This window comes from Capra hircus, chromosome 19, assembly GCF_001704415.2.
Source record: "Capra hircus breed San Clemente chromosome 19, ASM170441v1, whole genome shotgun sequence".
NCBI lineage: Eukaryota > Metazoa > Chordata > Mammalia > Artiodactyla > Bovidae > Capra > Capra hircus.
The window spans coordinates 31,408,208-31,552,386 of record NC_030826.1 but is presented as its reverse complement, the minus strand read 5'-3'; the positions used below and the strand labels follow the sequence as shown (position 1 = coordinate 31,552,386).

Genomic DNA, 144,179 nt, shown 5'->3' with positions numbered 1-144,179 from the left:
AGTAAGGCTTGCAAGATCTTAGTTCCCTGACCAGAGGATAGAACCCATGCACTTGGCAGCAAAAGGGTGGAGTTCTAACCACTGGACCTCCAGGGAATTCCCAGAACATGCGTGTTCTGAAACACTATTAGTGTAGGAATTCCTCTTTGTCCACTTGCTTCTCTTACATTCCTTCTCTGCGAAAAAGCATATAATGGCAGATTCACTTGAAATAGGAGAGAGTAAAAGATGGAAATACCAGGGCAAACATCTGCCAACCTTTCAAAATGTTACCAACACTTTAAAGCGCAAGCCGGCTGTATGACGGAGGGGAAAGGATGTGTCCAGAGTAACTTGTGGCACTGAAATGGCAGTGATAGATTCTGCTTGTAGATCCTGTGCTACGGAAATTCAGTTCAACTCGTTTAATCCCACGTGAGCCAATTAACACATTGCATTTTAGCTATAGTCATTATTCCGTAATGTGTCCATTCATCTTGGAAGCAGAATGACAACTCACTATTGAGATGACGAACGTCCAGCAGCCTCAACTGGCTGGCGTGTGATGGGTTAGCCAAGCTTCAGTGTATCCAAAATAGCTGTCAGAGCGTCTGGAGGGAAAGCTCTCAGTCTTTTTTCAGAGCACTTAGGAAGCCTGATCTTAGACCTCTCTTATGCCCCTTTGCATATCACTGAATTGCCTTTCTACTTTAATCACCTCATTTTCCAGACCTGAAATGGAACCTAGAAATTAGAAAAGCACCATTCCTAGATCTCTGGACTATCTCCGCAATTAATGTTCCACCTTCCTGCTCTTTCTTGATTCACGGACTATTTTTGAAGGTACTGGGATGGATATGGGATGAAAATAAGAAGATGCAGTTTTGACCAGTTCAAAGCAAAAAAGAAATTATAATTTTTAAAAACAATCCAGAAACTGGAATTAAAAAATAACAGCAGCCTGTATTAATTTAACTGAAGAATAAACAGGTTTATACTTTCCAGTTTCCCCTGAGAGCAAACCTGATTTACAGCAGAGAACAATTATTGTAATTCATAAGAGTGACATGAATCATCAATAAAAGGTCAAATGAAGTTTAATATAGTCAGTCAAGGGCATTTGAAAATTATGTAGTGCATTAAAATATTTTATAAAATTGTAATTAAAAAAGAAAGCCTTTTGTACAAGGCAGCATGCCTTAATTGTCTGGAAAGCTGACTAATGTACAATGCTTTCCTGCCCAATGATATCGGATAAACGAGATAACAATTTTTATCATCAGTTACAAAAGATATGACTTATGAAGACAAGACTTGGACTTGCTTATCTCCCTTCAGCTCTGTGGTGGAAAAAGATGTTCTCCCTGGTAGTCCAGTGGTTAGGACTGAGCACTTTCACTGCTGGGACCTGGGTTCAATTCTGGGTCGGGGAAATAAGATCTCCGCAGCCCCATGGGCAAAAAACAACAACAAACGAACAAGAAAGTGTGTGCCTTGATAAGTGACTGGGAGCTCATGGTCTTAATTTCTAGTGGTCAACACTATTGTATTTCCCGTGGCTTTGCCCAGAAGTGTTCATTGGAAATTTGCTTCTAAATTATAAAATGAGGACAAAAGTATAGGAAAAAATTATTTCATATGGAAGAGAAAACAAAAAGTCCTGATTACATGTATACATGTACTTTTATACCTGTATGTATGTACTTTTATACATGTACTTTTATATGTATACATGTACATGTATACGTATACATTACATGTATACATGTATACACACATACCTTTTCAGATTCTTTTCCATTATAGGTTATTACAAGATATTTTGCTACACAGTAGGTCCTTGTTTATCTATTTTATAAATAGTTATGTGTATCTGCTAAGCCCAAACTCCTAATTCATCCCTCCCCCATCCCTTTCCCCCTTTGGAAATGATACTTTTTTTTTTTAATGTCTGTGAGTCTATTTCTGTTTTGTAAAAAGTTCATTTGTATCCTTTTTTAGATCCACATATAAGTAATATATGGTATTTGTCTCTTTCTGACTTACCTCACTGAGTATGATAATCTCCTGGTCCTGCCATGTTGTTGCAAATGGCATTATTTTGTTCTTTTTATGGCTGAATAGTATTCCATACCTGTTTATACCACCTCTTCTCTTTTCATTCATTCTTTGATGGGCATTTAGGTTGCTTCCATGTCCTGATTATTGTTAACAGTGCTGAAATGAACACTGGGGTGCAGGCATCTTTTCAAATTCGAGTTTTCGCTTTTTTCCAGGAGTAGAATTGCTGGGTCATATGGAAACTCTCTTTTTAGTTCTTAAGAAGGCTCCATACTATTTTCCACAGTGGCTGCACCAATTTACATTTCCGCTGGTAGTGTAGGAGGGCTCCGATTTCTCCACACCTTCACTAGTATTTCTTATTTGCAGACGTCTTGAGTTGGGCTTTTTCGGAGACAAGCTTTGAGTGCCAGAAGAATAAGGCCCTGACTGAGTGCTCACAGCAGAAGTGAGTGAGAACACAGAAGTATGAGCTAAGTCATCCTTAGTAGCGATGATCTAAGCCTAGAGTTTTCAACCCAAAGACATCAAGTTTGACCAGCTGATGTGAACAGAAGCGCCGAGAACATGACTGGAGTTCAAATTCCCGTGGGTCCTTGTACTGTACACTCTGCTCCTTCTTGTGCCTCTTGGAGCTCCTGGTTGGCGAGGCCAGTGGTGCGAAGGAATATGTGGGATTCACAAAACAGAAGGCTATTATGTTTCAGTTTGGGGTGCAGTTCAACAAGGCAGCAAGTTAGAAGAGAAATCTTCTACATCAGGGTATCTCCAGGGCTGAAAAATCAATAGTAGAATAAAATATGATACAACTGTCCTGGAAAACAGTTGAGCAGCTCTTCAGAAAGTCAAACCTGGAGTTACCATGCTGTGCTGTGCTCAGTTGCATCCTATTCTTTGCGACCCTGTGGACTGCAACCCGCCAGGCTCCTCTGTCCATGGGATTTCCCAGGCAAGAACACTGGGTAGGTTGCCATTTCCCTCTCCAGGGGATCTTCCCAGCCCAGGGATCGAACCCTCGTTCCCTGTATCTTCTGCATTAGCAGATGGATTCTTTACCACTGTGCCATCCTAGAAGCCCCAGAGTTACCACATGACCCAGCAATTCCCACTCTCATGGGTATACACCCCAAAGATTTGAAAACTGGTGCTCAAACAAATGCATACATACGGGCTAAAAGGCAGAAACAACCCAAATGGTAATCAAACGAAATACTGAATTGACCTCAGTTCATTCATACAGTGACCTCTCTTAGGTCCAGAAATATAATATATCTGTACAATTGCATGGTGTTCATCCATTAAAAAGGAGTAAATTACTGGTAACCTGCTACAATGCAGATGAACTTCTAATACGCTACGCTGAGTGAACAACCCAGACACAAAGCATCACATGCATGATTCCATTTATAGGAAACATCCAGGGAAGGTTAATTCACAGAGACAGATTGAAGAGCAGGGGTTACAAGGGAGTTGGGAGGGGGAATGGGGAGTGACTGTCTCATAGGTACTGGGATTCCTTTTGGGAGCGAGGAAAATGTCTTAAACCTAGACAAAGGTGATGGCTGCACAAACTCGTACATGGCATAAATGCCACCGAATTGCACTGATTGAAATGGTTAATGGCTAAATTTATGTTATGTAAATTGTACCTCAATTTAAAAAAAAACAAAAAAGATAATGATGATCAGATGTCTCCAGGCAGAGTGGACCTGAGACACTCCTGTGAGAGACCCAGGAGGGCGTTAGACAGTTTTGTGTCCTTAATATGTCTCAAAACTGGCTGAGGGTAGGCCTGTGTGGTTAGGAAAAGGGTAAGCTTCCTGGACTGGGTTTCAGAATGTAGTGGAGGATGTACAGGAATAGAAAGAAATAACCAAAGTTTAGCGAGGGTTGTATGTGTCGGCAGAGGCTGGCCCATGAATGCTGATGACCGCCAGCTTGCCTCCTTTCTCACACTCTGGAAACCTTCAGAACTTAGATCATCTCCCCCAGGAAGCGTGGAGGCGGAGGAACCTCAATCGAGCATGTTAAATACCAAGCTGACCACGGTTAATTCATACAGTGACCTCACGTAGGTCCAGAAGGGCCTCAGCTTACTTGGAAATGGCTACCGCAAACTGGCAGACTGGGCCGGCGTCACATACCCAGTTGAATTATAGGAAAAAGTCTCATTTTCTTGAACACTGAAGTCAGCCACAGTGCACCATGAACTTGCAGTAAATCTTCCAAGTGTGTTTCCCTTCTCAGTATTTCCAACAGCATCTCATGACCACAAGACTCATCTGGCCGATGACAGACAATGCAGTGGGGAGCGCCTTTGTCCACAGAAGTAGGTTTTATCGGAACTCTGTGTGTGGTGAGGGCAGGGAGGTTAAAAAGGAGAGGGTCCTGCGTTCCCAGGAGGAGAGCTGAGGTTTTGAGACTGAGAGGTGGTGGGAAACGAAGCCCACGGGAACGCAGGGCTTTGACAGGACTGCAGCCGGAGTGATGGCTGAGCACCTGGAGAACACACCTGCCGCAGGTGGGTGAGACCAGTGCCTCTGCACCCTGCTCAAATCCTCCTCTAGGTCAGCTTTTATTCTGCCTTTTTTGTTCTCCCTTGATTGCTACCAGTCTGCGAGAGAGTTGGCTTAAGCCCCCAAAGAACAGTCTGGACTTACAGGGGAAACAACCTGGGCCGGGGAAGGGGGGCGACCCCCATCTACACCTGAGTAACCAGCTTATCTCTCACAACTCACTGTCCACCTAAGTTTCTACAGCATAGCTTCTCTCCATTCCTACACCACCCTGCTCCTTCTGCTATGAATGTTCAATCGCTACTCCACTGTCTTTGCTTATCCAGTTTCTAGCCATTCTATAGGGTGCTAGTGGTAAAGAACCAACCTGCCAATGTAGGAGACACAGGTTCGATCCCAGAGTCAGGAAGATCCCCTGGAGGAGGGCATGGAAACCCAGTCTAGTAGTCTTGCCTGAAAAATTCCATGGACAGAGAAACCTGGGTGGGCTACAGTCCATGGGGTCATAAAGAGTTGGACGCAACTGAGCTACTGAACACAACACACACATAAATACCAAGGAAGCTGCCACTTCCTTCAAGAAGTATCCACTGACTTCTCCAATCTGGGTGACACACCTCTCTGCTGGATTCGGCAAACGGCATGTTGACTCCCACTCTAGCCCTTGTCATTTTGATTGTAATTCAAAGTTTCCCCGTGGAGACTTTCTCTGTAAAAGGCCATAGAGTAAATATCTTAGTTTGTGGGCCGCAGATGGTTTGGCATGCTCTTTTTCATTTTAACTCTTGTATTTTATTTTCCTTAGTTTTTTTTTTTTTTCAACCTTTTAAAATAGTAAAGCCCAGTTCTAGTTCAGTGTGTGTGTGTGTTAGATACTCAGTTATGTCCCACTCTTTGTAACCCCATGGACTGTAACCCACAAGGCTCCTCTGTCCATGGAGTTCTTCAGGCAAGAATACAGGAGTGGGTTGCCATTTCCTCCTCCAGGAACTCTTCCCACCCAGGGACGGAACCCAGATCTCCTGTATTGAGGGAAGATTCTTTACCTTCTGAAGAGGCCGTTTGCTCCCACTGGCCATAGTTTGCTGGTGTCTGCTCTGGAGGTAAACTTCTTAAGGATAGGGGATCATATCTTCTTTTGCTTTGCATCTCCAGGGTAGGCACCACCCCTGCAGAGTGCTCAGAATGTAGACCTGAGTTCAGCTGAGAGCTGTATGTTAAGGCTGACTTTTCTTAAACTATTCTGCTTCCTTGAGTCTTTCTCATCTCCAGCCACCCTACAACTTTTTGCCACTTTGTATGTTTCAGTTTATTAAACTAATTCCTTCAAGTTCAGCTGCTCCTCTGTCAACATGATGCCTTCAGCGCAAGGCTCTGCCATGAAGTCCATGAGGTTTTTTGTTTTCTTTTTCTTTTTTTCGAGAGAGATTATAGAAGCATGCACATGGCTGCCTGTTTTCAACATGGAAAAGGCCATGGCCAGTCCCTGAGAACTAATGAGTGCCGAGAAAGTTTTCTTTGTGGGACCTCTCCCAACCCCAAGTTATAAAACCCAATTTCAGCCAGGAATCTGGTTCTTAAACGAATTACGCATTTCACTTCCTTCTCTGTTTTAAAAGCATATTTCAGTAGATTTTTTAAAATGGAGATATGCTGAGTTTGCCTCAGGAATACAATCCCTCTAGGATCCAAACAGGACTATGATCTGGGGGGTTAAAGGCAATCACCCCTCTCTCCTATTATCTCTGCATCACCTTACATCTCTGGACATGTTCCCAACACATGAGAAGTAGCCACTTGTCACCTTGACATGTGAGAAGAGATAAACAGGAGCACAGTAGTCATGGAACTGTGGTCTCATAAAATATATATATATATCCATTTTTACAAACAGTCTACATCAGTGACTGAAACAAAGCAAGAAGCAACAACAAAATGTACACCTATAAAGGCAGGCTCCGGGTGATGAGAGATTCATCATAGGTAAACCCTCAGCACAGCCAAAAACACTTGCTGCCTTTCTCTGTAGCTGGTTGGAGACTCTTTCTTTCCGGCCCATCTGTACTGTTTTTATAGCAGCCTTGCATACTTACAGAGTGACAGCATGCCGCTTTGTTGCTACAAACAGCTCCCATAAATGTTGGAGCCAAGTGTGTCTAAACATTACAGCATATTAAACACCTTTAAGCATGATCCATAACCTTGTAATTGGTACCAAAATAACAAGACTTGTGTTTTCAATGGGAATTTGACTCTGTGATTGCTGCTGTCGATCTGTTCCCCAAGCATGCAGCTGGGAAAGTGGGTCACGGGAAAAGAATGGCTGTGATTGAGGCAAGGCACTTTGAACTCTTAGACCCTAAAAGTCATCTGGGCCGATGCCCATCTTTGATTGATGAGGAAACCGAGGCCAAGTGGGCTCTCTGACTGAGTCAAGGACTCCTGACTGTCTTTCGCTTTCTTTCTCTTTTAATATTCATTTACCCCTTTGGGGGGCGGTGCTGAGTCCTCACAGCCACGTGGGCTTTTCTCTAACTGCAGCGAGTGGGGGCTACTCTCCAGTTGTGGGGCACGGGCTTCTCATTGCAGTGGCTTCTCTTGTTGCAAACACGGACTCTAGGGTGTATGGGCTTCAGCAGTTGCAATGCATGGGCTCAGCTGCCCCAAGGCATATGGGATCTTCCTGGACCAGGGATCAAACTGTGTCAGATGGATTGGCCCCTGATAATCCATCCATTGGCATATGGATTCTGAATCACTGGACTACCAGGGAAGTCCCGCGCTCTTTCCATTTAACAAAATGCTTTTCTAGAAAAAGAAAAAAAAAACACTTTTCTTGGTGTAAATAATAATTGCATCAGCTTGGAAAAGACACAAGTTCAGTTTGAAATTCATCTCTGTCGGTCCAAGAATACGATGAATGAGATTTGGCTTTGGTTTTTGATTGGCAGCCTCCCCAAACATTTGTCTTTCTGAAAACATCTTTCTGAATCTGCTCCAGGTTCCCAAATCTTAATCTTTTCTTTAATTGTGATCTCTACAAGTCTTGACTGAGAGGAGATATGTTACTAAGAGGAATTGTGAGGTGTTACAAAGGATGCAGGTGGACATACAAATTTGAACAAGTTCCTAAAGCCCACTTACCCACATTCATTCAAACATTTATGTACAGTCCACTTTGTAGCAGTCTCCTCATCTGGAAATGAGAACGAACACTGGCAATTAGGGTCATGAGAATCACATGAAATTACATTTAGAGATATCACCTGATTGTTTTCCACATAGCAGGCAGTTAATTCTTATGGTAAATATCAAGAGGTGTAAAAAGGGATGTGTTATCATGTATATCATTATTGTACATTTAATTTAAATGTGTTGCTGGTGGGAATGACAGCCCCTTTTTTTTCAGACTAAATTCAACAAACATATAAGCAGGCCTCAATGAACAGGTTTTGAAAGATCAAAAAATAAATTCAAAAATTACAATATAGTCCTAATTCGTGACACTCCAGAGCATGGAGACTGGTACATAATTGGTTCTCAGCCAGTATTAGGGAAATTATAACACAAGATGTTACCACTACACTATCTGGAGTATATTCTTAATTAAAGGTGGGTTGACAGCTTCCCAATGAATCTTTAAACGTAGTTACTGAATATGCTTGTTAATTGACCTCACATCCTATTAAAACCATTTTCACTGTATGTTGTAAGTTCTTTTGAGAACAATGCTTCTGTTGAGTTGCTCAAAATAAACGATCAGTTTTCTGAAACTAATAAATCTTCCCCGCATACTTTCTCCATCCTTCACCCCCTATTCCTGTATCATTTTGTTAAAAAATGTTAAAAAAAATTTTTGTTTTACACAGAAAATTGGCAGCCCGGTTTCTGAATTCACCACCAAGATAAAGCCCGAGATCCTTGGCTTGGATCCCCTTATGACAGATGGAAGGCAGAACGCATGATGTCCTAACGCTGATGTTAATTTGGGGGAGTCAGGTTCTGATTTACCAGGGTCTTGTGAACGAGAATCGGTCATTGAAAGTCTTAATGTTTTTGTTTTGTTTTGTCTTTTAATCTCCATCCAGGCTTGTGATTGAAAAATGCTTTCAGGACCCTTGCTTTCCTGGCCAGCAAAAAAACTTATGGAAAAGATTCTCATGTGGGGAATACACAAGGAAGAAATGGATGTGTTTTCTTCAACACCTGTTTTCATTAAGTAAGGGGAAGGAAATGAAAGAACTTTTTAATGCTTATCAAGTAAGTGCCAGAAGCTTACATATGTTATCCCGCTTTATCTTTCAACTCAGAGAGGTGTAGATAGTGTGGTCCTTGTTTGGGACATCCTCTCTAAGATTTTAATGAAATAAGATTTATCTTTTAGAATTAAACTTTTAATGAATTTTACAGGACTCAAGTAGAAATGAAAAGTCACAAGAAAAAGATAGAATAGTGTTTGAAAGTGAAAGTGAAGTTGCTCAGTCGTGTCCGACTCTTTGCGACCCCATGGACTGTAGCCTACCAGGTTCCACCATCCATGGGATTTTGCAGGCAAGAATACTGGAGTGGGTTGCCATTTCCGTCTCCAGGAGATCTTCCCTCCCCAGAGATTGAACCCAGGTCTCCTGCATTGTAGGCAGACGCTTTACCATCTGAACCACCAGAGAAGGTAAGAATGGTGTTTAGCTCAGCATAATATGCAATCATGTTCATGTTAACTGATGTTCTTACTAAAGAACAGTGTCCTTGGATAAAGGTACAGATCAGCCACAGAAGTTCAGACAAAAGAGGGACCCAGAGATAAACAAGAGCTGTCAGGGGAAAAGAAGAAACTTGACCAATGAATTTGGAGGAATTTTGGTCCATTGCCAGGTTCTCCGTTTTGTGGAAATGTACACCTGAGGCTATATTAACTCGATTCCATCAAACACCCAACCAGCTTCTCTTTTTCTGATTTCATGCTCAGCAAACAAACCCCTGGTTGTAATTTGACTTCCACGTGGGTTTGCCTACAGGAAAAGAAAGTTGCTGACCAAGCAGCTGCGAGGACTCTGGTCCAAGTCTTATTTATCTTGGGAGATTAATAAAATGGCTTTCTGATTTTATATGTTAGTCTTGTGATCGGTTACTATAAATAGATCCTCCTGGCATAATCAGGTTTCTGAATCTACCAAGGAGAGACCCACATCATGGATGGGAGAGTATTTATCAGGCAGTTCATGCCAACTTGTAAGATCTCACTGGAATTAACCACTCTACCTGACACATATTACTTCAGCCAGGTGATAAGAGTTGGCATCAATATTGATGACATATTGATACTATGTAGGCTTTTGACAGTGTAATGGAATTGCACTTTATCTCTGTGGTCTTCCTTCCAAATAGCTAAAATCTCTGCCTAATCCTGAGGAAAAGATCAAACATTCTGCAGAATACCTAACCCAAACTCACTGAACTGTCAGGGTTGTCAAAAACAATTAATATCTTGAGAAGCTATCACAGCCAAGAGGACCTAAGACAACACACAACTAAATGCAATGTGATATTTTGGGTGCCTAGATGAAATCATGGAACAGAAAAAGAATGTTAACTAAAAACCAAAGAAATTTGCATAAAGTATGTGTTTTATATGTGTTTCAAAACATCAAAGATTGATATTGGTTCACTAATTGTAACAAATGTACCACATCTTTATGGTGGCCCAAGAAATCTGTTTAGATTATGCTGCATTTAGGAAAAAAAGTACTTCCTGTAGACCATATGTCCTATTAAAAAAGTTGTTTGCGTTGGAAGTTGTGTGTAAATCTTCAGCCTTATTATAGTTAAGAAAACCATATGAAGAGTGAAGAAGGCTTACCTAGACCTCACAAGAGAGGAGAGGCTTTGAACAGAAAGGAACTTGAAAGGTCAAACCTCACCCTGAATTTGTCTGATATGTTTCGGAGACTTGTAACTGAGTTGCTTGGATGAAACCATCTGTGATGTGATTCTCTGCTTAGTAACTCAGACATTTGGGAAAGACATTGCTGTGAGTTAGTGTGACATGTTGTTTGCCTGGAGGAGGAAGGTGATGAAATCTAAGCTAAGATCAATGCTTGTGGACTGCAGATGTGGTTTTCTGAAAGGCAAGTAGAAACTATTTGAAATAAGAATAAAAGAATATACTTCTCTTAGAGAGAAAGAAAGGAGGCTCTCAAGATAGAGAACAAGGCTATGAACTGAAAGATACTTCCTAAAGGATACGGCAAAGACCTCCCCTTCATCACCCATCCACCCACCCATCCCTCTACCCATCCTCCCATCCACCTGCCCATCCATTCACCCCCCACCCTTCCATCCACCCATACACCCATTCACTTATCCATACACCCATCCATCCATCCATCCACCCGTCCATCTGTCTTCTTTTCATTCGTTGTCTTATCTGGGGCTCTGGGCACACTCCTATTTCATATCCCACTCTAAGTTATTGTTTCCTCTGTTGGATAGGAATAGTTATTCCCAATGCTGTCATTATATCTGCTATAAGATCTGTATGGTGGGCTGGAGGACTCAAGAAATACAAGAGGAAAGGGAAGCACCACTCCACGTTTTCCAATCCCCTGATGCCAGCATAGCAGCAGCAGAACCACCTGAAGAAGGACGACAGTCTCAGAGTTTCCGGTACCAGCTGGCAGTGCAGTGAGAGTTGTCCAAGAGACAGCAGAGAGCAGCCAAGAGGAATATGCAACCCAGAGAAGCAGCTGCCCGTTGGAGCAAGGAACCATTTTAAGACAAATCCCCCTCTCCCAAAATATGGAGGAAGGTAAGCCCAGTACTTGGGTTACACATGGATTATGTCAGATAATATATATTCTGCACATAGTAAGCACTGGATATATGGTAGCTATTAAAATAATAATAATAAATCTAAACGAATTCCACCTGGGACTATTTATCTGCGCAGGAATCTGGAGAGAGGTATGGCAGATCTGGGGGCCTCTGGGAATGGAGTAACATTATTTAAAACATCAACAAATACTGGAAACATAGAAACATTGGATGCCAGAGCTGGGAAACCTGAAGAAGCATTTTAGGTCAACACTCTCATTTTACAAATGTATAAACTGAGTCCCCGAGAAGTCAAGTGACTGGCTTGAAACCATTCAACAACTGTAGCAACTGAGCTGAACACACTGACTTCCAATTGACTGGGACTTTTAAAAAATTATTTTTCAAAAAAATCCTCCAAATCTAAGGTCCATAAGTAAATTCAAGAAAATTCTGGATAATGGCTCTCCTAGATTTAGCTTAATGGGGAAGTTATTGGCAGATATCATCCCAGAAAAGTGGAACCATTCAGTGGGAAAGAAAGTGCATTAGGGTTTCAGTGATAGACATGAATTCTTAAAGGAATGAAAATTCTTCCCCAGAAAATGCTGTAAAGATGCCCATTTTGTGGGTGTCTTGAAAACTTGATTTTCTGTTTTCCATGTTCATACAGTCAGGAAATCTTGCTAAGATGCCAACAAGGGTCTGTAGACCTTCTCCAGCCTACAGAGGTGGGAGCATGTGCAAGGAAAATGCACAGAAGCCCAGTGTCATCAGGCTCATGGTCCATGGGATAAGGAGGGAGCCCCAGGCCAGCAGGTCCTGAGATCAGCTATGGGGAGAGGCTAGTCTTGTGTGTCCATCAAAATCCTCTATCTCCACTTGGAACCTTTCAGCTAGGACCATCTTTTGCCAATAAACATTCATCCTGGGAAGCAACCTTACAAATAGAGAAACACCCTCACTGTTGGGAAGTCTTTGACCTCAAGTTTCAGAACCAAGACGAGAACATAATTTTTTAATTTCTAGGTCTTCCTGGAAAGTCATGATGTTATAGCATCATTGTCAATCCCAGATGAAGGGATTGTTGTTGTCAATCCCAACTGAAGGGACCAAATTGAAGATCAAGATATTATAGCATCACTGTCAATCCCAATCCCATCACACAAAGGTTGTTGTTATGTCTGTGGTCCATTGGTTTATTTGCCCTTTAGGTCTGGTTCATGAAATCAACTCTCTCTGAAGTAGTGGAACTGAGAAGTTTAACATGTTCTTTCATTACTCTAAATCCTGGTCAACCTCTTAATGACCCAAACTAGCCTATCTCCTAAAGTTTATTATCCTAACCTACAAGTTTCCTTGGATATCATGTAGGTCAGAGCTCATACAGCCTACCTGAGCTTCTAACTATGCAAGCCTTGTTTTCCCTTGTCTCCTAACTCTTTTTTTGTTCCTGTTGTACCACACAAATGTTAGTTCCCTGACCAGGGATCAAACCTGGGCCTTTTGCATAGGAAGTGTGTAGTCTTAACCACTAGACTGCCAGTGAAGTCCTTAGGTTTTCTTTCTAGTAAATATCTTTCCTGGTCAGGGCCCCTTAACAGGGATCCTTACTTCAAGTGCTGCCTGGAAACTACTAATTGATGCCAAAGTTTTTTATTATTGCTGTTGTTGGTTTTATTTTGGTTTTTTTTTAAGGAAAACTTCCTCCTACAATAGGTGCTAAACAGATTATACGACCTTGGGAGGAATGTGTGTGGCATCCTCGGGCATTTTTACAACTATGACAGCTATTCGTGACATCCCCTGATGGACATCTAAGTTTGGTATGAGATCTGGTGCTAGCCAGAAATTCCCAACTTGGCAGATTCTAATGCTGCTTTAAGTTGCCAAGGATTTTGAGGCTGCTGAGTGTGGAGGGGAGTGTAAGTGATGCATGTCTTCTCATCCCATTTCCGTTGTTTATTCAAAAAATAATACTGAGCTTATAGCATGTGTATGAGGCCATACAACATGGGGTCAGATAGTCTGGAATCCCCCCCACAATGACACTCATGAGAGCCTACAAGAGCATTTGAGGCAGGCCACAGAGCCTTAGAAAAAATAAAGTGATTCCTCATCAGTGGAATTTCAAATGCAACTCACTCAGCCATTAGGCATGCTGACATATTTACTGAGGAATCAAAATTTTAGTTGTAAATAACATGACTCTCACCCTCTTGGAAAGTCTTATGAAGCCCATCAAATGAATGTTTGGTGAGTATCTGGATCAAAGGAAGCCATCTTAGGACATAAGAAGAACCTTATAGTGGACCCAGACAGGAAAGAGGCCTTGCATGTGAAGGCCAGGTTCAGAGGGCTGCCCCGTGGGAACTGTGCAGGCTCAGGGAAGCTTCCTGAAAGACTTATCTGGGATGGCCTTGGGAATCAAGTGAGATATGAGGTGGGAATGAGCTAGTGATGAGACAGTTCTGAGCAGAGAAATCAGTGAAGAGCAATGAAGACCAGTTTTGGTCATAGAGTGAAAAAACCCTGAGCATATTTGCTTTGTACAAAAGGAGACCATATGGTCTAATGTTCTGCTTCAAACACCGTGATGGGCTTTTCTGCATCTAAGATCAGTTTTGGCTACACTATTGCAAGCTAGTCCTCTCAGGTGGCGCAATGGTAAAGAATCTGCCTGCCAACGCAGGAGACGCACCTTCAATCCTTGAGTTGGGAAGATCCCCTGGAGAAAGAAATGGCAACCGACTCTAGTATTCTTGCCTGGGAAATGCTATGGACAGAGTAGCTTATAGTCCATGGGGTTGCAAAGAGTTGGACATGACTAGATGTACACTCTGTTTAAAAAAAGTTCAGTTTTATTACATTTCTCTAGGGACCAGCAGAAGCATTTATTACATGAATGACTATCTTGTGCTTTGTTCTGAACAAAGCATAACTTACAAAATCTTTAAAGTTTATTTACCATCAATTTGGAACAACACCCTGAGTAGCCATTCCCTTAATATGCAAACACTTATACAGTTCAGTTCAGTTGAGTCGCTCAATCGTGTTCGACTTTTTGTGACCCCGTTGACTGCCAGGCCTCCCTTTCCATCACCAACTCCTGGAGTTTACACAAACTCATGTCCATTGAGTTGGTGATGCCATCCAACCATCTTGTCCTCTATCATCCCCTTCTCCTCCCACCTTCAATCTTTCCCAACATCAGGGTCTTTTCAAATGAGTCAGTTCTCCACATCCAGTGGCCAAAGTATTGGAATTTCAGCTTCAGCATCAGTCCTTCCAATGAATGTTCAGGACTGATTTCCTTTAGGACTGACTAATTTGACCTCCTTGCTGTCCAAGGGACTCTCCAGATCTTCTCCAACACCACAGTTCAAAAGCATCAATTCTTCAGCACTCAGCTTTCTTTAGAGTCCAACTGTCACAACCATATGTGACTACTGGAAAAACCATAGCTTTGACTAGATGGACCTTTATTGGCAAAGTAATGTCTCAGCTTTTTAATATGCTGTCTAGGTTGGTCATAACTTTTCTTCCAAGGAACAAGCATCTTTTAATTTCATGGCTGCAGTCACCATCTGCAGTAATTTTAGAGTCCCCCCACCAAAAAAAAAATCTCTCACTGTTTCCACTGTTTTCCCATCTATTTGCCATGAAGTCATGTGCAAAGTTTACACATGAAAACACAATTTAAATAACTTGAAATGTATTGCTTTCCATATATCGTAGTGTATTTTTTCTGTCATGTTCAATTTGACTTTTGTTGTTGTTGTTCAGTTGCTAAGTCCTGTCTGACTCTTTTCAACCTCATGGACTGCAGCACTGCAGGCTTCCCTGTCCTTCACTGTCTCCCAGAGATTTGGCTTTAGAATGACGTTTTTCACTTGATGAGAGTAGTGTGGGAATTACTTTATTTATGCAATACAGATTTAAGGGGGAAAAATGTCTTTGTATTTTTTACAGCAGAATCGTACAAACATCCATCATGGAAAAGAGGTTTCCATAGATAGCCTGCATATCAGTACTTTGCCAACAAAGATCTGTCTAGTCAAAGCTATGGTTTATCCAGTAGTCATGTATAGATGTGAGAGTTGGACTATAAAGAAAGCCGACTGCTGAAGAATGGATGCTTTTGTATTGCTGGAGAAGACTTGAGAGTCCCTTGGAAAGCAAGGAGATCCAACCAGTCCATCCTAAAGGAAATCAGTCCTGAATATTCATTGGAAAGACTGATGCTGAAGATGAAACTCTAATACTTTGGCCACCTCATGCGAAGAACTGGCTCATTTGAAAAGACCCTGATGCTGGGAAAGACTGAGGGCAGGAGGAGAAGGGGGATGACAGAGGATGAGATGGTTGGATAGCATCACTGACTCAATGGCCATAAGTTTGGGCAAGCTCTGGGAGTTGGTGTTGGACAGGGTGATGGCATGCTGCAGTCCATGGGGTCCCAAAGAGTCGGACATGACTGAGCGACTGAGCTGAACTGATACTCAGACCTTGTGTCAGCAGAAGGTGCTATGGACTCCACTGTGTCCTCCCACCAAATTCATATGCTGCTGCTGCTAAGTTGCTTCAGTCGTGTCCGACTCTGTGCGACCCCATAAACCGCAGCCCACCAGGCTCCCTTGTCCCTGAGATTCTCCAGGCAAGAACACTGGAGTGGGGTGCCATTTCCTTCTCCAACACATGAAAGTGAAAAGTGAAAGTGAAGTCGTTCAGTTGTGTCTGACTCTTAGTAACCCCATGGACTGCAGCCTACCAGGCTTCTCTGTCCATGGGATTTTCCAGGCAAGAGTACTGGAGTGGGGTGCCATTGCCTTCTCTGCCAAATTCATATACTAAAGCTTTACTCCCAAGGTGACCATATTTGGAGCCAGGGCCATTTTGAAATTAATTAAGTTTAAATAAGCCTCTTGAGAAACCTATATGCAGGTCAGGAAGCAACAGTTAGAACTGGACATGGAACAACAGACTGGTTCCAAATAGGAAAAGGAGTACCTCAAGGCTGTATATTGTCACCCTGCTTATTTAACTTATATGCAGAGTACAACATGAGAAATGCTGGGCTAGAAGAAGCACAAGCTGGAATCAAGATTGCTGGGAGAAATATCAATAACCTCAGATATGCAGACAACACCACCCTTATGGCAGAAAGTGAAGAGAAACTAAAAAGCCTCTTAATGAAAGTGAAAGAGGAGAGTGAAAAAATTGGCTTAAAGCTCAACATTCAGAAAACGAAGATCATGGCATCTGGTCCCATCACTTCATGGGAAGTAGATGGGGAAACAGTGGAAACAGTGTCAGACTTTATTTTGGGGGGCTCCAAAATCACTGCAGATGGTGATTGCAGCCATGAAATTAAAAGATGCTTACTCCTTGGAAGGAAAGTTATGACCAACCTATATAGCATATTCAAAAACAGAGATATTACTTTGCCAACAAAGGTCTGTCTAGACAAGGCTGTGGTTTTTCCAGCGGTCATGTATGAATGTGAGAGTTGGACTGTGAAGAAAGCTGAGCGCTGAAGAATTGATGTTTTTGAACTGTGGTGTTGGAGAAGACTCTTGAGAGTCTCTTGGACTGCAAGGAGATCCAACCAGTTCATCCTAAAGGAGATCTGTCCTGGGTGTTCATTGGAAGGACTGATGCTGAGGCTGAAACTCCGGTACTTTGGCCACCTGATGCGAAGAGTTGACTCATTGGAAAAGACCCTGATGCTGGGAGGGATTGGGGACAGGAGGAGAAGGGGATGACAGAAGATGAGATGGCTGGATGGCATCACCCACTTGATGGACATGAGTTTGAGTGAACTCTGGGAGTTGGTGGTAGACAGGGAGGGCTGGCGTGCTGCAATTCATGGGGTCTCAAAGAGTCAGACACGACTGAGCAACTGAACTGAACTGAACTGTACTGAACTGAACTGAAGGTCATAAGTATAGGACACTGTCCTGATAGGGTTAATGTCTTTATAAGAAGAGGAAGCCAAGACTAGAGCTCTCTCACTCTCCACACACCTGCACAGGTGAAGGAAGGACCATTTGAAGACACAGCAGGAAGGTGGTTATGTTTAAGCCAAGAAGAGAAATTTCATCAGGAGCTGAATCGTGACCACACCTTGATCCCAGACTTCTCGCCTGCAGAACTCTAAACAATTAATTCTGTTACTTAAGCCACCCAGGAGAAGGTGTTTTGTTATGGCAGCCCAAGCTAAGACAGAAGGCATTTCAATAAATAAAAATTTCCAATTTAAGGATAGTCAATAACTGATAACAGTGATTCAGAAACCTGTGCCTGTTCATAAGGGCTGTAAGTGCAAATATACCATGTGATGTTGCTAATATATTTATTTGTAACACATAGTAATATTAATGTATATTCCTATTTACATCTTCATAAACATAAAATAGGAAATAGCCTTTCACACGTAGAATATATGGGCTCTTTTTGTAAAAAGAAGGAATCATTTGTGTTACCGAACAATGAGGTTCCAGTGGCTGATCTTGGAAGCATGGTTCTTTGGGGAAAATTCTTTCATTTTGTGGTTTCTGCATCACTTATCTAGACCAGATCTCTTGAGTGTCATCTTAAGAGCTCTCCATAACATCAATCATGCCAAATGGGTAGTAAAACATGGTAGAAGGTAATAGGCTGATTTGAACCATTCTTCTTTCTGACAGTTCATGATGATACCTGCTCTGTGATGGTTGTAAGTCACAGAGCTGCAGTCTGCTCATCAATGTTCTCTGCACACACTCCCATGTAAACTAAAGGGCTGATCAAGACTCCCACAGGGCAGCAGAGCTGTAGCCAAAATTCAGCCTCTCTACACACGTACCCAGAGGAATCTCGGAGACAGAGTTTTGGGTGAAGTAGAAGGCAATGGCACCCCACTCCAGTGCTCCTGCCTGGAAAAATCCCATGGACGGAGGAGCCTGGAAGGCTGCAGTCCATGGGGTCGCTAAGAGTCAGACACAACTGGGTGACTGCACTTTCACTTTTCACTTTCATGCATTGGAGAAGGAAATGACACCCCACTCCAGTGTTCTTGCCTGGAGAATCCCAGGGACGGGGAGCCTGGTGGGCTGTCGTCTGTGGGGTCGCACAGAGTCGGACACGACTGAAGTGACTTAGCAGCTTAGCAGAAAAGAATAGCTTTATCCATAGTGTCTTAATGTCCTCAAAATTGAGCATTCCAACCTGGAGAGGGTACTGAGGAGATTTGCATCAATAGTAATGGCTCAAAGAGGAGCGTGTAATCAGCTCGTGGACATTCTTCTGATTGGTTGGTATGAGGTCAGCATCATCAACCTTCTTGTTCCAGACAGTCTGTGTTTGTGGGCTGCACACAGTTAACTTCCCCCTCCTGGAGACGGTTTATCTGCAAAAGGGCGCTGTGCATATCTTGCGGTGGAACCAGGACCTGCCTCGAGGCTTCACTGTGGTTTCTTGACCACTCCTCCCTTGTCTCCACTTCCCCTCCCTTCCCTGATTTGCTAAACAGTTACTACTGTTTGGACCTGCTCTTTGGAAATCAGGGGAGATGTGGAGGCTATAATCAAGATGAGACTCACCTGGGTCACACATCTAGTTAGTGGCAGGGCCAGAACTGGACCCCAGGACTCCTTGTTGTTTGGTTGCTCAGTGGTATCTGATTCTTTGCAACCCCATGGACTGCACCATGCCAGGCTTTTCAGTCCTTCATTATTTCCCAGAGTTTGCCCAAACTCATGTCCATTGAGCGGGTGATGCCATCCAATCATCTCACCCTCCGTCATCCCCTTCTCCTCCTGCTCTCAATCTTTCCCAGCATCAGGGTCTTTTCCAATGAGTTGGCTCTTTGCATCAGGCGGCCAAAGGATTGGAGCTTCAGCTTCAGCATCAGTCCTTCCAATGAATATTCAGGGTTGATTTCCTTTAGGCTTGACTGGCTTGATCTCCTTGTTGTCCAAGGGACTCTCAAGACTCCTACCCTCCTGTTTACAGATCCTTCCCACATCTCACAGCCTCCTGGAAAATGCAGAGGAGGGTTGTAAAGACCCCACCTTAGTCTCAGCCATGAGACTCTTTCACTGTTGGACTCAACATGTAAGCAGAAAAGTTATGTGGCTCTTATTTTCCTCTCTTGAATTATTAATACCAAGAGCTGATCAGCATGACGTTGAAACAACATAAACTTGGTATCAGAGTGGGTGGGGCAGGTGCAGAGAACAGAGAGGAAGAGGAAAATCACTGACTTTAGGCAACACTGCCTTGGCTTCAGGGCTTTCAGGCTTAGGACCAATTTTGGAAAGGGCTTTTGATTCCTCCCATGTTAGCTCTTGAGAGTCTTGGAGAAGATGCTGAAGCTGAAGCTCCAATACTTTGGCCACCTGATGCAAAGATTCGTCTCATTAGAAAAGACCCTGATGCTGGGAAAGACTGAAGGCAGGAGGAGAAGGGGATGACAAGAGGATGAGATGGTTGGATGGCATCACTGACTCAATGGACGTGAGTTTGAACAAGCTCCAGGAGATGGTGAAGGACAGGGAACCCTGGCATGTTGTAGTCCATGGGGTCACAAAGAGTCAGACACGGCTAAGTGACTGAAAACAACAACAGTGTTAGCTCACCCATGTGCCCACTGCTCCCATTGCCTCCAGGCATAAGTAAGAAGACTCCATGAATATCAGCAAAACACTTGCTTTATCACTTCTTCAAGCAGAAGCATTGTTTCAGATGAGAGGTCAAATTGTAAATGGGATGAGGGCTTCCCTGGTAGCTCAGAGGGTAAAGCCTACAATGCAGGAGACCTGGGTTCGATCCTCGGGTCGAGAAGATCCCCTGGAGAAGGAAATGGCCACCCACTCCAGTACTCTTGCCTGGAAAATGCCGTGGATGGAGGAGCCTGGCAGGCTACAGTTTATGGGATCTCAAAGAGTCGTATATGACTGAGCAACTTCACTTTGAGGCCTATAGATGGGATGGTAGGTATATGTGTTTAATGGTTAAGCCAATTAAAGAAAAGAAGTTTCACACTGGGAAAAAAAAAAATAGGGCGTCCATGTTTTTCTGAGAAGTGAATATACACAGCGATACAGGCCTTGCACTGTGACTTGGTGACAGCTGAATTAACTCAGTTTCTCTCCTCCACTGCTTTACTCACTCACATTACTTGTCTCCTCGGTGGACAATTGACCTGGTGGCCCTTGCTTTAAAAAATGACATGAATTACATAATATTATTTTCTGCTTACAACTACAGCATGCCCTGAAATTAAAAAAAAAAAAAAAACCTTTAAAATTAGATTTCTTTATTGCCAGTTGATGGCAATATTTGCTCCCACTAGACCTGGTCATAGTAGAACTCACATATATATACACACACATACACACACATGCACACATACACACTCCCTCACACAGGCACTAGTGGTTAGATCTTTTCAGCCCTTCTTTTCTGCACTTGAGCATCACTGATTCTATAGTATTTCAGCTTTTAGTCCATTGCCAGTTGGAATATAGGCGTTAAATACCTCACTAACATCTTCCTCGTACTCATTCTGAACCCTAAATATCTTCAAGGGGATTTAAAATTCTGTGGGCATCACTCTTTCCCTAGCAGAACCAGTGTAACTGGCTCTACTGGAGTAGTGTAACTCTCAGCCTCTACTGGACCCAGCTTTCAGCTCTGACATCAACACCAATTTCCAAAAATGACGGAAAAGACTCCTGAAGCACAGTGTTGACCTCATTTGTCTCCAGTTCCCTCTCTCTGTGCAGCGAGAGTCACCAAGAATGAAATGCACCTTGGGTTAAAGCAAACTGCCCCAGAAATAAAGATCAGACTCTTTTACTACGATTTGAAACTGAAACATTCCTCTACCGTAAAATCTGAAAGGTCCCGAAGTTTCATCATTTGCAAACAGACAAACATGTTTTTCTTTTAAGAGAAGGCAGCGGTGACCTAAGTGTTTTATATTCATTCTCACCCTGGGGAAAAATATATTCTTGGAAAGTTTTTACTTTTTTGAGCTCATTCCAAGGATGCGATGAACACGGCTCGATTCTGCGGCTGTATTTCATGAAGTGTCATTATCCTTCTGCCAGAGCAACTAATGGATGGCTGGGAGGAAAGACACAATTTGGAGGCAATTAATTCTGCTTCAAGTCCCAATTCACTGATGCTAAATAGCATTTGAAACGCGATTCAAGATTTAGAGGCCAGTGGAAGTCTGCCTGAGCTGCTCCTCTTCTGGGCTCGTTCTGCAAGGAGCCTCCTTTTGTTCCACTTCCTCTTGGTCCTGGGCTTGGGGGCATTTAGATGGATGATGGGGCCCTGGGCTTCTTTCTGCCCTGGTTTGCAGTGGGGAGGGAGCCCCAGGTGAGCTGGTGCTAAAGATCACTCCACTGGACCCATCCACGTCAGGACACATGCTGCCATCTGCTTGCAACACTGCAACAAAAACCCAACATTTTGTTTCCCTCAGAGAGGCTGCTGGGTCCACTCTGCCCTGGAGATGCACCCAGCAAGCCAGAGAGGCTTCACACCAGCTGGCCAGCATTATCCTGAACCCAGGCAGAGCCAGAGGCCAGCCCGAAGATATCACTGCTGGGAATACAAAGGCATCAACTTCCGTTCATGATTTATGAACAAGCGGAAATAATCATAAAGCAACCTCTGCTGAGAGAGCAGCCATCAGCCCACCTCTTTCCTTCTTCCTCTTCCAGGACAAAGGTACTGTTTGCAGCTCTAGGGAGCAGGAAGTCTGCTAGGAAACCAGCTCAAGTCAAGTGGCCTCCCTTCCCATCAATGCCTTCTAGAGAAGCCACTGGGTAACCCCTTACTTGCCCTGCCTCTAGGGTCTCACATTAGACTCGGCCACTTCCTTGTCACCATGGACTCCTCACTCAGCATCCTGTGCCTCTGTTTCCTCATCTTTGTGCTGCACCTGTTGTGGCTGTGCCCAGAATGATGGACTGCATTAAACGGTGCACACGTAGCAGAAGCAGGAGATGTTAGTTATCATCCCCAGGTGGGGTTCCACTCTGACCACAGTGAGCGAGCCAGATTGGAACAGGAGGGTCAAGCAAATCCAGGGCGCAAAGTCCCAGCAGTGGGCTAAAGGCCAGTGCTTGTGTGCCAGCCCGCACTGAAATCAGTGCGAGGTGGACCCACGCCCTGACAAGGGGGCCCCGGCTAACACATGGTGGCCCTCGGTGCCTGGCGCGGCTCCATGCAGGTCACATATATTAACTGCTTGCCAATTTCATCACAGCCCTGGGAGGTTGTAACTATGTGTATCATTTTCCTCATTTCTCTAATGGGGAGGCTGATGCCTTGTGGACATTAAGGAAACTCCTCAGGTCACCTTGGATCCTATGCCTGCCCTCCTGGCTTGCAGTATGTGATCTCAACCACACCACCCTCCACCACTCAGAGTCATGGAGGTGGACAGTCCTGGGGCCAGACGGTCTGAGCTGGGCTCAACCTTCTGCAGCCTAGTTACACTGAACTCCTTCGTTTTGCAGAGGCAGGAACTAGGGGTGAAGAGACAGTTTTGGTTGGTGCCATGCAGTAGGGCAGCCTGAATCAGAGAGGTTGTCGAGAGCTCTAATTGTGCCACAAAACAGCCCCTGACTTCAGAGGGCTCACTAATCACTAAATCACACCTAAGTTTAGATTCCCACACCTAGGGTCCTGCCTCCTGCCTGCCTCACAAGGTGCAGGGAAGACCCCCTGGGTGATGCGCTGGGCATGGTGAGTGCTCCCTGGGCAGAGGTGGGGCAGCTGTTCTTACCCAGTTTCATACAGTTGAAGCGGTGGAGTCCAGAAGTCTGACCTGAAGACTAACTCCAACTCCAGGAGGCCTTCCCCTGCTGTCTGCTGTCTGGAGAACAAAAATGAAAAACAAAGGCAGAGGTCTAGTGAAGCCCCCTGCCTGGACTTCACCCAACATGGTTTCCAAACCCTGAGAGCCAGGGTGGGTCACAGGAATGGGGGCAACAAGAAAAGGGGCTGCCAATGTAACTTGGGGCTGCCACTATGGTAAATGGCATGAAAGTTCCTCAAAAAACTAAAAGTAGAACTATCATATGATCCAGCAATCCCACTTCTGGGTATGTATCCAGACAAACTATAATTCAAAAAGATCCATGAACCCCAATGTTCATACCGGTACTGTTCACAATAGCCAAGACATGGAGCAATCTAAATGTCTGTTGACCGAGGAATGGATAAAGATGTAGTACGTGTATACAACTGAATACTATTCAGCCATAAAAAAGAACAAAATAATGCCATTTTCAGCAACATGGATGCAACTAAAGATAATACTAAGTGAAGTAAGTCAGACAGAGAAAGAGAAATACCATACATCACTTACCTGTGGATAGAGGGACCTGAGGAAATGGCAACCCACTCCAGTATTCTCGCTTGGGAAATCTCACAGAGGAGCTAGGTAGTCCATGGGGTCACGCAGAGTTGGACATGACTGAGACAGCTTAGCATATGTACACATGGAACAGAAATGGACTCCCAGACAGAGATCAGGCTTGTGGTTGCCAAGGGGATGAGGGTGGGAGAAGGATGGACAGGGAGTTTGGGATTCGCGGATGCAAACTAGTATATATAGGATGGGTAAACAATAAGGTCATACTGTATAGCACAAGGAACTGTATTCAATGTCCTGTGATAAATCAGAAAGAAAAGGAATATGAAATGAATACACACACCCACATATATATGTATAACTGAATCACCTCGAAATTATCACAGCATTATAAATCAACTATACTTCAATTGAAAAAAGAAAAAAGAGGGCCTGCCTATGGGAGGAGCATTGACAGGGCAAGGAGTCCTGAGTCCAAGCCCCGCCCCTCACCCATTGGCCTGGCTCTGCGCCAGAGAAGCCAGTGACCCTCTAGGCGTGCCCTGACCTCCCCTTCCCAGATCCAGGGCTCAGGTTAAGTTGGTCTTCTTCCTAGTTACTAGATGCCCATTATCTAAGGCTCAGTTCATTTCAGAGTTCATCGCCGGGTGCCCTGCTGGAGATACACAGAAGTACACGGGGAACTTAGAAATGGGAAACCTGGAGAGTACCTGGTTACCGTGCATGGTTGGGGGTGCCGTTTAAGCACACAGTGTGGGAATTATAAGAAGGATGTGGTTAATGGGGTTTGGGGAAGTGAAACGTTGAGCGCTTTGTGTATGTAAACGTCTTTCTCAGAGATGAACTTAGTTTTGCAGATGGAGCTTCAGTGACAAAAGTCACGTACTCAAAAGGTCAGAGTTAGATGTTGGGATCTAACTATGGAAGCAAAAATCCACGTCCTTGCTACTATCTCACATTGTTTCTCAGCGTTTATGGAGTATCTACTCTATACCAGGTACTCTGCAAAACATGTTGCACATACTAGCTTATTTAATCCTCACAGAACCCTTGGGAGACAGATAATATTAATCCCAATTGCTAGCAAAAGGAAGCTCTAGTAACTTGTCCACGGTCATATCAGCAGGACAAAGAGCAAGATTTGAACAAGATTTGTGGAGCTCCAAAACTATGCTCCTTCAACTACACCCTCATTTTCCCCTTTCTCTCTCTCTCTTTTTCCCTGTAAGTTTTAAACAAAACATTCCCAAATTCCATCAGGAGTTTGACAATAGGCTGCCATTGCTGCAAGTGAGCATAATCCTCACCATCCCTACCAGACCTTCTCTCCTTATTTCAGGGACCAAATATTACCTCTCAAGCCCTACATACCTGCCAGGTCCAATCACTTCCTGTGATGGAAGACATCTGGATCAAGCAGCTGTGTTGTGACCTTTGTGTACTTAACCCGTAAGCATGCCACCTGCCCCCCGCAGTCCAAAGTGACCACCTGTAACCCTTCCTTCTACCTGTGTCCTGCATCCCATCAGTTATCAGACCTCTGATGTTCAAAGCCAGGCTCCACCTTGCCACGGACTTCCTCAAATTCAGGGAACCCCTCAAACTACATGTCTCTTTCAAATCTCTCCATTGACCTCAGGTGCCAGATACATAATTTCTAAACAGCAGCAGAGGAGATATCAGGACAAACTAGCATAGCATCCTAACTGAAATAGATAGTATGCAGAATGGGGAGTATAGAGAACCAACTGGTTTAATGATTTTCCAAGATTATGGAAAGGTGACAAAAATATCCCTTCTCATTCTGAGTCCAGGAAGAAGCTTCTGAGCCTTTTCTCTGTAAAGGCAGCAAAACCCTATTTCTCAAAGAAGCCTTTTTTTTTTTTTTCTGATATAAAATCCACAGCCTCTGCACGATTGTCACCTTCATATGTGTGCGTGTGTGTGTGTAATTCTATTTATATGTTCATTTTTGGCTATGCTGGATCTTCACTGCTGTGTGTAAGCTTTTCTCGAGTTGTGGCCCTCTGTTGTGTTTGCATTATTAAAACTCTCTCCTTTGATGGTTTTCATTCTAGTATCTTATCCAGCCCAAAAGGTGATGGAACAGCAGTGCAGCAGCAGGCAGCTGGAAAGGCAGGCAGGTCAGTCCAGGAATGGTCAGCCAGACTCTGCTCCTCAGGTGGGGAGACCGACTGTTCCAGTTTGCCTGGGGACTTTCTTAGCCTTAGAACTGAAAGTCCTACATAATGAGAAACCCCACAGTCATGAACGAATCAGGAGGGTCAGTCACTCTATCTTTCTAAGATGAGAATAGAGAGGGGTAAAGATGTAAAATTAGTGTGAAAAAGCTTTTCCTAGAGTTTCTTCTCCTTGGAGCTAAGGAGACTTTCTAGAGATGGCAATCCCCTGGAAGATGTGCTAAAAACACGGATTGATGCTTTCACATTGTGGTGTTGGAGAAGACTCTTGAGAGTCCACTGGACTGCAAGGAGATCAGACCAATCAATCTAAGGGAAATCAACCCTGAATATTCTTTGGAAGGACTGATGCTAAAACCGAGGCTTTGGCCCCTTGATGCGAAGAGCTGATTCACTGGAAAAGACCCTGATGCTGGGAAAGATTGAGGGCAGGAGAAGAAGGGGACGGCAGAGGATGAGATGGTTGGATGGCATCACTGACTCCATGGACATGAGTTTGAGCAAGCTTGGAGAGATGTTGAAGGACAGGGAAGCCTGGCATGCTGCAGTCCATGGGGTTGCAAAGAGTCGGGCAGGAGTTAGTGCCTGAACAACAACCACGCCCATCCCAGTTTCTGCTGCGGATGTCAGGGTAGAGTGGAGAATCTGCATTCCTGGCAAGGTCCCATGTGATGCTGCTCCTCCTGGTCCAGGGACCACACTTTGAAAACCACCGCTCTCCGGTTTACAGATCTCCCCTCCAGAAAGTACAGGATTCCTCCGACTGTGATTACACCGGAACAATCTTGCCACTAGGTCTGACCTTCTACGTGCCCACTGAGCCATTTTATTCTTGCTAAATTCTTTATTGTTCAGAGAGAGAGAGTGAGTGCCAGGCCAGTGACGTGGCCACCACTGATTAATGAGCCTCCTGCAGCCCTTGCATCTTCGGGAGACCCTGGCATGCGGCTTTTGCCCTCAGAGCCCTGCATTCGAGGGGGAAAGAAATGAGAGGTCTCTTTAGAAAGGCCAGAGGGTGAAGGCTGGAGGGGCCGGGCGAGGCTGCAGATCACTGGAGAAAGACCAACCTGACCCTCTCCAAACCCACAACAAAACCTTTTCTTGAGTGATTAGCCCCAGAGAAAGGTGATTTGTTAAAGCCCTGGGTTCACCGCCTTTGTGTCCTGGGCCTTGGACATCTGGCAGGAGCCAGCGAGTCCTCTGATAGCGGGCTTGAGCCCCCATTCTCACCCAGTGGACTGTGCATCATTGAAACACTGGCTACTTATTCTCATGCTAATCCGTGAACTCGAGAGCAGATGCGAGGCGTTTGGTTCTGTTCTTGCGCGCTTGTAAAGAACTAACGCAACTTTTTGAAAAGGGAAGGGCAGGGTTGGGCTAAGAGAAGGGTGAAGGTGAAGGGGGAGAGGGAAAAGGAGGGGACCGGCGTGAATTCCAGAAAGAAAGAGTTTACTTGAACGACTTTCTCTTTTGGTGGGCAAAGCACTGCACACAGTTCATGCAAACTCTAGCCAAAGAAGTATAGGACAGGAAATGTGAATTATTATTAAAGCTGTGGGACACCTCCAACTTGCAAAGTGGACAATATTCATAGAATGCAAACGCAGAAAGGCATAGAAGTTTCTCTCCCAATAAGCTCTCATGAGTCTTTTTCTCTCTGTCTTGTGCAAAAACTTTATCTTCTGGGGCATGGAAACTTTATTCCAGCCACTAATGATTACAGGTAGCGCAGTGTTAAAGAATCCACCAGCCAATGCCTGCCAACACAGGAAAATCCCCTGGAGGAGGGCATGGCAACCCACTTCAGTATTATTGCCTGGGAAATCCTATGGACGGAGAAGCCCGGTGGGCTAGAGTCCATAGGGTCACAAAAGAGTCAGACATGACTGAGTGTACACACGCACACACAGATTGCTTGACAAACTCATGGCACCCTTCATTTTATAGTTAGAATGCCATTTGAAAATTGAGATAAGTTAAAGGGGAAGCTGGTAGTTGTTCAAAGGACTATGTCTCTATTTTTATATGCATTTCCTTTTTTCTATCAATAAAAAGATATGTATAGATTTATAGAGAGAAGGACAGATAAATAACTTTCAAAGCTGTCAGGCATTTAATACTGTTATTCCTGTGTGGTTCATTTGACTAAAGTGCCTATATTATTGATTACATTGTAAATCTGTTAATGACAACATCGATTCTGTGGAATATCTAGATTTGTTTCCTACACTGTCATCAGGAAAATTCTTAAGGAGAAAGACTTATGATGCATTTGCTGATGGTGGACTGTCCCTCTTGCCCAGAATTTGTGACCTATTTAATGCACGCCATGGACACAGGCTGACGTCTGCAAAGCATGCCAACTCAAAATTGTTTACAACTCTCCCCCAGATGTCCTCTCCAGGCCACCAGCTAGCATCACTCACTTTAACGGCTCTGCCATGTCAATAGCCTCTTCATGCTAAGTGACCAGACCGCCGCCTTCCACACTTGAATCTTTCAAGAAGTCTCTGAAGTCAGAGTTGTCTAGACTTCCCTAGGGGTGAGAAGAACCTGGAATGCTTGTTACACAAAGACCTCTCTAGAGGGCCCTCCACTACAGACCCTTATTCAGTAGATGAGAGCAGGCAAGGGTCCTAGTACACCTGCCAAGAGTCCCAGGCGACTCTGATCAGCAGACATCTCTGGATCACATTGTCCAAAAGAGCGTGTTTGTGACAATCGTGGGGTGAGCAGGGGTCTCGCATGTAACCTGAGCTGCATGCCCTCTGCCCCTTCTCTGCGAATGCTGTCCTCTTTTGTTGGGCAGGTGTTTGGGTGTATAGTATTTAGCTGTAATTTTTAAAATAGCACACCTGTTTCTTTCATGATCTAATTCTTCTTCAGTACACTTGTGTTTAGCTACCTGTGACTTCTGGTACCTGGCACACCTGTTTTCACTGTACTGCCATTACCTGGGGCTCTGGTCTCCTGGTACCTGGTCCTCAGTCTCTGTCTTGTAGAATGATGGGCACGGGGACATTTGGTGATGAAATATACAGTCCAGCAAGTGTATGGGCTTTCCTGGTGGCTCGGACAGTAGAGAATCTGCCCACAGTGCAGGAGACCCGGGTTCAATCCTTGGGTCGGAAAGATCCCCTGGAGAAGGGAAGGGCAACCCACTCCAGCATCCTTGCCTGGGAAATCCCATGGACAGAGGAAGCTGGTGGGTCACAGTCCATGGGGTGACAAAGAGCCCGACACAACTGACTGACTAACACACACAGACAGTAAGCGTATAGTATTTAATTGTAATTTTTAAGATAGTGCACCTGTTTCTTACATGATCTAATTCTTTAGCACACTTGTGTTTAGCCTCCCTTTAGGCGATACAGTGGTAAAGAATCTGCTTGCCAAGGCAGGAGACACAAGCGGCGCAGTTTTGACCCCTGGGTCAGGAAGATGCCCTGGAGAAGGAACGGCAACCCACTCCAGTATTCTTGCCTGGAGAATCCCATGGACTGAGGAGCCTGGCGGGCACAGTCCACAGGGTTGCAAAGAGCTGGATACGACTGTGAACGCAAGAGCATTTTCTCTGAGTCAGTCACTCTATAAAACCTTGTATATGTATTAACTCGTTTACTGTTCATGTCAACTCAGTCATCATAGATAATCATATTACTGTTATCCTCCTGACATAGATAAGGAAACTGAAGCCAGAAGAGATTAGGTAACTTGCCCAAGATCAGGCAGCTGACAGGAGGTGGACTCAGGGTTAAACCCAGGTAGTTCAACCCCAGAACTCAGCATAATACACACATCAGTTACCCTTTCATATAATCCCTCAGTTCCTCATCTGTAAAATGGGAGTGTTAGATTTGATCTGACGTAACGAAGTTTATTTTTATAATGGGTATATGATCAGAAATTCATCTGTGTATAAATTCCAAGGATTTTACAATAACTTTTACTGAACGAAGAATGTCTACATTTAGTGATTTTGAGATGTGACTCCACCATGATTCAAATGGACAGGGGGTATATTGTAGACCTATGGAACAACAGACTGGTTCCAAATAGGAAAAGGTGTACATCAAGGCTGTATATTGTCACGCTGCTTATTTAACTTACATGCAGAGTACATCCTGAGAAATGCTGGACTGGAAGAAACACAAGCTGCAATCAAGATTGCCAGGAGAAATATCAATAACCTCAGATATGCAGATGACACCACCCTCATGGCAGAAAGTGAAGAGGAGCTAAAAAGCCTCTTGATGAAAGTGAAAGAGGAGAGTGAAAAAGTTGGCTTAAAGCTCAACATTCAGAAAACGAAGATCATGGCATCCGGTCCCATCACTTCATGGGAAATAGATGGGGAAATAGTGGAAACAGTGTCAGACTTTATTTTTTGGGTCTCCAAAATCACCGCAGATGGTGACTGCAGCCATGAAATTAAAAGACGCTTACTCCTTGGAAGAAAAGTTATGACCAACCTAGATAGCATATTCAAAAGCAGGGACATTACTTTGCTGACTAAGGTCCGTCTAGTCAAGGCTATGGTTTTTCCTGTGGTCATGTATGGATGTGAGAGTTGGACTGTGAAGAAGGCTGAGTGCCGAAGAATTGATGCTTTTGAACTGTGGTGTTGGAGAAGACTCTTGAGAGTCCCTTGGACTGCAAGGAGATCCAACCAGTCCATTCTGAAGGAGATCACCCTGGGATTTCTTTGGAGGGAATCATGCTGAAGCTGAAACTCCAGTACTTTGGCTACCTCATGCAAAGAGTTGACTCATTGGAAAAGACTGTGATGCTGGGAGGGATTGGGGGCAGTAGGAGAAGGGGACAACCGAGGGTGGGATGGCTGGATGGCATCATGGACTCGATGGACATGAGTCTGAGTGAACTCCGGGAGATGGTGTTGGACAGGGAGGCCTGGCGTGTGGCGATTCATGGGGTTGCAAAGAGTCGGACACGACTGAGCGACTGAACTGAACTGAACTGATTTTCTTTTTGTCAGCAGCCCTTCATTATGTCAGTTTGGTGATGTCAGTTTAACGAAGTGAAAGTTCAGCAGTTCAAAACTGTGTGACTAACGACACTGCACTTCAGTTATAATTGGCACTCGATCCAAGGATGCTAGAGGTATACCTGGCAAGGTTACTTCTGCAAAAGAACCAATGAGACTGGTGGCAAATACTTGCTGCCCTGTGAGGTCACGTGTGTTGGCTCAAGTGATAGAGAACTTTTGGTAAGAAGCCTCTGGGACACACTGTTGGCCCCCAGGTCACACAAGAGCAGTGGGGTAGAGGAGCACACAGCCAGGCTGGTCAGCAGGGCATCCTTACTGATACCTGCTCAGCATTTAAAGCGTGGTCCAGCATCGAAGATGCTAAAGGAGACCTGTAAGGTTTAGAGTGGATACAGGGAAAGCATCTTGCTAGTATTTGGTGGGGGGTTGTTTGTTTGTTTTTAAAATATCTATTTATTTACTAGGCTGCACTGGGTCTCAGTTGTGGCACGTGGGATCTTTAGTTGTGGCATGTGAGCTCTTAGTTGCAGAATGTAGGATCTGGCTCCCTGACCAGGGGTCTGTCCTGGGCCCCCCGCGTTGGGAGGGTGGAGTCTTAGCCACTGGACCACCAGGGAAGTCTCATATAGCTAGTATTTTAGACTTGCCAATTGGTAAAGAGTCTGCCTGCAATGCAGGAGACCCAGATTCAATCCCTGGGTCAGGAAGATCTCCTGGAGAAGGAAAAGGCAACCCACTCCAGTATTCCTGCCTAGAGAATCCCACAGACAAAGGAGCCTGGTGGCCTACAGACCATGGAGTCACAAAGAGTCAGACTCGACTGACTAACACAAACAGTACCAAAAAAGCAGCCTCTATACTCATAAAAGCCAATTCCTTTAAATAAATAGATGAATGAATAAATAAAATATACGGAGAGAAAAATGGATGTAAAGATGCATATACGCATATGTGTATGGGGTTGTGACTTTTAAAAATGTACCTTTTACTCTAGGCCAAGGTCAAAACCTGGTGGTGCAGAGGTTAAAGCGTCTGCCTGCAGTGTGGGAGACCTGTGTTCGATCCCTGGTCAGGAAGATCCCCTGGAGAAGGAAATAGCAACCCACCCCAGTATTCTTGCCTGGAGAATCCCATAGACAGAGGAGCTTGGTGGGCTACAGTCCACGGGTTGCAAAGAGTCGGACACGACTGAGTGACTTCACTTTCACTTTCAAGGTCAAAACCAGTTTTAAAAGTACTCCCTTAGGTCGTCTCGTGACCAACAATTGCACCATCTCCAAAAGCCCTGTATCAGCACATGTTATTTTTCTAGTCACTCACTTCAAATTCATTGGTTTTTACTATTTCTCACTGTTTGATGCCCACTCATACCTTCCCTTTTCTCCCACTCAGCTTAGATTCTACAGTTTTCCATGGGATGCTTGTCCTACAGTCCCTCCCTTAACTCCCTTTTCTTCTTGGACTTCAGAGTATTTGACAACCTCTACTTCAGAGTCCCTAATCTTGACACATTTCAGCTGCACCCAGGCAACTGACTGAGCACAACTCAAGAAAACACAACTCAAGAAAACACAACTGTGCTGATCTGCTGTTCATGACAAGTGCCAAGCGGGCTGCTGTGCTTGCTGCGTTTCCCGATAAACTCACTCTCCTACTCTAGGGCGACACCATTTCACACCTTTGTGTTTGTTTTCACTCTCAGGCAACTTCTATCCACAAGGAGGCTAAGGTACCTGTCTTCATTTTGTTACATAGCTAAAGACTCCAGCTAAAGACTGATAAACAGTATATATTTTCTGACACTTAGTAAAGGTCTCATGAAAGGTTTTAATTAACTGGGTTTGGGTCCTTTGCCTGTTCATGAGCCAATTACTATGGCCAAGTTCTGGCTTTTGTGCTCACCCCTCTAAATCACGCTGGATCCAGGCTTTCCAGGCCACGAGGACCAAGAATGAGGGGGTGCTCTTTTCCCAAAGAGATATTTGGGGTACCTGCAATGTAAAATGAGACAGACTGTTCTTGCTTTGCATATGAGGTTCATAACACAATGCCCAGCACGCAGCAAAGAAACATTAGCTCAATGCAAACAGCACACAGAAATGCTTCGGGACGGAGACAAAGTTCTACTTAGATAAAAAGCTAAAAACTAAAAACTTGCATCACTGAACGACAAAAAAATGAAAATAAATAAAATATGATCTCTATTCTTGCTCAAGATCCTAGAACAGACAACAAAATACATCTAAGGAAAGAAGAAGAAAGGAAACAATAGAGTTACAAACAAAAATCAATGAATCAGAAAATAGAAAAAGGTAGTTTTACTCCTTAGTTGTTTTCTCTTTTTTTATATATAAAATAAATGAACATATATAACTCTGGCAAGCTTAGTTAAAAGTGATGTGTGTGTGTTGAGTCATGTCCAGCTCTTTGGGATCCCCTGGACTGTGGCCACCAGACTCCTCTGTCCGTGGAAATTTCCAGGCAGGAATACTGGAACGGGTTGGCATTTCCTACTCCAGGGGATCTTCCTCACCCAGACATCAAACCCAGGGATCCAACCCACATCACCTGCACCTCCTGTGCTGGTAGGCAGATTCTTTACCAATGAGCCACCTGAAGGGAGGCTAAACACAAGTGTATTAAATAAGAATTAGAATCATGAAATAAACAGGTATAATATTTTAAAAATTATTATTGAATATTATCCACCATTTGAATACTTTGATGAAGAGAATGATTTTAGCATGTTTTTAGCGTTCATTGAGCAAATATTATACAAAGGAAACATAAGCATATTGTCATAGAAAAAACCAATTACGTACAGCAAAAAACAAGAACACTCCCTCTTCTGTCTCTCTAGCACTCTTCTTAAAAATAACCACCATGAAGGATCAAGAGTTCATTTTTTCTTCCACTGGTACTTTTACATATGTATGCATTTATGTCTTTGGTGTCATATGGGAAAATCTACCTGTGAGATAATATTATCCACACTGCTCTGGGACTTACTTTTTCACTTAAGCAAATGAGTTTATGATAAATCTAGTGTTGACATGTAGATCTATCTCATCTGATTTTACAGCTTCAGCATGTTCCTTAGGAAGGTAGCCTTTTATATGACTTAAACCACTTCTCTGTTGATGGACATTTAGGATGTTAGCAACGTTCCTCTTATAAACATGAAAAATGAGCGTCTCTGCATCTTTGGTCTCAAGAGCAAGTATTTCTTTGGAATAAATTTCTGGAAGGCTTTTATTTTGATGGAGGGTGGCAACCTGTCTTCCTAAAGGTCAACAACTAACTCTTTTGAATTTTCTTTTTGTTTATTCTTGAAAATATTCTTTGTCATTGATGTTTTTACTCTGCCAATGGGATGAGGACACTCAGTAATTTATCTCAGGCTTTCACTGCTCCCCAGCGGTAACTTCTATTACATATTGATCAGAAGAGTCAAAAGACAAAGCTGCTTCCTCAGTTTTCATCTCTCCAGACTTGGGAATATTAGTAAAATTTCTCAGGCTTATGTCCATTCACCAGAATGGTCTCTAAGGATTGAAACAAATATAGGCGCAGAATCAAACATTATTGCCCAGCTCTATTCCAATTCGTTTTCCTCTTTTTCTTTCCTTTCTTTCCCTCTGGTAAATTTTGTAATGGGAGAAAAGTAGCTTGTTTCTCAATTTTTACTCTTTTCTTTAGGTAATGAGTAAAAGAAATTACTGTGAAGATTTTCTGGGAAAGAGATTTTCTGTGAAGAATTTTCCATCTCAAGGGAGAGATGGAGTTGAATCTTTCTTAGGAATACAATATTCTCTTGATCCTCACTGATGAATTACATTTGTTGTTGAAAAGTGCTTTTGTTGTTGTTTTTTTGTTTTCTACAATTTACCTACAGATATTGTTTCTTCTTTTAATGCAATTGAGTATCGATCTTTCCTGGTGGTTCAAAGGTTAACCAAATGTCATCACTGATGTTTGGCTATTTTGTAGCCTATGAACACAGTGAATTCATATCTTTCAAGTCTTGTAAGATCCTCTGTTTCTCTGCATATGCTTTCCTATGTAGTTTGGGCACAGATAGGGTTACTAGGTGAGGTGGGCTGGCCCCTTGAGACCCAGAGCCTGTGAGAGCTTCCCCTTGCTGGACCAGACTGCAAGCAGTGTGGGTGGGAGGGGCAGAGGAAGAAGGCTGAGCATCTCTTCCTGTCTCGTCACCCTGAGGAATTGCTCCTCCACTTTAAACCCACCTGTGACTGTGGCCTTGGGACCACACTGCAGCATACTCATCTTACAGCATGTTGGGTAGCACTTGGATCCCTGTGTCTACTGCATTCTCCTGGCTTCCTTTCACACACTCAGCAGCAACTCTGGTCTACTCATTACACTTTTTCCTTTCCCCTCAAAGGTAATGAGTGCTCAGATTACCACATTGATCTAAATTTTCATGAATAATTTCAAGGAATAATTAGTGGATCAAGAAATGGTGGAAAATCTGAATATAGCAACCATGATTTTTTAAAATTGTCAGTGCATACCCTTTCCCATTAGGGCTCCAGATCCAAACTGCTTTGTGAATACTTTTTATATTGCTCTCATATAAATTATTTCTATTCTTGCAGAGTGTGGAGAAAAATATAGACTATTTGGAAAAATATAGATTTGGGGGATCATTTTAGAAATCCAGATTAGTCATAATTAAAAAATGACAAAATTGAATACAATAAAAGTTTAGCCTTTTGAATGAATATTGATATAAGCATCCCAAATAAAATTTTAGCTAAACACATACAATAGCAAAATAAAATAATAATAATAACAATACTATATTACTAAGAAAGTGAATGTGCACACACTTCCACTTCGACACACACTGATGTGACATGAAACATTACAGAAAACAAATAAAAGAGAACAGGTATCTCAGTATCTGTAAAACATATTAAACAAAATCCCAGTTAATATGCACTTCTACATTTGAAATGAAGTTGTCTAGTTCTTTAATAAGATTAAAAAAATCCATAATGGAAAAAGAACAAATATTACATTTTAACTGTCAAAATACAGAAGTATTCTATAAATAACACAAACAGAAGGACATCTGATATTTTATTATTATTTTGCCTTGTTATTACAGTTCTAACCAATTCAATGTGGCAAGGAAAATGAATTAGGTGGACAATTTGGAAAGCAGATTTAAAATTTTTGTCTACTAGACATTAAATGATTGTCAACTGAAAAACCATGAAGCTAGTAGGAGTGTCCACTAAGGGTGCTAGTTACTGAACATATGTGGAAAAGGCAATAGCTTGCTTACATATCAGGGGGAAATCCTGAAAATATCTTGAAGAAAGATTTATTTACAAAATGATCATACATCTAACTCACATAGGAATAACCATAACAAAAGACGCAGGAATGTTATGAAGACAATGAAAAATTCATCCTGTGGCCATGCAATGTAATTCAACAGAACAGAATAATTGTGGTGCTCTAGAATACGGCATACAGTGTTCTTGGAAGGGATTACATTTATATGTATGTATATACATATATATGTGTGTTCGTGTGTGTGAATTTCCTCTCAAGTTCAGTAAACTGAATTAAAGTCCAGTAAAAATGTAAACAGCATATGCTAAGTCAGTTCAGTCGTGTCTGACTCTGTGCGACCCCATAGACGGCAGCCCACCAGGCTTCCCCGTCCCTGGGATTCTCCAGGCAAGAACACTGGAGTGGGCTGCCATTTCCTTCCCCAATGTATGAAAGTGAAAAGTGAAAGTGAAGTTGCTCAGTCGTGTCCAACTCTTGGCGACCCCATGGACTGCAGCCTACCAGGCTCCTCCATCCATGGGATTTTCCAGGCAAGAGTACTGGAGTGGGGTGCCATTGCCTTTTCCAAAACAGCATATAGGGGGTGGTAATTGATACAACAAACTTCAAATTTCTAGGAAAATAAAGATGTGAGAATAGTCAACACATTTTGAAATGCTAGTCCAGGGTTTAGAGTCTCAAAGTGATAGTACAGAAGTAACACTGTAGCCCTGCCTGTAGCCCAGGCTCCTTTGTCCGTGGGATTCTCTAGGCAAGAATGCTGAAGTAGGGTGCCACGACTTCCTCCAGGGGATCTTCCCAACCCAGGAACTGAACCAGCATCTCTTGTGTTGCCTGCATTGCAAGCAGATTTTTTGCCCACTGAGCCATCATAGAACAAAGTAAAATGTTCCAGGACAGATATGAATATGGATCAAGTTAAATGTGGGCTTTCCAGGTGGCTCAGATGGTAAAGAATCTGCCTGCAATGCAGGAGACCTGGGTTCGATCCCAGGGTTGGGAAGATCCCCTGAAGAAGTAAATGGCAATCCACTCCATTATTCTTGCCTGGAGAATTCCATCGGCAGAGGAGCCTGGTGGGCTATCATCCGTGGGGTCACAAAGAGTTGGACAGGACTGAGAGACTAACACTTTTCAAGTTGAATGTAGGAGAAGCATGTCATTTCAAGTCAGCAAGGAAAGAATAGTTATTAGGAAAACTAGTTCATCTTTTAAGAAGGTAAAGTTTGAAGGTTAACTTGCAATAAGTAGAGAAATTGCTTAGGTAAGAAACATACTCAGAACACCCCTTTCCAGGTAATTTTTCTGTCTTGTTCATGATCTCTTAGGATATTTAGTACACTAGATTGAATTTCCCTGTTTATAAAGGGAAAAAAGAGATCTAATGATATACAAAGAAGAAACTACTTTTTAAAATCACTATAGAGCCATGTCTAGAATGTTATTTCTTTTTCTGGGCAAATGGGTCTATAAAAACCACATTCTTATACAGTCCGGGATTTGAATTATCCCACATTCTTTAAAAGGGTGAGAGCTGTGTCAGAGGCTAAGCTGTAAAAAGCTCAGACATGAGCTTGGGCTTTTAGTGTTTAATTAGTAAAGATAAGCTTTATCTTTGCAGCCCCAGCTAATATTATGCCAGAAGTTGAAAGGCAGAATGCTAAAGAGATGGGGTGCGATCAGATGGATAAAACCACCAGGTCCATGTGCAGAAACTATCAGCAGGAATGAATCTTGCACCCAGTTGCTTAATAATATGTCTGGAAAAGGTATACTATTGTGTAGAAACAATAATTGGAACTAAGAAGTAAAATAAAAGCCATTTGTTGAAAGAAGTACTTTGCCTCAGTATGTCAAGGCATGTTCTAATGAGCTAAGCCTAGTGGTCCATACCTACTTCAGAGAGTGTGTTGTTTAGTTGCTCAGTTGTGTCCAACTCTTTGTGACCCCATGGACCATAGCCCACCAGACTCCTCTGTCCATGGGATTTCCCAGGCAAGAATACTGGAGTGGTTTGCCATTTTCTCTTCCAAGGGCTCTTCCAGACCCAAGGATTGAACCTGAAACTCCTGCATTGGCGGGTGGATTCTTTACCACTGCCCCACCGGGGAAGCCCTCAGTGTTCATTTCAGTTCAGTTCAGTCACTCAGTTTTGTTCGACTCTTTCTTTGTGACCCCATGGACTGCAGCATGCCAGGCTTCCATCTCCATCACCAACTCCCGGAGCTTGCTCAAACTCATGTCCATCACCGAATAGGTGATGCCATCAAACCATTTTATCCTCTGTCATCCCCTTCTCCTCCTGCCTTCAATCTTTCCCAGCATCAGTGTCTTTTCCAATGAGTCAGTTCTTCCATCAGGTGGCCAAAGTATTAGAGTTTCAGCTTCAGCATCAGTCCTTCCAATGAATATTCAGGACTGATTTCCTTTAGGATTGACTGGTTTGTAGTAGTTAAGAGAATGCAGTGGGCACAAAAAAATCTCAAGCTGGAAATCAAGTATTCACAAAGTAAATTTTTTATACTTTTGAAAGCTGAACTGAATTTCCATTTTTAGTGCCTATTTTAACAAGTGGCAAAAATGTAATCATAGCCCATTCTGGGTACCCTTGGACTATGATTACATTTTTGCCATTTGTTAAAATACACACTAGAAATGGAAATTCAGTTCAGCTTTCTAAAGTATTAAAAAAAAATTGGCTCAGACTGTAAAGCTTGAGGCAGCCTGTAAAGTCTGCCTACAATGCGGGAGACCCGGGTTCGATCCCTGGGTCGGGAAGATCCCCTGGAGAAGGAAATGGCAACCTACTCCAGTATTCTTGCCTGGAAAATCCCATGGACAGAGGAGCCTGGTTGGCTACTGTCCATGGGGTCGCAAAGAGTCAGACACAACTGAGCGACTTCACTTTAACAAGTGGCAAAAATGTAATCATAGTCCATTCTGGGTAACTTTGGGGTCTCCTTCTGTCTCCCCTGCTCCCATCCTCTTACCAATCCCTCTGCTCCCACTCTGTTATCTCTTGTTTGGTCTTAGAGATGCTAAGACATCACAGACAATCTGAGCTTGGGCCATTGTTACTGTCCACTGGGCGTCTGACGAGCTGTACTTTGTCCTCCCTGCCCTTGGTCACAGCGCATGCCTATTACAGCTGCATCATGCCTTGTTCCTGACCTCTAGGCTTCTCCAGACCCTGCATCCTTATCTGGACCCCACTGCCTCCTGGTTGTTGCTTCTTCCATGACTCTGGCGTTTTGAGGGGGGGAGTTGTTGCTCGTGCTTCCTGCTAAGGAATCCCACAGCCCTTCTCCTTTGCTCTGAGGAGGGGGATATCGTTGAGGCTTGCCCTTTCTCTGGGTTTCCCTGGAGGCCGTTGCACAAGTCTCCTTCGCTCTCAGATTCCCTCGGTTCATCTAGAGAGTCTAGCTCCTGCCAGACATAATCTCTGGAGGAGGGAGGACAGGAAGCATCAGCCTGTTCCTCTTCTACTTTTTTTCTGACTCATATCTTCTCCTGCAACACAGGAAAGGTTAAAAATCTTCTCTAGAAGTGGAGAACTAAGGAAACTCACTCAGAATCACCTTATCATTCACGTCTATTGTTTATGCCTCACATCCTTCTAAAGTTCACCTAAAAGATTAACTCGGTTTGGATCTTCTACCATAAAAACTTTTTTTTTTTTTTTAAGGTTGACCAATTTTAAAATATTTATTGAGCTTGTTACAGTATTGCTTCGGTTGTTTTATGTTTTGTTTTTTTTTTTTTGGCTGAGAGGGACCTAAGCTCCCCGATCAGGGATCGAACACACACTCCCTGCAGTGGAAAGAAAAGTTTTAACCACTGGACCACCAGGGAAGTCCCTATGATATCTTTTAAATAAAAGAAACACCAATATTATAGTGAAACAGAGAAAATTATGTACTGAGCCTAAAGGAGATCAGTCCTGGGTGTTCATTGGAAGGACTGATGTTGAAGCTGAAACTCCAATACTTTGGCCACCTGATGCAAAGAGCTGACTCATTTGAAAAGACCCTGATGCAGGGAAAGATTGAGGGCAGGAAGAGAAGGGGACGACAGAGGATGAAATGGTTTGATGGCATCACCAACTCAATGGACATGAATTTGGGTGGACTGTGGAGTTGGTGATGGACAGGGAGGCCTGGTGTGCTGCGGTTCATGGGGTTGCAAAGAGTCGGACACGACTGAGCAACTGAACTCAGTTGAACTGAACTGGGCATCCTCTACTTTCAGAAAAGAAACAGAGAAGACATTACAAACAAAAAACTCACATAACCCACCTTGATTCAACTTTTAGCTCCCTGTAATTTATGTAAATAGGTACCATTTTTCAATTAACTGTTCTTAATTCTTCTGATGCTTAGCTTTTATTGTACCCAGGCGATTTTGAGAACCTGAAAGATCAGTCTACTGAAAATGTCTCTTGATCCTTTTGCATGTTAATTCACCTCTTGATAAGGTGTATTTCCAAACCTGCACCCATTTCTTTCATATGTCACAGAATCAGAAAGAATTGACTCAGAACAGAAGCAAGATACATGAGTAATTATTAACCTTTCCAGTTACTTTTTTTTTTTTGCCAAATCAGTAATTCATGAAAATGACCATTTGTTAAGACCTTAGTTAAAGTCCTATCCCTCAGGGGAGGTGGGTCCCTGGAGAAATAATAGAACAAAGAAAATTCCAGATACATGGGTGGAATGTCCCCCACCTGGTCTCAAAGTAAAGCCAGCCCTCACTATCTGCAGCTGAGGCCCCTGTCTGTTCAGAAAACATTTGTCCTCTGAGGTTCCTGACAACAGCGAGCCTTTATAAAGTTTAGGATTACATTTCTTGAGGCATGTTCTGAGAACAATGAATGTTATGGGATAGGACATGGGTAAGAGGAGTCCATGGTCCAAGAGGCTTGGAAAACATTGGATGAAGCAAATTTAACTGGTATCTTTACTAAAATGTCATCTCAGAGACTGTAACATGCTAATGTCTATTGGGAATACCCAAGAGGGTACAGTCTTTTGAATTTATTCTATTGCGGAATACTTTGCTATGGAATACCCACCAGGATTCGAGATGTAGCTGGGGAAACTCTGGCCTCTTTCAACACTGGAAATGGCAAGAAAAGGCTTGAGCATCCACTGAGAGTAAGACCTGCTAGGAGCAAGCCCCAGCTCCTACCTGGCCTTTAGTAAATATCATTAGTCTCTCTCCCTCATCATCCTTTCTTTTCCAAACTTCAGAAACTAATACTGGCCACTAACAGCAGTAAGACAGCTTCCCTGGTGGCTCAGCAGTGAAGAATTCGCCTGCCAATGCAGGAGACACAGTTTCAGTTCATGGGTCGGGAAGATCCCCTGGAGAAGGAAACAGCAATCCACTCCAGTACTCTTGCCTGGGAAATCCCATGGATAGAAAAGCACACTAGTCTACAGACCACAGGGTCGTGAACAAGTCAGGCACGACTTAGTGACTAAGCAACAACAAAAACAGTGGTAAAAACACTTCATAATATGGTCTTATAATAATTTTGCTCATTTCTCAGTCTGGAAATACCACTATGCTCATCTCCACCTGCAACAATCTTACTCGATCTTCAACAAGGTCCTTCTTCAATTCCACTTACTTTGGGAAATCTTGGCCATCTTTCAGGGCACATCCAGGAGCTGGATATGAATCTGGTGAGTGGGTAGCACTCAGTCATTTGCTGGAACAGTGTACTGTTGCATTCTAAAGAGTGTGTGCATGTTTTGTCTCATTGAGATTACAAGCCCCTAAGACCTGTGTTAGAGAAGGCAATGGCAACCCACTCCAGTACTCTTGCCTGGAAAATCCCATGGATGGAGAAGCTTGGTGGGCTGCAGTCCATGGGGTCACTAGGAGTCGGACACAACTGAGTGACTTCACATTCACTTTTCACTTTCATGCACTGGAGAAGGAAATGGCAACCCACTCCAGCGTTCTGGGGTCACACAGAGTCGGACACGACTAAAGCGACTCAGCAGCAAGACCTGTGTTTCCCCACATGCAGGACATCGGCTGCTTGCTCATCCAGATCCATGTCACCCCCTGCTTCTGCTCCAGGAGGCTCACCTGGAGAGCTGACATCAATAGGCTTCCAAGCTCTCCGGCTTCCATGATGGTTTGGCCATTGTGGTGCCAAACACATGCTGGATTTTGAAGAATTTGTGTGAAAAGAAAGAACATAAATGACTTCAGTCATTTTTATATTGACATGTTAAAATCTCATTTCTAGGTATGTAGGAGAAGGCAACGGCACCCCACTCCAGTACTCTAGCCTGGAAAATCCCATGGACGGAGGAGCCTGGTGGGCTGCAGTCCATGGGGTCGCGGAGAGTCAGACACAACTGAGCGACTTCACTTTCACTTTTCCCTTTCATGCACTGGAGAAGGAAATAGCAACCCACTCCAGTACTCTTGCCTGGAGAATCCCAGGGACGGGGAGCCTGGTGGGCTGCCGTCTATGGGGTCGCACAGAGTCAGACACGACTGAAGCGACTTAGCAGCAGCAGCAGCAGGATATATTACTAAAATTAACTTCACCTGTTTCTTTTTACTGTGTTTAAGGTGGCTACTAGACATTTAAAATGACCTATGGGGCTTGTATTCACGGCTTATGTTTTATTTCTAAGGTACAGGGCTGCCCTAGAGCTAGATATGGTGTGAGTGGTTCTGAGAACCCCAGTCTCCTACACAGGGTGTGTGTTTAATACCCACGTAAAGGAAATACCTGTACTTGGAATGTGAAAGCCATGTTGGAGCTGAAGCTAGAAGGGAACTTGGCCACCACCATTTCCAGATGGGAAAACCCAACCATGTTTGTAAACATTTATGGGATTGCACATGTTTTCAGAATAAGTTTAAAATTATCTTCTTCTTCTTCTTTTTTTTTTCTGGTCTTACTTCTGCAAGTCAGACTGAAACACCTAGAGATAAACTAAAATATATTAAAGCTCAACTAGATTGTTGACATCCAGTATTAGGACACAATGAGGCATTAAAGCTTGGCAGGACTTACTGCTCATCCTTGTAAAAGCTCATTGCTTTATGGCAGCAGAACCTAACAAACTCTTCACCAGTGGACAGAAAAGGCTGGGATTGGCACTTCATAAACAGAAAACCACGTCCAGCCCTGAGTATTTATCCAGCTGGCACACATACAGCAATTCCACCCAGGCACCCAGAGTCAGAAACCGCCAGATCGCCCTGGAAAGGTTATAAAGACTTCACTTCCACATCAGATGGAACGCAGGAAGGCAAGCGGGCCAAGTCCCCACACTGGGTAGCAGGAGCCCCCCCCGCACCCCAGCTCGGCGGCCGCGGCCAGCCCTGGGCAGCACCCACCGGGCGCCCCGAAAGCCGCCCGCATGGCCTGCAAGGGTGAGGGTGAGGTGGTCAGGCTACCGCCCACATTGCGGGGCATCCTGCTGAGACCAGGAAACCAAGAAATCAGGAACAAATCGGATTGGAATTAAAAACCACCTCATGCAGGTTCCACGGGCCACCTCCCTCCATTAAACAGCAAGGCGATTTGTAGGCCTTTCTGACCCGCTCTCTGAGGAGCGCGGGGAGAGGATGTAGGGTCAGGGGGGGCAAGCGAACCAGGAAACCGCTGCGGGAGAAGACATTTAACTCCTCACTGGGGCGCGCGCACGCTCGCGCACGAAAGCACACACACACACGTACAAACAACACAAAGAATTCCTTCATCAAAAACTGGGCCTATGGATTTGGAATCGGAGTTGATTTCTTTAAAAAAAAATTCTGAATTTCTCCATTTGATTCAGTTATTGGCTCATTTCCTAATAGGTTGGTCCTTTCCATGTCCAGGGAAACTTTGATCATCCTAAAGCAACATTCGGGAAACAATGAAATGAAAAAAACTACAAAGCACCAAAAGCTGCTGCGGGCAGAAGGCTTCGCCCAGGAGTCCGCAGTGGACGGCAGGGTAGGTAGGAGGCGAAGCCGCAGCGAAGGAATCCAGTTCGCCCGGGACAGCCGGGGGCGCGGCGCGCGGCACGGTCCCGAGAACCGCCGCCAACCAAACTTCCGTAGGTTCGCGGAGGTGGGGAGCTGGCGGCTCCGGGATCAGGACGGAGCGACCCTTGTGGGAGGGACCCCGAGGACAGGCATCGGAGGGGTCGAGGCTGCGCTGGGCTGAGTGGCGTCGGAGTGGTTTGGGAGCCCCTGATGGAGCGCGGGCCTCGCGGGGTGGAAGTCAGGTCCCGGGGATCCGGCCCCCGCGCCTGCCGGTCAGAGGTCCCAGGAGCCGCCGCAGACCCGGCCTGGCTCCGAGGGGGCGAGGCAGCCGGCTGGGGTGGAGGGGGCGGGGTGGGCGGAGTAGGGAAGGGGCGTCGCCTCGGTCGCCCCCGCCCTCTCCGCGGTCATTGGGCGGCCGCCGCGGGGTCCGCGCCACCTTCTCCCCCGCGCACCGGTCCGCCCCCCCTGCGCTCCTCCGGGGGCTGGTCCGGCCCCGGCCGCTGACGTCACCGACAAGTTTGCTGCCCTCGGAGCTCCACGTGTGGCGGCGGCGACTGCCCGGGAGGCGGCGGGGAGGCGGGGAGCGCAGTGGCCGCGGCTGCAAACGGGTCCCGCGCAGCCCGGTTCAGCCGCGCCGCTCCCAGGTGGGGCCGAGAGCCGCCGGAGCGGCCGGGCGCGCACGGAGAAGAGCGGACGACTGGGCGAGGCCCCTCTGGCTCCCACTCCGGCAGAGGGACTCGGGGGACCTCGCCCCAGGGCCGGGAGCGCGCACCCAGGCGGGCCGGGGACCGAGCAAGCGGCGGCTTGGAGGCGCTGTCCCCACCGCGGTCTGGAGCGCGCGAAGCCCAGCGGCCCGGGAGCCGCGCGTCCGCTCTCCGGGACCGAGCGAGGGATGCACGATCGCTGAGCTGGGACGCGCGCTGAGAGGCTGCTCCGGCCCGGGGCTGAGACGTACTCCTTCGCCACCCGCCGCCGAGATCCCCGTTCCGGCAACTCTCGGGGACCTGGGGCGCCGAGCGCGGCCCCGGGCTGAGGACTTGGGCGAGTCTAAGACGATGGTTTCTTAAGCACGGCATCACGTCCCCCTTCCCGCCCCCTCGACCGACCGGAGGCTGGGATCCCGCGCGCGGCTCCGGGGCCTCCATCTCCCGGAGGAGCCCCGGCTGCTGCCGCCGGGGCAGCTCGCACGGCCGCAGGGGCGCAGGGCGATGTGGCCTCGGTCCAGCGCGCAGGAGCCCCCGGAGGATGTCCCGGCACCTGGAGGAGTCCCGGCCTAGCATGGCCCGCGCGCTGCCCGACGTTGCCTCCGGCTAGGATGGCCCCTCCGGGCCCGGCCGGCGCCCACCCCACCTCGGCCGAGCCGCTGTCCCGCAGCGTCTTCCGCAAGTTCTTGCTGACCCTCTGCTCTCTGCTCACGTCCCTCTACGTCTTCTACTGCCTGGCCGAGCGCTGCCAGACCCTATCGGGCCCCGTCGTGGGGCGGTCGGGCAGCGGCGAGGAGGCAGGGACCCCGGGCCGCGGCGTCCTGGCCGGAGGCCCGGGGGAGCTGGCCGCGTGGCCCGCGGCGGCGCGAAGGAAGCGCCTCCTGCAAGTGCGGCCGCGGCCGAGGCGCCGGCCGCCCTCCCAGCGAGACGACCGCGAGGAGGCGGCCGGGGAAGAGGAGCCCCCCGGGCTGGCGGGGAGTCTCGGCGGCTCCGGGGCCGGGAGCAGCGTGGCCGAGACTCCGCCGGGGACCTTGGCCCTGCTGCTGGACGAGGGGAGCAAGCAGCTGCCGCAGGCCATCATCATCGGCGTGAAGAAGGGCGGCACGCGGGCGCTGCTGGAGTTCCTGCGCGTGCACCCCGACGTGCGCGCCGTGGGCGCAGAGCCCCACTTCTTCGACCGCAGCTACGACAAGGGCCTCGCCTGGTACCGGTGAGCGGACGTGGGGCAGGGAGGGGGCGGCCGGGGCTCGCGGTGGGGGCCCCAGGAGCCCGTGGCGACCCTCACCGAGTGCATCTCCCTCCCAGATTTCATCAGTGGGCAGAGGGTCACCAGTAGCTGTCCTTAAGACGAGAGGTCTTTCCCCCACCCTACCTCTGTCTAAATATGGCGAAATATTTAGTACTAAACCCCTGTATTTTCCATTTGCCATATAGACATTATTTCCACAGTAAAGTGGAAGAGGGCGGGCGGGGGGGTGGTCGATATTTTGGCCTTAGAGACATTTTTCTTCAGTTTTTCGGATTCCTTTCTCCCCAAATAGCCCATCTCTTGATTTTCTCCTACTCTGTGGGAAGTAGAGAGAGAGAGAGAAAATGTCCCTGCCAAGTTAGAAACCTGCTCACCAATTACTAGATAAGTAACCTAGTGAGTGGATCCTTTCCCCAAGGAAACCTGTTTCTGTTTCTCCTTTATCTTCTGGGCGGTTCCCTGGGGTTAATGCAGTCTTTGCCATCGCCTATTTATTTACTTATGTTAACTCTTTGCCAGAGAATTGTCCTGGGTGGTAAGTAATATAGATAATTGTTCCGAGTGGTAAGTAATACAGACACTTAAAGTGTCAGAAACTAGACTCTAGGTTTGGGGGTATGTATGTGAGTGTGTTTTAAAAAAGGCTTTGTTGGCAATAACTTTTGTTTAGGGCAAGGAAATTGTACAAAATGCCTTCTGTATTTGTGGAAAAGAGTACCTTTTGTCTCTGGACTGGCAGAAACTTTTCTAAAGATCTTCAAACAATTCCCTTTATAAATGAGGTAGCCGAAATTTTTGTTAAAGGAAGAAAAGTGGAGGAAAAATAGGAATCTTGGTAACGCTGTGAAAAAACACTCCTAATGCAGTGTAGGAAACAAGGCTGATTTAGATCTTAATCTTAAATTTGCCAGTCTTCTCAAATTCAGACCACCTTTAATAACAGAATAAGCCAAACTCTAATAAATCTTAGTGTCACCTGGGTTTTGTTTGCCATAAAATATTGGTGCTTTTTTTCTCTCCTCAGAGCATAAGGAAAAATATGCTGGAATTTCCCATTTTCTAAAGTTTTATCTTGTCCATTAAATGTGCCTTCTCCTTATTATTTTAACTGAAATGATATTACAAAAGTTACAACACCATTTAAGTATATTTCAAAAGCCCACTCAATTAGCCATTCATCCCCCAAAGAGAAATGGACATGATGTGACAAGTTTATTTACTCGAGAGTCAAGCACAGGAAGCAAATTTCCAGTAACCCAACTCAGGAGAGAACGGTTTCGTCCTAAAAGTCAAACTCGAACATTAAACATGTTTCAAACAGTAACTTTCCATTTGTTGGAAAGAAAAACAAACAGCCTTCCCGTGCTATGGGATATATATCATTTAAAATCATCAGCCACTTAAAAAAATCCCCTTGCGTTTCTGTCATTTCTGTTGTATCCTCTGGGAAGTTCTTATAAAAATGACCTGTTGAATCTGGAAACAACAGGTCCTTCTTCTTAGCACAAAGGCAGCTCTGTTTTTTCCATCAAGGACACAAGAAAGAAGTGATTAAAGACCCCCTAAAACTCTTATCTAAAGCAGTTTGCATTGAATGCGGCCCAGTACACGGCTGTAAGTGAACACATTTCAAGCCGACTGCCCCAAAACATCTAAGACAATGTTGGACTCTGAGGTGCTTTATGTATAGTGAAATGTTTAGTACTAACCCCCTATATTTTTGTTTCGCCACATAGACTTTTTTTCCACAAAGTAGGATTGTTTCTTCCCGTTTCAGAGATGAGTATCTGAGGGTACAGTGTATCCAGAGAGCTGGATCTTGTTTTCCGTGGACCTTTCTGGGATTGTGTAAGAGAAGGAAGGTTTCAAGGTAACTAGAAACACAAGTTGGTTTTTTTTTTTTTTTTTTTAGAAGGGAGAGGCAATTTAAAAAAAGAAGAAAAAGTCATAAACTTTTAGGCTGCTTTCTTGCTTGGAAACTGGATGCATGCTGTAGAGTAAATATCTCCTTGGATTGTTTACTTGGGTAGAGGAGTTTTATAAAGCAATTTATGGTGGTTACAAACATAACTGCACAGTAGACTTCATGGTTTGGTGAATTTAATTTTCTAAGTGTTGGAGCAGTGTCTTTGTTTTACCATTTGCAATGGTCTTTATTGGATGCATAAATTTAAGTTTAACTCAATTACATGGAAAACTCTTATTAAAAAAGTCCAACCTATGGAGGCTGGATTATGCGATTATTTAATGAAATTTTGCCCCAGTTCTCTTTCATCTTGGTTCTGAATTTGAATTTAGATGTTTGTGGAAAAGACTGAAGACTTAAACATGAAAAAGAAAATCACACACAACACCATCTATTAGGCACGTTTTAGCTCTTGTGTTTAGTCAGTATTTTAGGTAAAGGGATTCCTTTTAGACCTTCCTGATTCAGTCCCAAAATTGTAATATAGGATTTCTAACACACACTTATGAAATGCCACCCCCTCCCCCCCCCACAGGAACAGAAAGAAAACCCTATTATTTGAGCCCTGAAGCGAGTTATTCCAAGCAAAAAAAAATAATAAACTGTACAATATTTTTTAGATGCTCATTGACATTGGAGAATCATCCAAATCTAGCCTTGTTTTTTCACCAAGTGAAGTTTCTCTTCATTTGCCAGAATAGTTTGTTGTGGCAGCGCCCCCTACCGTCCTGATGATGGCACAAATCTGTTGCTGATGGGAAGTTGGGAGAAAAATCTCTTGGAAATTGAGTTTGATAGTTTAAAACGCTTGTTGCTGGGACGTGTCAATACATTTCTCTCTCTATGGAAGAAAATTAATGCTACTTTTTAAACTACATCCCAGAAATAGTGTAATCAATGGTTTCTTCGTTTGGACAAGTGTGTAGCAAAGCTTAAGAAAACAAGTTTATTCAAAATCTCTAAAAAGGAAATTATTCATATTGATTTAAAATGTCCGAATAGTACTCTCAAATCAGTGAAACATAGGGACATTTTAGTATGTCAGGGAATTTGTTAATGATAATTTAGGAAGCTTCAGTGGAGTTTTCTGGGTATGAAACTCCGCCCTGATGGGGTTTAGAAAACATTCCGCATGACTTAATTTAGCCGACATGCTATCAAGGACGACGACAAATGTCTGGCTCACGCATCACGGGAAAGCAATCTTCACCATACTGTGTCTCCTCGTCCATCGGATGTGTGGCGGGTTCCTCGAGAAAAGTGGGGAATTATCTCATTAATTTCAAAACTTTAAGATTTCTTCTGAAAGCTAAGACCAGACACCTCTGCTGTAGTTCCAGACCAGGTGAACTTGGAGTTCAATAAGAACCCTTCTCGCCCACTCTGCTTGTATATTTGCACCAATTATAATGTATGGTTATTTTTCTCCTAAAAAGATACCTTAGCTTTTATCTTACCTCCTAAGATAAAAAATACCTATTTATAAAGTATTTAAAGATACGTGTGTGTGCTTATACATACTATGTATTTATATATGTATGTGTATGTTTGCATTCTGTAACACTCAGTCTTTTATTTTGGGACAAGATAGTTAAGTGTTCGTTGTCTAATTTCTTATGCTAGCGTATCTCATTCCTATATTTTGATTCAGTTTTTTTTTAGTGAGACTGGATGATTTTCACAGAGAAAAATGTTGCCAATATTATTTTACTCTGTAGCAGTGGTCCCCAGCCTTTCTGGCACCAGGCACAGGTTTCATAAAAGACAATTTTTCCACGGACTTGGGGTGGGGGGGGTGGTTCCAGAATTATTCAAGCGTATTACATTTATTGTGCACTTTATTTCTGTTATGGTTACATCGGTTCCACCTCTGATCATCAGACTTTAGGTCCCAGAGTTTGGGGACCCCCGTGTAGTATCCAGGAAGATCAGAGGTGACTCAGCTTGGAGTTCAGGAGATGGTTCTTTCCACGGCTTCAGAATGTGAAGCTCTCTGGCCCTTCCCGATCACAGCCTTGTTTATCATCCCCGGGAGAGGCAGGCTGAGCAGAGGCACTTTCGGTTCCTATCGGGGGTGATGGGCGTCTCAGAGCAGCTGGGAGCAGCTGTAGAGCACCCCCGTGTTCGCTTTCCCACCCTTGTGAGCCACCAGCCCTTCTGCAGGAAGGGTGGGGGATGAAATTTGAGCCACAGGAGTCTGGCCACCCATGCAAGGTCCTGGAGGCTGCCGTCCAAAGAGGCCCTGTGTCCTCAGAGGGGAGTGAAGGACCTTGGAAGGGATGAAAGGTTGAGGGGGGAAGAGGGGAGAAGCAGCTTTGGGCACTGAGTCCTGTGTCTTTGGAGGGGGAAAGGGCATCATGTCTTTCATTCATTTGCTCCCGGGAGTCCTCAGTGACGGGACTCGTTCCATCGAGTGGGAGGTTGCAAACAGTGCCTTCGAGACTCCTCATGCTGCCATTTTGTTTTGGGTTCATGCCCTGGTAGACCTCCCCGGCAAGAAAAGTTCAACAGTCTCGTCTGTGTGTGTGTGTGTGTGTGTGTGTGTGTGTGCACGCGCACTCAGGTTTGTGCATGAACCCGCATTCAAGAGCAGGCACCCAGTAGGTGGAGAAAGTGATAGAACTGATAACAGGAATGTTACTTAGTGGTTAGGGAACTTCTGAGCAGTATCAGACTCAAGTGAAACAGGGTCTAGGATATTGAGTCCAGCCATTAAAACAACAACAACAGCAAAGCCATGCTTGGTACAGCCTGGAGTGGGAATGCCTGGTGTGAGTGATTATTCACTTGGAGCGATGAGCTTCATCAGATGTTGATAGAGCGTCTGTGAAGCGCACGGCCATCTAGGAGCGAAAATCCTTTTGTCATCTCCTGCCTTCCCTAAAAAAAAAAAAAAAACCTAAAAACACTCTGGCCTAAATATTTGTCTCATGGAAATGTCTGTGGATGGGCCCAGAAAGAGGACGTGCCAAATCTGTGTTCTGGAAGGGTCATGAGAACAAAATAAGCTTTTGCAGTTAATGACAAGAGGGAGTGACCTTACACAGGCCAGAAGCTCCCGTCTTAGGAGGAGAGTGTCACAGAGCAAACAAACCCACTTGATATAAACAACGAAGGCTTGCCTGTCTCTATGGGATGCGTTTGAACAACTGTACATCACACTTAGCATCAGGTTGCTGGGTCGGAAACTTCATAGAGGTAGCGCTTTTCCTTAGGGAAAAGCTTTCCCTTTCTTCACCAAGGAACAGGAACTTAGCTGATAAAGAGCTTCATTTTTCCGTGTGCTTCCTAGTAATACTGGCCTTGAAGCTTTGAGAAAGTTTGTTTCTCCTTAAGTGATGAATCCTTATTGTGGAAACGAGGTTTCTTATTAAGGCATATGCCTTTAATATTATAACCAGAGGAAATGCACTTCAGTAATATTCTGGCCCCCTAGTCTTTGCGTTTGTAAGAATGTCTTTAAAATGTTTGCCAGTACTTTAAAATCTTTGCTAATTTGATACAGTTAAAAAGTCTCTATGGGCATAGGGATATTGATACAGTTAATAAATAAGCCTATATGAAATAAACTTACGTGAAACCAGAACCTAGAAATTGAGGAAATGCCGAGTTCAGAGACCTGAAGCATACTCCCAGCTGCTTGCCTCCAGTGGTACAACTTCTGATTTTTTTATATCACTCATGTGGTCTTGACTGTTACATTTAATCTGTGATCCTTTGAAAGCTGTATTCCAGAAGTTCAGATTTGCTGTCAGGTCGCTGTAAACGTGGGCTTCCCAGGTGGCTCAGTGGTAAAGAATCCACATGTCAACGCAGGAGACCCAGGTTCCGTCCCTGGGTTGGGAAGATCCCCCGGAGAAGGGAATGGGAACCCACTCCAGTATTATTGCCTGAAAAATCCTATGGACAGAGGAGCCCTGGCTGTTTACAGTCAATGAAGTCCTAAAGAGTGGGACACGGCTTAATGAGCAAACACGCACATAAGGCGGTAAATGTTTAAAAAAAGAAAAGAGGAAATATTTAGTAAGAAGGAAACTTAGTACTTGACGTTAGGCTTGTGATAGTCTTGCAAAATTTAAAAAAAGAAAAAAAATCCTGTTCAGGGACTCTTGAGAGCAGCCCACTTTGAATGTGACATTTAGCGCCACCTAGTGGGAGGGAGAGTCAGCAAGGAACCCAAAGGGCTGAACCTGGAAAACTTCATCATAATCAGAGTATATTTGGTCTCCCTGTTTTTAAAAAACAAAAAACAAGGAGGGAAAATCATGTTGGGTAGCACTTACAGCCTCTCTGCCTGAGCCCACTTTTTCAGGCAGGGAGGTTATCCTTTAGAGAGAAATAAAAAAGACCTGCCTTGACAATAAACCTAAAAAACAAGGTAGAAGTGATTAGGAGATTTGTACTAGAAATGTGCATGCCTGAAAGAAATACCATATGCCCCAGATTAGTTTTGTTAGTGTGTTTTGCCTCTGTTTCTGAAAACCAGCTTCACATGAAAATACTTCCAGATGATTTTTATTTCAACATCAGTCATGCAGTCTTATTTCTTCCACCCTGTTGGACAGGATCTTGAGGAAGGTCCCAGGATTCTTAAGGGGTGGCACCCAGAAGCCTGTTTAACCCTTGACATGCCTGAGATATACTTTGGAAGATCTATCCGTGTGAGACAGTCTTATAGGAAGGTCATTTCAGAGTTTCCAGCAGGAGACAGCTTCCTGTGAAGCTGTCCAGGGCCTGGGGAGCAGGGTGGGCAGGTACACAATACTATCTATAAAATAGATAACCAGCCATGGACCTACTGTATAGCACAGAGAACTCTACTCAGTATTTTGTAGTAACCTATATGGGTAATATACCTGAAAAAACAGATACGTATGTGTATCTGAATCACTTTGTTCTAGACTTGAAATTAATGCAACATTGCAAATCAACTCCAGTTTTTTTTCTTTTTTTTTTTAAAAGTAAGCATGGGTGGTAAGGGGCTTATAGGAATGTTACAGTGGAGGAACCTGGCAGACCCCACCCAATCCAGGTGATGTGAGTGACATCCCCTTGTTTTCCTATTGAGGTGTGTGTGTGTGTGTGTGTGTGTGTGTGTGTGTGTGTGTGTGTGTGTGTGTGTGTGTGTGTGTGTGTGTGTGTGTGTGTATGAGTCAGTCAGTCAGTCATGTCCAACTCTTTGCGACCACATAGACTGTAGCCCACCAGGCTCCTCTGTCCATGGGATTCTCCAGGCAAAAATACTGGAGTGGGTTGCCATTTTCTTCTCCAGGAAATCTTCCCAACCCAGGGAATCAAACCTGAGTCTCCCACATTGCAGGCAGATTCTTTACCATCTGAACTACCAAGGAAGCCCCTGAGATCTTGTATCCCCTGGTGCAGTGCAGGAAGAAAGGTTTCATGTGCAGGGTTGTCTGCCCCCGCCAAGTGCTCAACCCCCGGCTGGTCATGAGAATACATGGACGTATGGGGCAGCCACAAAATACCTGAGCAGCATTCTTCACAAACGTCGAGATCGAGACTAGCAAAGTAAGGGAGCGGACAAAAGAGACTAATTACTAATGAGTACGTAGAATCTGGTACCGTCCACTGGGTCCCGGGAATAGAAAAAGGGCGTTGATGAAAAACTGAGGATTTGTGACTGGCGTGTGTGGTTTAAGTTCATGGTGTCATAGCAAGGTTAGTTTCCTGGTTTGATCCTTTACCAGGGAAGATGATAACCTCGGGGGAAGCTGTCTGGGTGAAGGGGTTTCTGAGAAGTTTCTGTACTGTTTTGTTTACAATTTTCTTGTCTAGAATGATCCCAAAACCAAGGGGGAAAAAGCATCATTAACAAAGAAGGCAGAGGGGTGGGATGAGGGTTCAGGAAAGGTTCGAGAGGGAGGGACTATATATGTACTTACAGCTGATTCAGTGTGTTCTATAGCAGAAACTAACCCAGCATTGTAAAGCAGTTATACTCCAATTAAAAAAAAGGAACAGAAAAACAAAAAGAAGGCAGAGGGCACGAGGGCTCATTCTGAAAGCCTCTACCAAGCGAGCCCTTTGCTCCTCTCCTCCCAGCTCCCCCCACCCCCCATCACGCCCCCCAGCATGGGCTAGCCAGCTCCCCTCCACGCCAGCACCTGTTGCTCTAGACATGCTGATCTTTCCCTCAGCTTATTTCATAATAAAGTTGGCTCAGGGCTCCCCTTCCTTCTCTCTTGTCTCTGAAGCATGGGCAGAGATGGTTTTGTGTTCTTTTTCTGTTCTTTGTGGCTGGCAAGTGTCACGCCACAAAGGTATAAAGTCACCCAGCCCTGACTGAAGCCCTCTCAGGCTGGAGAGCAAAAGCTTTGATGTTGGTGATGGGTTTTTGAGGACACAAAGGGCTGAAGTGGGAGTCAGAGGAAAATCTGACGTGGGCATCTGGCTTTGTCTGTTGTTGCTTCCAATCAAGGAGGAGGAGTTGTCAGGGGTGGGGAAGCTGGCGATGTAGGTTAGAGGGATGGGCAGACCCGTGCCTGTTGGATGTGCCTTAAGCTAGGATGACAACACAGTCTAGATTTTAGGGGTGAGCTTAAATATTCTTTTTTTAAAATACTTATTTATTTGGCTGCACCAGGTCTTAGTTGGGGCAAATGGGCTCTTTAATTGCAGTATGTGGGATCTAGTTCCCTGACCAGGGATCAACCCCGGCCCCCTGCATTGGGAGCATGGCGTCTTAGCCACTGGACCGCCAGGGAAGTCCCCTCAGTTTGAATAGTCTATCTCCTTACTTGACCTTGTGCTCTAACCTTTGGTTTAGACCCTGGCTTGTGAGACCCACTGCAGCAGCGGTGCAGATCTGGAACAGCTGCAGGTGTGAAGGCGAGGGAGGAAAGGAGAAAGTCCAGTTTCCATAGTGCTGGAGGGCTGAACTTGGGCAATCGGGGTGGTTCTTTCTGCTGGAACAACTAAGCTTGGGATGCCAGTGTTATCAGACTCCAGGTTCCAGTCTGGGCAGCATACTGGCGTTTTCTGCTTCTGTTTTTAAGCCCACAGTTGTGCATCGGAGGCTCTGACTTAATAAAATTATGAAAATCTGCCTCAGAACATCTCCTTTGATATTTTTAACAAAATATCAAATAAAAATTACATTTTTACTAAAGCAAAACAAGAAAACAACTCTGGCTACATCTCGAGACTCAAAGAAGATAACAGTATTTCCTCTTAATCCTTGACTCACTTACCTTGATTGAATCTGTTTTATGAACCTGTGTCGTGCCAAGGACAAGTTATTAAATGCTTGTGTAGATAAAAATAATTTCTATACTTTAATGCTATTCTGGGCTTGTTTGGCATTTTTCCACCCTAGGTGGCATACACTTTTCTTCATGCAGTTTGGAACCTTATAAATATACCAAAATATTTGAGCCTGCAATGTACGTTTGATGAAATGTCATTTTAGTTTCTATTTCATTTATTTTCACTCTGATTTTTGTTATTTTCTTCGTTCTAATAACTGTGGTGGTTCTTCTTTTTCTGATTCCTTGCAGGGTAAAGTTAGGTTGTTCATTTGACTTTCTTGAATGCAGGCATTTATCACTATGAACCTCCCTCTTAGAACTGCTTTTACTGCATCCCCTAAGGTTTTGGTGTGTTTCCTTTCCATTTTTATTTGTCTCACGTTATTTTTAAAATTTATTTTTTGATGTCTTCTCTGACTCATCGTGTTGTTCAGTCTCTACATATTTGTGGAGTTTCTATTTTTCTTCTTGTCACTGATTTCTAGCTTCATACCACTGCGGTCCGAAAAAGCACATATCATGATCTCCAGCTTCTTGAATGTGTTAAGACTAGATTCGTGGTCCAGCCTATGACCCACCCAGGAGAATGTTCTGTGATGTTCACAGAGTTCATCTGTAGGCATATCAGAAATCCTGAGCCATCCAATTGATTTATCACCCATCCATTAAAATATAACAATCAGCATGGAGGAAAACAAAATCCTCTTTATTTAGTGGTCCAGATGAGCAAGTTTCCTCCTTCTAAATGGCTGCATGGGGATGCCAAAATATTGTCAGAAATATAATGAGAAGGCGGCTGGCTGCTCCTGGAAGTAGGGGCAGGGTGAGTTGGTGGCTCTACTCATTCTTTAAGATCGTCAACCCTGTTCTCTCTTTTGACTGTGGGAAACCCCCAACCCTCCTGCCCTGAACATGGCTGAGTCATCGCCAAAGTCCACCTTACTCTTTTCTGAAGTATTTCAGATTGACACTTTTATTCTTCAGAAGTGTTAATACTCCCAGTCAGGCCATAGCCCAGATTTTACCCCCCAGCACTCTTCTGTTGATCTTCATTATTGTTGTTATTAATAACTTTTATCTAATTATTCTGCCAATTGGTCATTAGTAGTGCCAGGCTCTATACTATAGTGGTCAGGTCATTGCCAAATAAGACATGACTGTCGATTTGCATTTCTTTGGTTCTAATAATCAGAAACTGTAAAGAAAATTGGAATTAGAAGGTATCTTAGAGATTGTTTTCTGCCTATGAAAAAACAGGGTGCCTTGCCTAAGATTAAACCAAAGACAAGCACTCAGAACTTCTATTTTTCATCGTAAAATTCTGGAGACTACAACTGGGAAACCATTGCTTGCTCTGAATTACGTAAATTTTATTTTGGAGGATTTGTATCAATGGCAAAAATATTCCAGAGAATGGAACAATTGATAACATTATTTTCTCTCCTTCCAAGACTGGTGATTAAAACAGTGAATCAAGTTGAGTCAGTGATCAATTCATCTTTGCATTTCTGGCTTTCATGTCAGTTGTTTTCACCAATATTTTGATGCTTACAGAATTTGGAACCCAGCTAGCACCATTGCCCTATGGATCCTAGTAAGTAATTTGTTTTATGGTTGTTACCTGTTTGTAAAAGATTAGTGGGAGAAATCCAAGTACAGACAGGAGAATGTTTTCTTTTTCTCTCTTGAGCATTTGGAGTAGGAAGTAATCAATCAAATTATAGGAATAAAATTCCTTTCCCTTTTTCAGAGTTCTCGTTTGGATTAGAGCTCTCCTTTCAATAGGAAATATCAAAGTTGCCAGGCTGGTTTGAGTGACAAAGTCAAAAATGGTATGTTTGTTACGGTCATAAATCTTTGCAGATACTCATTACGCTCAGGTATTTTAAAAAGGGAGCTGGATTAAGCTGCAGTGAAAGTTACATTCCCAGAGCTAACTGCTCCCCTCCCCTCATCACCTTCCTTAACTGAAGCCATGTTTGCTCCTGGTGGATGCTTTGAAAATTTCTGGCCCTACAAACAGGCCGCAGTGATGAAGCGATTTCGTTTTACAAACAAAGCTGTCGAGTAAACATCTGGCATCTGGTTCTTTTTCTTAATTTTCTGCTGGACTTTAATTATTCTTGTAGTTTTCTTTCATCAAATGTTGTGGGATTTTTTTTCTTTTTTAAGAAATAAAGGCTGCTTGTTTTTCTTTCTAATGAGGTCTTTCTCTTTCTTCTTGCTATAGGAGGACTTGAGATTACAACAGTATCTGTTAAAAAGGCTTTCCCCAAAGCCAGAGGGTCTGCTGAAATGCCCTGCTAAGGTTTAATGATGGAAAGAAAATACATTTAATCTGTTTCATATTTATACCGGGGGAGGTCATGGGGAGCTAATGCTTGTGATGAAAATTCTTGGGGTTTTCAGGTGCACTTGCTCTGTGGCAAAGGGTGGCAAGTTGGAAGCAAATATTGGAGAAACCACTTCTTGGCTCCAGTTGACAGTTAACAGGAAGGTAGACTTCTAATTCAGAGAAGGCAATGGCAACCCACTCTAGTACTCTTGCCTGGAAACTCCCATGGACGGAGGAGCCTGGTAGGCTGCACTCCATGGGGTCGCTAAGAGTCGGGCACGACTGAAGTGACCTAGCAGCAGCAGCAGCAGACTTCTAATTGACATACCCTCTGATTTCTCTAAAGAATCTTGGGATATTGATTTTTTAGAAACCATAGTGAGAAATAATTAACATATTCAAAACAAAAACTCAGAAAACCCAAAATTCTGCAAAGAATGGAGTAAATCAACCTCATCTGACCCAGAGCGGCTGCTAGTTTTTAACCTTTGGCTTGACGTGAAGATCCGCGTCACCAGCAAAAATCTGGTGTGTACTGAGAGTTTTTCAAACTCTGAATTGCAAGACATTGGTGTATAATAAAGCCAATCATTATTTTTTAATGGAAAGGGTTATAATAGCATAAAATAGGAGAGTGAATCCCAGGTAGTAACCCAGGCAAATATTACCTTGACAAACTTGCTTCAGGTATGAACACAGATAAGTAGATCAGGTGTGTGCAGGAAGGTTGGAGATCAAATGTACTTGTCAGTAGTGGATCTCGTTAGGAAAAACTTTGAAAAACACTGGCCAGTGTGAGCAGAGGTCCTGCGTGAAAAGACTGCAGTGAACATGCCGGGGGTGTCCCTCCAGAAACTCACCTCACTCTTTGTCCACCTTCTGACTCTGGGCCCTGGAACTTTACCTGTCACAGGAGAGATTCACTATTTGTTTCATGAAACAAAAATGATGCCTTAGGTCATGGGTCAGCAGTTTTTTTCTGGAAAGGACCAATAGTAAATGTTTTAGATTTTGTTAGTCAGGCGGTCTCCATCACAAGTATTCAACTCTGTTTCTTAGCAGGAGAGCAGCCTTGTTGTTTTTCAGTCACTCAGTCGTCTCTGACTCTCTGCAACCCCATGGACTGCAGCACGCCAGGCTTCCCTGTCCTCCACTGTCTCCTGGACTTTGCTCAAATTCATGTCCATTGAGTTGGTGATGCTAGCCATCTCATCCTCTGCCACCTTCCTTTTGCCTTCAGTCTTTCTCAGCATCACGGCCTTTCCCAATGAGTGGGCTCTTTGCATCAGGTGGCCAAAGTATTGGAGCTTCCTTATGTAAATGATGGATGTGGCTACCTCCCAATATGTAAATGAATGGGCTTGGCTATGTCCCAGTCAAACTGTATTGACCAAAACAAGCCTTTGGCGCACTGGACATGCTTTTCAGACTTCTAGGACAGGCTAAAAGCTTCATGTATGTCCCTGGACCTTCCCTTACTTATCATGTAATTCTCAGGTGAGTATCCATCATGAACACTCATGGGAGGTGTTGAGGATGCGTGATGTAGCTGATGGACTCCCCACAAGGTATCACTCAGAAATTACAGCTCCTCTTGGCCAGATGAGGCTAGAAGAGTCCATCCTGGGAGTGACCTTTGGGAACTTTTTGACATATGCAGACTTGTGCAGGATGATGGCATTTCATGTAAAGGTGATTCATGTGCTCAATGACAAACATTTTACTTTAGAAAATCCATCATATAAACACATCCAATCTTTGGTCTTTTTTTAAAATATAAAAACAGTTTAATAATGCATTTTGCTGTTTCCTTGACTTTGTACTTGAGTATGTGTTTAATTTACATCTTCTTCCACGTCTCCATTTGGATGGCTGGGCATCCTGTGATGGGGTCACTTGACCTCTGTCCTGAAATGCATTCCCACCCTGTGGTTTCAGCCAACAGTTTGAGTTTGCAGGTGAGGAGTGAGACGTCAAACTGGGATCAAAGTGTCAGGAAGGATTTTTGAGACTATTTCATGGCATGTGTAGGGAGACTAATAATATTTTGATAGAAGCCAATATGCCTGAAATATTATAATTTCAATGCATAATCAACAGTAAAACATTATCAATGAGATATTTTGCATTTTTCATGCAAAATCTTCCAACTCTCAGATGCATTTTATTTTTTAATTTTAAGTTTTACATTTTTTAGTTGTGCCACATGGCACGTGGATTTTAGTTCCCTGACCAGGTATTGAACCCATGCCCCCTGCATTGGAAGGCAAATTTCTAACCACTGCACCACCAGAGAAATCCCTTTTTTTTCTTTTAATTGCAGATTGTGCTCTTTGGATGGATACTTAAGGCTTCCTGCATTAGTTTTTGCACACAAGTAGCATCTGATTGATATCCCTGTTTAATTTTCTTGAACATTCTGGGAAAAGTGCAGTGGCTAATTTCCAAGTCAGTGTTGCACGAGCCTATTCTAAACTCCGTTGCAAGGGTAGAAAGCAAAATAAACTTGCTTTAAGAATCCCTATATTTTTGAAAAGTCACTGAAAAATTCCCTGAAAGAATGAAGATATTTGAATACTTTGTGTTTCCTCTTACCAACACTGAAATTCAAAGTTGCAGCCATGGATATTCTTTCATTGTTGACATCTTATTTCTTCTCGATGAATGCCTAATAGTGGACATTGTAATGCTTCTGATATTTTCCTTTTTGCTGGGAATTTTGGTGATGATGAGAAAGCATTAAAAAAAAGGGAGGGGGAGAAAAATCTGAGAAAAGCAAACCAACGTATTCCTACTGTTTGACTCACAAATTTGTTGCTTGTGGGAAAAAATTGTTTCTGTAGTGTTCATTTCTCATGTAAGTTGATGGCAGTCATTTCTGATTTAGAGGCTCATGGAGAAAGGACTTGGAGGACATTGCAAGTTGAAAATGGCTTAAAATAAGGATACTCGGGTATCTAAAGTTCAGAAGCTATTTTCATGGCATCTCTCTAGGTTTAGTCTTGGAATGTTGTAACTAATTAAAGTATTTCACTGTGGTGGTCCTTTCTAGGTCACTCAGAAATTGAGGTGGGGGGCCTTTAAAAAGCATGGTGATGGATCCAGGGGATCAATTTGGAGAAGAGGACGGAAGGGGAGTGTGTGAGACTTGCAGAGAATCATGGCAGCCCCCTGCAATGTTCTCACCCGGGAAATCCCGGGGACAGAGGAGTCTGGCGGGCTACAGTCCCTGGGGTCCCAAAGAGTCAGACACAACTTAGCAACTAAACAACAACAATAAGAACAAACAAATTCCGTTCCTAGAGTGTTGAGATTTAATACAAAGTCTGCGAAACTCAAACAGGAACTGAATATCACAAAACCGAATCCAGTCACACCATTCTGAGCCTACGGTGCCCTCGAGGGCTTCAGTTCAGTTCAGTTCAGTCGCTCAGTCGTGTCCAACTCTTTGCTACCCCATGAATTGCAGCACGCCAGGCCTCCCTGTCCATCACCAACTCCTGGAGTTCACTCAGACTCACATCCATCGAGTCAGTGATGCCATCCAGCCATCTCATCCTCTGCCGTCCCCTTCTCCTCCTGCCCCCAATCCCTCCCAGCATCACAGTCTTTTCCAATGAGTCAACGCTTCGCATGAGGTGGCCAAAGTACTGGAGTTTCAGCTTTAGCATCATTACTTCCAAAGAAATCCCAGGGCTGATCTCCTTCAGAATGGACTGGTTGGATCTCCTTGCAGTCCAAGGGACTCTCAAGAGTCTTCTCCAACACCACAGTTCAAAAGCATCAATTCTTCGGCGCTCAGCCTTCTTCACAGTCCAACTCTCACATCCATACATGACCACTGGAAAAACCATAGCCTTGACTAGACGGACCTTAGTCAGCAAAGTAATGTCTCTGCTTTTGAATATGCTATCTAGGTTGGTCATAACTTTTCTTCCAAGGAGTAAGGGTATGCAAATGACTGCATGGAATCTTCGCTCAGCTAATATCCTGATTAAAATGAAACCAGTCACCCCATAGCCATCTGCATTAGTGCAACAGAACTGGAGAGCGTTGCAGTGTGTGGCCAGATTACTACGTGATTGCAGCAGTGGAGAAAGAACGCTTGAGGGAAAGAGAAAGAGAAACACTTTGGAACGAATGCCTCAGAGGCCACCGATAAAGGGGCCTAGAGACCCACGTGGAGGGGCGTGAGCTGGGAAACGTGGTTCAGGTCCGGCTGGTGGGCACCCTTGTTCTCGGCAGATTCCTCTGGGGATTTTTGTGTGTCACGGCGTGATTCATGTCCGACAGATTTGTAAGTGAAGTGAAAGTCACACTCTGTCAGCGTGCCTGCTGGGATGACTGTCCGAGACAGCATAGCTGAAAAAGAGGGTTTGGGGAAAAGATGACAGAATGTCAAATGTGATTTCTTATAACAGATTATTGATTTCTTGGGGAGAAGGAACAGGAAAATCATGAGTGGCATGATATGGTGTGTGAACAGAGATATACAGATGTCATAGGTGATTATTATGAAGTCCTTGCAAATCCTGATAGCTCAGTTGGTAAAGAATCCACCTTCAATGTAGGAGACCCCAGTTCGATTCCTGGGTCAGGAAGATCCACTGGAGAAGGGATAAGCTACCCACTCCAGTATTCTTGGGCTTCCCTTGTGGCTCAGTTGGTAAAGAATCCGCCTGCAATGTGAGAGACCTGGGTTGGGAAGATCCCCTGGAAAAGGGAAAGGCTACCCACTCCAGTATTCTGGCCTGGAGAATTCCCTGCACTGTATAGTCCTTGGGGGTCACAAAGAGTGGGACACCACTGAGTGACTTTCACTTCACTTACGAATCTGTTGGACATGAATCATGCCATGACCAATCCCCTGATTGTTATCAAACTACATCAATGGAGATACATATATATATATATGCACATATATATATATATATATAATATATACTTGTGCATCCTGAAACTCCCAGATGTAGAGATGTTTGTACCAGCCCCTATAATATATATATATATATATATATATATAGGGCTTTCAGTTGGCGCTAGTGGTGAAGAACCTGCCTGCTAATGTAGGAGACATAAGAGATGTGAGTTTGATCCCTGGGTTGGGCAGATCCCCTGGAGGAGGGCATGGCAGCCCACTCCAGTATTCTTGCCTGGAGAATCCCATGGACAGAAGAGCCTGGTGGGCTACAGTCCAGAGGGTCCCAAAGAGTTGGACACAACTGAAGCAAGTTAGTATGCTTCAGGGCTAAGATATACAGATATATATGCATATATCTAAAAGTCTGTATTGATATATAGTTGATTCACAATGTTGTACTAATTTCTGCTATACAGCAGAGTGACTCAGTTATACAAACATGTATTCTTTTCCATTATGGTTTATCATGGGTACTGAATACAGTCCCTGTGCTATACAGCAGGACCTTGCTGTCCATCTATTTGGATAGATTGTATTTTGACTCTCTTCTTGCAGGCATGTTTCTCCTTTGTTTATTAAAAAAAAAACAAATAAATAATAGTTCATTTTAACAGCTCTGTTAGTACATAGACTTGAACATGGGACTTCCATGCAACTAGTCTTATAGTCTTAGCACAGTTTTAAAGGTTCAAGTGAAATGGTTCAAAACAGGAAGTTCTTAAAAATTGCATTCTCATTAGATATGTAAACAATTTCAACACAGTGATGTGGGTGTCTGACTTCTGATTGCCTCTTATCAGAACTTAGCAGAATATGCTAGCTCAGTTTTTGAAAGCGTGGGCAAAATCATTTTCCGTAAAGAAAGTACTCTTCGTTCCTCCCCAAGGCCTTACAGATCTGAACTGTTGAACTCAGACTTGAGTAATGATGTCCTATACTTTGCCAAACAAGTCGTTTCCCCGTTTATCACATCCATCAGAAGGGGGAGTGTCCCGCAGGACAAACTGTTTCCCAGGAAAGGCCTTTTCGTGTGTATGTGTCTGTTTTCTTAAGTCAAGGTAAGTTGAAAATCAGAGGAAAATTTCAAGTTGGCTTCCATATCGTTCGCAGGCGATGTTCACGAATCTGAGTCTATGGGTTGTATTCTGTCTGCACCGAAATGCTGAGACGTTAATTACAGAGGAATCTATAATCACAGAAAAATAATGCAGACTGTTTAGCATAGTTGCAGCTTTATTCGACACAGCTGCAACTAAATAAAAAATATGTTGTAAATATTATTTTGAAAACTTGAAAAATTTAGGCTCAGAACAATGTGACTGAATTTACTTTTATTGTATTTAATTCCTGTTTGAATTTCACAGAGTTTGTACTAAAGCTGTCTCTAGAAACTGACCTTGTTTGTACTTATCCCAAAATCAATTATTAAGAAATAAGTACATGATGGTAAAATCTCATATTAGCATTGGAAATGACCTCTGAGTCATTTGGCCCAATACTTATCTGATAGACCAAAGTTTATTAATATTAAAACGGCCCCATAGGTACTCTGGTCAACAAATCATCTCCTGATACATCTTAAAACACTGATAACGTTTGTGTGTGCTGTCTCTCAGTCGTGTCTGACTCTGCGACCCCCTGAACTGGAGCCCGTTGGCTCCTCTGTCCATGGAGTTTTCTAGGCAAAAAATACTGGAGTGGGTTTCCAGTTCCAACTCCAGTGGATCCTCCTGACTCAGGGATCGAAGCTGTGTCTCCTGCATTGGCAGGCAAGTTCTTTACCACCGAGCCACATGGGTTGCCCTTTCCTCCTCCAGAGGATCTTCCCAGACCAGGGATTAAACCCTCATCTCCTGCATTGTGGGCGGGTTCTTTTCCACTGAGCCACTGTGGAAGCCTTAAAGAAACACTGCTGCTGCTAAGTCACTTCAGTCGTGTCCGACTCTGTGCGACCCCATAAACGGCAGCCCACCAGGCTCCCCCGTCCCTGGGATTCTCCAGGCAAGAACATTGGAGTGGGTTGCCATTTCCTTCTCCAGTGATGAAATTGAAAAGTGAAATCAAAGCCGCTCAGTCGTGTCCAACTCGCAGCGACCCCAGGGACTGCAGACCCAGGCTCCTCCGTCCATGGGATTTTCCAGGCAAGAGTGCTGGAGTGGGGTGCCATTGCCTTCTCCGGAAAGAAACACTAGATGAATACGGAAAAGTGCGCTCAGCTGAACTGAGTCGTGTACGTCTACGTGAGTCTACGTACACATGCAGATACGTGCCTCTCCTACCCACCAGCCACCCGGCTCAGCTCCAGTTCTGACCCATATTCATCCGTGTCTGGTCAGCAACTTTCTGTCGCGTTTTTGACAACCTTCCTTCAACACTTCACAATAATTCCCAAGCTGCAATCTTCCCAATGCCTACTTCCATGGAAAACACCAGGGCTTTTTCAAGGTTGAGTGTCATCTTTATTGTTGTATCTATGAATTTCTTAACCAGTTCAGGTGTGAAAACTGTGCTATCCTTACTGTTAGGTTCCTACCTTTCCAAAAAGCATGCCCCTGATAACATTCGAGAGTGTTGTACCCTTGTTCCGTTTTCCACATAAGCTCTGTGGTTTTTATGATGTGATTTTCTATAGTGGGGGATCTGGGAATGTGTACCGTGAGTTACAGCACAGATGATTATATACCATCACAGAAAATGTAGCAGATGTGCTACAGACGAGCTTTGTACCAATCTGATGTATTTTTTTCCTCAGGCATTTTACTGTGTATCATATATTTTAAAAATTTTGTTGGTCTAATTAGACTCAGGGCATATGTACAATTTGTTAGGAGTTTTATCATTTAGAAGTTTAATATACACACTTTCTAACTACATTGTTAGACCTTTGATAAATATTGTAATGACTTCTAAGTCCTCTTTTAGGAATATGTCATAATTTACTTATCATTTGGCCTTTAATCACTTTTTTCTCCTGTTCTGCTGCTCCTTCGTATCCAACTTTTTTGCGACGCCCCTGGACTGTAGCCTGCCAGGCTCCTCTGTCCATGGGATTTCGCAGGCAAGAATACTGGAGTGAGTTGCCAATTCCTCTTCCGGGGAATCCCCCTCACCCAGGGGTCAAACCCCTGTCTCCTGTGTTGCAGATGGGTTCTTTACCCACTGAGTCATTGGGGAAGCCCAGTTAATCACTTTTTAATTCGGGGCTATTTTGTACTTTGATGGGTATCTTTGTAGAGCTTTTTGTTATATTGAATCCAGCTTGTTTGGCATGAACTCTGAGAAGTAGGATCATAAGGCCAAAGGCTATGAATATTTGATACATATTGCTGAATTGATTTCCAAAATGATGGGGTGAATTTATACTCCTGGCAGTGTTGTACAGGTGGAAATGTGATCAAGTTTCGCTGTTTCCAGGACTCTCAAACACACAGAGAAAATTCCATTTGAACAAGAAGACATGATCCCTGCACCTGCAGGATCAGATGCTCAAAACTGCTCTCTCGTTGCCTCTGCTGGCTCCTACCTTGCTCTTAGCATCCCGGCTTCTTTTAAATCTCATTCTAAAGTGCTCAGGAGTGTTGTCGAGTCCTTTCGAGTCACCTCCTCGAGACCGAGGTCCAGCTGTCCATCCCCTGGGAGACCTGCTCCTGAACCCTTCAGGTGATGACCTGGGACAAGTCCGTTCCCCTTGTTTTCTTAAAAAAGGGGATTTGACTCAGTGTTTTCTGAACATATTTGGCCATCTTTAGAGACGCGTTCTCAAGGAATTCACAGAGGTAAGAAAGAAATGGTGAAGGATGAGAAGGGAGATGAAGGCAGATGGAAAACATCTATCCCTGCATGACTTAGGGAAGATTGATTTGCAGAACAGCATTTTGTTATGAAACATTTCAGTATAGAGTTAAAAGGATTTTATAGTAAGTGTCCATCTACTCACTACCTAGAGTCTATTCTTAACCTTTTTTTTTACATATTTCTAGTAATTTAAAAAAATGGTTTGACCACACCGTGTGGCATCCTGGATCTTAGTTCCCCAACCAAGGATCAAATGTGTGCCCCCTGCAGTAGAAGGTGAAGTCTTAACCACCGGACTGCCGGGAAAGTCCCACTGTGCTTGTTTTATCCCATATTTTTCCGACGACTGTGGATTCTCTTTTGTTTTCACAATGCCTCAGGGCACAGCGACTCTCCTCAGACACCACGGGGCTCTGGGGAAGTTGGAGTAGTTTTAGCAGTCACTGAAACATTGGAGTTGGCATACTGGTACCCAGCGCCGTCTTGGATGCCCTCTGAGGGAGATTTTCTCTCTGCAGTTTCATAGAGAAGTGCTTATGCTAAAATAATGCATCAGTTGCAGAGTGTAAAATGTAAAACTGAGGAGACTTGATTAGAAACAACGCAGGATCTGTAGATCCACATGAGCCAAGGTCATCAAGGCCATCTCACTATAGACATTCCGAAGTTGCCACCACACAGAGTATGCGGGTGGGATTTTTTTCTTTTGGAATTCCCCTGAGGACCATACAACTCACAAGAAAACTGGCTTTATTGCTCTGGGAGACACACGCTAGTTAGACTAGTGAAACTGGTCCTCCAAGCCACCCCCAGGCCCCACTTTCTCCCATTAACTCCAGCTGTGGCTCTTGTTCTCATGACCCATGAGCTTGTGTGGGCTGAAGTCACGAACCCTAGCTCCCTGGGTTTGCAGACATCTGGGAGAGAGCTTTGATGACAATGAGCTTCTCTTGGCTCTTTGTGCTGCTGAGCAACTCACCATCAAATGCCCGTGTCAGCCTTGCCTTCTCTGTAAAACATGGCCAAGAATTTTTACCTGGCTCGAGTTAGAGGGTTGTTGGGATTTTTTAAAAAAATGAGATACTTGGGAATCCCAAGCTCCTGTAAATACACGAAAAGTACATGGGGTAAAATGATTTTGAATAACAGCTTGTGATACTGATGAAGAAGGGCTTGGCAACCCACTTCAGTATTCTTGCCTAGAGAATCCCATGGACAAAGGGCTACAGCTCATGCGATCACAAAGAGTCAGACATGCCTGAAGCAACTTAGCACAGCACACATGATACTGAAATAAAAGTAAGGCAAAAAGAAAAAAAAAAGATGAAAAGAAGATACATTAAATGCTAGCATGCTGAAATTAAGTACCAGTGATGATTTCTCTTCCTGTTTCCAAAATTGTTTAGACAGTAAGTCCCCTACAGGGGAAGCTTCAAGCTGTGGGCTTTCAAAGATGGGGACGTGCGTTTCCACGTCCAGTCCCATCAGCTGGTTGATGTGTCCGGAGCACGTTGTCACGTGCGTGCATCCTCTGCAAGTGGCTGTGCTTTTGTGGCCTCCACTGTGCAGCGCTGTGTGAAGTACAGTAGCGCCGTATCTTCATTTCAAGCCCAGGCTGTCCCAAACTTCCCAACCGAAGCAAGCGTAAAAGCAGTGGGGATGTAGCTGCTACTGCTGTCCTTTTCAAAGTATGGTAAAAATAAAAATGTCTTAGTTTTCGTTTGTTTGCTTCTAATGTATTATTTGTGTGAGAAGTATTATAAACCAGAGCTTCCCTGGTGACTCAGACAGTAAAGAATGTGCCCGCAATGCAGGAGACTTGGGTTTGATACCTGGGTCAGGAAAATCCCCTGAAGGAGGAAATGGCAACCCACTCCAGTGTTCTTGCCTGGAGAATTCCATGGTCAGAGGGGCTTGGTGGGTTATAGTCCATGGGGCCACAAAGAGTTGGACACAACTGAGTGATTAACACACACACGTGTTGTAAACCTAATAGAGTATAGTATTATGTAGCCAATTGTGTTAGTTTGGTTCATAGGCTGGCTTGTTTGGACTTACAAACAAATTGGACTTCAAAACGTATTCTCAGAATGGAACTCATTCATACATGTAGGGGACTTCCTACCTTTATCATGAAAAAGTGTATTAGGACTACGCATCTGTTGTTCTCATCATCTTAGGACAAAATGCAAGAAGTGACTTTTGTAGTAGCCAGTGGAAGAGGGAAGCCATCAGTCTTCTTGGGGAGAGACTGGAACATCCCAGAAATGAACCTCCTTTGCCGGCTAGTAGCCCTGACTGCTGATTTATACCTTCTGCAGCCTACGAGCGTTTGTTTACTTTGCATCGCTGGGTAACAGCTGGAGTCTCACAAATGTGTTGAGAATATTTGACTGTCAATTCTGGAAGGTTTTATCACGTTGGAGCTATTGAGAGACTTTGAGAGGTTAGATGAACCGTTTGGTTAACCCACTAGCTCCTGTCTTCTGTGCTGTGCCACTTTCAAGGGGGGATTAGCAGTGCCCGGAATAGAATTCCCAGGTCCCAGCTTCTGTGAGCAGGAAGGTGGGAGGAGTGGGAGATGGCCAAGACCCGTTTTAGGATTTTAGAGCAGAGACTGTGGATACCAGCCAGGTGGCAAGGGCAGGCATCCTTGAGAGTCTTGAGTATGCTCTCTGGAAGTTCTGTTTTGCCTTCTTTACCCCAGGGGATTGGATGTACATCAGAATTTTACTTCCAGTCTAGTTTCCTGCATTAAAATTTCAGAAGTTGCTAGTTGTGTGAAATGAACATCTTAAAAATCTTGACTGGTCAAGTAAGTCAGATGGAGAAGGAGAGATATCGTACGACATCCCCTATATGTGCAATCTAAAAAGGAATGATACAAGTAAACTTACTTATAAAGCAGAAATAAGCTCACGGACTTAGAGAATGAACTTAAGGTCGCTGGGGGGAAGGGATAGTTAGGGAGTTTGTGATGCACATGTACACACTGCTGTATTTAAAATGGATAACCAGCAAGGACCTACTGTATTGCACAGGGAACTCTGCTCAGTGTTAGCTGGCAGCCTGGATGGGAGGGGAGTTTCGGGGAGAATGGGTACATGTATATGTAGTGGCTGAGTTCCTTTGCTGTCCACCTGCAACTATTGCAACATTGTTAATCAGTTATACTCCCATACAAAATCAAAAATTAAAAAAAAATTGAGCTGGAATATAAAGTATAGATCATGGCTGGTTATACAGAAAGAGGGGAATGGGATGAGCTGGCAGGAACAGGAGTGGTGACTCATCAGATTCAGTCTAGAGTCAAAGCGAGCATCAGGCTTTGTGCACACAATGGCATTTCAAGGAGTCTGCTTTGGGGGACTTCTGTGCTGTGTGTGTCTGCCGTGTGTTCCCACAACATATGCTGACTTCAGTCATGAGATGTGGGACCAATATAGTCTCATAAAAACAGCCTGTAATTATTTCAGAAACACTTGGAAGGGACAAGCCAAGATGGGAAAAGACATGCTTTCCTTTCGGCCTACCCTCCACCCTTCAACAATAAACACACAGGGATGTTGCCTAAAATATAACAACCACCACAATGGCTCAGATGGTAAAGAATCTGCCTACAGTGTGGGAGGCCTAGGTTTGATCCCTGGGTTGAGAAGACCCCCTGGAGGAGGGCATAGCAACCCACTCCAGTATTCTTGCCTGGAGAAGCCCCGTGGATCGAGGAGCCTAGCAGGCTGCAGTCCATGGGGTCGAAAAGCATCAGACACGGCTGAGCGACTAAGCACACAACAAAAACACGTGCACCCAGCCAGAGTCCAGAGACTGGGAATTCCAGCCTGCTGGAGCAGTGCAGACTGAGGCTGTGGTACCGTGGTGATTGCCCAGGACGGGGGACCTGCAGCCAGAAGGTGGGGGTTCTGGGATGCCGCCTGTGTTTGCCAGGAGAGACAATACAGTGACCCCTCCTTATGCCCAATGCCTTGACAAACCCCCTGCTCTTTGACCTCATGGCTCACCTCCCAGGCTCAGAAAAATGTGGCAGAGAACCTTGCCTTCTCAACAGGGGTTTGGGCAAAAGAAAAAAAACCACCCACAAAAAACTCAAACCGCAGTTCTGTATGTTGGCATGTGGTCTGAGCTTATACTTCCTGTGAATGTGAGAAGTACACACTGAGAAGCTGACATGAGAGCTGGTCTCAGGACTGTTGAAACCCCTGGTGCCTTGAGCAGGGTGGGATGGGGGCAGAAACTGCTCTGGATTTTCTACAGCTTGGTTCCCAAGAGAATTCCCCATAGTAGAGGGTGTGGACACCATTAGCAATTTCAGTCACTTGAGAAAAGAAATCAACCATGAATAAAAGACAGGAAATCTGGCAAACCCCAGGCAGACCTCAAAGATATAACACTCTGAAAGGTGCTTACAGCTTGTTTTAAATTATTAAAGACTTTTTAAAATATGTAAAAATTACAATGAAAAAGTGTGATAGCAGAAAAAGATTTGGGAAAGGACCAAAGAGAGTGTGGGAAGAACACTGGAGTTGAGAGGAAAGACTTAGTGGCTAGGCTAAGCTGCAGATTAAAACAGAAGAAACAAGCAGTAATAACCAAGAGATCAATCTGATAGGTTTACCAAACACAAGAGCCAAATAGCCAGAACGTATAGATAACTAAAAGATTCGATGAAATTACCAAAGCGATAACAGGATGGGGGACTGGAAGAGGATGGTTTATAGCCACAGATAATAGACTTGCTAGGTCCAAGGTACATTTAATAAGATGTCCAGAGAACAGAACGTGAAGAACTTTCAGATAGAGTTAACTATGCACAGATTTTTGCTGAAACAACTATTAAATGACATATTTTATCAAGAAAGACTGAATCCATAAGGAAAGCGTGATGTATTAAAAATAAAAGCCATGTGGAGCCAAGAATTGGGTAAACATGCTAGTGCATTTAAAAGAAACTTAATAAAAGTAATAAATGGGTTGGATTATTAGTGAGACTAAGAGGTGAAGTGGGGGCCGTGTTGACAGTGATGTTCACTTTTGATTTTCTTAAGTTAATCATCAGGCAAACGATTTACATGTAACCACTGAAAGAATAACTTCAAACTGGAGGACAGTAAAATAAAATACGTAATAAACCCAGTCAACCCAAAAGAAGGAAAAAAAAATGAGCCAACCCTGCCCCCCCCATAGTATAGGAACAGTAGAACATACAAATAGACATAGAATCTAAAAAGCAGCAGATAAGATGGGGTAAAATAAGCCCAAATTTATAAGTAATCAAGCTAAATGCAAATGGATTAAACTCAGACATTGAAAGATTCTCAGATTGGATACATTTCTCAGAAAGGGAAGCCTCCATCACAAAGAACCTGGATCTTTGGAGAAAATTTCTACTCCTTTCAAACTTCCTCCATACTTCTGTTTTCTACACCAAGGCATTAAAAATACATGTTGCTGTGCACAGACTGAATAAAGATCAGAGTGTAGAAAAATTATCATTAACACATGTCCTGAGGTGCTGCTGATGGAAGAATGGGTTTTCTTGGATTAACATGAAAAGCTTCCTAAAATCAATCCTGAACTTTTTAGTTTTCTACAGAGCAGTGGTGATGCTGATTTTGGTCAGGGGGACAAGTCCAGATGTTTCATTGTATAAGAGTATCTTGGGCCATTCATTAATAATTAATTAACAAAAACTCTGTGCCCAGCGTCAGTGCTAATAGTTACGATTTTGTGACTTTTTAAAATGGGTTTACTGTTTTATTAACATTTAATCTTCACTAAGAGGGAGCTCAAGTATCTGCCTGCCACACATTCACATTTTTAAAAGGAAGATAAAATGGACAGCTTTAAGGGTGCAATGTATTTGTCACTGCACAATATATTTAGCAATTAGACAATCTAGGGGATGGTATAACTGGACAGCAAGAAGATCAAACCAGTCCATCCTAAAGGAAATCATCCCTGAATATTCATTGAAAGGACTGATGCTGAAGCTGAAGCTCCAATACTTTGGCCACCTGATACGAAGAGCCGACTCATTGGAAAAGCCCCTGATGCTGGCAAAGATTGAAGGCAGGAGGAGAAGGGGACGACAGGTTGAGATGGTTGGATGGCATCCCTGACTCAATGGATGTGAGTTTGAGCAAGCTCTGGAGGTGGTGAAGGACAGGGAAGCCTGGCGTGCTTCAGTCTGTGGGGTCACAAAGAGTCAGACACGACCTAGTGACTAAACAGCAAGTAACTATACACCACAAGTACAGTGAAAAGCTCTGAAATTGGAGGGAAAAAAAGCCCACCATTTAGGACTGCACAGAGACCGTTGGCTGCTGACACAATCTCCCCTTGACTTCAGACTTGAGACAAACTGAGGGAGTCTGTCAGTACACAGAAACTCTAAATTCAGAACAAACAGTAACAGGATATATTGGCCAGAGTCAGTTCAGATTGTGGGGCCCGGTCCAAAGCCAGCAGGGTTGGCTGGAGGCTGAAATGTTGCAGCCGAGGTCCAAGAGAGCAGACATCTTCTAAAAATTGCTTATTTCCCGAGAAGTCCCTAAGAATTCATTTTCTCAAACAGAGAGTTTTGTGCTTTTTAAATTGCCCTCTCATAGTTGATGAAAAGCATCTAAAGAGCTCAGAAACATATAGTCAAGACACGAAGGCACACCAGCCATGCTCTTTGAGGTCACATTTCCACAGCCAGAAAGCGAGAGAACTCGAGCATGGGGGACCCGTGTCTCAAGAAAAGGTCGTTTCATGATGCTTTGCTGGGCTACATGTCTGTATCAGTCGTTCCTAGAAGCAAAGCTGGAAAGAACCTTTTGAATTTCCAACCTATCCAGCTACTATAGACCTGAAGGAAGCTAAATGCCCCCAGCATCCCTCCCCCTACCAGCCTGTGCTAGAACCGCAGAATGGCTGGACATCTGTGACCTTTACTTAGTTTGTCCAGATTCCGACTCCTAGATTACCTACACAGATCCTCCTCCTGTTGCCCTGATTCCAGCTGATGTAACATCCTTGTGCATCTCAATCTGAACAGGACGTGGGTACCGGCCAGCACACGGACCCTTCAGGTGCCTCCAAGAGCCGAGAATTCGCCATCCTCTTCTGTAGCATACGGCCCTTCTAAGCCCTCCACTTCCCCGGGCTCCAACTTTTGTTTCTTTCAAAACGGTTGTCCCCCTGAACGGATGACCTGTGATCTAACCATCCTCAAGGTTCGAGTGGCGTATCTGAAGGGCTCATCGTTTCCTTTCCAAGTGGGGTCCGTCCATCCCCAGAAAAGACTCTGATGCTGGGAAAGATTGAGGGCAGGAGGAGAAGGGAGTGACAGAGGATGTGATGGTTGGGTGGCATCACCAAATCAATGGACATGAGTTTAAGCAAACTCCAGGAGATGGTGAAGGACAGGGAAGCCTGGCGTGCTGCAGTCCATGGGGTCGCCAAGAGTCGGACTCCGCTTAGTGACTGAACAACGGTGACAGCAATATCCCCAGAGGGAGGAGGGTTGGAACTAGTTTGGGAACAGTGGGTTCTCTCCCCACTGCCTTCCGTCTGCAGTGTGCATCACAGACATAGGTATGTTACCCACGTTCAGTGCAGCCCTGAGAACCTGAGGAACCTGGTTGAGAGCCCCTGTCGGGTTGACTCGATTGTGTTATCCCAGCAAAGTGAGCAAACAACAGCTGGCTGATTCAGCTCCTCAGGCTCTGTATCCACTCCTGATACACAATCCCCTTGTAAAAGAAGCTCGGGCCTTCCAGGCACCCGAAGTTAGAGAAAACTCATCTTTTTTATGAACTCGAATATGGTCCTGTCATAGTAAATATAAGATGGTTTACAGTCACAGGGCACGTCGGCTGGCTTCATAAACCCTGCCTCCTGGAGCTCAGCTGGGTGCCTTGATATTTGACTCTACGGATGGAGCTGGGCCCTGGTGGAAATGTTTGCCAGCGATTTCCATCAACGTAGAAAAACAGGACTTACAGCCCATAAATTCTCTGCCCGGCCGGGGGTGGGGGCTAGGGTTAGGTACGGAGGGGCCTGGGGGGAGGGTGTTAAAGGACCTCCATCCGGATAGTGTTTCTCCAGTTTTTGAATCTGTCTTTCACGCTGGACATTTTTATAGGGCCATTCAATCCCAGGATGTAAGGAGATCAGAGGGGGCGGGAGGGGGCGGCAATGTCAGGAATAGGATAGGGTTACTGGCCTCGCCCGCTGTTTGTCCGTGAGTGCCCGGCCGCTGTGCTGGTGACAGGATGTAACAGTGCTCACAGAAGGGGCTGGGGCCTGTCCATCTGTCTGTCGGAGGCAGATGGGTCTGTCGGAGAGAGTCACCCTGGACTCCTCTGCGCCAAATCTGTGTCTGACTCATCTTCTGGCACATGTGGCGGGCTACAGGCTGCAGCCCCCCCTCCCCTGGACACAGAGCCAAAGACACTGCTGGTCCAGTCCACGCAGGACAGCGCGGGAAGGCCCTGGTAGAGGAGATGGGGCAGGGGCCAGTCCATCACTGGTCCCCGTTTCTAGGGTGTTTGACAGGCTGGGCTTTGCTGGAGGAGTTAGCTGTCTGTAGGGTTGAATTTGCAGCGGGCTTTGGCAGCTGTGGGTGTGTTTCTCCTGCCGGCTCCCAGTGCAATGTGAACCCTGTCAACGCAGAGAGCTTGTCCTCCAAGGAAGCTGCTGGCGGCTGAGAGCAGCAGCGAGAGTCTCTCCTGGTCACTCCTAATCGGGACCTCTGTGCTGGCAAAATACACAACATTGTGGCTGCTTCAGTGCACAAAAGGGCTGCTGTTTGCGGTTGGGCCCATCTCCTGCTAGAATTCCCCAGTGTCTCCAGCCCTGGGGGGTCTGTGGCCAGTGCCTTTAGGGATGCTCCTGGTCTGGCAACTCCTTGTGAAGAAGGCTTGGGAGAACGTCAGCAGCAGGGAGAGAGACGTGCAGACCAGCATCACCTCCTGAGACAAGAAACTCCTTGACTCTTGGCAGTAGACCAGAATACTCAGCTGCAGCCTGAGTTTGGGCTGCCTTCCACCCAGGGCACTGGGTCCCCATGTTGGCTGCTTCCTGGAGCCACCTGGGGAGCTGGTAATACTGATGCCCTGGGTCTCCTGCAGAGACTCCTGTCTGAGTGGTCCCAGGTGGAGGCCAAAGCTTCTGGGACCATGTGCATGAAGGGTGGGGGCCGGCCCTGCTTAGATGTGTTAGGACCAGAAATGAGGGTGATGCAGACATTTGCTTCTGGTCTTTTGTGCCTCTTCTACACCCGCATCCCCTTGGGCTAGAAGCATTTCAGGTTTTGTGCTCTGTTGCATGATCTGCTGGAATTTGTTCGAATTTCACCAACCTGTTCTCAGCCCACAAACGTGAGGAAGGCCACTTTAATTCCCCTAACTTTGGTGTCTCTTTCAGTTAAAAGGAGAAAACATTGGAAAGAGTTTTCCTGCAGTTGTTTTATTGTTGTTTAGTCACTCAGTCGTGTCCTAACCCCTTTGTGATCCTATGGACTGTAGCCCGCCAGGCCCCTCTGTTCACGGAATTCTCTAAGCAAGAATCCTGGAATGGGTTACTATTTCCGCCTCCAGGGGATCTTCCCGGACCAGGGATTGAACCCCCATCTCCTGTGTCTCCTACATTGCAGGCGGATTCTTTACCTGTGAGGCATTGGGGAAGCCCTAATTACTTTTCAGTAACCTTGCCATTTTTTTCAAGCGCTATTTTTGATCTTGGCATTTTGTAAATATTTTTATGACAGTTACCAGACTTCAGTATTTAGCTTGTCTGATGTTGAAGACTTTTATTCTCTGGTGTCTCCTTTATCCAGCTATTTTTAAAAGATACGATACATCAAGCATAAAAATAATACTGATAATTTCTCATGTACCAGACCTGACATTTTGCCATATTTGCGGCAGACATAGGTACAGAAGGATATAGATGTTTTCAAAGACATAAGCTGGTCATGTAAGTTAATGCAAGTCCCCTGAGTCCCTGTTGGATTCCAGCCTCTCCCATCCTTCCCTTGAGGCAACCACCATCCTGAATTGCTTTTTTAAATCATTCACTTGCATATTTTTATTTTTATTACCTCTTTATACTATAAATAACTGCCCAGTTTTTAAAATTTCTATAAGGTATTTGAACATGTTATTCCCATTTATCCATATAGTCATTGTAGTCCTTTAATATTTTCAGCATTTTATTATGAGTCTTTCCAATTTTTTAAAAAACCTTCTCTAAAATGAGATTTGTCTTTGACCTACTTCACTTAGTATGATAATTTCTAGGTAGATCCATGTTGCTGCAAATGGCATTATTTCATTCTTTTTATGGCTTAGTAATATTCCATTATTCATTTACTCCTTGGAAGAAAAGCTATGACAAACCTAGACAGCATATTAAAAAGCAGAGACATTACTTTGCCAACAAAGGTCCGTCTAGTCAAAACTATGGTTTTTCCAGTAGTCATGTATGGATGTGAGAGTTGGACTAGAAAGAAAGCTGAGCGCCAGAGAATTGATGCTTTTGAACTGTGGTGTTGGAGAAGACTCTTGAGAGTCCCTTGGACTGCAAGGAGATCAAATTAGTCAGTCCTGAAGGAAATCAGTCTTGAATATTCATTGGACAGACTGTTGCTGAAGCTGAAACTGCAATACTTTGGCCACCTGATGTGAAGAACTGACTCATTGGTAAAGACTCTGATGCTGGGAAAGATTGAAGGCAGGAGAAGGGGATGACAGAGGATGAGATGGTTGGATGGCATCACTGACTCGATGGACATGAGTTTGAGCAAGCTCCAGGAGTTGGTGATGGACAGGGAAGCCTGGCGTGCTGCAGTCCATGGGGTCGCAAAGAGTCAGACACAACTGAGCCGCTGAACTGAACTGAATATTCCATTGTATATATATATCACATCTTCTCTCTCCACCCGTCAGTGGACACTTAGGTTGCTTCCATGTCTTGGCTATTGTGAATAGCGATGCTGTGAACACTGGGTGTGTGTATCTTATTGAATTAGGGTTTAGTCTGGACATATGCCCAGGAATGGGATTGTTGAATCATATGGCAACTCTTGCTCTTTCTTAGCCTGTCTTTATCCTTAGTATTTCACAATTTATCCATTTCTGTAAAGTCTACATTTAAGTTTGGTGAACTTAGGGGGCAGATATCACTTAAAACTTTCTTCAAATTTTGTTTATTTACTGTAAATCTTTTTTTCCTCTTCAAAATGTTCCTCTGCTCTTCCTTTCTATTTAAGGCTTTGTTCCTTTAATTTTGTGGCTTCTCTTTCTAGAACTGATGTCTGTTGTTATCTGTTGACTCATACTTGAACATTCAAGGTTTTATTCAGGCCTTTAATTTGCTCGAAAAATAGGGGGTGTGATTCACCCCAGATAAACAGGAGGTTCAGTTAATGAAAATCTAGTCTAATTAAGTGATTCAGCAGCTGGGAGGTGGAGGGAAGAGGTGGCATCTCAGAGGACCTACCAGAAAAACATTTCCAGCCTGTCCTCTGACCCCCTGTTTGTTTCTGTGAACCTGCTGCTCTCCATGGCTGCTTTCTGCATGGGCTTTAGCTACTTGGGAGTTTGCTGATTTTGTCTGTTTTCATTCAGTTTGGCCTAGTCGTCTCTAAAGTAGGTGACAAGACTGTGTCTGACCTACTTCCTCTGCCTCTCCGTGCTCTTTCAGGGAAATTTCCGCTGTCCTGAGGGTTCTGCGGAGTGCAAACCCTGTTGCCATTGAGTTTGTGAGCAAGTCTGTGCTTTTTCTGTGATTTCTTCTTGCTGTCTCACCCTCTCTCCTTCTAGGGAGAGTTGAGGATTTCCTCCAAGGAAGCCAGTACCCACTGCTCATACCTGCACTTCACTTAGGAAAGGTGCCCAAGGGTCACGGCCTTCGGTACCCACCCTCCACATGATTCCACTTGCACCCTGGCTGCAGAAGTACCCTGAAGCTGAAGGCGGAGGCCGCCTTCACTGTTTCTCAGTGCTGAGCAGGGTTTCCAGATCTTTGTCCTCCTTCTGTCACTTTGTCTAAGCCTGGATGAAGGATGTGAGAGGGAGCGATTTTAATGACGTCAGAGGTATCTTTTACCTTCATGATGGGTTCCTTTGCTTTTATACTTAGAGAATCCTGCTCCAGGAGTTATTGCAGGTGCAGCTCTGTTTTCAGGTTCTTATAGAAAATAGAGTATCTTCCTGTGCACACTTAGGTCTTTTCCCATCTGGAATTTCCTTTCGTGTTGTGGTTTAAGGTACAGAAGGCACTTTATCTCAAATAGTTAAGATTGTCCTGGCACCTTCTGCTGGGTATCTTTCTAACTGTCATGATTTCACTCAAAAGGGCCACCTTTGTATCATAGGTGGATTGTGTCTTGTTTGAATGTGAGATCCATTTTTTACAGTGTATTCATTTATTTATTTGGCTGCATTGGCTGTTAGTTGGTGGGACACCCTGGCTCAGTGGTTGTGGTGCATGGGCTTAGTTGCCCCGAAGCATATGGGACCTTCTGGGACCAGGGAGCAAAACTGTGTCCCCTGCATTGCAAGGCAGATTCTCAACCACTGGACTACCAGGAAGTCCCCTGAATATGAGGTCTTAAACTGCACATGTAAGGCAAGTTCTTAGAGACTCAAACATTCCCCTGGGAAACCCTTTGATTGGGTCTGGAATGCTGCAGGGTGACGAGCTTCCACCCCGAGGGTCCCCCAGGGGAGGGGGAGATTGCAGAGGTATACCATCCCTCCTTACTTTCTCACGAAGCCCCCCTCCCGAATATCAGGACAAATCGCCTGTAGCATTTCAGGGCATCCTGTCTCTCTGTTGCCAAGCTGAATCTGTGTATGTGAAACGGGTGTTTAATGTTGAATACGTCAGCCCTCTAAACAAGGGTGGACCATGCACCTCCATTGGGAACTCTTAGTCTAACACTGTAGGAACCCTGGGGTCGGTTTACAAGAGCAGGGGTTTGGGGAAGGCCCCTGGAGCAGAGTGGCTGGGGAGGGGGGGAACTGCATGCAGACAGCGGGCTCCACAGAGAGGTGTTTAGGCTTCTACCTGCGCTCAGAGTGCCGGGTGTTTCAGATCAGCAGGAATGTGGGTGGCAAGCTGGGGAGGAGTGGGTGATGGCCCAGGAGAGGTAGGTAGGCGGGAGTCCCTGGGGGACAGCTGTCACTTCTGGGCTGAAGGGTTGGTTTATTATTTGCTAAGAAGCCAGGTACCTGGAATGGTTTTAAGGGGAATTCAGGAAGAACTATTCAGCAAGGTGAGGGTGCAGGATAGGTTAGAATGATGGTGGTTTGCCTACAAGGAGTTCACTTACGAACAGATCATGTAGTTTAATCGATATAAGAAGCCAGAGAGGAGCTGAGGGTGGACAGATGCTGGCGGGAGGTGACATCTGTTCCAGGGATAGTGTCTTTCCCGCCACCTACCCCGGCAGATGAGAGAAACCTCGATGAACTTCTTATCTTCCTGCTTAAGAAATGAAATCTTTGCCTTTTCTCTCTTTTGGAGGAGGGCTAAGCATGCTTCTAACGAATTTGCTTCTAATGAGGGCTTGGACATGACAATTCCTGAGTCACCAGCACTGGGTGAAGAAGGCCACGCACTGGTCAGGGCCGTGCAGTGACCCGAGTGCCCCGCGGGTGACCGCAGCCCGGGAACGCCAGCACACGTGAACCTTGAGTGCTCAGACGGCCGCTCTGGTCATGACTGAGTCTGGGAAAACTTGGCGGGTTTGCCGTTCCCCTTGGAGCACTTTTATTTCTCATTTTTATTTTTTAATAAGTCTGATACATTATACATTGCTCATTTACTACTAAAATTGGAACCAGTAGAGCAATAACCGGCAATTACCTCTTTGAGCACTGTGAATTCCCCTGCTACTTTCCTGCAGTCAGCAAAGGCTCCAAGCTGCTCAGACTGCTGGACTCAGGCTGTCGACTTTGCAGCTGGACCCGTGAAACTCCAAGCCTCTGTCCTGCCTGGTGCACAGGCTGGCCACTCAATAGACGACACATGGACTTCTTGTTCACAGGGCTGGCCTTTGGGCCACAGCGATGCTTGCTCATGAGTTGACTCTGCCCCATGGGAAGGGAAAAAAAAAAGGATTTTAAATTTACTTGATCATGAAAAACCAGGAAGTGGAAGTCCCAGGGGAACCAAAAGTCCAAATGACACCAAAAGTCCACGTCTCGAAGCAATCAAGAAGCACTCCTTGCTTCAAAAAAGAAGATTTTTCTTGTCTGAGGTGCCTCTGGTCAGCTGATACACTCTTTTCTGAATGCTCCAGAGGTTTTTTTTCCCAGGCACAATATGAAATAGTGTTGATTTCTCAGAAAAATATCTCTTTTTATGTTCATCATTCCTAACCTCATTCCCTTACCCTTTCAAGTTGTTATTGTTGTTCAGTTGCTAAGTCGTGTGTGATTCTTTGCCACCCAAGGACTACAGCAGGCCAGGCATCCCTGTCCTTCACCATCTCCAGGAGTTTGCTCAAACTCCTGTCCGTTGAGTTGGTGATGACATCCAACTATCTCATCCTCCGTCTTCACTCTTTTCCCTTTGCCTTCAGTATTTCCCAGACCAGGGTCTTTTCTGATGAGTCAGCTTTTTGCACCAGGTGGCCAAAGTACTGGAGCTTCAGCTTCAGCATCAGTCCTTCCAATGAATATTCAGGATTGATTTCCTTTAGGATTGACTGGTTTGATCTCTTTGCCATTCAAGGGACTCTCAAGAGTCTTCTCCAGCACCACAGTTCAAAAGCATCAATTCTTCAATGCTTAGCCTTCTTTATGGTCCAACTCTCGCATCCATACATGACTACTGGAAAAACCATAGCTTTGACTGGACGGACCTTGGTCACCAAAGTGGTGTCTGCTTTTTAATATGCACCCTTTCAGGTACTTCCTTTTAAAATTGTCACCGTCTTGGCCTAACCACCCTCATTGTTATCAGATTTTCCTTAAAATGATACCCAGGAGGAATCTTATTCCTTTGGAAACCCTTACAGATAGGAACTTCAGAGCAAGGGCTGATTTAATAATTTCCCTATAAAAATTCCAGACAGAATTCCACAGGAAAATTAGGCACAAGACAAGGGTACAGAAATATGGGAGCTGGAGACCCCAAGGAAAATCAAAGATTCAAAGGAAAAAGAACCTTCTCCATAAAGTAACCTGAGTTGGGGCCTTTCTGTCTCATCGATGAGACATCTTATCCATTCGACAGATCATAGGCTTATTCTTGGGGGTTTTCTTGCTTGTTTATTTTGCTTTGCTTTGTTTCTAAGACTTTCTGTTGAGTGGTGAATCTGCTCCAGGCAGGACCGAGGCTCGGGCCTTCGCATGTTACTCAAGTTTCTGATTTTTAGCTTGTTGCAGAAAGATTAGATGTGGGAAGCTGTTTAGTCCAATCTGCAGCTTCCATTTCCCCTTGTCAAGTTCAAGGGCTCAGACATGGCAGGAAGAGAGAAGGTTTTAGCCCTACCTTTCTTTATCTGATGGCTCAAATGGTAAAGAATCAGCCTTCATTGCAGGAGAGGCGAGTTTGACCACCGGATCAGGAAGATCCCCTGGAAAAGGCAATGGCTACCCACTGTTGCCTGGGGAATCCCATGGACAGACAAGCCTGACAGGTTACATTTAATGCGGTTGCAAAGAGTTGGGTAGGACTGAGCAACTAACACTTTCACTTTTTTCTTTGCTTTAATTTGCATTTGAGAAGTCCCTCCCCTACCCCGTCCCCCAGACCACCGTGGAAAGTTAGTAACAAATGCAATACTGAATGGTCCTGATCCTGGAGTTGGTTGGATCACTCTCTCCCCAGCCAGTAGGCAGAGTTCTGGAGACAAACACATTTCAGTACAGATGGGGACTCTTTTTTTATAAATCAATTTACAAATGAGCTGACACAGCCAAAGCTGGCCACCTAAGAAGAGGTAGAAAGAACACCCCTTCCACCCTCCTCACGTCTACTTTTCCAGGCCTTGAGGATTCATACCTTCACAGGGAAGTTGTGTTGATCAGTGCCACCATCATATTTTGCCCTGACATACCTTGGCACTTAGATGATAAGTACCGTGGTCAGCCAAGGGAAAATTAAAGTGTTTGAAACTAAAACCAGGGATTGCCAGCCAGGTAGCCATCAACTCAGGTCTAAATCAAACCAGTAAGTGCTTGTCAGCTGGACAAAAAGAGGATGAGATGGAAGACCCCCTGGAGAAGGGAATGGCTTCCCACGCCAGTATTCTTGCTAGAGACTTCCGTGGACAGAGGAGCCTGGGGGGGCTACAGTCCACTGGGTCACAAAGAGTCGGACGCAGCTGAAGAGACTGAATGCAGAGGCATGTGGCCCTTAGAACAGGGCAGAGGTGAGGCCCAAGCTGGGCTTTAGGACCGCTCAGTGCTGTATGCTCGGTAGAAGGTGGAAGCCCGTCAGGGGAACCTGAACACGCTGCCTGAGCAAATAAATGGTGACCCTGCCTTTATTTAAAAGATTGCTCCTTCGTGATTGATATTTTTGCATCAGTTCTTATTTCTGAAAATACTGCATGAACATCTTATTTATTCTGATGACTAAATTTTTGGTGCCCTTGGAATTTTACACCAGAGGAAAGTATCTCAGTCATCTTTCCCTGGTCCTGAATAAATCCCTCAGTTTGAATTTCTCCCTAAACCAAAACCAACCTTTCACTTAGGATTGACTCTCTTAACAGCTTTCATACATAATATTTGTTGTTTGTTGTTTTAGTTGCTGAGTCACGTCTGACTCTTTTGCAACCGTATGGACTGTAGCCTGCCAGGCTCCTCTGTCCATGAGATTCTCCAGGAAAGAATACTGGAGTGGGTTGCCATGCCCTTCTCCAGGGGATCTTCCCAACCCAGGGATTGAACCCGAGTCTCCCACACTGCAGGCAGATTCTTTACAGTCTGGGCCACTAAGGAAGCCCCTGAGATCTTCTATCCCCTGGTGTAATGCAGGGAGGGGTCTTCATGGGCGGGCTTTTCTTCCCCCAAATTCTTGACTCCCATCTAGTCATGAGAAAACATGAATGGATGGGGAAGCCACAAAATACCTGAACGGCATTCTTCACAAATATCGAGATGGAGAATAGCAAAATAAGACTGATGCTGGGAGGGGACGAAAGAGCGAGAAGTGAGAAGGGGGCCATCTGCAAACCAGGAAGAGAGCTCTCAGCAGACACCATATCTGCTACTGCCTTGATTTTAGACCTCATGGCCTCCAAACTGTGAGAAAAGAATGTTTGTTGTTCAAGCCACTCAATCTGTGTTATTGAGTTACAGGAGTCTGGACTGATTGTGACAGTATATAAGAGCAATACAGTGACAAAGTCAGTGAAGACAGTGAGACTTGGACTTGTTAGTATCATTAAATAGCGAAGTGTTAAAAGGTGAGGCATAGGGTCAGATGCTGAGGAAAGGGCTTGAGATGAAGGCTCCTTCTCTTCCCTGACATGGATGGGAGTGGAGGGCAGGTTTCTGTGTAAAAGACAAGGTCGTATGATTTACTAGGTCATAGAATAATGGTGGGAAGTTTGGTCATCTTGGAGTCTGGTGTATGTTCCGTGAGGTTCCTAGGCAACCTGGAAAACGCAAGTTCCACAGCGTGATGTTCACTAAAAGTTGCATACCATGGGGTCTTGGAGCTTCATAGAACTTTTTAGAACATCACAGGGTCTGAAAGTCCTTAACATTAAACACATGTATCTCAACTCTCTTTGAACTTATCTGTCTATGAAATCCATGTTTTCATACACGTGTATTTTCATTTATTCAACACTTATTTATTGCACATCCTTACATGGCCCTGTGCTGGAAAGGTTAATTGTTCAGAGAATGCAGTTTGAAAAATGATGATCTCATCCAGACTCTTTATTTTTCGGATGAGGAAAGTAAGCCTCTGAATGGTCAGTAAAGGGAGGCATTAAAGAGAGGGGCTGAAGAGGAGGTCCAGTTTCCATGGGGAGGTCAGTGGGGATATTCTCTGCAGAATGATGAAAGCTGAGAAGAGTGACATGGAGCTGGCAGGAAGAGAGTAGGGAGGCAGATCCGTTTCCCCCCCAGCCCCCCCCCTGTGATGATAAAGGAATGAGACAAGATGGAAGTACCTATATCCTAGCTTCAAGGAGAGAGTCTGTATAGTTGTTGTTCAGATGCAAAGTTGTGTCCAACTCTTTGCAAACCCATGGACTGCAGCACACCAGGCTTCTCTGTCCCCCACTACCTCCCAGAGTTTGCTCAGATTCATGTCCACTGAGTTAGTGATGCTATCTAGTCATCTCATTTGATGACGCAAGAATGAGTGGAAGGAGTGGTGGAAACGAAGCAGAGAAATACACACAGGGGATCCCATGCAAAAGCACCCCCTAAAATTGATAAGAGGCTGGAAATAACAAGTCATCTGATACTTTTAAAGTTACTAGGTTGGATGCCCTGGGTGATGCAGACCAAGCAGGAGGCAGTCCCTTCCAGGACAGAGGTCTCTTCCATGACCTCATGGACAAGGTGATGCCACTCCAGATCCAGAATCCACATTCATTCGTGTCCTGAGCACAGGTTGGCATATTTCAGAGGCCACTCAGCCACAGAAATGGGGCCCACTGGAGTGGGACAGAAAACATGAAAACCTCTTCTGTTAAGAGAGAAGCTTAGCCCTCAAGTCTAGAGAAGGAAGAAAAGCTTTCTCAGGTCATGACGGCAAACCAAGGGGAAACAAAAATCCAGAAATGAAAGCTCAACCCTGATGATAAGCAAACCATGGGTGGTGGGTTACGGGGGAAAGTGCTCCCTGGAGCCGGCACAGGGTCCATGTCTCCATTCACTCATTGTCCCCTGGTCTCATTACCTGGACACTCTCTGGTGTCATTAAGATATCAGCGTGATATAGGCATATCTGCATGGGCAGTTTAATGATGTCTGGGGAAGGCACGGTGTTTATTCATGGGTGATCTTGGGCAGTTGTCAGACTCCAGCCTGGAGATAAAGACGCCGGGTCTCTGGGATGTTAATCCTCCCACTGGCACTTGACAAACACGGGAGCCGGCTATTACCAAACTGATTATTTCCGTCATTAACAACCCATCCATCAGTCTCCTTCGCCCGACGTGGCCACATGCATTCATCTCATCATAAACAATTATCTGACAAGAGTGCCGAGAATTGGTGCTCAGAGGGGAATTGCCCAACCTGGTCTGCCACGAGATGTAGCAAGCTGACCCCCTTGCTAGCACCCTCATTTCATTAATCAGATTAAGACAACAACCCGCGGAGGGAGCGTCTTGTTAAACAACAATATCCAATCAGGGTTTCTTTGTGTTGCCTGCCTCTGCGGCTGCATTTCCTTTCAGAAGATGAGGCTTTGCAGGTCCCCTTGGAAAACCTGCATCTTTGCTCCTCCGATCACCCACCCATTTATAATAATTACTCGTGTTCCGAGGAGCAGGGTGTGCTGAAGGGCTGGAGTGATGGAGGCACCATCTGCTCCTTATCGCTCACCTGAGTCAGAGTCTCCTGACATCTCTTCTCCACGGCAACGTGAGCCAAGCGGAGCCAGTGAAGAGGCTGGGGCTGCACCAGAGAAATGATGGATGGAAGCAGGGGAGACAGCAGCTCTGCTTCCGGGCAGACGGCCCTTTCCTCCAAAGGGTGACTCATGGCAAAGGCAGTTTTGCCTCAGTTACAAAGGTCGTCCCGGACCTAATCACGAAGGACTGATGTTTGTTTCTGTGCGCCTACAGCTTAGACAGATCCCGTTACACCTAGGGGAAATAGAACCCTCTGTCCTACTTCCCCTCTGCTTTTTCTTTTGGTGTCATGCAAAGTTTCAGGGTTTGGTCTGTCAAGGAGTTTAGATGATCGCCTTTTCAATAAACACTTGTTTATGTTTTTAAAGCAAACCTAGAACAAGAAATAAAAACATTCATCCATTAATATCCATGAGGGATTGATTCCAGGACCCTCCGTGGGTACCAAATCTGAAGATGCCCAAGCCGCATCTCAGCCTTCCATATCCTCGGTTCCACATCCATGGATTCAACCAGCTGAGTATTGCATAATACTAATATTGAAAAAAACTCCCTGTGAATCCACACAGTTGAAGCCCGTGTTGTTCAGGGTCAGCTGTATATACATGCAGGCAGGACATGAAGATTCATCTGATACTCTTTAGGATTTATCTTTAAGAGATGAATATCTTCTTAAAGAGATATTCTTAAAGAGATACTCATCTTTAAGAGATGAGTATCATCTTAAAGGTACTCTTTAAGACTCATCTGATACTTTTTGTGCTGGATGTTCTGGGTGATGCTGACATGAGTATACTTCAGAGATACTGCAGGTTTGGTTCCAGATCACCAAGATAAAGAATATTGCAATTAAGCAAGTCATGTGGGTTTTTTGGTATATAAAAATTATGCTTACACTGTGGTCTATTAACTGCGCAATAACATTAAGTCTAAAAATCAGTGTACATGCTTTAATTAAAAAATACTTTGTTGCTAAAAGTGCTCATCATTCTCTGAGCCTTCAGCAAATGATCATCTTTTTGTGATTCTAACATCAAAGATCACTGATCACAGATCACCCTAAAAATATAATAATAATCAAAAAGTTGGAAATAGCATGGAGATTACCAAAATGTAGCGCAGAAACACGAAGCAAGCAAATGCTGTTGGAAAAAGGATGCCAGTAGGCTTGCTCAAGGAAGAGTGGCCACAAACCTTCAATTTGTAAAAAATGCAAGGGCGATGAAGCCTCCCAGGTGTAATAAAATGCATGCCTATTCAGTCATGTCCAACTCTATGATCCCATGGACTGTATAGCCCACCAGGCTCCTCTCTCCATGGAATTTTCCAGGCAACAATACTAGAGTGAGTTGCTATTTCCTACTCCAGGGGATTTTCCTGACCCAGGGATTGATCCTGTGTTTCTTGTATCCCCTATAATGAGGTATGCCTATGTTTATATATGGGTTAGTTAGGGTTAGGGTTTAGGGTTAGGATGGCATTTCATTTGACGACACAAACAACATGTTGATGGTGATGATTTGTTTCCATTCCTCTAATGCTTCCATAATAGTCTTGATTTTCACAACAATTGTACTTGCTTTAAAAAGAGATTTTGGGGGACTTCCCTGGTTTTCCAGTGACTAAGACGCTGTGGTGCCGATGCAGGGGGCCGGTGTGCAATCCCTGGTCAGGGAACTAGATCCACAGGCCGCAGCCAAGACCTGATGCAGCCAAATAAATAAACATTTTTTAAAAAGAAAGACTACATTTAAATTTTTTTTGGAAGCTGAGATTAAGAGATGCCATGCAACTTGCCAAGATTATGATCTGGTTAACAGTCATCTTTGATAAGAGGTCTGCTGAATCCTACTCTTATCACTTAAAATCATCTTAGACTCATAGTAGTCCAGCATTCTACATGATGCTTCAAAATCCTGACAAACGGTTATTTTTGTGAAGGGATCTCATTTCCCTTTGTGTAGAGCTCATTCTTCTTTTGAATGACTTTAACCATTAAAACTTCTTTTTTTATAATTGAGCCCAAATCTTTATCTTTATAGTCCTAGCAGATTCTAGATTTCCTCCTAGGAGCACGGAGAAAAAAAATTAGATTTTCCGTGTCCTAGCCCCTCAGATAAAGACCTAATGACTCCTGGAAATAATCTCTTTTATGATGATTGCAGATCTTAAGGTTTGATGGTTCTGTATTAGTTGGCTGGGGCTTCTCAGGTGGCTCTGTGTGTGCTAACTTGCTTCAGTCATATCCGACTCTACAATGCCGTGGACTGTAGCTCGACAGGCTCCTCTGTCCATGGAGATTCTCCAGGCAAGAATACTGGAGTGGGTTGCTGTGCCCTCCTCCAGGGGATCTTCCTAACACAGAGATTGAACCCGCACCTCTGGGAACACCCCCGCCTCACTGCCCCCCAGCTGAGTGTCTCAGTGGTAAAGAATCCACCTGCCTATGCAAGAGACATGGGTTCGATCCCTGGGTCAGGAAGATCCCCTGGAGGAGGAAATGGCCACCCACTCCAGTATTCTTGCCTGGGAAATCCCATGGACAGAGGAGCCTGGTGGGCTGCAGTCCATGGGGTTGCAAAGAGTCGGGCATGACTTATCAACTAAATGACAACAACCAACAGTTTGTTTGCCAGGGCTGCTGCAACAAAAGACCACAGACTGGGTGGCCTGAACAGCAGGAAGGAGTTCGTTTGCTCACAGTTCTGAAGGCTGCAAGTCCAACGTCAAGATCGCGGCAGGACCTCGCTGCCTGGCTTACAGATGGCCTCCATCTCATTGTGTCCTCATGTGGCCTCTCTGCTGTGCAGGAGCATCCCAGGGGTCTTGGTCTTGTCTTATAAGGACATGAGTCCTATTAGATTAAGGCTCACTCTTGTGACTTCATTTAACCTTCTCTGGATACAGTCACTTTGGGGTTTAAAGCTTCAACACATGGACTTTAAAGAGACACTGATCCCATAACAGGTACTATTAGATCAAAGCTTTCATTTCTTCAGCCATGCTTTATTATACATACAAAAAAACTAGAGAAAACAAGCACTTTGCACAGATGCAAGAAGACCTGACATGCATCTTCCTTATTGGAATAACCTTCAGAACTTGTGTCCACCGAATGAGAACTATGTCAACAGCCAACAGATGGCCACCCGGCCATGATGCTTGAAGACTCAACCTAAATCAACAGTGAAACTCATCAAGCTTATGATTCCACTAGAGGAGGAGAGTTCTCAAGGAGCATGAGTCTCTTGGAACTGGTGCTGTTCTGTAGCACAGGATGTAAACTTGGAAGAGTTGGCCCCTCAAGTCTCAAAGAAACTGGACTCAGGCCTGAATTTCTTATAATATGTTTGGGAAGGTGGAGAGGGTAATTACACAAACTGGCTCTTCCATTCCCAACATGTACACCAAGAGTGAGTTGAGACAGTGATGAATTACAGAGGATGAGGTTAGAATAATTTAATAAGAAGAGGTGGAAATGTGGTCTTTAATTCCTAACCTTTCGAGCTGTGGCTAAAATCCATTAATAGAACACGGATTAAGAAGTCTAAAGTACGATTACTCAGCAGCTCTCACCAGTGAATCACTCTGGCACTCGGGCCAGAATTAACATCTGAGGATTCTTTCAAACTTTATGGCTGGGTCTTTTTTCTTTTTTCCCTGGCTTGACTTCTTTTGTAGTCTTGGGCTCTTTAGCACAGAGATAGGAAATGTCTGGCATCCATTCAACACTCATTCAAACCACAGGGTAGAAGTATAAAGGAGGCCTTCGGGGATATTCAGGGTCAGTCTGAATAGTTCATATCATAGATTTCAGTAAAAAAAAAACTCTTTTACACCATCAGTAAGGAGCATTGTATCACAATATACAAGTAGATTTAGCAAGATTTACAAATCCACATATGTTTCTTTAAGCAGTAGATTTCAAATATTTGGTGACCTTAGAACTCTCGGTTCAACTGAAATTTTACACTGAGGCAAAATGGAACAAAGCTGGTAAAAGGAAAGTTGCTGTGCTCAAAGAAGGATGTGAGTCTCAGAGACCCACCCCCCTTTCCATTTCCCTCTTTTGGGTAGCCCCCAGTGGAAATAAATGCCAAGATCTTCTAAGAAGATAAATTGAATGCATTTTCTCTGGGAGGTTCTTATTCTACAGTGATTTTCTCCTGATGAACCACAGAGCATGTGTGAGTGGAAGCTGATCATTAAATAGTAAATCACACCTCTCCTTGAGTTTTGAAAAATATTTTGAAAATGATATGTGGTCATCCAACACAAATGTAGAGATGAAAGGAATCAGATTTTCCCCACTGCAGGAGCTTTTAAAACTCTTTGGCTGTTTAAAGCAAACTGCTAAAACAAGGTATATTTTATCAATTGACCATGCATTTTTTAATCCATCACATCTACAGTGTTGAAGATGGAAAGGACCCTAGAAATCGAAATCAAATGAAATTGTTGCATAAAAGTGCTTTGTAACCTGTAAGGCCTTTTATAAGAATAAGCGCTGATGACAATGATGTTTACTTCTTTACTTTAACTGGACATAAAACATTCCTTTGATGAGCACTGCTGAATCGGTTAATTGGAGCTCAGAGAATGGAAAAACATCTTGCCCAGTGTCAAGAAGCTAGTGACACCAATAATACCAGAACAGTATAGATTTGTTGCTTGAGAATATTTTGATCAATTAGAAAAGCTTTGTAATCAGAGTCCATCAGAAATTAGAAAGAGAACGTTTACTTTCTTTGTATAAAACTGCGTGTCATGTATACTAGAGATGTATCTCGAGGAACTAATTTTTGCTGGAACTCAAAAGTCTATCAACCTGGACCTGCAAGTCTAAAATGTTTCCATGGAGGGAATTAGGGCTTACTCACCTAAGCCTGGGGGGCAGGGCAGGTACCCTTTCTTTGTAGTTCTGTGGTGACTTTGTTTCAAAACATATAAGATGGAATCTCATCTTCCGGGTTCATGGTGAGCTTTTAATATCACTGAACTACAGGCAAAATGATCTCTAAGAATCTTTTAGACCCATGGAAGCCCATATATTATTTTTGTTCCTGGAAATTTGGCCAAGAGATTCTTTTTTTTGAAATCTTAATTTTTTTAACACCAAAAATATTTTGTATTGGGGTATGGTAAAAACCAAAACAAAACAAAGAGAGATTCCTTTTTCTGCATTGTTGGAAGCCAAGGTTTCTTTTGAACCAAACAAGGCAGCATAAAAACATTATATGTTTCATTCTCTTTGAGTGTGATCACTGAGTATTTGAGGAATTGCCCATGATCTGATTCCACTGTACAAATTTCCTGCTTTATCCACAACTTGACTTCTGGTGATAGGACTGATCTGTAACTCAAACAAATTTGAAATGACTCAGTGATAGCAAACTTGCAGTGTTGTTTAAGGAAAAAGATGCTCCTCAGCAACAGGTCTAACCTTTGAAGTGGAATGATGGAGATGACTGACCACAAATCCCCCCACTGATCTTTAGTACCTTCCTCTGAGCTAGGACCTTGGTTTAGAGGAACACTGGGTGAAAATCTGGGATTGTGTCCAACAATGCCCGCCAACAGTTCCTCCCATCCATATATGTGCATCCCTTTCTCCCATTGAAAGGTGGTTCTTCTCCCTTGGATCTGAGCTGGCTGTGTGACTTGCAGGAGCCAGTAGACAAAGGCAGAGGTGCCAGTTCCAGACTTAGTTATCCATGTGGAGACCTGACAGCTTCTGCTTTTGCTCCCTTGGCACTCTGACCCACAGTGCAAGGAGGCCCACCCTCTGGAGAAGGAGGTCAGCCAGTCCAGCTCCAGTCCCCCTCGGCTGAGGACCCGTACTTATGATGGAAGCTATGTTGTTACTCTAGCCCCAGCTGAGATCCAAGATGAATAAAGCTACATGAGTCCGACTGACATCACATGGAGCAGAAGAACCGCTTAGCCAAGCTCTTCCTAAAATGCAAAATGCCTTGTATTGCTTTCAGCATTACGTTGTGAGCACCTCATTACACAGCAGAAGATAACTGAGACAATAGGCCAAGAGGTTACTGATGGATTTGGTTTGGTAGAGTTTTCCCTGGCACTTTTCCTTCCTCTTGAGAGACTCTTCTGCTTTTGCATCTTTGGATGCTGCCCAGACTCTTGGTGAAGAAAAGTGAAGGAAAAACAAAACATCAGGGACCTCTCAGTGGTAGACCCTGCAGGGCTTCCCTTCCCCCAGAATGGGGCTGGACTGGGGGCTGGAGGACCTGGGCTACTCAGTGGATGATCTGAATGACTGGCAGTGAACCACTGAGCCATTTCAGGGAATGGTAAAACATTTTTGGAAAAAATGGTGGGATGGCCCTTGTAAACACAAAAGGTGACTGAGCTGTGCAGTACCACAGTGAGCTTTGTTTCAGAAAACAGCTGCTGGATGTCTGACAGTTAAGGGGTAAGACATGTCATTTCTGTTGGGTGGAAAAATACTATAAAATTGATGTGTCACTTAAAATACACAAATATGGCACTTAACAAAAAAATAGATATTTCTTGATAGGAAACACTTTTTAAAAGAGTGGTAGGGGAAAGCAATCTGCTCAAGAATGTTTATTGCATTCATTGAAAACTCAGTTAAATTCAGTGAGATTGTCACCTAAGAAAACACTGACGTCCAGATTTTCATGTTTTTGAAATATTGATGGTATAAAGTGGAGGCTGATGAAATAAAAGATCCTTATTACTTTCAGTACCTTGGAATAACCTTCTACCTGTGAACCCCAGGGCGTGCTTTCCCAGTCTCTTCTCCCCACTCCCCTCATCCCTGTCCTGTAAAAGAGGCATCTCTACCCTCAGTTGACAGGTATCTGGTGGAAATTTTATAAGGTTTTTTCAGCGAGGCATCAGTTGTCTTTAATACTTGAAAGGAAATTGAAGGGAAGGATTCAATTACTCGTGTGAAAAATGAACCTTCTCCCCAAGGTTTGGCCACTGCTGGTGTGCTTGTTTTAAAGCTGAATTATAGGTGCAATACGTTTGCCAGAGACATGGGCATTAATTTTCTCAAAGCATTCAAGACGGGGAGGACACAACTGGGGGGAGTAGAGAGAAAATAAGATAGTAAGAGTTTTACGTTGATTTATTCACCTTTGTGCAAAGTAGCAGGGACAGGCGGGGGACTGCTTCAGGAGCTGTGGAGGGAAGGACTACAGGGCAGCCGGCCAAACAGAAAGTCAGATTGTTGTTCTTAGATGATATAGGGTGACTTTATTTCTCTAGCTACTTTATAAAAATACATATGCATAAAATATGCCACTGATGCAGCCGTATGGGCCAAGGCCATGCTGTTTATCCAGGAAATGATTGTGTCCCTAACCTGCCTGTCTGTTAGCTCATTCCTGTCATAAAGTTAAACCAGATCTGTGCAGAGCAGAGCCTGTGATTCCAGTGTGTTCGAGTCGAGGAGTGCAGAGAGATCAACTTACAGCCCACCCACCCTCTGCGGATAGATGTGTGGATGGGTGGATGGATGTGTGGATGGGTGGATGGATGTGTGGATGGGTAGATAAATGGATGGATGGGTGGGAAGAGAGGCAGATGCATGGATGGGTGGATGGATAGTTGGGTGGATAGGCAGATGAATGATTAGATGCATGGATGGATGGGTGGGTGGTGGATGGGTGGATGAGTGGATGGGTGGATGCATGGATAGAAGGGTGGATGCATGGATGGAAGGGTGGATAAATGGATGGAGGGGTGGATGGATGGAGGGGTGGATGGATGGATGGGTAAATGAGTGGATGGATGGATGGGTGGTGAGTGGATGGATGGATGTGTGAGTGGATAGGTGAATGGATGGATGGGTGGATGGTTGGGTGGATGGATGGATGGGTGGGTGGGTGGATGGTTGGGTGGATGGATGGATGGGTGGGTGGGTGGATGGTTGGGTGGATGGATGGATGGGTGGGTGGGTGGATAGATGGATGGGTGGTGAGTGGATGGATGGATGGGTGGTGAGTGGATGGATGGATGGATGGGTGGGTGGATAGGTGAATGGATGGATGGATGTGTGAGTGGATAGGTGAATGGATGGATGGGTGGGTGGGTGGATGGGTGGATGGATGGGTGAGTGGGTGGATGGATGGATGGATGGATTCTTGGGGCACAAAGGTGATGTGCCACAGGGCTGCATAAGTGAGCTGTCCCTCAGAGGTGGGGTCACTATATGCAGATGTGAGAAGCACTGGACCAGGGATCTGGGGGTGGGTCCTCCCTCAGTCATTAATTATCTCCATGCAGGACCAGGTGTGTCCTTTATGGGGCATGACACAGAGTGAAAATGGAGGAGTCCTTCTTAAGAAATTAGTATGAAATTTTAGTTGTAACAGCAGAGCACTGAAAGGAGGGTGGAGCCCTTCTGAGCATGGACCCTGAGAGACTGCAGATCTGATGTCCACAAAGCCCATCGTGACTCTGTGACTTTTAGACAAGAAGCTGCTTCTCCTGTGGAGGGTTCTGTTTTCATGCCTTGAGCTAACTGATTGGTTTAATGATATGGTTTAACCAACTGATATGTTTGGCAGCTTTAGCCATAGTTGGGAAGGGGGCAATGGGGAAGGGACTGAAGTGCTATTAGATGTTTCTGAGCATGGGAAGGCTGTGATATGCTCTACGGAGAAAATCAGTGTGTTAGATAAGCTTTGTTCGGGCCTGAGTTAGTGTGCAATTAGCTGCAAGTTCAGTGTTAATGAATCAACAATGAGATGTATATTAAATGAGATGTATTTAAACAGAAACACACATAAGACAAGATGATATTCTGATTAACTGAAGGGAATTTTATTATCAGAGACTCATGGGAACCCAGTATCACAGCATGGTTCAGTATTCGCTAATTCAGTGGTTGAAGGAGGTTGTGAAGTGCCTGGAATAACAAAAATAGACTGCATGTTTGAGAGTCCACCTGTTCAGGTGAAGGGTCGGAAGGGCAATGGAATGCATCCCATCGTTAAGGAGTGTTTAATGACAGAACTGATCATTCATGACTCCTGCTCATTCCAAGTATCTTAAATACATCATCCTTGCATTCTGAAAATCAGGCGTTTACAGGAACGAAGGCGCAGGTTGACATAGCTACGACGTGGCCCTTGCAGATGTCATGAAAATAGCCTGTTATGTTTTCTCCCTTTACATCGTGAGTCAAAACCAGTATGTCACTGTATGGTTTACTAACTGCGTATATTTCTTAGAAATAGTCGAGGCCACCAAGATTATAAAACCACCAGAATCTGATTCCAGCATGCCGCTTTTCGATGTTCTTATCATCTTCTGCCTAGATGTCCCAAATCCCACCCTTTCATCTGAGGACAATGGAGGGTGGTGGCCTTTCTCCATCTTAAGTGTCCTGTGAGCAGAGAGAATTCCTTAATTCTCTCCTAAACCCTGCATCTCCAGATTCCTTTTCTGCTTTGATCTCCACTCTGTTCGTCTTGCATTCTGAGTCCTCAGGTTCTGGATCCTCCTGGAGCCTCCCTCCCACCAGGATTTCTGTTTCCTCCTGAAGTGTAGCCTTCTTGTCCTGATTTTGAGAACAGTGGCTTCTTCTGGAACTTGCTTCTGACCCTCGACAGCCTCAGGACCACACTTTTGCCAATTTGAAGTCCGAACTTTCATTGGTCCCTCTCAGTCTTCATCTCGCTCCTCTGGGAGCTAGGAGAGTCCATCTGGATCCCTGTCTCCTGTTACAGGACAGCCAGGTCTTTCGCAAATGCGATTGTAAGTAAACACGTACAGAGAATACTTGTGCGTGCAAGGAGATTCCCTCCACATGCAGGAGCCCACCTTCAGCTGCCCCACTCCGGTCTTGAGAGCAATGGCCAGAGGAGCCGCCAACTGGTGGACTGGGGTACTCTGGCAAAGAGTGGCCATCTCAACTCATCTGGCTGATTGTGTTTGCAAAGAAGCTTGAATTTCAACTCTAATTACAGCCGCTAATTCAGCCCTGGCCTTCTGATCATTCATCTTTTAAGTGTTCAGCTTCTGAATCCCATTTGGTTCCCTGTCCTTCCCCCATCCCCTCCCCTTGATGTGGCCAGAATAGTTAACTCAGACAATTAGTAAATGCTGAATCATTGAGTCAGTGAATGAAGCGAGTGTCTGTGTGAGGTATACAACTTCCTGAGTGGGTTTAATGGAAGCCTAAAGAGATTTTTCACAGATTCATGGGTTTTCAAAGGAGAAATTTGCATATTAATAAGAAGCTGTTCAGACTGATTCGCTTAATGTGTTTGGAGTAAGTATAATTAAATGTCAAGGGAGATATATCATGAAGTAATGGAGCTGAAGCCAATTTATCAAAAATAAGGTCTAGGGAGAGACATTTCAAATAATAAACAGTTCTCCAACCTTCCTTTTTAAGGTGATTTGCTTAGTCTGGGCCAAGATTTACACGTTTTTTGAGACTCGTTCAGACAAAGATGCTGGGAACAGAGTTGGGGGGTGGGATAGAAGAAATGAACATTTTTTTTTCTATTCAAGTTTATAACATTCAAGGCAGTCTTTCCTGCCTGAAACATTTTAAGGGAATCAAACGTTTTTAATGTTTTCTCTCGCAGATATTGGGATGTGGTAAGATCAGCACCTCTGAGCCACCCCCCCCCCTCCATGCATGCAGCTGCCATTTGCAAATTCCTTGTTCTGATGAGAGGGTATGTCGTGTTTAGGAGCAGCTGCTCACCCAAGAATTGCAACGATGACAAAAATTGGTTGAACATTGAAAAGGGTTCTAGATGTTGAAGGCGAGCATTTACTAATAAGCATGTCTAAGGAGTTGACTGTTCTTTGAACAAACTCAATCCATGGGTCTTCACCTTGAATGTACTCTGGAGAGAAGCCATGGTAAAAGGTACACAGATACCTTTTTCTGCTTTTCTCTCTAAGTGTTTGAATGGACCAAGACATTCAGGGAAGTAGATGGATTCTCTTGAATTCTGGATATCACTAAGGTGACCTTGGGAATAGATGCTTGAGCAGATCAAATGGAAACGGGTCTTGATTATGTTTATCAAACTATGAAGCCATTGGGGTCATTCCTGGGCAGAGTAGAGTGAGCACACACTCACCGCCCCTCTTCAAAGAGGTTTGGGGTGGGAGAGAAGGACTTGACTCAATGCTGTAAAATCACTGGATGGAAGAGAGGTCATGCCCCCTCATCCTTGCGTGTGACACCAACAAAATGAAAAGTCACATTTGCAAACCTTTAAACATGCTTCCACATGCAGTGACTTTGCATGATGCTGACTGTAGCCGTTGGGAAGATTACGTAGAGAAAGCCATTTGAGGATATAAGCTTTTTGAAGTACCGTTTAAATTTTGGTTGGTAGCAGTTTCCTCCAAGTTTTGCAAAGCAAACTCACCTTGAGTTTCATTGGGATTGATCTGCTTTGTCCTGTATCTCAACACGTGTTATCTAGGGTTTTTTTTTTTTTTTCCTGTTTTTTCAATTTATTTTCAGTTGGAGGATAATTGCTAGATGTCCGTCAATAGATGAATGGATAAAGAAGTTGTGGTACATATACACAATGAAATATTACTCAGCCACAAAAAGGAGTGAATTTGAGTCAGTTCTAGTGAGGTGGATGAACCTAGGGCCTTTTATACAAAGTGAAGTAAATCAGAAAGAGAAAAACAAATATCGAATATTGACACACATATATGGAATCTAGAAAAATTGTATTGATGAACCTATTTGCAGGGCAAAATAGAGACACAGATGTAGAGAACAGGTTTGTGGACCCCGAGAACGAAGAAGAGGATGAATTGAGAGAGTAACATTGAAATATATACATTACCATATGTAAAACAGATTGCTAATGGGAAGTTGCTGTACTTAGAGGTCTTTAGAATTACTTAATATGACTTTGTAATAGCAATGCCCATCTTGGGTTTAAGTTCCAACACTCCCTCTTACCCTTTGGGTAACTTGGGACAAGTTGTTGAGTCTCTCTGCACTTCAGTTTTGCCATCCAGAAAGGTGGAAGCCTTAGAGATAGTGTATGTGAATTATCTTGTTATTATTGTGATTTTTGGCATTTGACCCGTGACCTCATGAAGCCATTGTTTTCGGACCACTCATTTGTAAACATCCTGTACATTTAAAATGACTGGAGACATCGGACTTAACCAGGAGAATCCCCTGGGAACTTCACGTTGCATCTACTTAGAGCAATGAGAAGGAGGACATTTCTTCCCCTGGTCATGTCCCTTTTCCCAATGACAGGTAGATTACAGCTCTGTTTTCAAATGTTTGTACAAAACTATGGCACCTCTTACTCTGTGATAGAATCTGTGCTGACTAATGAGGGAGGGTGGGTGTCCAGAGCCCACCTGCTTAACCTCCTTTTTCACTTAGCTGTTGTTGTTCAGTTGCTTAGTCTTTGCAACCCCATGGACTGCAGCATGCCAGGCTTCCCTATCCTTCACCATCTCCTGGAGTTTGCTCAGATTCATGTCAGTGATGCTATCTAACCATCTCATCCTCTTCCATCCTCTTCTCCTCCTGCCTTCAATCTTTCCCAGCATCAGTCTTTTCCAAGGAGTCAGCTCTTCGAATCAGGTGGCCAAAGTGTTGGAGCTTCAGCTTCAATGTCAGTCTTTCCAGTGAATATTCAGTGTTTATTGCCTTTAGGATTAACTGGTTTGATCTCCTTGCAGTCCAGGGGACTCTCAAGAGTCTTCTCCAACACCACAATTTGAAAGCATCAAATTAGTAAGCATATCACTTAGTAGGACATCCCTAACACATTTCCAAAGAGCTTTTAGCACTGTATTCAGCCAAATTTGAAAGCATGACTCACTGACTTACATTTTCTCTAGCTGTGTGGGATGGATTTGCATCATTTTTTTTTTAGTAATGTGCCACTTTGTTCATATCCCTAAAACTTCAGATGGACACAGGAATACTGCCATGGGGTCATGGACACCAAGACAGCTCTATACAAACATTCTTTAGTTTTGCAAAATAGAAAGTTCATTCAATAGATGATTGCTTGGCAACTCAACAAACCATAGGCCTGAAACTTATTATACCTGCAATGTGTGCTTCCAGCTTGGAGCTTTTCTTTTGACCCTAGAAATACTAAATATAATATTTCCTGGCTCCACCATTCCCTGGACTTTCCACACCATGACCAGCTGGAAGGACCTTCCACATACCTAGCTGAGAATGAAGCTTATTTAACTTTATCCTTGAGTCCAAAGGCATCAAATTCAAAAATAAAAGATGGAATTTTGTGAAAGCAATGGTTTTGTTTGCTACTATGACATTTCGATAGGAAATGCTTTTGAAATCCTTGAAGTCTGCCAGCAAAATATATTCCCTATAATGTTACTTCTCTAGTGTTTGTGGGTGTTATGACGGCAGGAGGATCTTGTGGTCAAATATGAGTGGGAAATGGATTCAGTCAACTTAAATGGACTTTAATGGTGCACTTTTAAGGGTTATGTTTCTAGGATTTGCTGTGAAAAGTAAGTGAAATTTGTCATGCACAGTGCTTCCCCTGTGACAATGAAAACCCAAAGGACTGTGTGTTTCTTGGGTTTTCGCAAATGAAGTTTGGCAAATGCTGTTTTGTGGGTTGTTTTTTTTTTAAAATTATTTAATTTTGGTTGCTCTGGATCTTCATTGCTGCATGAGCTTTGTCTAGTTGCGGCGAGTAGGGGCTACTCTTTGCTGCAGAGCTCGGCCTTCTCATTGCTGTGGCTTCTCTCGTTGCAGAGCATAGGCTCAAGGCATGTGGGCTCAGTAGCTGCAGCTCTTGGGCTTTAGTTGCCCATGGCACGTGGGATCTTCCTGTGTCCCCTGCACTGGCAGGTGGGTTCTTATCCGCTATGCCACCAGGGACGTCTGCTGATCTGTGTTTTATTGGAACAAATTGTAATTTATAAAATGAAAACTTTGTCAGGATGGATGAACTTCATTGTTAGAATTTGATAGCAGTCTTAAGGAAGTTATTTTGGATCTCAATGGCAGATCTTTTTTTTTCTTCTGAATAAGTAAATGGGGATGGGAGTATTAAGTGCCAGTTTCTTTCCTGAAAACATGAGCCTAGAGGTTGAATTTTACATGATAGATTGGTGTTACGATATGATTGATTTTGCAGTAACATGGAACAAGTAATTCATTTTCTCCCTGACAAATAGCAGGTGGTATTCGTCCAAGGAAACCACCTACATAGGAGTAAAATACCTTTTTTTAGGGCTGTCAGGAGTACCGTGCTATGGAACTTTCCATATTTTATTGCTTTGGGTAGCTTATTCTCCCAGAGTTACCGTTTCCATAGTCTACAAACCAATAGTGTTACTGAAAGTGTTACCAGCTGGTCACCACTGAAAACAAATAAAGAGGCCAGGCTGGTGGAAAGGAGTGTGTGTGTGCATGCTCAGTTGTGTCCGATTCTTTGTGACCCCATGGATTGTAGCCCCTCAAGCTCCTCTGTCCATGGGATTCTCCAGGCAAGACTACTGGAGTGGGTTGCCATTCCCTCCTCCAGGGGATCTTCCCGACCCAGGGATCGAACCCACATCTCTTGTGTCTCCTGCACTGGCAGGTGGGTTCTTTACCACTGGTGCCACCTGGGAAGCCCCTGGTGGAAAGGAAAGTTTGCTTTATTTTGGATGCTGGCAACCTGTTGGGGAAGGGCATACACCAGTCCAAAGGCCAATTCCCCACCCCACCCCCAACTGGTGGGCAAGAGCTTTTATAGGCTGAGGGAGGGGGCTACATGCAGAAACAGCACAGTCGGCTCTGACAGTCATCTTGAAATTGGTCATCAGTGGTCTCACCAGTGTCACCTTGATTGTTTTAAATACAGTTAGTCTTCAGTTTCAGGATCGGTTTGTTTCCACTTCTTTGAGGTCAGTTCTTGGAATTGTGGCAGCTTATGTCATGGCTACAGTCTGGTCATCATGTAGGTGACTTTTCCCACCTGGTGGAGGCTTCAGTATCTATAAGACAGCTCACAGGCTATGGCTCAGAATACCGTCTGCAACCCTTGAGGGGAAACTAAAGGTCCCTGACTTTGCTTAATGACTGAACTATTATTATTTGGTCTCCCTTTGATTGTTTTCCTTTGTTTCTGTATGTTCTCATCTCTCTGATTAAACTTATTCTTTGGCTAAAGTATTTTCGCAGACTAAAGGCAGGCTGAGGACACTGGGGGCAAGGATGATAGAGTCCTGCTTCGTTTTAACAGGACTGTACCTATAGGGTTTCTGTGACAGTGGTGTATCTCGGATCCTGTGTTTTCCAGCTTTACGTTTCCAGTGCCCCCTCCTGCCTCCACCGCTGCAGTTGTGGAATACTCCGTACCCACACAGCGCGCTTAGTCCCACATCTGCATCTTTATATCGTGTGCCTTTTCATCCATTTCTCTGCTGGAAATGCTGAGTTTCTTCTTCGTCTACCCACTAAACCCCCTACTCATTCTTCAGATGTGCTAAGTCACTTCGGTCATGTCCGACTCTTTACGACCCTATGGACCGTAGCCCGCCAGGCTCCTCTGTCTATGGGATTCTCCTGGCAAGAATACTGAAGTAGGTTGTCATACCCTCCTCCAGGGGATCTTCCCAACCCAGGGATTGAACCCTCATCTCTTAAGTCTCTTGCTAACCACCTGGGAAGACTCTTCTAGTGCCACCTGGAAAGCTCATTCTTCAGAGGAAACCTCAGATGCCACTTCCTTCCTGACCATGTTTTCCCACATGGTTGGATTCACCACATCCTTTCCTGAGTTTTATGCCATATTGTTACATCTCATTCCCCGTCATTCTTTGGGTTTTCCCATAGGTGGATCCTGAAGAGGGGTTACATGTATAAAAGATGACTTGGAAAGAGGCTGCCTGTGGAAGAAAAGGGAAAGAACCTGGATTGGGCAGACCCAGAGTGGACCAGACAGTCTCTGCCAGCCCCAGTGGTCCACCCATAGCCAAGATCGCTCATCAGAGGCTTACCGATTTGGGCTGAGCTTCTGTGTCACCACTTTGTCCAGTCACTGAGCAAGAGCTGCCCGGAGCAAAGTCTGTGCTTCCCACTGGGATGCACCCTGTGGGCTCCAACAGCTGGGACCTTTCTGCTGGTCACACAGCAGCCTACAGGTCCTTTCGTGAAGGGGGATCAGTGTTAACTCATCTCTGAGCCTTCCATGCTTCTTGCTGCTGATCAGAGGTTTTTCTAACATAATTTTATTTCTTTGTTTATGGCTGTGCTGGGTCTTCACTGCTGCGTGGTCTTTTCTCTCGTGGCAGCAAGTGAGGGCTACCCTCTGGGTGCAGTGCCCAGGCTCCTCTCTGCAGTGCCTTCTCTTGTTGGGGAGCACCAGGCTCTAGGGTGCATGGGCTTCAGCAGGTGCGGCTCCCTGGCTCGAGAGCACAGGCTCAGTAATCGTAGCACACAGACTTACTTGCTCCACAGCATGTGGGATCTTCCTGGATCAGGGATCAAACCTGGCAGGCGGATTCTTCACCACTGATCCACCAGGGCAGCCCTGGTCAGTTTTTTTATTCTTTGACCTGAGTACCCAGCATGTTAAAACTAGAAGGAATTTCAATGCGAAAGCACTGGAACCTCTACATTTTACAGACAAAGAGGCAGAGAAACTGCCTTTCTTCATTCTAGGATCCATTCTGAATTGACTCTCAAATCAGAATCTGCTGGATCAATCCAACCATTCCCATTCTTGTTCCATTTCAATGACATTCAAGTATCCGTTTTTCCAGCCATCTCACTACCCCTCCCACCCCGCCAGGAGGCACTACCTTTTCCCTGGAGCCAAGAGAATGAATGCTGATGGATGTCAGGGAAGAAAATGAGGGAATTATTTGTGATATCAGCACTTGGCCCAGTGGTTCAGTGACACCTTTGCAGAAAACTGCATTGACACTTTAAATATTAGGCTTTTGTGACTTGAAGTTCCCAAACAGTTGCAGACAATAAGGGGAGATGAACCCACAAAGGCAGATGAGCTGCGGCAAGGGTTGGGAGTCTGAGCGCAAATTTTTGTTTGTTGAAGAAGGAAGATCGGTGGCAGAATGAGAGTTCATCGCAGGAATGTCTGCCTGCCATCCTGCTGTCACTCACTCTTCCTAGGAGCTGCTGGGCTCTGGGGTCTTAGACACACTTGCGGAGAGCTCTACACACTGGCCGTGGGCACCAGCCCTTCCTCCCCTCCTGTGAGGTCTGCTGTGCTCTGGGGTGACGGTCTTGCCCTGACTGCCAACCCCATAGCAGGTGATGTCTGTCTCCTTGGTCCTGAGGGCCCTTGATGACTCAGTTCTCTCAAGCAAACACTTTCCACATCAATAATTAAACAGATCAATTAGGGGGAATTTACCAAGTATAATCAGGCAAAATCAACTCTGTGCCCCTCGAGCATTCTATTTTATCATGCCCCGTTCCCTCCCTTCCCTTCCCTTGAAGCATTGTTTTGTGGACACAGAAAGTCTCTGTTTTGTGTTTTTATAAAGCCCAGGCAGAAAAGGGAGGTGGGGGAAACAAGCATTTGGAAAGGATGGACGTGAGCAGTGTAGGTGAGTGCAGACCCAGGCGGTCCAGTCTCCGCTCTCTCCTTACAGCTCCTAGGGCTTGAGGAGTGGAACTGGGGCAGGTTGTTTTGGGGGCGGCACATGCTGTTGGGAGGGAAGCCCATGGGGAGGGGCCCCCGGTCCCCAGAACGGTGAAGCTTTCAGCCAGAAGCAGAGTGTGTTAGGCATTAGAAGGCTACATATCCCACAAACAGAAAATACGCCATCTTTTCAAAAGGCTACGAAACATTGATAAAATGTTTATCTGCTTAGGCACAAGAAGGATAATAGGTTTCCTGAAATGTTTAATGTTAAACTCACAGTTTGACCACAAGGGGAAAGTAAGAGTAACAAGACAAATAAAACGAGTGAAACCACTGCAAGATTCAAAGCCATTTTCCTGAATCCCTGAATAAAAGAGGAAGTCAAATCAGCAGGAAAAGGCTTTTAGGAAAGGGACGAACAGTAAACTAGATACCTGTCGCACTTGTCCAGTCAGTGATACACAAAGGGTGAATTCAAGCCCTCACATGTTTTAATATCAGATTACCAAAGAATGAAATCAATCTTCAGATTAAAAAACCAGAAAATGAGCAAAATGCAAATAAAACAATGAGAATAAATACGGTAAAATATATCAGCGAAATAAGGAAACATACAAAGAAAGTGGAAATCAGGATGGTTGTGTGGCTCCGAGATGGCTGTAAGTGTATGGATTGTTCACCCTTGTGATTGTGGGGCTGTCAGGCAACTGTTGCCACCTTGCCCAGCATCACAAGAGGTGGGGAAAGGTGTCCAGACCTTTCCTGAAAAGCACCGTCCTTTGTAATCATTATCCAAGACACTGAAAGAGCCTGCCTCACCTTGGGAAATTGGCAGGGGGTTTGGGGCAGGCATTCTCTACTTGGGCAGCAAGGGCCCACCGTGTTGTCAGAACCACCAGCCTTCACCATCCTTACATCTTTGCAGCATTTGATTTTTGACATTGTTGGTCAGGACCACTTTTTAAAAGGTAGTTTTTTCCATCCTCTGTTTTGTCTTTCATCAACAACAGCCTTCTCCTTCCCTGCTTTGTTTTATCAATTGTTAGCATCCTAGACTCAACCACCTGATCCTGTTTCCTTCTCAAGAAACTAACCAGGTTCTTTGTCTTTTCTTTCTTTCACCCATTTTCTGCACAACTACATGGCCAGATCTTAACATCACTTTTTTCCTAGAAAGGATCAAGTATTGGAGGAAAATGGATAAAACTTGATCTTTTGCCTTATACTAGAGTCTTCAGTGCTGAACCCTTGAGACCTAGTTGCTGCTTTCTCCCAATGAACCTCCTCACTTGTGTAACAGCTCACTTTTGACTTTACCTCTTGCCTCCAGTTCCTGTCTTGACCTACTTCTGATCCATTTTCAAACACTCAGCATTGCTAGCTCATTTCAGATATCTATTTCAGTTTGGGCTTTCCTGGTGGCTCAGTGGTAAAGAATCTGTCTGCCAACGCAGGAGACACGGGTTTGATCCCTGCGTCAGGAAGATCCCCTGGAGATGGAAATGGCAACCCAATCCAGTATTCTTGCCTGGAGAATTCCATGGACAGAGGAGCCTGGAGGGCTACAGTCCTTGGGGTCACAAAGAGCTGGACATGACTTAGCATCTGAGCACACATGCACACAGGGAGCTAAGACCGCCCCCCCCCCCCGCCCCATGCCATGCAGCATGGCCAAAAAAGAAATAAATTAAAAGTAAAAAGTTAAATAAGTGCTTTTCAAAAAAAAACAAGAATGCTTTCTTTTATGTGATGGTGTCTAATGAATTCTTATCTGGTATTTCATTGTAGTCTATTCTTTCCAGTGCAGGCGGCAGTTTTCTAAAGCAGTGCTTACCGACCATGGATGAATTTGCTTCCCAGAGGACACTTGTCTGGAGACGTGTTTGGTTGTTGTCATGCCCCAGGGGCCTGGTGAGATGTTTCTGGTGTCTAGTAGGTAGAGGCTTATTGGCTGCAATTGTTTGGGGACTTCAAGTCACCTGCTCACATCCTACAAAACACAGGGTCGCCCACCACAAAGGATTATCCATCCTGAAATGCCCATAGTGCCAAGATTGAGGAACCCCTTTCTGAAGGGTGTGTCCACAGACCTAAAAACACTTCTCTGCCAGGGTTACCAAGAAGGGGGAACACTGCCCCTAATAACACACCACGTTTCTTCCAAGAGGAATAACAAGGACAAGTTGTGTCTTTCTGGCTAGTCTCATTTTTCCTTCCTTTATTGCGTGGCATCCCCTTTCTTCAAGTGTGTGTCAACTAGTGAGACTTAGGTCTCCAAGGCCACTCGGAGGTTAAAGCACTAATGAATGCTCCTCCAAGTGTCCACAGAGGCTGATTCAGCACGCGGGGCGATTAGCAGGGTCGGGTTAGAACTAATGAGCTCCGGGTGCCAGTTATAGCCATTGGAGCTTAGTGGGGCTTTGAGACCCAAAAGCCCTCAACTTCATTCTGACCGGCTTGGGCTTGTATTACTTGAAAACCCAGGAGGGAGAAAACTGCTGAAATGGTAGTTTCCTCCCCATCAGGCTAATTACTTCTTTTCCCAAGATCAAGACTGTATTTGGAAGGGCTGAGACATCTGAAAGCAGAGAATATCCTGCCTACTGGGGCAAGGAAGCAAGGGCTGTTGTGTGCCCCTCAAAAGAGATGAGCGATTAGCAAAGACTCTGAAAGCAGAACACGAAGTGGAGAGACTTGGAATAGAGTCTGCAGACCCACTCAGCCAAGAAGGAGGTGGTTGTGACTGGAGATACCAAAGCCCAGGCCTGGGAGGTGTGCGCTCTGCTCCTGAGTAGGAAGAAAAGATTCCAGTGGGACTGGAATGGTTCAGCAGAATGCATGAAAGTGGTGGAGAATTTGGAAGGGAGCAGATGATGTTGCTTTTGGGTGGCAGGTGTGAGAGGGCCTCACCAAGCTGTCGGCAAACTCAGCCTAGAGGAATGTGGTTCTAGTTTTCCTATGAATAAGTGATGCGTTTTATTTATCTAAATGGAAATATGTTGCCTATTCTTGAGTATTCTTGTTTGTTTATTTATTTTGGCTTTTCCAGGCCTTAGTGGTGGCACTTGGGATTTTAGATCTTCACTGTGGCATGTGGGATCTAGTTCCCTGACCCAGGGATCAAACCCAGGCCCCCTGCCTTGGGAGCTTGGAGTCTTAGCCACTGAACCACCAGCGAAGTACTCAGCGTTGTTAGCTGTAATCACTATGGATTGGTTCTACAGATGTGCACTGGTTAGGAAGTATTTTAGAGGCTGCTCTGGCTCAGAGCGTAGGACCCTGGATTTCTTTATCCTATTTGATTAGTAATGTTCAGTCACTTCAGTTGTGTCCGACTTTTTGGGACCATACGGACATAGCCCTCCAGGCTCCTCCATCCATGGGGATTTTCTAGGCAAGAATACAGGAGTGGGTTGCCATGCCCTCCTCTGGAGGATCTTCCCAACCCAGGGGTCGAACCTGCATCTCTTATGTCTCCTGCATTGGCAAACATGTGCTTTACCACTGGCGCCACCAGTGTTGGGCAAATTATTGTGTGTCTCCCAGCCAGGCTTTTATAATATTTAAATGCATGGTTGGACTGGTATCTTATGTAAAGCTTTGTTTCTCCTTGAACTTACTATGGATTGAAGAGAACTGGTTGATAACAGAACTGTCCTGTTAGAATAATTTCTTTACATCTTCACCCAAGCTGAATTAGAAATTAAAGGCATATTAGGGAAAGGGGACTTAATAACAAGTCAAAACTTTCGATTATAAGAACTATGGAGAGTGCCAACAGCAATGGTATGTTAGTCAGTTCTTCGTAGGTCTTTTGCCGGCTTCTTAGCATTTTGAAGGCAAAAGTAGGGAGATGACAAGTAAGTAACTGAATTTGATTTTTATAATGGGGTTATTTCATTATTTCCATTAAATGAAAGAGGAAGCTGAGACACCAAGAAATTAAGACACTTATGGGTCACATAATTATTAGGAAATGGAACCAGATGCTTCTAGTCCCAAACTTGACCCATTTTCACAGTATTTTTCCATCCAACCACCTCCAAGTTCTGTGCTTCATACCAGGGGATGGTCTTCTGATACTCTGAATTTTATGGTTATTTTAAATGCGTTGAAGGCAGTTAACAGTATTTGTTGAAGCTTAATAGGAAGAACAGTCCAGCCCAATCAATGAGTGTCTAGTGACTTGCTGTTTTTCTAGACTTGATGAAGATTAAATAATAACAATATCTTCTCCCAGACGGTCAGCATGAAGGGAATGAAATAACTATATACATCAGTACCTAGGTGTTTACAAAAGATCTCTCTCATTTTCATCATCTGAAAGTCCAAACTAAATCAAGCTCAAGGAGTTTGAGATATCATATTATTGTTGTTGTTCAATCGCTAAGTCATTTCTGACTCTTTGTGACCCCATGGACTGCAGCACGCCAGGCTCCTCTGTCCTTCACTATATCCTGGAGTTTGCCCAAATTCCTATCCATTGAGTTGATGATGCTATCTAACCATCTCATCCTCTGTCATCCCCTTCTTCTTTTGCTTCAATCGTTGCCAGCATCAGGGTCTTTTTCCAATGAGTCGGGTCTTCGCATCCGGTGGCAAACGTATTGGAGCTTCAGCTTTAGCATCAGTCCTTCCAATGAATATTCAGGATTGATTTCCTTTAGGATGGACTGAGGGATCATATAGCAGTTGGCCATTTCTGTGGCTAAAAGTAACCTCATTGCATCAGCATCACATCATCAGCTTCCCCATACTGAGCGCCTTCAGCTTGTTTGCTCGTGCGTGCAGCATCTTAGGCAGCTCTAACAGTTTCTCATCATGGCTTTTCCCATTCCTAGGAGACACAAGCATTATCTTGATGGCCTAACCCACCCCCAACAGGAGCCACACACATCCTTACCAAAAAATAGGCTACAATAAAGGTTAAATGGCTCCTTCACTCATGTCCAGACCATCAGTGTTGCAGACAGGCACCAATGCTGGCCATTCAAAACATTTTGCAAACCAAACCAGTGCTGTCACCATGTAGACTTCATTTTAAGACATCTGGGATTGGGGTCTATTTTCTCATTTACTCTGCTTTTGGCATTTTAGGACTGAGTTAGGGCTTCTCTGGTGGCTCAGCGATAAAGAATCCATCTGCTAATGCAGGAGACATGGGTTCGATCCTTGGGCTGGGAAGATCCCACATGCTGCGGAGCAACCATGCCCGTGCGCCACAACTACTGAGTCTGAGCTCTAGAGCCCAGGAGCCACAGCTACTGAAGCTCACACGCCTTAGAGCTCGAGCTTCACAAAAAGGAAAGTCACCCCAATGAGAAGCCCTTGCGCTGGAACTAGAGTGTAGCCCCTCGTCTGGAGGAAAGCCCTTGCAGCAATGAAGACACAGCACAGCCATAAATAAATAAAAGTATTTTAAGAATGAATGAGTTGAGGAAGATGAGTCAAAACAGAAGGAGCAATTGTATTTCTTAGAGGGTACAGCAATACTTTTCATGTTGGGACATGTACGTTGATCAGTAATTCCACTCACTAACCTGTTAATAGTTTGGTGAGCATCTGTCCAGATTTTTGGTAAGCCCATATTATATACCAGTATATCATGTCAGTTATTATGGCTAAAATTATGTTTCATAACATTACCACAAGACCTCAGAGACATATGGATGCTTATTTGACAAGGCTGCAGGGTTCTTCTGGTCTGGGCTGGCCTGAGATTGCAGCTGGCCTTGTTCACATGTCCACGTGTCTGTGGTCAGCTGTGAGTTGACCAGATGACTGTCTTGATCTTGCCAGGGTCTACCCACATGACTCGGGAATCAGCTGGCTGAAGGCTGGTCTTGGGTAGGCTTAGCTAGGATAATTGGGTGACTGAACTTTGTTCTGTTTATTGTCCACCCTCCAGAAGGCTCTCATCCAGACATGACCTCACAGTGGTGGCCAGACGAATGAGTGGAATATGCAGGAGGTTTTTCAAACCTCTTCTTGAAATAACTATACAATGTTATACATTGTATAACTATAACATTGTATAATGTTATAACTATACAATGTTAATGCTCATTGACCAAAGCAAGCCACCTGGCTGAACTCAGTATCCAGTCATGGGAAAATAGATTCCATGTTCACGATGAAAAAGCTGTAAAAGTCATGGCAATTGGCAAGGAAAGTGCGAGGGACCAAGAATCCGGGCCATCAACACACTCAGACCAATAATCACTGAAACATCCTTTAACACACGAGTTTTTTTATCATCTGTTTTTACACATATGAGATAATATCTTCATTTTATGGCTTATACGACACTGGAGATCTTTCTTCATTTGAAACATACAGTTATATCTTTTTAACCTTGCACAGTGTTTTTTGGATAGCATATGCAGTTTTTACCTAGTCCCCTAATGATGGACATGTAAATTGTTTCTTGTTTTGGGTATTTTGAGATGGTGCTGCTGTAGACACATATTTGCATGAAGTTTTCTGTACTGACACTGCTGTTTCAGTAAATTGAACCTATGGAATCCCTCCTGTTTTATCCTCCAGCAAGACTGAGCCACTTGTAATTCCCTGAATCACCACCTTCTGCGCCTCCATGCTTCAAACCCTGTTTCTTCTAAAATCCTGCTCCTTGGTCCACTTGACTGATAAGCTCTAGGGAAACGCATGAAAAAGTGAATCTGCATGTAACATCTGGAGAAGGCAATGGCACCCCACTCCAGCACTCTTGCCTGGAAAATCCCATGGACGGAGAAGCCTGGTGGGCTGCAGTCCATGGGGTCGCGAAGAGTCAGACACGACTGAGTGACTTCCCTTTCACTTTTCACTTTCATGCACTGGAGAAGGAAATGGCAACCCACTCCAGTGTTCTTGCCTGGAGAATCCCAGGGACGGAGGAGCCTGATGGGCTGCCGTCTATGGGGTCGCGCAGAATCGAACACGACTGAAGCGACTTAGCTGCAGCAGTGGCAGCAGCGTGTAACATCACTGATGACTGAACCCCACCCTGCAGGGTCTCACGTCCATACTGTGTGCAGCTGTGCTGTTACTCCAGTCTTCACTGAGGCACCACTGTGTTTGTGAAGCCTTCTCTAAATCCCTTAGGCAGATCTGGTCCTTCACTGAACATCTAAGCACTCCTATTACAGTCATTGTCCCAAACCCCTTTGCTATTCTGTCTTTCTGTCAAGAGGGCAAGCTCTTTGAGAGCAGGGCTGCTGTCTTTCTGATTCTCATTGTTCCGTTTTCTGGTGGGGTGCTTGATCCAAGTGGACACTTGACAAAGGTTTGCGAAATAAAAATCTTACACTTGGGGTCAAAACTAAAGGTAACCATACAATAATAATTCAACGGATACTTACTTGTTCATTCACTTAACAAATAGTTTTTGAACATGTGCAATGAATTACATGTGTTTGAAATGGGAAGATGGCAAGAATGTCATTGTGATTTCTTGACATCAGATGGTGTTTTGAAAGACCCCTTATATCAATATAAAGGAAATAAAATCTAAGAAAAAGGCATCTCAGTAGAAAATAATAGGCCAAAATACATAACCAGGAAATGTCTTTAGAAATAGCATTCTTAATAAATGTCTGGGAAGATGTTCACTGGCTTAAAACATAAGTATTAAATATTTTAAAATTATTTCCATTTATTTATTGGCATTAATTATACAATATTCATAATACGCAGTATAAATGAATGCATTAGAAGACATACTTTAATATATTGACGTAGAACTGAGATATCTAAAATAATATATTAAAATTCAGAGATTAAGTTTAAATGCTTTCATAGAAGGCCAGTTTGCTGTATGATTCAAAAATCTTTAAAATATACACACCTTCCCTTCTACTTCAAGGAAATACATGAATGAAATGTTTAACTTTGGAAACAACCTAAGTAGCCAACAGTAAGGAATTCGCTGAATGCCTCGTGGCAGTTCATATCATAGCATACTACACGGTCATTTAAAATTAAGTCAGTATGTATTTAAGGTCAGGAATTTCCTATTTCTAAGTGCGCAAAAGCAGTTCAGAATGGTTTACATACATAATGATCTCACTTCACAAGTGTTATAAAGAATTGCATTTAAAAAACAAAGAATTGCATAGAATAGCCTTGGATGGATAGACTTCAAGATACTACATCTGAATGTAGAAGAATTTGGGGCTTCTCTAAACCAACTTTTCCACAATGAACCTTTTCAATGTGTACATTAAAATTTTTTTTAATTTAATTTTTAAACAAGGCCTTGGGGACTTCCCTGGCAGTCCAGTGGCTGAGACTCCGTGCTCCCACAGCAGGAGGCCCAGATTTGATCTCTAGTCAGGGAAGTAGCTCCCACATGCCAGAACTAAAGAACCTGAATGCTGCAACTAAGACCCCAGTGCAGTTCAAAAAAAAAAAAAAAAAGGTCTTTTGAAAAGCTGCTGTTTTCCTCTGGGATCGCACCCTGCAACCTGCGGTGGTTTGTGTCCCTGAACTGATAAGAGGGAGATTCCTTCCTGCTCCATCCACACGAAGGTGGTGGTGACACGCCTGCAGCATCTCTGCCGTGGAGAGCCTCCCTGTGAGTCGCTTCATTTCGAAAGCCCAGTTCTTGGGGACCCTCAGGCTTGTTTGGAGTCAAAGCTTTGTCTTTCTGCCTTTTTCCTCTGTGATGACCTCTCTGAGGCCTGGTACATCCTCTTTGTGTGCTTAACAGGTCCCTAGACAACATCTAAACATCCTATGCATCTAAACATTTCCAAAGTGATAAACCAAGCTAATAAGTGGTTAAACAAAATATATTCTGTTCTTCTATTTTGATAGAAGAAATATTTGAATTTGAAATACTGCTTAATAACAACAAAACAAAAAACAATGATGCTTAAATCTGTTGTTTTTATGTGTCTGAAAGTTTAGGCAAAATACCAGAGGTAACTCGATTTAATTGTTATTGCTCAGTTGGATCTATGGATGGACCAGCGATGTGTGGGTGAGTAATGAATGGAAACACACACACATCATGAGCAATTACATCTTCTGCAGTACAATTCATTTCTCATGCTTCATTCCAGCAAAATACTAATTACATTACCGTCAAGATTTTTATGATAATTTTGTTCCGGTGGCAATAATGACCTAAAGCAGGGGTCGGCAGACACTTTCTGAAAAGGTCAAGATCATAAATAGTTTAGACTTTGCAGGCCATCTGGTCTCTGTCACAAGTACTCAACCTGCTGTCCAAGTTCAGAATCAGCCACAGACTCTTCGTAAGCAAAGGACCTGGCTCTGTGTTCACTATTCGCTACTGAGACAAATAGCTGGATTTGACCCGCGGGCTGCCTGGTCCCTGTTGGAGCCATGATTTTCTCCTCCTGGGCCACATAGGTGGCAACCTTGTCGATGGAGTGGACCCAGAGCAGCCAAAAATACACACAAATCTGTGAACCCTCCCTGATCGCTCTCCCGAACTTGGTTTTGTCCGTTTGCCTCACTTCACAATGATACCATGATTTTGGAGATTGGTCTCATGTCACCAGAGTGAGATTATTTTGGAAGTTCTCTTAGTGAGACAGAACGTAGGTCATTTTTTGCAGCTCAAACCCAGGGAGGCTGATGGCAGGTCTTGATGGCACACTTCAGAAAGAACATCCAGGGAGGCCAGGGCCCCAGACCCTGAAAAATTACAGCTTCACATTGATTTTCCTGCTTCGAACTTTAAAGGCAGGGACTTCTATGGTGTGGGCTTCCCTCATGGCTTAGAGGGTAAAGTGTCCGCCTGCAATGCAGGAGACCTGGGTTCAATCCCTGAGTAAGGAAGATCCCTTGGAGAAGGAAGTGGCAACCCACTCCAGTACTCTTGCCTGGAAAATCCCATGGACAGGGGCGCCTGGGAGGCTGCAGTCCATGGGGTTGCAAAGAGTCGGACACGACTGAGCGACTTCACTTTTCGCTTTCACTTTCTATGGTGTGGCTCAGTGGTAAAGAATCTGCCTGCCCATGGAGGAAACACAGGTTTGATTCCTGGTCTGGGAAGATCCCACATGCCAAGGAGTAACTAAGCCCATGTGCCGTGACCACTGAACCTGTGCTCGAGAGCCCGCATGCCACAACTACTGGGCCCATGTGCTGCAACTCCCGAAGTCCGAGTGCCCTCATGCTCTACAACAAGAGAAGTCATTGCAGTGAGAAGCCTGCTCGCTGCAACTAGAGAAAGCCCATGCACAGCAGTGGAGACCCAGAGGAGCCAAAAATACATACAAATAAATAAACTTGGCAGGCATATTGTGGAGCACCCTCTCTGTGTCCAGAACCTAACAAACAGAAATCAAGGAAACCAAAACCAACAACAACAAAATAATGCATCCTTATCCAAATGTAACAAAGAGACTTTCTAAAATGTCAAGGTTTTTCTCATCCTGCCCCCACGTGTCTCCGCTGCTCTACTGTCCTTAGATTGTCAATTTCAAGCCACGAAAGCACATTTCTTGCCTTATCTGTAGTGGCACGTATGCGAAGGGCTGATAATTCCAGGCTGATGAGAGGATCTGTCTGCAGCTGCACAGAAGCTGACAGCCCTCAGACCAGTCGTTTATAAAAGCCTGTCTGGAGCCAAAATGAGCTGAACTGGGGGTGTGCGTGCCTCTGGCCGTGGCTGCAGCCCTGGCTGTGGCTACAGAGTTAGGAGAGCTGCCCCCACCCTCAGCCCCGGCCCTGCCCGCCCCATGAGGAATTCCACACCTCCTCTGGATGGTTGATCTTGGAACATGGTTAAAAGTACCAGATAGGATGAAGAACAGCCCTTCCTTTGATCGAGGCTCATATTTAATGCATCATTCCCGCCTCAAAAGGACCACAAGGGACTTTTCCCTGCAGGGATGAACTTTATTGTTTAGGGAGTTGAAACCTCAGCATGGCCAAACCCAGAGCTCGCTGTATTTCTAGAATTTGAGAAGAATTTTGAATCGTGGAGACAACAGTGAACCAGGGCTCAGGTGAGCAGGGTCTAAGCCAAGTCTTGGGTCTGTCTAGCTTTGGGTTTTTTCAGAGGTTCCTGCCTCTGTGAAACCACGAGGCTGGGTCGGGGGGTTGCTTTGAGACTCCCTCCAGTTATCCCTCAGTGATGCTGCCCCCACAAGAGCACAGTCTATCTACTTCCTTTTCTCCAGCTTTTTTTTTTTTTTTTTTTGGTTTTTACTATATATTGGAATATGGTTGGGGGCTTCCCTGGTGATTCAAGAGGTAAAGAATCCGCCTATAATGCAGGAGACGCAGGAGACCTGGGCTCAATCCCTGGGTGAGGAAGATCCCCTGGAGGAGGGCATGGAAACCCATTCCAGTATTTTTGCCTGGAGAATCCAGTGGACAGAGGAGCCTGGTGGGCTATAGTCCAGAGGGTCCCAAAGAGACGGACACAACTGAAGCAAGTTAGTATGCTTCAGGGCTAAGATATACAGATGCATCTGTATATATCTAAAAGTCTGTATTGATATATAGTTGATTCACAATGTTGTACTAATTTCTGCTATACAACAGAGCGACTCAGTTATACATACATGTATTCTTTTCCATTATGGTTTATCATGGGCACTGAATACAGTCCCTGTGCTATACAGCAGGACCTTGCTGTCCATCCACTTGGAGAGATTGTATTTTGACTCTCTTCTTGCAGGCATGTTTCCCCTGGGCTACAGTCCAAAGGGTAGCAAAGAGCTGGACACGACTGATGCAACTGAGCACTCACTCAGAGTATCGCTGATTTACAATACTGTGTTCATTTCAGGTGTACAGCAAAATGAGTCATATACATATATCTATTCATTTTCAAATTCTTTTCCCATGTAGGTTATTACAGAATATTGAGTATAGTTCCCCTGTGCTCTACAGCAGGTCCTTGCTGATTATCTATTTTATATATAGTAGGCATTGGATGTTACTCCCAAACACCTAGTTTATCCCTCTTCCCCCAGCCTTTCCCCTTTGGTAGCCGTAAGTTTGTTTTCTATGTCTGTGAGTATGCTTCTGTTTGCAAATAAGTTCATCTGTGTCCTTTTTTTTAAGAGTCCACATATAAGTGATATCAAATTGTCTTTGTCTTTGACTTTCTTCAGCTTATTCTTGATCTCTCTGTCTTTCTGTAATCTCTCTCTCTCACACATACACACACTTCTAAGAGTTTATAAATATTATTTAGGCTCTAGATCCTAATTTAATTTCAGTTTATCTCTGTTTTCTGTCAGTTCAGTTTAGTTCAGTGGCCCAGTCGTGTCCAACTCTTTGCAACCGCATGGACTGCAGCACGCCAGGCTTCCCTGTCCATCACCAACTCCCAGAGCTTGCTCAAACTCATGTCCATCAAGTCAGTGATGTCATCCAACCTTCTCATCCTCTGCCGTCCCTTTCTCCTCCTGTCTTCAATCTTTCCCAGCATCAGGGTCTTTTCCAGTGAGTCAGTTCTTTGCAATAACTCCAGCTCCAATACTGTTTTCTATGGTCATTTTTTATACCTAGATTTAGAAACGTTAAGACATTTCTGTTGTTCAGTCACTAAATCGTGTCCAACTCCTTGTGACCCCATGGACTGCAGCATGCCAGGCTTCCCTTCCTTTACTGTCTCCCTTAGTGTTGAAACCTGTGCACCTGGACAGAATAATGATCATCCCTTTCTAGCCTGATGCATAAAGAACACCAGATATCCAGAGATAGACCCACTGTGGACAGGCGGAAAGTCCCTATCTTTTTCCAGGTCCTCTCTTAGACTCTGGTTGTCTTTATAGATTCTGCCACTATTATTAGGTGGTCTGTTAAGTCTAGCTTTTAATGGCGTTAGGGCTTTCTTTCTGGGTATTCTTTGACATTTTGAGAGGACTTTGGAAGAGGTACATCAGTTCCCAAGAGCCAGACACTGTTTTAAAACAGAGTTTGGGGGACTTCCCTGGTGTCCAGTGGTTAAGACTTCGTCTTCCAATGCAGGAGTGTGAGTTCAATCCCTGGTCCCGTAGCTGAGATCCCACATGCCTCACAGCCAAAAAACCAAAACGTAAAACAGGAGCAATGTTGCAACATTCAGTAAAGACTTTGGAAATGGATCACATTAAAAAAAAACTTTAAAAAGAAATAAAACAGAGTTTAGGATGCTGTAAACAAGGTTAGAAAGGATATTTTCAATCTTATGAGCACATGAGTTTCCCAGTGAAGTAAGCTTAGAAGGAGAAAATAAGAGGGTGGAGCAATGAGCCTTGTAAGATCTGGTCTATTTTTGTATTTCCTAAGAGTCCATAGATGAGAAAAATTATAGAATTGCTTGGGAAACTCTCAGATCCCACACAGACATCAAGGATTATGGATTGAATTTATGATCCCAGATAACCCTTGCCTCTTCCCCTTCAGGACTGCCCTTCTCCATGACCTGGATCCAGATGTATTTTCTGCCCTTTCATGAGGCTCCCCCACATTATCAACCAAGAATCCTTGACTTCGCTCTCCTCCCCTGCAGTGCCAAGGAACATTGTGTTGCTTTCTTGAAATAAGCTGGTTTCCTTTGTCCATAAGCCCGGGGAGGATGAGAACCATCTCTTTCTGTCTCTTTACTTGATTGTTCAGATATTTAGAAGGAACACGGGCTTTCAGGGCACTGGGAAATGTATCCGCCTTTAAGTCTGATGCTTGGATATCTTGACGACAGTTTGCTTATCAGATTTGCACATCAAGATTCGATCATTGTGGAGCCGGTTCCAAAACCATACATCTTCCTTTCCTACAGAAGCCAACTCAAAAAAATCAGCAAGAGGGAGTTTTCTTTCCAGCCTCAGAAGGCACGTTTGAAGTGGAGGTCCCACATAATGCCAGCAGGAAAAGAAATATTGCCATAGCTGCCCTTGGCCCAGGGGACGCAGGCCCGGCGGCACGGGGGTTACTCTGCTTCCTCTGCTCCTGGCTCACGCCATCGGGGGTCCCCTGGGAACCACCTTCACTCCATTGCCATGAAAAGAGCATGTTTTCCCTAGAATTTCCTGCTGCCGGAGGTTTCCAGAAACAGACACACAGTTCTGTTTGGTTGCAGAGACTAAAAGGGGAAAAAAAAATGTATGTGTACATGGGCCAGATTTATTTATTTCTCAAGGTAAATTACCTTTGCCTTACAACTCGGGTCCTTCCCCTACAGAAGAAAGCCTTTGAAAAACAGGCAGTGTCTGCAACCTGTTCGCAAGATTCCAGGCAGAATGATTCACGCTCTTGAGGTGGATAGGGAAGTAGTGCCTGTAATATTCCCTCATTGTGACTCAAGGTCAGCGATGGATCTGCCATCTGCCAACAGACCCCTGACCAGGTCGGCTGCCCAGGTCCAGGAAGGTGGAAGGAGTGTGTGCTTTGGGGCAGAATGGACCTGGATTTTCATTCTGTCCCTTTCACTCATTACTGTCTGTCTTTGGACAACTCCTGTTACCTCTCTGAGCCCATTTCCTCCTCTGAGAAATTACACCAGTAATTCTAGCTTTTCACTGTTGTGAGTTGCAAGAAAGAATATATCAGATCTTGGTCTACAGTAAATGCTAAGTATGGGTTCCTTTGCTTCTGTCTTCATCATATTCTTCCTAAGACGCTTGGAATTGAATTCTTGACTGTCCTGTGCCTGTTATTGGTCTGTTATTGGTCATTCCTGACTGTCCTTTTCTGTGGATCTGACTTTCTAGCAGTGACATCTTGTTTTGTTGTTTTGGCCACAGAGGATGAGGGGTGCAGAGATGGGTTTCCCTTGGTTCCCAGGGTTTGGTCCCTGGTCAGGGAACTAAGATTCCACATGCTGCATGGTACGGCCAAAAAAAGAAAAAAGCAGGTACAGAGGTGGGTCTCCTTTGTCCCTGTCTTCCTGAAGGCAGCAAGATTACTCAGCTGGTGGATGGACTGGTTGGTCTTTCTGCTGCCTCCAGGCACCAGGGAGATGCCAGGACAGCCTCCATCTGAACCAGCCTCAGCACTTTGCCTTGGTGTCTGTTACTGGAGCTGCATTCTCTTCAACCTCATTGATTCTGAAATCACTTCTGTTGATGCCAAGTTGCCCTGCTTAATGATTTGCAAAAATCTTTTTATTTGATTGGTAGTCACACTTCAGAAGAGATCAGCAAGTGTGAGGCTGGGCGGAACTTTGAATCTGACAGGTTACTAATGAGTTGAAGCCCTGAACATACATGGAACCTTAGAGCTGGGATGGCCTCTGAGACATGGGAGACGGTGGTCTTATTTTGCTGATGAAGAAACCAAGGCCCAGAGAAATTAAATGATCCACTTAAGGTCACATAGCTTTTAACATCAGAATCCAGGCTGAATCCACACTTCTACTCCCAGTTTTGAGTTTCCTATGAAACTCCATTTTCTTCATGGAGATGTATGATCCATCTGAGCCATGTTTTAGGATAAAAGCAATCATGTGTTGTCTTTTGACTCCATTAGAATTCTTAGGCAGAAATCTTTTTTTTTTCTCATGTGAAAGATTCTTTAGTATCTTCTATTTATTCATTATATAAATTAAGTGATTTATTTCTTCCATTAGTTATTTTTTAAATGAAAATGAGTGTAGCAATGGTCTCATTTTTTAAACTTTTTTTTAGTATAGCCAATTAACAAACAATATTGTGACAGTTTCAGGTGACCCTCAAAGGGACTCAGCCATCCATACACATGCATTCTCCCCTAAACGCTCCCATCCAGGAGGCCACATAACATTGAGCAGAGTTCCTTTGGCTATGCAGCACAACTGCTTTTTTTTTTTTTTTTTTTGCTATCTGTTTGGGGGGCTTTTTAAAAGTAAAGTTTCTATCATTTTCCACCTGTAAAACTTCGGGATCTTCCTTGAAAACATCTCCTCTGTTCGTTCCATAAGTCAGTTGTGTGGCCCCCTACGTCCCCCCACCAGTATTCCTCCCTTTCTCACCACCTTTTCCTTCCTCGCTATCAGCCCCTAACCCAGGTCCTCAGCTCCTCAAGCTGGGATCACACTGGAAGAGCCTCCCCAGATATATCTGACTACCTGCAGGGCTTTCCGGATCCATCCCGACTTGTACGCTGACTCAGATTTAATCTCTCACTGACGTTAATCACACCCTCCCCTTTTCAGTCTAATTTCACGCAGCTCCCCTGTTTCAAACAGACAAATTCCTTCATCTGTGTTCAATTTGGGCCTTTCAGCCTCTTCACAGCCACCCTATGGGGTAACTTTCTCACGTTATCTGGGTCTGCATCCATCGAACTGGCTCCATCCAAGTCACCTTCTGCATGTCCTTTTCCTATCGCTCTTGTCTGCTGACTTTTCTTTCATCCTGTGCGACAGGGATAACCTGGCCACGGGCACTGGGAGGACCATCCATCCTCTCCCATAGACAACCATGGTAGCTTGGACCTGCTGCTTCTCCTGCCTAAATCTCAGTTTCTTCCTCCGAAAAACTGGGAGCATAATGTCTAGCTTATCTTACAGGAGAAAACCATTGATAAATGTTTTGCAAGCATACCACATTCTTCAGCTATCTCTGTGCTTGTGTCCACACTGTAGAGACACATCCTCCGTGACACTGTGAACTCCGAGGTGCTTATAAGTGCTGGGAGCATCTCATCTGGGACAGAGGCAAGGCAGCTCCTGTTCTGATAACTTACCCCGGGGTGAGGGGCAGGGGGTCCCTGGGAGGACCACTGGTTCCTAGAGATGGGAGCTCAAACCTTGTCCCTTTATTTACTGAACTTCCACAAATTGGAGATGTAGTTGGTTTAGCAAATGCCCTTCTTTGTAAATTATTTACTTATTTTTGGCTGTGCTGGGTCTTCATTGCTGACGGGCTTTTCTCTAGTTGCAACAAGTGGGGGCTACTCTCTAGTTGCAATGCATGGACTTCTCATTGCAGTGGCTTCTCTTATTGTGGAGCACAGGGTCCAGGGTACAGGCCGCAGTAGTTGGATGAGGGATCTTCCCAGACCAGGGACTGAACCCCTGTCGTCTGCATTGGCAGGCAGATTCTTTACCACTGAGCCACCAAGGAAGTCTCACAAATGCCCTTCTTGAAATCCATGTGTTCCTTGGAGAATTGTAGAAAACTGGTCCATTTATTTTTATATGTGCTGTAAGTTTTTAACCATTCAGTGAAGGACTCAGATCCTAGGATCTGACTCGGTGATGTTTCACAGGGTGGGTACACTCATGTCGCCAGCACCCAGATCCTGCACTGGGGTATTCCTGATGTTCCAGAAGCCCCTGTGGCCTCTTTCAGTCACTAACCCTGCCCCTGCCCCCCGACCAAAGGCAAACCGCTGAGCTGACATCTAACACTAGAGGTGGGTTTTGCCTGTTTTTGAGCTTTCTGTAGGAGAAATCATCTAGTGTATACGTTTTTGTAACTGGCCGTCTGATTCATCTCTATCGATACAATGTGATGTCTTTGTCTTCTGGGTGAGTTCTTTTTTTAAAAAGAAATAAGGCTAAAATAGACATAATATTTGCCATCTTAGCTATTTTTAACTGACCATTTCCCAGGTCAGTAGCAGTAAGTACATTTATATTGCTAAGTGATCACTCTCCTGAACTCCTTTCATCTTGCAACTAAAATCCCCATCAAATACAAACTCCCCCTCCCCCTGCCCCCAGCCCTGGCAATCACTATTTTACTTTGTCTCTGTGAATTCAGCTCCTCTAGGAACCTCACACAAGTGGGATCACTCAGTCTGTATCCTTCTGAGCCTGGCTTATTTCACTCAGCGTAAAGGCCTCAAGGCCCATCCATGTTGCAGCAGGTGTCAGAATTCTGTTCCCTTTTTAAGGCTGCATAATATTCCACAGTATGGCTAGGTCGTGTTTTGTCTGCCCATTCAGCCTTCTGTGGACACTTGTGTTGCTTCTACTCTTTGGCTATGGTGAATTCTTCTTTTTTTCTTAGGGGACAAAGAACGAAAGTGTGCCACGCACCTGGTAATAATTCTTCATTTGCTTGTGAAACTCCTTCTTGTGAAACTCCTTCTTCTCCTTGACATCTTCAGGAGAAAACAAATAAGCATCTCTAATTTTTCTTTATAATTCTAGTTTCTACCCTTTTATCCTACCCATTTCTACTATAAAATGTCTCCAAATTATTTTCACTCCTGCAAAGTGAATGGAATAGCCAATCCTGTTTGCATGGACATTAAGGCATCCTAGGACCCACCCTGTATGCAGAGTACATCATGAGAAATGCTGGGCTGGAAGAAACACAAGCTGGAATCAAGATTGCTGGGAGAAATATCAATCACCTCAGATACGCAGATGACACCACCCTTATGGCAGAAAGTGAAGAGGAACTAAAAAGCTTCTTGATGAAAGTGAAAGAGGAGAGTGAAAAAGTTGGCTTAAAGCTCAACATTCAGAAAACGAAGATCATGGCATCCGGTCCCATCACTTCATGGGAAATAGATGGGGAAACAGCATCAAACTTTATTTTTCTGGGCTCCAAAATCACTGCAGATGGTGACTGCAGCCATGAAATTAAAAGACGCTTACTCCTTGGAAGAAAAGTTATGACCAACCTAGATAGCATATTCAAAAGCAGAGACATTACTTTGCCGACTAAGGTCCGTCTAGTCAAGGCTGTGGTTTTTCCAGTGGTCGTGTATGGATGTGAGAGTTGGACTATAAAGAAAGCTGAGCACCGAAGAATTGGTGCTATTGAACTGTGGTGTTGGAGAAGACTCTTGAGAGTCCCTTGGACTGCAAGGAGATCCAACCAATCCATTCTGAAGGAGGTCAACCCTGGGATTTCTTTGGAAGGAATGATGCTAAAGCTGAAACTCCAGTACTTTGGCCACCTCATGCAAAGAGTTGACTCATTGGAAAAGACTTAGATGCCGAGAGGGATTGGGGGGCAGGAGGAAAAGGGGACGACAGAGGATGAAATGGCTGGATGGCATCACTGACTCGATGGACATGAATCTGAGTGAACTCCTGGAGTTGGTGATGGACAGGGAGGCCTGGCGTGCTGTGATTCATGGGGTCGCAAAGAGTCGGACATGACTGAGCGACTGAACTGAACTGAACTGAACTGAGGACCCACCCTGTCCGTTATTCACTGGAATTTCTCACCCTGCACCCCAGCTTTTCTGGTCTTTGGACAAACCCACATGTCTTCTCATTGTACTCACCTCTCTGCTCCCCTCACTTGCCCAGTGTTTCTGAGAAGCTCTCATCATGCTTGAGTGGCTCTTCTATTGTGTGTCCCAGGCTGAGCCCTGATACAGAACAGTCATAGTACATGCTTCACTCGGGTAAGGAAGGAAGATGTCTAAATTCACCTAAACACTTTGAAATACTATATTCCAACATATATGTGCATTTTGCTTTGTGTGATAAAGGAGCTCTTTTCTGAGCATTAAAATTCAAGTTGTAATATGAAAACAAATCTAAGAATTTAAAAGGGAGATGGCTATTTAAAGAATTCTGAGATGAGTCCTTTTACAAAGCAACAATTCTCTGCAATATAAGCCTCATCAAAGATTTACTTGCACTTGCATTCCTTCCTTTATGAAGAAAGGAAGCCCCTGGTTCCCTCGGACTCCCCATCCCGTCCACTTTCCTCATCTTGAAGATGACAGTAATTAATGTGTTTTTCCTCTGAAATTCTATTTTAGCTGTTTCCTCTTCAAACTCCTCCTACTTTGGATAGCTCTTTTTCCTACCCTATCAAGATAATTTAAAATAGCATTTCTTTTTTTCAGGGATATGGGTAATATTTCCTCTGGGCTGGCACAATCTATGACTGTAATCTCTGCTGACAGGCCGCTGGGGAGTCTACTTCTCCCCGGGGCCGGAGGGCAGGAAGACTGAGATTGCCCACCAGCAGCTCCCATCTGAAGGGTGTTATCTCTATTCTACTGGCAAAATATGAGGTCGAGTGGTTAAAAGTCAGAGATGATAGGAAAGGAGGCAAGAATGCTGACTCTTAAAAAAAATCATGGACTACTCCTCCTTATCATTTCAGTGGTGTCTGATGTGTGCTTTTTTACAGTCCAGAACTTTTTCACACATTTGATCCAATTTTCTTCCCTGAGATAGTCCGAAAGTTTCTGTATAGATCTCCTGGCTTATCTTATAAAAGTGTAACTTAGCTTCCAAAGTAGGTTGGTCTAGCGGACTTCTCAGTTCCATGAAGGGGAATATATGTGTGTGTGTGTGTGTGTGTGTGGTGGTGTTGTTGTTGTTGTTGTTGTCGTCATTGTTTAGTTGTTAAGTCCTGTCCAACTCTTTTGTGACCCTATAGACTGTAGCCCTCCAGTCTTTTCTGGGCGAGAATACTGGGCTTTCCCAGGCGAGAACACTGGAGTGGGCTGCCCTTCCCCTTTCCAGGGGATCTTCCTGACCCAGGGACTGAACCCAAGTCTCCTGCATTAGAGGCAGATTCTTTACTGCTGAGCCTTGACGGAAGCCCATATGTGTGCGTATATATGTGACGAATCCACATACATACACACGTACATAGTGACAAAATCTGGATTTTGTGTGGCCCCAGCATTACACAGGCAGTTGACCATCTGTGTCTCCCTTGTGTCAACACAGACCTCCCTGGTCTTTGCTTTTTCTTACCCAGACCTTCGGCTGTGTCTAAGAAATGGGGGATGGGAGCACAGTTAAAAGTTCTGAAAAAGGAATTGCAGATTTCTTAAATCAACAAGGAAAAAAGCAACAGGAATCAGATATCTAATTATCATTTCTCCTCCAAAAGAAAAGTAAAGATAAGCTGACTAGAATATCAAAGAAAGCAAATGGTGAGGAGATCTGTATCACTAAACTAAGCCAGCATCAGTGGCTTATTGCCACGAATGTTGAAGAATTTGTGCCAGGTATAAATGCACATGGCAACAGATTGTTTGTGAAGCAATTGACATGATGTCTGAGATAAACGTCAAAGTAATTCATTTGGGGTGATGGGGGAGTTGACACAGAGGGTTAGGAAGGAAATGAAATTGGCAGTCAGTTGCTTTTTGAAGTTGGATGTAAGTTATGTGAGATGTATGTTATAGTACTCTCTACTTTGGGGTATATTTGAAATTTTTCATAATATACAATTAGCAAGTATACAAGAGGAATAAAATTGCAGGAAATCAAACAAAAGCAGACTCATGTAACACACAGTGCATTTTTTATTACAAAGGTAAAATAGAAATTAATAATAAAATTATGAATGAAACCAGCAAGTCAACCATCAGAATTTAATAAAAGTAAAAGCAATTCTAATGCCTGGACCAAAAGGGAAAAGTTATCAAGTGCAATTACTAAATATTTGTGAAGTTATGCAAATGGCCAACAGTACATGTCGAAGTTTGGGGAATCTGATCAAGTCTGTGCTTAAAGGGAAAATAGTAGCTTCAAAATGTTTTTATTACTTGAGATGACTAAACATTCAGTTAATTAAATTGGAAGAGCAAAGCATGAATAGAAAAATAATAAGTCATTAAAAAAGTAAAATGCAAATAAGTAAATTTGAAAAGTCATCTACCAAACTAGAAAGAAAGGAAAAAACTCCACAAAATTATAGTTGAGACAGGGCATAAAACTGCAGCTACTCAACTGGGTGATTTTTAGAAAAATATTAATTGACAAAATTCACCGAAGATGAAGCAGATCATTACAAAAAAACAGTAACCACAGAAGAAACTGTAAATGTATTTGAAGATTCTAGTCCCCTTCTTATCCTCAACCCCCAAAAGCACCAGTATTCGATGACTTGGGGCTTCCCAGGTGGCGCTAGTGGTAAAGAACCTGCCTGCCAGTGCGTGAGACACAAGATTTCATCCCTGGATCAGGAAGATCCCAGGGATCCAGGATTCTCGCCTGGAAAATCCCCTGGACAGAGGAGCCTGGTGGGCTACAGTCCATGGGGTCACAAAAGAGTTGGACGCGACTTAGCCACTAAACAACAACATACAGATACGTATTTCAAATCTATGATAAATAGTGGATTTAATGGCAGTACACTTTTCAAAAAGTACATAGGTTTTATTTCACCTGCTTATACTTTTGGACTGGCTCTGAAACCCATCCTTTCTCATGCTTGAACTAGGTAGCAATCTCTCCAATAGGACTCCAACAGGAATTTTTTTTCCCCCACATGACAAGTGATTCTAACATTTGTCAGGAAGAATAAACAGACAAGAATCATCAAGAATGTTTTGAACAACAGAGTCAGAATTTACTTTGATGTACATTAAAATATATTACTATAACATGATAGTAACTTAACATGACAATAGAGAGACCACGATATTTAAACTATTGTAACAGTGGCATTTCAAATTATTAGATGATAAAAGATGGATTATATGATAAGTCTTGTTTGTTATAGGAAAGCTCAGAAATTATAAAGAGAAATATTTTGTGTACTACACAATGATATTATGTTGATTATAATTTATTTGTTTATAAGAAAACCACAAAAAGGGCTCAGGGTATTTTAACACCATCTCACTGCTGTATAATTGTGTTTATTACAATATTCTAATTCACCTAAAAGAGTTTGATCAAGGTTATTTTCTTACAGCCTTGTGGATTGATGATTATAAAAAAATTACATTGCACTTATTTTGTGCCAGGCACTTTTCTAACCTATCAAGGTATATTAATACCTTTAATATTATACAACACCACAACAACCGTAGGAGGTCAAAATAGTATTATTATTTCCCGTAAAGTACATCCACGAGGATCTAGGGGTGCAGAGTGTCTGTGCAGCTTCTCCGAGGCCACAGTCACATACCTAGTAAGGGGAGCGATTGGTACCTCAACTCAGGCCGCCTGGCTCTGGGTGCCTAAGACTTTTGCTCTCCTAGAAAGAAGCTCACAGAGCCCATTTGGGGAAGGCACTCAGGCTCCAGGCTCTAATGTGCCTTTCTGCTCCACCCAGGGACCTGAGGTTCTCAGGTCAGATATTCAGGACCCTCTAAAAGCTGGATGCGGCAGAAAGTAAGGGAGAGGTGACACCAGGAGAGGATCTCAGGGAAGGTCGAATCCTACTCCTTGTACTCTAAACTAAGGTGCCTTCACATCTTAGGTGGAAAGAGAATATCTGACCTCCAAGCTTCAGAGGGATGTTCCTGTATCTCTCAGCTCTGAAATTCGGCTTGCTTTTTTTCATGTTTCTACAACTGTAATTAGATGGAGCCGGGATTAAAAGTGTTGACATTGCAGCTTGATGCTCTGTGATGACCTAGAGGGGTAGGATGGGACCGATGGGTGCGATGAAGGGGAGGGTGGAGGGAGTGGGTATGTGTATATCTATAGCTGATTCACGTTGTTGTACACTAGGAATTTACACAACATTGTATAGCAATTAACCTCCCATTAACAATCAATTTTTAAATAAGTGTTGACTTGGAGACGTGTGGCCAAAAAGCTGTGACCTCTGACCCGCCCTGGTCTGTTTGCTCCGCGCAGGGACCTGATGCCGAGGACCCTGGAGGGCCAGATCACCATGGAGAAGACGCCCAGCTACTTCGTGACGCGCGAGGCGCCCGCGCGCATCTCGGCCATGTCCAAGGACACCAAGCTCCTGGTAGTGGTCCGGGACCCGGTGACGCGGGCCGTGTCGGACTACACGCAGACGCTCTCCAAGCGGCCCGACATCCCCAGCTTCGAGAGCCTGGCCTTCCGGAACCGCTCGGCGGGCCTGGTGGACCGCTCGTGGAGCGCCATCCAGATCGGCCTGTACGCCGAGCACCTGGAGCGCTGGCTGCGCCACTTCCCCGCCCGCCAGATGCTCTTCGTGAGCGGCGAGCGCCTGGTGCGCGACCCGGCCGGCGAGCTGGGCCGCGTGCAGGACTTCCTGGGCCTCAAGCGCATCATCTCGGACAAGCACTTCTACTTCAACCAGACCAAGGGCTTCCCCTGCCTCAAGAAGGCGGAGGGCAGCGGCCGCCCCCACTGCCTGGGCAAGACCAAGGGCAGACCCCACCCCGAGATCGACGCGCAGGTGCTGCGGCAGCTGCGGGATTTCTACCGGCCCTTCAACCGCAAGTTCTACCAGATGACGGGCCACGACTTCGGCTGGGACGGGTGAACCTATAATTTAAAAAGAAAAAGAAAATATCAGAAGATAATATATTTTTTTACCAATCGGTAGAGAAAAAGCAGTTTAATATTTGCGCTGCCGATATTTTGTTTCAGTATTTTTTTTTCCCATGAATGTTAAAGAGATTGTTCTCCTCTCCACCCTCACTGGCATGAACAACCAACCGCAAAGGTTTCGGTAAAAAAGGAAACCTGCACGAATCTCCATTTTCCATCTTTATTTTATGTTTTATGTGCACAGTTATGAAGTATGAGTGTCAGTTACCATTAAAACTTTCAAGAAATTCCTGAGAGTATAGCTCACTCTCTTTTTTAACACAGCCCAGATAAAACTGATATCTCTCCTGATGTTTTTCTCCCTTTAATTTTGTTCCTGTGCCACTTTTTCTTAAACCTTTTCCCGATTAATAATTCTGTATGGTTACCCATCACTTCTCGGATATCAACTATAGCTTTCTTGATCCTTATACTCAGCTGTGATTAAACAACATAGATCAGGAAGGCTATTTTCCCCATTTTACAGATAAAGAAACTGAGAATCAGGGAGGTTAAGTGATGTGTCTTACTGCCAGATGGTGGACCCTTGACAAAACTCCATCTTCCACTTATTCCCTGTTTTGTGCCACTCTTCCCAGGAAGAATGGAAAAGGCATAGACATCCTTTAGAAATGCTTGGCTAGTTTGGGGAGGGTTTCTTGTTGCTTTGAGTTCTAGGCAAGCCTATGGCTCTCAGACATCTTACACAGTTGTGGTCAAGGAAACTACTCTGTCCGGGACACAATGTCTTTTAAGAGGCAGTCTTGGCTTGCTAAAGCACCCCAAGAGGTGGAAATCCCGACTGAATTGAAGTGAGGGGAATTACTGGATTGTTGCATGGAGAACAAGGTGGCTACTGACACTAGGAGCAGGACAAGCTGTGGTAGGGGCAGAATTTACCTATTCTTGTTTTGATTACCTAATTTTTTTTTCTTAAAGAAAAACCCACTTCAGTAAGAGTTTGCAAATATCAACCTCAGTTTTTAACCTCTTTTGTAACAAAGAAAGTCTGCCTCTGTTTATAACATCTTATTTCTAACCTTGGAGCTAGAACTAAAAAAAAACCATCTTATTTACAAGGCCCTCAGTTTTTTATGGGTGGAGGGAGGGCTGTCACTTTGTCACTTTATTTTTCCCCATTTCCTCTTTATACCAATTATAATATAATATTCATTAATATTTGGAAAATACTCTAAGAAATGCAGATATGGGTAAAATAGTGATTTTTTTTTTCTATTCTCCCATCTGTTTCTGCCTGTTCCCCATTTAAATAGCCCAAATAAATCAATAGTTTATTAAGAGTGTTCCTTTCCTCTCTGAGTGGGCATTAACCAGATTAGCATTAATGGGAATTAAATTGGTTTAGAGAAGAGCACATATGCACAAACTATATAAAACATTTATAATTAGTCTGTCAGCAACATTTTATTACAGGTTTAAACCCAAGAGGAAAATGTCTCCAGTCTCATGGAAGTGTTCCATGTCTGCCAAAACATAAAGGACCAGACACTCCAGTACTCTAAAACAGTATTCTTTTTTCTTCTCAGTTTTGTCAATCAAAAGAACGCAACGTTGTTTTGAAATACGAAGTTTTATTGTGCATTTGACAGAGATGCTATTATTGAGTGAACTATGTATTTCTTGAGAAGTCTAACACAGGATTAAAATGAAAGAAAAAAAAAACAAGTTTCTAGGTATCCTATTCTTGCTTTAAATCTCTGGATTTATTTATTTATTCTCTTTTATGGGGGTTAAGTAGACCCCAAATCCAGGTCCCCTTTCCCAGCTGATCTCCTTCCCTTCTGTGCCCTCAACTTCCTGACGCTACAGCCTGTTTTTTGTTCTACTTGAATCATCACTACCAGCAACAAGAAATGCATTTTACACTCTTTTCATCTTTTCTCTTATGTCTGTGCTTCTGATTCTCTCATAAGCATTTGCTTGGCCTCACCCAAAGGTGGCTCGCACAAGGAAACAAGCACATCTAACCATTGTATTCAGCAGCCTTCATCTATTTGTGTTGAGAAATAATAAAAGAACAGATTTGAGTGCAAAGAACTTCTTCTTGCATGTAGATTTTTTGTTTTGTTTTGTTTTCTCATATGACTTTTTAAATGGATGACTACAGAGCATTCCAGGAAAACCTTCTAAGATTTCATAAGAATGGTAGAAGTTCTTTATCCTAACCAAGTGTATGAATATCTCAGGTCAGTGTACCCCAGAACAGGAATTTTTCATTTCTGCCTTTATGTGATATTTCCCCTTGCTGTGTGTGGACTTGGACTCAGATTTCTTATGTCCGTTTGGCTACGTCACCTAAGACATAGGCTGTGCTCTTGATTTGAGCCTCTTAGTCACCCCTCCTCCAAGCTGTCTGCTCCACAGTCATGTCCACTGACCTGCTGCTGTCCTCTCAGATGTAGAGAACAACCAGAGGTCTGCAGCTTCATTCTGAATTGTTTGCTTTTGAGGCCATGTCTACAGTGTATAAATTCTTCTGATTAGTAAATTCTAAGAGAAATAAAATTTAGTCTATTGACTAGAGATCAATAAGCTTCTAGAGAATGGATATTTATTATTCCTGGAGTATTAATCCCACTCCAACTATCTTATTTTCAAAGATCCTCAAAGTTAGAGTAAACCTTGACAGTGATCAGGATTAAATCCCCATTTGACACTTGAATCCTTTCTTCTGCTGGTTGTGCAGGGGTTTAAAACACTGATGTGTCTATCAATTAACTCTTGATTTTTGCAGTTGTGAAGAGGATAAGTGAAAGTGAAGCTGCTCAATCGTGTCCAACTCTTTGCGACCTCATGGACTGTAGCCTACCAAGCTCCTCAGTCCATGGAATTTTCCAGGCAAGAGTACTGGAGTGGGTTGCCATTTCCTTCTCCGGGGGATCTTCCCAACCCAGGGATTGAACCCAGGTCTTCTGTGTTGCAGGCAGATACTTTACCATCTGAGCCACCAGGGAAGCTGGCTGGTAAAGAGGATAAGTTTCTTCCAAACACTTCTATCCTGTCAGCTGAGATCTGCCAACTCTGATACCTTTGAAGATAAACAGCATTTAATATGTGAATAAATAAAATCTGCCTGTAAAGCAATAATATAATAGTTTATGTGAATGTAGCAGATTACCTGTAAAGGCATCTTTTCTCCTTAAATCAACACCTATTTCCACTCACATTCCGTCACTGTACAGATAAGAAAACTAAGGTTGAAGACAGTGGTTCTCAAAACAATTTTTCATCCCAAGTGATGTCTGGAGATATTTCGGGGTTCTAAATAAGCATGGTAGCGTATAGGGTACTCCTAGTGAATCAGTACCAGGGACATTGCCAAATATCTAATAATGTACATGAGAGCCTTCATCACAAAGAATCATCACACCCAAAATGTCCAATGATGTTCCAATGATGGTTCCCAGCTGAAGAAGTAAACCAGTTACAGCTAGTGTGTGTCCAAACCAGATCTAAAAAGACAGATTCTAATTAGTGCTTGACTGGTAATTCTTTCACTCAGCACTCTAGGTTTTCTCTTGAAAACATTTCTCTCTCTCACTCTATAAATGACTCCATTATAGTAAGCAGATCAGAGTTTAAGGGTGTGCCTTGTCAAGAGAAGTACTAAAGAGAAACTTCACTGAGCTGGGTTTTTACAACTGAGACACAGAAGCAGCTTGTAACAAATGGATGGCTGCATTTCTGAGAAGTGGAAACAGGTTCACATGAAAAAATATTAAACATTTCTAGAGTATTTCTGAAGCTCAAGGCTTACAGCTTCAGTCCTCCTCCACGAGAGTGCCTTGACAGTATTTCTTGTCACCTGATGCAACCAAGTGTCAGGAAATAGAGGTAAATGCCTAGGTTTCTGTCAATCTGCTAAATTCAGATGGACCTGCGGTGGTTTATAATTGACCCCTAGTGGATGAGTAATAGCAGAGGAAGATGAATTCTTACTGCTACATTTTCTACCAGGTCCTTGATGTGTTCACCATAGAATCAAAGAGAAGGTACGGTTCCCCAAATTAGGAAAATATGGAGTTTTTCAGCCCAGTGAAAGTCTTAGGATAGGAACTTTCCTGGCAGTCCATTGGTTAAGAATTCACCTTCTGGGACTTCTGTGGTGGTCCAATATTTAAGAATCCACCTTCCAATGCAGGGGACATGATTTAGTACCTGGTGGGGGGAAGTAAGATTGCACATGCCACAGGGCAACTAAGCCTGAGCACCACAGCTAACAATGCAGCCAAATAAAAAATAAAAAAAAATTTTTTTTAAAGAATTCATCTTCCAATGTAGGGGATTTGGATTCAATCCCTAACCGGGGAGCTAAGATCCCACATGCCTCATGGCCAAAAACCCAAAACATAAAACAAGCAATATTGTAGCAAATTCAATAAAGACTTTAAAGAATGGTCCACATCAGAAAACAATCTTTTAAAAAATATGTCTTAGCATAGAAATAAAACCCCCACCTATGCTTGTGTGGAAGAATGGGACTTTCAAAACCCAAACATCAAGAAGCATCAGTGTTACGTGGAGTTTATGGCCCTTGAAATATCTTCATCAATGTGAAAACAGATTGCATTCAGTCTCAGCTACACAGGTAAGAACAGTGGATAGGAAAAGCACAAACCTGTTTGTCACATCATGAAATTTTAGAACCTTTAAAACTTAAAAAAAAAAAATGAATTGGGGAAAACTATAAAGCAGTGCAACTTCAAATACAGAGTAATAAAATAATGGATTTTTATTAAGTCAGGAGGAAATAAAGCTGAAAATAGAAATAGCTTCTAATATAGGAATCCATTGTGGGACATTTAAGATATTTAGTGAGTATATTTCAGGCTATAACCCTAATTTTCTAGTTAAATTTCCAACTGTTGGCTGTGTTCTTTTAATAGCTCTATGCTCAACATCTTAACTCTCCTCTAATTTCACTGTCAAAAGGTAATAAGAAAGAAGGATCATACATTCTGCTCTGAGCCCTTTCCATTCCCATCATCCTGGGTCTGATCTTTTAGGTACAAAGGGTCGGACAGGATGAAACGGCGTCCTTTGCTAGCTCTGGCTGGCTGGTATGTGATGAGGCTAGATTTCTAGCGTTCTAATTTCTCAGAGGTGTCAAGGTTACTGTCTAGTCCACACATTGTTAAACTATGGTCCACATGTTTCTTATAGTAAACATCGAGTATTTATCATCCTTGGGGGCTTCTTTTCATTGCAAAGAGAAGTGATGTAGATTTTCCCCTCTCACCTCCAAGCTCCCTGCTCCCTTCCACTTTCCAAGTACCTTCTCTCCGCCTTCACCTACCTGTGTCCACGGATCCCTGGTGTCCTCATGGGCTTCACCTACTGGTCTAAGTTCTACCCGCTCTTCAAAGGCACCGTGCTACGTGCTGTCCAGTCCACACTTCAGATACTTGCAGTCCCCCTAAGGCAGCTGCTCTCAGCTTCAGCTCTAGGGAAAGTAGTCTGTTTATCTGATATAGACACCAGGAGAGACGAAGGTCAGATGGATTTCAATTTCCCCAGTGGTATTTACATTAGGAAAAACAGGGCCCACAGGAAGATGGATGAAACAGAGGTGAACGTTGGGGGCACGCCTTTGACTGGAGCTGGAGGTGTTCTCGGAAGGACACTTCCCAGGCCTCCAGGGCCCCACCCTTCATCCTTGACCTCAAGGGCCAGGGTCAGCGACTTGGCATTCCACTCCTGAAAGGTCGTCTGCCTCTGGTCTGGGCAGAGGCATGTTTCTCCCACCTGTTTTCCCACAAATCCTTATCTAAGCTCGGATTTCTTTATTTCAAGCCTGCAACAGCTGGTCAACCAAGGAACAGTAGGAAGTGAGAAAACTTGACGGTCATTTCCCTGCAGTTTTTCAGAGGGAACAAGAGTTCTTGATGAGTTACCATCAACTGATACCTCTAGAGCCAACCCTAGTTCTTATTTCAGACCACTTGATCTTACCCTTTAAAGCTCAGATCAATTGTTCTTTGTCACAAAGACTCCCAGTAAATATTCTAGAATAATAATAACTTACGTTTATATAGAATGATTCAAAGCATATTTATACTGTAGTTAGGTCTGAATAGTTTCTTTCATTTCTAAATTGAAAAAAAAAAAAGTTTAGTCTGTTATAGCTCTTAAGCATTTCCAACAAACTCCACATGTCCCATCAACTGAATAACTTACAAATATCTTTGCACCCTTTTCTCCCTCCACCCTTCTTGCTTCCATATCATTTCTCTTCTAGGTGACCTCTTACCCCTCAACATTTTATTATATCTAAATTCTATACCAAAAGTCATCTTGCATCCTTATTTTTTTTAGATTCATTCCTTTGTTTTCACTGAGACTCTTTACTGTTACTTTTCGCTTTTGGTAACCACCTGGCCCCAAAATCATGTTATTTTTTATTTCTAAACTTGGCCTTTATTCTGCCTTCTTTGATGCTCTTCACCTTTTATTAGAATGTGTCTTTTCATTTTGGGCTTCCATGGTGGCTCAGACAGTAAAGAATCTGCTTGCAATGCAGGAGACATGGGTTCGATACCTGGGTCAGGAAGATCTCCTGGAGGAGGGCATGGCAACCCACTCCAGTATTCTTGCCTGGGGAATCCCATGGACTGAGGAGCCTGGCAGGGTTGCAAAGAGTCAGACACGACTGAGTAACTAACACTTTTCATTTTAGGAAAAGTTCTTTTTAGAGAAGAACACCCTTCCCTCCAGTATCCAAGCATCTGGCATTGAAACCTTTCTTGAGGATGCAGCTTTCTTATCCCTTCTTATCCACAAAGATGAAAAGCACCAAGCAGCCTCGGCTTTCAACTGTAAAATTATTCTGTACTCAACACATCCAGCTCTTCCTCCACCCAGCCATAAATAATGAGCTCCTCTTCAGACTGTTTGGCCCCTGCTATTTGATGAGGCCATTAATAAAAAGTTCTGTATCAATAGAATGGAAAACTCGACTAGCCTGAGCCATATATAATGAATACACAGAAAAATTGGAAGCAGATCTCTTTTGACCAGCCTCATCCTGTCTCCTAACTCAAGTTGCAAATCTCGCACGTGATCAAAATGTCCAGAGTCCGTCTCCCTCATCAGTCCTTCAGCGTGTGTCCTGATCTCTCTCAGCAGTCTCTTCCCTCTTTTTCAGGCCAGTTTGTTCCAATGACACCTTCATTATTTAACTGACTCTCACTCTAGTTTCTCCAGCTTTATCATCATCATTTTAATTGTTCTCTGGGCTTCCCTGGTGGATCGATAAAGAATCTGCCTGCAGTGCAGGAGACTCAGGGTTCAATCCCCAGGTCGGGAAGATCCCCTGGAGAAGGAGATAGCAACCCACTTCAGTATTCCTGCCTGGAAAATTCCATGGAAAGAGGAGCCTGGTGGGCTACAGTCCATGGGGTCGCAAAGAGTCAGACATGACTGCATGACTAAACCACTACCACCAGCTTTTTTTCTAGTATTCTTACCATGATGTCTGCTGTGTGTCTAAAACTGTGCTGCCCGCCTTTGTCTGACTCTTTATCACCTTTCTAACCAGTCTTTCTCATTTCCTGCATTATTTAAATTTTCCCCCATTCATTGCTTCAGGTCAGGGATATAGCCATGCTGATAAATAATAGGATTATACATTCATTAGAGTTAACTAACACTTCATTAGATTCATTAGATTTACTCAAGCCACCAGGCTCCTCTGTCCACAGGGTTTCCCAGCCAAGAATACTGGAGTGGGTTGCCATTTCCTTCTCTAGGGAACACTTCCTTCTTAAATAGACCATGAAAGGAACCCATGGTTTGTCCAATCCATCCGTTTTCTTAACCCTATCTTCTTCCTCTCTCTCTATTTTTTTAAATGATGTTCCAATTCATCAGCTCTTTCTGTGCCTTCATGATGAAACCCCAGGACTTGTGGATAATTTTGTGAATAGTCTTGATTTGACCAGAAAGGATGAAATCTTGCATGAATCATTCAAATACCACTAAACCTCAGTTTTTCTCATTTTCTCTTTAAATGCACAGGATAAACTGTACTGTCAAGTTTATTCCAACTGAAATGTCTGGAAGCATTTTATGGCTGGGGCTGTCAAAACGATTTTTCTTCTGTCTCTTAAAATGATTATCATTTCCATCACTTTAACTATTTGCCGTAGTCCACTGAAGACTGTCACCAGTTGGACTTCTTGGAAGTCCAGGGGTTAAAACTCTGGGCTACCACTGCAAGGGGCATGGGTTCAATCCCTGGCTAGGGAACTTAGATCCCACATGCTGTGCAGCACTGTCAAAAAATAATAAAAAATAAAATACAGTTTCTATATCTGTTCAATCATTTGTCCAACTCACCAAACATTTTTTAAAAATTGTGACTGAAATTTGCTTTTATTAATAAGAATCAGTGCTAGCTTGGCCACCAGACATTTCCTTCCTCTCTTGCTTGGCCACATGTGTCAATGTCAGAGGAGCCACGACTACCCTTGAGCTGTGAGTTACTTCCCATTTTTTCCTGCTGCCCTGGTGTTCTCAATCCTTGACTCTATGGCCATATCTTTTCTGGATTTTGGGGAAAAAAAAATCTGTTTAAAAAAAGTCCTTAATAACAGTTTCTAAACTGAGACTTTCTTAATCCATCCATTTTTGGCCCTTTAATTTACAGACTACCTCCCACCTTGAACAGTAAAATATAGCTATGAAGAAACTTATTCATTCTTGTGTTAATCATTGCCTCCATCATCACTTTGATCTGGTCCAGACAGACCATGTTTTTCCACTGACATATGCTATTTTCTGTGGATTTTTTTACTCTGACTTTTTCTGCCAACTGCACCATCCATTCCCTGCTCGAGAAAGAGATAGAACCTCACTCTGTGAATCCTTTACTGCTGAGAGAATCACCATTGATAACCTTTTAGAAATGAGGACTCTGCTTCTTGCCTCTTGCTTGCCCAAAGATCACAATCGAGTGACCCAAAAAGACAATATCTATTATTTCATGTCCTGACATCTAAGGTTTAAATAGTTGAATCCACTTGGCTTGAATTTCGTGGGAATTTACTTAGTTTCCAAGGGATCTCTGGAACTCTCTTTTTAAAAAGGGATCTTTAAAAAAATTCTTTGATAAAATACACTTAAAATCTACCATCTTAAACCATGAAGTGTATAATCTGGTGTCATTAAACATATTCATAATGTTGTTGGGCAGGCATCACCACCATCCATCTCCAGAAAGTCATCCTCCCAGACAGAAACTCTAAACCTGAAACTCTACACACTAACTCCCTGTCTCCCCTCCCTCACCCTGGGCAGCCTCTGTTCTACTCTCTGTCTCTGTAAATTTGGCGCCTCATGGCACCTCATAGTGCGTGTGCCCAGTCACTCAGTCGTGTCCGACTCTTTGCAACCCCATGGACAGTAGCCCACCAGGCTCCTCAGCCCATGGAATTCTTCAGGCAAGAATGCTGGAGTGGGTTGCCATCCCTTCTCCAGGGGATCTTCCTAAACCAGGGATTGAACTCAGGTCTCTCACATTGCATGTGGATTCTTTACTATCTGAGCCACCAGGGAAGCCCAGTGCCTGGCACATAGCAAAAACTATGTAAGTTTCAGCGTTTCTAGTAGCTATTGTTTAGAAGCCTTACAGACTCCCTCTCTATCTTTTAGGACATGACTGTTTGTATGAATAATTTTACACAGGTATATCCCTATCTCCCTATGCATTTCCTGGCCTCTCCGCACAGATTATGCAACTTGGGATAACTGCTCTCCATTTTAAGATTATTTCACCCTGAAATTAGAAGACTGCTCAAACACACACTGGAAACTTCTGAATCCTGAAGTTCTCGAAGCAGAGATGAAGGGAGAGAGGAGTAGCATAAACCCACTGATGGAGTTCGTGTTTGAGAGTCCACAGTCACAACCCCCTATTTTGCAGAAACAAATCACGGGCAGCGGGGAGTCCACCTAGGCTTGCTGACTCTAAATCATCCAGCAGGAAGCAAACCCTCAGAGTTACGTGGTGGAGGGACCATGGGTCTCGCCAGAGAAGGGCTGTCAGAAGCCACAAGGAGCAGCCCCCATGGCCTCATGTCCCCATTCTCTCTTGTGACTTTCCATAAATCCTTAAAGTTCTTAGAGGCTCACCTGGCTCCTCAGAGTAGGTGAGATGGTCTTAAATGTTCCCATAAGCTCTCAATAAGGATAAACACTTGTTTTTGTCAAACTTGAAAATAGGATGGCTTGGTGAACCCTAATGATGACACATTTTAATTGTGTCCATGTTAAAGTTTGCTCAAGCCTTTTGATGCCAAATATTAACTTTTTTTTCATCAGCACCCCTGAAGGTGGATCTTTCCATGTTCATCACAGACTATTCCTTGGAGCCCCTAAGTTCAGTGGCACATCCTTTCTAAGACCTTTGCAACCACATGGCAGAGTATTGTCTTTATTTTAAGAATTCTTGTCACTGGCACAGGGATTGAGCAGACTTAATACCAGTGTATACCACATCCCACTTCTGTAATCATCAGGTATGGAGACAATATAAGTTCACATTTCCTGTTTTTATTAGAAGCGGAAGGGACTTACTTAGGGGTCCAGTGGTTAAGACTTTGCGCTTTTAATGCAGGTGTCTCTGGTTTGATCCCTGGTCAGGGAGGTAAGATCCTACTTACTGCACACTGTGGTCAAAAGGGAAAAAAAAGAAGAGGAAGAAAGATGATGGTTTGCAAGTTTAGAATATATTGATTTTTCAAGTGATAACTTTAGGGAAAAAAAGCCTGATGAGAGAAGATAACACATATACTGGCAAGGGTATTGTTCAACTTCTCCAAATATAAACTAGGTTAATCAAACTGAGAAGTTGTATTTATCAGACTGTTTTGAGGTCATGGAATTCATTCATGATTACTATTGCAAAACTTCAACATGACGCAAGTGCTCTTTAGTAGCACTTCTATAAAATGAAGATATTTACCATGAAATAGGACTTATGCGCTATGAAATAAAACTTTACAAGGCTCCCAGCTTTACAGACTAGAACTATTAGCATTTTATATATCTATCAAATTGGTTAAAGAGTTTTAGCTTCTCTGCCTTTTCTGAAATAAAAAGTTGTAATTTTTCAAGGGTATGTCTAGGCTTCCTAGGGATTTTTGTAAATGTATCAAGGTTCATAAAAAACAAGCAAATTAATCGTTTGCCTTGATGGTTGGGTTTTATTAAAGCCGATGGCACATGTTTATTTACTTTTTTCCCCCTGGATTGCAAAGGCAACTGAAAGGAGACCATTGGTGGTAGTGGATGTTGATTCAATGTAATTTATTTTCTCATATTTGTTGAAGTTGAAATTATATTTACATATATGCTATTAAGAGGGCACTCTATTTGAAGTTCCAAGTTGTTTGGTTGTATTTGATGACCATTAACAAAGAAAAAAAAGCCTTTCAAAGATCCTTAAAAATATTTTTCTATAACTAAATCATCAAAAAGGTAGCTTTTATGTGCTTTGAATTTTCTTTTCAGTATTGCAAATTTTGCTTCATCTGAGACAATTGACCTTTTCTTTTTCTCTGAGCAAATACAATTTTTCTTCTGTTTTCAGTCCATAATTTTTGATTAGTTCTTACAAAGCTGCTGAAGTCTTTTATTCAAAATGTTTCTCTGAGAATTTTCTTAATTCTTTAACTTATCTGCTCTGGTAATTTAAACTAGACACTAATGTTTAATGTGTCAATTACATTTAATGTATTAAGTGTACATTTGATGTGATAAAGTTAAAAAAAGAATATTATAGGCAATAATAATAAATTGAAATTTTAAGCTTAAGGGACTTCCTTGATGGTCCAGTGGTTAGGAGTCCATCTTTCCACTACAAGGGGCACGAGTTTGATCCCTGGTCAGGGAACTAAGATCCTGAATGCTGCTGGGAATGGCAAAAAAATAAATAAATAAAATTAAGCTTAAAACTGGAAAATCCCATTTTAAATATATTTATTAAGTTGCATCACTATACCAGGTTTCCTATCTCTTTCTACTAACATGAGATGTGTATGTCTTCTGTGATAGAGATTTAAAGAGTTTAAAACCATCTGTTTATATGTACTTTGTTGGCTGCTTTCTGTTCCATGTTATTCCTATTTAAAAATAAAATAGATTTTGTTTGTGTTTTATATTGTATGTAACAAATGGCACCCATTTCATACAATACAGGGTCTGTTGCTGGCATTCACCGGCACTTACTTATGGGACAGTCTGTCTTATTTTACGTGGAGATTCAAGTAAATTACTTCTGACCAAGGGCCAGTATTTGGCGAAACTCCTCTCTGAGTCTCCAGCCTCATCACCGTGGACCATCTTTCAGGGGAGTATGTCTGACCCGAGCCTCCCAGGATGGATGGGATTGCTGCTGGCTATGTGAAGGTGTGAGACAGCACAGTGCCGCCACAGAGCAGCGTCTCAGAGCGCCGGAGTTAACGAGCCGGTTTATTGTTCCAGGTCCCTACTGAGGGTCAGTGGAGGCCCAACGGCACCACTGTGGGGGAATGGACGTTACCTGGCTCCCCTGTGTTGTCCACTGCCTCCCACACTCACAGAAGATGCCATTCTCTGTTCATAGTGCAATGATGTATCGAACCCTGAATCCCTGGAAAATCCTCCCCAGGCACATGCTTAGAGAACCTGCTACCAATTGGCCAAAGCTGCTGCACACGCTGACTGTCTGCATCCCTGTTGTAGACCTCAGGGCATGAGCTCAAGGGGTCAAATGGGGAAATGGGGCTTAGAAAGAAAGCTGGACAAGATCCCTGGGGTCTCAAAGAGTATGAGACCTCTTTGATAGTATGTTCAGCTTCATCACATTTCAGCTCCCCAGACCTACATCTGGAATACCAGAGCCCAGAGGGTATTCCATCTGGGTTTCCAAAGAGCACAGAGTCAGATGATGGTGCTTTTAATTTGCTTCTCTTTCCTATGTTAATGGAGATATCAATGACATCAGATCCTTAGAATCCTTGTAAAGATTCTGTAAAGTTGTGTGCATCAGGTTCTGAGAGCAGGGCTTGGCGAGTGATGGGTACTTGATAAATGGCAGCTGTCGCTGATATTCACATCACTCAGGACGAAACAGTTCCCCTCCTAGTGAGGTCTGGGGGGCCTCTCTTGTGTGGGCTCAGGGGGAACATCACCCCTGCTATAGGGACAAGGCATGTGAAAGAAGTGAAAAACTCCCTCTAAGTTTACTATGTCATGTCAGAATAGCTACATCAGCCGGGTCTATAGTCTTGAGTGAATTCGAATATATTTCCCCAAGGCAACCTGATCCTGGCCCCTCACTGTGCTTTCCGTTAACTTACTTCTCCTCTAAGAGACTTTCACAGGAAATGTGGTTTTAAAAGTGTTGGAGGAACTTGTCAGCCAGGACCTCCTTCATTACAGAACCCAGGTGAGTAACCAGGGCAGGAAGACATCTGTTCCTTGGCACCCAACTGCCCCGTTGGGCACGCAGCGCCCCGACTCCAGGGGAACAGTTCATAGCTAAGTCCCTTCTCACCACCATATGCCCCCATAAATCCTGCACGTACTGCTCATTAATACCCATGGAATCCTGGAATGCCATGCTTGATTCATTAGCCACTGGTGAAGCTAGGAATCCAAAGGCCTGCTTTTTCTTCTCTGCTTCATAATGTTCGAGAGCAACCAAGAAAAGCCATGTTGTCATCACAGGCTTGGCCATGAATGCCCTTTCAGTGGGTAAAGCTGTAGCCTTGAGGCAAAAAAAAAAAAAAAGGGGGGGGGGTCAAGGGTTTCTATCACATTTTCTGGATGAAGATAATGAAGGCCATTGTCAAAGCCTTTTGGTCTATATCTCTCAGAGCAGCCTAGCAGGCTACAGTCAAGCTTCCCTGGTGGCTCAGTGGTAAAGAACCCAGCTGCCAATGCAGGAGATGAGGGTTCTATCCCTGGTCTGGCAAGATCCCCTGGAGGAGGAAATGGCAACTCACTCCAGTATTCTTGCCTGGAGAATCCCATGGGTAGAGGAGCCTGGCAGGCCACAGTCCATGGGGTCATAAAGAGTAGGACATGACTGAGCATGCATGCTTTGATATGGACCATTTTAAAAGAACTTTAAAAAAATGTTTTTAATGTAGACCATTTTAAAAGGCTTCATTGAATTTGTCACAACATTGCTTCTGTTTTATGTTTTGGTTTTTTGGCCAAGAGGCCTGTAGGATCTTAGCTCCCTGACCAGGGATCGAACCTACACTTCCTGCATTAGAAGTCTTAATCATTGGACCTCCGGGGAAGTCCCCTAGAGACCACACTTTTGTAAAGAAAACCAGGAAGAAAGTTTCATGAGTGAATCCTATTGTCTCCTCTTTCTCTGGTTGGTCATCCCTCATTCATACAGCTATGGGGACCACCTTTCTCTGTGGCAAATACTGGGGCGCTGGCAGGCTGTCTGGGCCAAGTCAATTGACCTCCAGAGCTAGTCAACTCCTAGCTCTGTACAACTCCTGTATCCTTCTCATCCAAGCCAGATGTTACATCCACTGTCATCTTTTAATGCACACAGCATCCTGGTCAGAAGTTTCAATGTCAGATTGTTTCTAGAGAGTTGTTCAGTTGCTCACTCATGTTCAGCTCTTTGTGACCCCATGGACTTTAGCACTCCAGGCTTCCTTGTCCTCTACTATCTCCTGGAGCTTGCTCAAGCTCATGCCCATTGAGTCAATGGTGCCATCCAACCATCTCATCCTGTCGCCCCCTTCTCCTCCTGACCTCAGTCTTTCCCAGCATCAAGGTCTTTTATAATGTGTTGGCTGTTGGCATCAGGTGGCCAAAGTATTGGAGCTTCAGCTTCAACATCAGTTCTTCCAGTGAATATTCAGGGTTTGTTTCTTTTAGGATTGACTGGTTTGATCTCCTTGATGTCCAAGGACAGATCAATGAAAAGGATCCTGTTTCTTTTACATCCCTGACTTCACCCTACCACTACAGTAATGTTCTAGAAACTTCTTGTTCAAAAAATTTTATTAATCCACTATTTGTCTTCCCATAATTGGTCTGGATTTTTTTTCAGATACTATTTTTTGTGATTCCTTTCTTCCTTTCCTGCTACCCATCTGACAATCCACATGTCTGGCTCATGCCTTTTGGAATATTTTACTCTTATTCTCCTTCCTCCTAATTTATCTGCAGGTCGTCATACTCTGACCCTTTCATGACCCTGTTGCAATGCTTTTTTTTCATAATTCTTCCTCCAATCACTCCATGACTTCAGCTACTACCCTTCTCTGAGCCCTTCAGTGAGCCTCTTCTGACTGACACCTGACAATCTCTCTCTCTCTTTTTAAATATATTCTTTTGATGTTGATCTTGCCCTCTGATTGTTAGGGATGGGGGAGATGATCTTTGCACAGGAGTCCACCATCCCCCCACATCCCCTCCTGTTGCCAGCATCCAAAATAAAGCAAACTCTCTTTTCCATCCACCTGGTCTTTTTTACTGGCTTTTGAGAGGCAAGCAGTCAGACCCCACATTCGGTTACAATGTTGGTACCTTGAACTCAACCATGATGAGAGTATTTACACTGTGGAAATTAGCAAACACTACAAATATGGCCTTTCTTTTCTTTTTTTTCGTAAGAGAGTTAGTTTACCAAGTTCCACTGAAGGAAGTCCATCCCTGCTCCTAAAGACAAATATAAGACAGGAAACCTGCCTACAGGGATGTTATCCCATTTCTCCTGAAACAGAAACTGTATCCTATCTCTTCGAGGCCAAGTCCATATGAGGAAGCTGAGGCTTGCAGCTGACTTCTCCAAGGGAAAGAACACTGAATGGAGCCCCCATCCAGATCAGCGTCTTAGTTCCACCTGGGTCTGGCCTTAAGGTACCACATTTTTTCTGCCCCAGAGTCAGATGAGGCTAAGCAAGATGAGGGGGGAAAGTCAAATGGACTGTTTAACTTTTAAAAATGATTTTGTTGTTGTTTTTCTGTTTCTAAGTCCTGTCTGACTTTTTGTGACCCTATGGATTGCAGCACGTCAGGCTCCTCCATCCTCTACTGTCTCCTGGAGTTTGTTCAGATTCATGACCATTTAGTTGGTGATACCATCTTATACTCTGCTGCCCCCTTCTTTTGCCTTCAATCTTTTCCCAGCATCGGGGTCTTTTCCAGTGAGTAGGCTCTTCACATCAGGTGGCCAACGTTTTAGAGCTTTAGCTTCAGCCTTAGTATTCAGCTTCCAATGAATATTCAGGGTTGATTTCCTTTAGGATTGACTGATTTGATCTCCTTGCAGTCCAAGGGACTCTCAAGAGTCTTCTCCAGCACCACAGTTCAAATGAAGTCAATGAATGCTTAGGATAGAA

At 44.0% G+C, this 144,179-nt stretch overlaps 1 protein-coding gene across 1 annotated transcript; it reads left to right on the top strand.

Annotated features, from left to right (window-relative positions):
* On the top strand, positions 45,588-129,098 carry HS3ST3A1 (heparan sulfate-glucosamine 3-sulfotransferase 3A1). The gene is made up of 2 exons (XM_018064680.1): positions 45,588-46,206; positions 127,129-129,098. The coding sequence occupies exons 1-2, from the start codon at positions 45,608-45,610 to the stop codon at positions 127,748-127,750; spliced, it is 1,221 nt and encodes a 406-aa protein (XP_017920169.1). The 5' UTR covers positions 45,588-45,607; the 3' UTR covers positions 127,751-129,098.

Excerpts from the sequence above, each read along its gene's own strand:
- HS3ST3A1 (XM_018064680.1), top strand. The coding sequence starts at position 45,608 with ATGGCCCCTCCGGGCCCGGCCGGCGCCCACCCCACCTCGGCCGAGCCG. Across the intron at positions 46,207-127,128 it reads AAGGGCCTCGCCTGGTACCG|GGACCTGATGCCGAGGACCC; the intron begins GTGAGCGGACGT and ends TGCTCCGCGCAG.